Source organism: Homo sapiens, chromosome 6, assembly GCF_000001405.40.
Source record: "Homo sapiens chromosome 6, GRCh38.p14 Primary Assembly".
Lineage (NCBI taxonomy): Eukaryota > Metazoa > Chordata > Mammalia > Primates > Hominidae > Homo > Homo sapiens.
The window spans coordinates 41,173,718-41,297,003 of NC_000006.12; the positions used below are offsets into that span (position 1 = coordinate 41,173,718).

Sequence of the window (123,286 nt, forward strand, 5' to 3'; positions counted from 1 at the left end):
GTTCGATTCCCACTAATGGAACAGCACTGGTGGACCCCATAGATGGTGGGGCACTGTTTCCCTGGAATGTCCTCATCTAAGCTAGGTCACAAGTTCTTCCCTTTACACCCACAGCACACTGGGCAGCTCGGGATCAAACAAGAAAATACATCCTGAAACCAAAGTGCATCCTAATATTATTTAACCATGAAACTCTTTTAAAACTGTTCTAAATTTCACAACATCAACAGGAGCTCTGGAGTTATAACCTATGCCTGGATTAGAGTAGAAAGCAAAAATAGTCCTTAAGACAAATCAGTTACTACAAAATTTGATTCTCCAATACTTTTAAGCAGAATTTTTAAAATGTCAGCTTAGAAATATTAACTAATTTTAAAAGACCTATGTGTTAAAATTATGACTCAAGGCATAATAGCACTTACTAAGGAGAAGACATACATCAATGATATCAATAGTTACTTGGTAAGTACTTCCATTTTTTTTTTTTTTTTTTTGAGATGGAGTCTCGCCCTGTCACCCAGGTCTCGCCCTGTTGCCCAGACTGGAGTGCAATGGCACGATCTCAGCATCCTCCGCATCCCAGGTTCAAACAATTCTCCTGCCTCAGCCTCCCAAGCAGCTGGGATTACAGGTGCCCACCACCATGCCCAACTAATTTTTGTATTTTTAGTAGAGATTGGGTTTCACCATGTTGGCCAGGCTGGTCTCGAACTCCTGACCTCGTGATCCACCCATCTCAGCCTCCCAAAGTGCTGGGAGGTAAGTACTTCTTATGCAGTCAAAACAACGTACCTTCTAGTAACGGGCAATTTCTCCCAGGGTTACCTGCCATACTTAGGAGGGACACAGCTTCAAAGGGGATTATATCTATTGTTAAAAGAAAAACCTTAGACAAATTAAATTTAACAGAGTTTTATTGAGCAAAAAAATGACTCACAAATCAGGTATCCCCCAAAATCAGAATAGGTCAGAGAGGCTCCAATCCTATCACATGGCTGAAGAAGATTTATGGGTAGAAAAATGAAAATGACATACGGAAAACAGAAGTGAAATACAGAAGCAGCTGGGTTTCTTACAGCTTGGCATTTGCTTTATTTGAACATAATTGGCCACCTTTGTTTGAAGGAAACTTGGTGATTGGCACAAGAGCAGGTTACAGCCTCTTTACACATCCAGTTACGTTACAATCCACTATGTACTGAAACTTTTAGGCCAGACTTAAAATATGCAAGGAGGCAACTTTAGGCTAAACTTAATTTAACACTATTAACTATATAAAATATGTTAAGCATTTTCAAAATCTTTTAAAAACCATATTTAATGACTTTTTCTGTGAAAAATACATAAAAATTCACTCTGAAAAGGTAAAAGTTGTCCATAACTTCCCCACTGAAAACACTAACATTTATTGAGTGCTTACCATGTGATAGGCATTGTTCTAAACATTTTACATAAAGTATTTACAGCATCATTATAAATCAATGTATTATATTGATGTTAATATATCAATATAGTATGTTAATCAATATTGTAATGCATATTGTATTAACACATTAATGAGTAATGTATTACATCATTACCTATGAGGCAGGTAATATTATTTTTCCAGATAACTGAGACTCAGGGATGTTAAATAACTTGTCCAGGATCACCCAACTAGTAAAAGGTGGAACTTAGGTTTAAACCTAGGTAGTCCGACTCCAGAGCCAGACTTGTTAACAATTTTATTAAGAGTGGAATTTTCTTCCACTCTTATAATCCCATTCCCCAGAGGGAATCACTACTACTAATATTTTGGTGCTTAGTCATCTAGACTTTTTTCTGTGTTTGTACATACATGTGCGTGCACACATACTCACACACACACACACAAGCTTATTTTAGGGCTGTCATTTTTCCCATTTAATATATCGGGGACATCTTTCCATATCAACAAATACAGGCTTACTTCATTCTTTATAATGTCTACGTGGGATTCCCTGGTGTGGATATAGCAATTTATTTAATTATCCTGTTATTAGTAGATATTAAAAGAGTTTCTAAAAGTTGGTTCTTGCAAATTGTAATAAACATGGCTTATTTTTCCTTACATTAAAAATATTTGGAGAAAATATATTAGTAGCATGGTCCTAGTAAGTTCACATAACACTTATTAATATCTCTTGGAAAATCAATGTTTTGTGAAACACTGAGAAGCGAGTCTCAATCCTTTAACAGATACAGTGAGCTTACTCGCCTTCGCTCTTGATTCACTGCTTTTGTGTTACAAGGCTACTGTTGTGTAACAAACCCATCTTTAGTCAATCTCATGCCTTGGATCTCCAAACCATCACCACAGCCTCAAATATCACAACTCCTAAAACACAAGACCTAGAATATCAGGGATCAAAGAGACATGGAGAATCCACTCTTTCACCTGACTCAGCCCCAACTTATCGAATTCTGGTTCTGGCTGAGGAAACATGTCTTCTCAGTGGAGACACTAATGACCTATCAGTAGGCGGGCAAAGGATTAAAGAGCCAGGAAAAACTGGCTCGAGGAGAGATTTGGTTGGGAGATGTGAGTGAGAAGGTAGCTGCCAGGTATTGACAGCAAGATAAATATGGGCTTTGAGAATATAAACTCGTGTTTCCTTGGAGGACAGAATAAAGTTGTAGATTACTCTGATGATGCGCGCGCGCGCGCGCGCGTGTGTGTGTGTGTGTGTACTGAGTTTCCTAGAATGAAACTCCATGAAAGACAAGACCACTGCAAAGTCCAGCTTGTAAATAAGTTGTACATATGATAGTTGCAAGAGGAGAGGAACAGGGCTTATTTTGAGAAATCCAGCAAGGATTCTCAGAGGAAAGAAGCTCAGGCAGGAGAAGTAGCCGTTAGGAAAGAGAAGACAGGTCAAATTTCTGTAGCGTAGGGAAGCTTCCCATAGGATTTAGAACTTTCATTTCTCAACATTTTGACTATTGGAAGAGACCAAGTAGTTGTTCACCCAACTATTTCCTCCTGAGAACACAGCTAGACTGTCTTCCAACCTCTCTTGCAGTTAGAGGTGGCCACATGATGGGGTTCTGAAAGAAATGAAATTTCAAGTTTGCTACTTCCAGGGCTGTCCCATAAAGCCTCCTGTGCAATCTTGAATGTTCTCTCTCTCTTCTCTCATTTGCTGCCCAGATATAGAGGATGCAGTGGAGGGCTCTGAGATTCCAAAGGACAAGAAAGCCACTAGCTGGAAGAAACTTGGGTTCCTGAGTGATGCGTGGAGCAGAGCAGAGCTTCCTCACCAACCTCCATGTGATGGGAGTGAGAAATAAACTTGTTAACATTTTTTATTACAGCAGCTAGCTAACCCTGACTAGTACATTGTAGAATACTCGTATGTCCTTTGCCTCTCTGGTAGCTTCTCTGACTCCTTCCTGGAATCCTCTTCTTTCTCTCATCACCTGAACAAAACTATCCCCCTAAAAATCAGAGCCCTTCTGACCACTTTCCTCTGGGTCAGCAAGTGACCTAGTCCTGATCTCTCTTTTGAGCTCCAGATGCTCATCAGCAGCTTCTTAAGGTTAACTGTCTTGCAGTTGCATGAAGATGCAAACCTAAGTTCATTTTCTTCCTCCCCAAACTGATTCTCCTAACTTATCTTTCACTGTCACTCACTCGTCACCAGGCTTCTCCTAGTCAAACTGGCAGTACATCCCTGTGTGTTTTCAATTCTTCCCTCTTTCTCACCAGCTACACCAGACAGAAGACCATCACTCCTCTTTCCCCCACATCCATCCCCACGCTTCTGCTATCCTCATGGCCGTCTCTCTTCTCAAGCCAGGTGGTGGCACCTTAAGTCCTCTCTTCAATGCCACTCTCTCTTCCTCAAGTTACAGCACCCTGGGCTATGGCTCTTGTGTAGACTTCTGCAATAGCTTTTTTTTTTCTAATTAAGAAATATTTTAAGCACATGGGGAAGTGTAGAGACTAATATAACTAACACTTGTACCTATCACTCAGTTTTGTCAATCCTTAATATTTTGCTGTATTTGAAAATGAAGGGAAAAAAACAAAATTGCTTCAAATCTAGGAGATGAAAAGCTTATGTTATCTCTTTCATTGTATTAGGTGGAATTTTATAGTAAACTTACATAACACTAAAATTTGTATATAGTGCCATGTTTAAATTTTTCCCCGTTCCCATGCGTTATTGCCTCCATGTTGCATCAACCACTGATGTAATAGAAACCTGATATCAATCAACACATACCCCAAGTGATTTTATATGCATTTTACAGAACAAATGCCATTGGGCTACCTAAATGCCTCCATGGAACTATATATGTTTTTTCTATGATTATTATAATAGACTCCTTAGAATTAGAAAATGTGAGGTCATTTCTCTCTCTGACTATATGTGTGTGTGTGTGTGTGTGTGTGTAAATATATGTTATAATATATATTAAATAAATAATTACAGGCATATTTGAAGCCCCCTACCAATCCGTATATAATTGCATCTAGCTGAGATTTGAATTCTTCTGATTTCTAGTGAAGTTAAACATTATCTATGTGCCTTTGGTTTTTAAATTTTCTGTGTTTTGTTTCTCCCTATAGGTCAATTGAAAGTGGTTTGTCCTTTTTATGATTTGAATGAGTTCTTCATAAATTTTGGCCACTAATCTTTAATCAGTTCTATGCATTGCAAATGCCTCTCCCTGTCGGTGGCCCATCCTTTCACTTTGTTTCTCGTATCTTCTTTGGACCAAAGTTTTCAATTTTAATATAGCCAAATATGTCATATTATTTTACCCTTTATGGTTTGTGCTTTTTCACCCAGGCTGGAGCGCAGTGGCGTGATCTTGGCTCATTGCAACCTCCGCCTCCCAGGTTCAAGTGATTCTCATTCTTCAGCCTCACAAGTAGCTGGAATTACAGGCACACACCACCACGCCCAGCTAATTTTTGTATTTTTAGTAGAGATGAGGTTTTGCCACATTGTCTAGGCTGGTCTCAAACTCCTGGGCTAAAGTGATCCACCGGCTTCAGCTTCCCAAAGTGTTGGGATTACAGGTGTGCGCCATCACTCCTGATCTTGCTTAAGAAATCATTCTGGCCCCTGAAGTCATAAACAACTCATATTTTTGTCTAAACATTTTATTGTTGGGCTACTCACATTTCGGTTGATAACCCACCTGGAATTTATTTTTGTATAAGACATAAGGTAGGAATCTAATTTTATGTTTTTCCCCACATGGCTAGATTGTTGTATCAGCAGCATTAAATATTCTCTTCTTTCCACCTGATTCATAATGCCTGCTCTGTCAAATATCAAGTTGCCATATATACATGGATCTGTTCCTTGCTTCTTGATTCTGTTGCCTTTGCCAGTTTTCCACTCCAGGATTGCATGATAATTACTATGACTTCGTAGTAAGTCTTGGTTTCTGATAGGGTAAGGCCATCTCCTTTCCCCATAGCCTTGTTCTTCACGTTTGTCTTGGCTATTTGTTTTGATTGTTTGTTGCTGGATAATGAGTTATCTCAAAATAGTAGTTTGAAACAACCACCCAAAGATCAAATATGCAGGTTGATGAATAAAATTTTTGCATACTGTGTCATATGCATCAAGAGCATAGGGAGATGAAGTGAAGGGAGGGCCCACTGTGTGGCCTGAAGAACGACCCGCAGGGAGAAGGCTGCTTACACACTCAGACATGCACAGTGGGCCTGAAGCCTCCTGGGACTCCAGAGATCAAGGGCCAGCTCTCCCTCTCCAATCTGTCCTGGTCCTCCTCACATACCCCTCCTGTGGGGCCTGAGGTTGCCATGGATGCCCCGGTACTGAGATAAGGAAAAGGTGTACATTCCCGAGGTCATAGCTTTGGAAAGGTGCCTTCAGGCCTTTGGTGGTAGCAGGGGTAGCCCTTTCCCTGGGGCAGGGTGGGGAGGAGGAACCCACATCCTCCTGTCTGGGGCCGCTGGTTAATTAGGAATCTTGCCCCTTGAACTCCCCAGCTGAGTCAGCTGCACCCCTGCTCTCCCCTCTTGCCTCCTGGAGGCTTGTGTCAGGAAAGGTCATGCTTCCCCCATCCTCTCCATCCTCCTCTGGCACCTTCAGCATTCCTCTAGCTGTAGCCGTGACTGCTTTATATCGTCATTGTTTTTCCATGCATCTCCCCAAACACAAACACACACACACACACACACACACACACACACACACACACACACACACACAATCTTTAAGGGAACAGGGACCCAGAAGCATAGTGGTTAAAACTTCGGAGTCTAGAATTCATCATTTACTAGCTGTGTGAATTCAGGAAATTACTTAACCTCTCTATGCCACAATATCTAAATATGTAAAATACCTTACAGGGATGTTCGAGCCATTAATCCATGAAAAGGAATCTGGCACATAATAAGCACTCCATAAATGTCGGCTTGCTAGAATTAATCTCTGTATCCTCAACCCTGAGCACAGTACCTGACAGTCAGTAGCCACCCCTAAATGCTTGTGTAATTTATACAGATCAGTCAAAACTGTTAGAGTTGGCCGGGGTGGTGGCTCACCCCTGTAATCCCAGCACTTTGAGAGGCTGAGGCGGGAGGATCACATGAAGCCAGGAGTTCGAGACCAGCCTGGCCAAAATGGTGAAACCCCATCTCTACTAAAAATACAAAAATTAGCCAGGATTGGCACGCACTTGTAGTACCAGCTACTCAGGAGGCTGAGGCAGGAGAATGGCTTGAACCTGGGAGGCGGAGGTTACAGGGAGCCAAGATCATGCCACTGCACTCCAGCCTGGGTGACAGAATGACTCTGTTTCAAAAAATAAGAAGTAACGTTGGAGCTCTAGGTCTAGGTAAATCCCCCGGGTTTTGACAGTTCATGAGGGTGGCTCCTGGTGCTGCAGCCAGACCAATGCAAACAGGAAATCCAAGTCAGGGATCATTTGTTGGAGATGGGCTCTCCCAGTGGTATGTAGTCTAAAATATACAACAAACACGGAGGCACTGTCAAGAGCCTATAACTGTGAAGGACCAGAGGTCAAATGAGGCCACAGTTCAACACCAGTGACCTTCTCAAAACAGGGCTAGCTCAGGTGGAAAAGCATGGTGCAGCAATTGCCTAGCCTTCAGCAGTCAGATCCAGCTTGCAGGAGGAGACTAAGCCAGGCAGGGCAGGATTAGAAACTCAGGAGCCAGGGTGACACCCAGAACACCCCATTCCCTCCTTGTTCCCCATCTCCCTTAGCCTGAGTGTCTGGCCCTACAGGTTTGTGTCCCCATGGAGCCAAAGGCTGAGGACAGAACCACATCCTTGACACTGGGACCCTAGAAGGTGGATGATGGCAGCACAGATGTCACAGTCATAAGTAATAGGAGCTTACCTACCTTTCTCCCAGAGGAAGACCTCATCCTCACAACCTGGCCCTCCAGGCCTCAAACCTCCCACCCTTCTTCTCTCCATCCTCCTCTCTTTCTGGCCATGATGTAGCCTGACTTCAGTCTCGTCCTGTGGACAAGGCTGATGTCTCACTCTGACTGAGGACAAGCCAAGTCCTATTTAACAAAAGCTTTCACAAGCCAGCTGCCTAAGGAGGAGTTGGTGAGCTTCCTGCCCTTTGACAGATGGAGGCAGAGACTTCATGACTCCTTACTGAAGTTTGTAGAGAGGGTTTTGGCGTCCCACTGGAAGCTAGAATCAGGGACCTTTAAGGTCACCATTGGGAATCTGCAACTCCAAGCAATCTTCCCCATGATGTAGCAGGATACCACTTCTGGTCACTTGGCCTGAAGTTCCCAGAGTTCAAAGTCACTTCTTGGGGACACACAATAAAAGAGGGACCCCTGTCTCCAGAAGGGCCCTTTGGAAAATATGTGGGCCAAGCAGGAGGCAGCCCCCAGCCCACTCTGTTTGACTGAGATGCAGCTAGCAGACTGGATAATGATTCTGTGCAAGGCAGAGGTGCCCAAATCAGTTCTGATGGAGCTGTGTGGATGGCCATAGGGAAGGAAGGTCCTCACCACACCCTGCCTGGCAAAGACAGGGCGAGAGCTAGGGCCAGGGAGACTCCTGAGCAGTAGGCACTACCCACATCCTGGCATTCCTTCTGGCAGGGTCATAAGAATCTCATGAGTGGGAGGGGATTTTCAATCAGGAGGACAGGGAAGAGAAGAGGGATCTGGCTTGGGGGTTAGGGGGAGGGCAGAACTCCTCAGCCTGGCTTAGAGGCCCTGAGAGGACAGTTAAGGGAGGGGTCTCTCAAGGACATAGGCACCAATAAAATGCATGCACAATCTGTCAGGATTTCATAGCCCTTTGTCAGAAAGGAAGTGATGGCCACAGAGGGAGGCGAGAATTGGGTTACTCAAAGGCACTGGGTCCCCAGACCCTATCTACCTGGACTCTGTCCTAGCAGATCCTGGGGAACAGGGGTGCAAGTGTCCAGAAATCTCCTCCATGATCTTATCACAGCCCTCAGACTCAAACCTTCTGCCCTCTAGTTGATAAGTACTTGACTTTTCTTTGCTCCTCCTTCCTCATATCCCTTTAAGGAGGAGGTGACCCCTGCTGGTTGGTAGCTGTCTTTGCCACATGGAGGGCATTCATCACTGGTAAAGCAGCTCTATATCAATGTGAGTACTTGATAAGTGCTCACTGTCCAGTAAATTCTGCCTTCAGTTCCCAGGCCAGTAGCACCAGATCACCTCAGAGCTTGTTAAAAATGCATCATCAGGCTCCATGCCAGATGTGTTAAGGCAAAGTGTCTTAGGTGAGGCCCAGGAAACTGTTTTAACAAGCTCTTCAAGTGGTTTTATGCACACTCAAGTTTGAGTAGCACCGAGCTAAAAGAGCACTTGGTAGGGATGTTATTTGTAGAGTTGATTCCAATGTTACACAGAGGGTTGATCAAGATGACTTTAGATCATTTGAATTCTGCAGTTCTGTGATTCCAAGAGTCTCAGATCTTTAGACAAGACAGACTTACCCAAGGGAAACTGCCTAGTCTCTCGCACCTGCTAGGAGAGCATCCTAGGGGAGCCATGTTGTCTGCCATGTGACACCCTTCCCCACAGCTGACTGGACAAATGGTAGCCAATCCACAAGCTGGTTCATGACCTATGAGACATGAAAAGCTGCCTTCCACAGGGGTGAAGGGCAAAGCTGGGTTAGCCAACTTCTCTTTTTCTCTAGGAGATTTGAATTGGGAAACAGAGAGAAAGGAAACACGTAGCTAAGCCATGCATGAGGCAGCAGGGGAATGAGTAGTCACCAGTGCGAGGCAAGATTTAGAGTAAATAGGAACTAAGAGTAAGTATAAACCAGGAAATTAAAAAAGACAAGAATAAAGTTGCACAGGAAAGCTGTGGTACTGCTGTCCTAGGGAAGGGTCATTCTTACTCACAGTGGTCTTCTCCTTTTGGACGTCATCATAAACATGGTAAGATTCACCCTCACCTGCAAAGAAGACAGTCAAGGTTAAGCAAGGAATCTCTCCCAACCCAACTCCCATGGAAACATGAGGGAGATATTGGGGTCCTGGCTGGGCAGAAGGGACACTGATGGGAAAGAGGCCAGGGCTGGATCAGTGGCCACATTCTGCCTGGGGAGGTCCCCAGTGCCCAGCAAGAGTGGTGTCCAGGTATACGAAGGAGCAAAACAAACTGGCTGTCTATGATTAATGTGCATAAAATCCGTAAAGTTAATTATCAATTCCAGGTTGCTGAAAATTCCAAATTTAAAATTAGACCTAAGTATAATCTATTTGCTGATGAATTTATATGTAGTACTGTCTTTCCAATTTTTTGAACCAGGAGCTCCAGTGTGATTCACAATTTATCTACCACTTACACAAACACACTCATACACTCTCACACCCAGACACATATTCACACACACTCCTAAAATAAAAGTTTAACAAAAAAAGGGTAAAGCATTATGACATTATGCTCTTCTATTATGTTTTTATAAAAATCCTGTTGTGACCTATTAAATTGATTTTACACTGATTAAAAATAGGTATATAAAATTTTACAACCCACTGCTTTCTTTGGATTTTCATAGCTTGAATAATTAAAACCAATGAAGTCCAATATACCTCTGGCCCACTCCCACGTTTCAGTCTTTTTGTCAACAGAAACATCTTCAGTATAGGGCTATTGAGCACACAGTACCTATGTGTCAAACCAACCAACCAACATAAAACAGCAAGAAAGGAGGTAACATTCATTAAAGGGGACTAATCTGATAAATCTTAGACAAGATGCTACAGATTTCATATGTGATTAATGCTAAAAACTTAAAACTTTGAAGATTAAAAAGTCCTGGAAGTGCTTTTAGGAAGACGACATTTTTAAATGATAAAAACAATTAAAAAACAATACCATGAACCAGGAACATCTTTACATAGATTTGTTTTAAAAGTCTTAACCTAAAAGTTGGCAAAAAATACATGATCCAAAATGGATACTAGCACACCTAGTTGTAGACAAATTGGCACTGAGTTGAATTGGCTTTGGGTGAGCTGACCTGGAGCCTTAGAAGATGATGAGTCCACCGCCCTCAGGGCTGCCCAGGCTGTTGCTCTGGCAGAAGGAAGGGAAGCCATTTGGGGCTCCCAGGGGATCTTGGCCACTTTACTTCTCAGGCCTCAGTTTCCTAGTTGGTAAAATGAGCATAAGAATCCTTGTCCTCGATGAGTTCATGTCCTTGTAGGGACATGGATGAAGCTGGAAACCATCATTCTGAGCAAACTATCACAAGGACAGAAAACCAAATACCGCATGTTCTCACTTATAGGTGGGAATTGAACAATGAGAACACTTGGACACAGGGTGGGGAACATCACACACGGGGGCCTGCCGTGGGGTAGGGAGAAGGGGGAGGGATAGCATTAGGACATATACCTAATGTAAATGACGAGTTAATGGGTGCAGCACAGCAACATGGCACATGTATACATATGTAACAAACCTGCACGTTGTGCACATGTGTCCTAGAACTTAAAGTACAATAATAAAAAATAAAAAAAATAAAAAAACAATCCTTGTCCTCACGGCTCTCAGGCTGCCCTAGAAATCGCTAAGCACTTGGCTGTCTGCTCAGAGCCAGTGACCAGGACTCACTTTCCTAGCTCTTCCTCGGGCTTTCTGGAGGTACCGGTTGATGAGGAGGGCAAGCAGCAGCAGCAGCAGCACAACGGTCACTGCCACACCCAGGATGATGGACTTGACTGGGGGGCTTTGGAATAAGGACCCGCCTGATGAGGAAAGTCAGAGCCCAGACCAACCTCCTGCCCTGAAATTCATCCCTCCTGCCATGCCTGTTGTCACCACAGGCCCTCCCCAGCTTCTAGCCTGTCCTCTGAGGTCTCCTTCGGCTCAGCTGACCAGTAGGCAGCCATGTGATCAGGGGCTCTTCCCCACAAACCATGTTGTCTAGGGTAAGCCATTCCACCTCAGGGTCGGTTTCTTTCTGTGCAAAACTGCTATCTCAAGTCCTTGCTCTTTCCCTTTTGCAATTGTTATCCCTTGGCTTTCTATCTGGGCCCCTATTGCAGGGTCTCCACCCAGCTCTCCTGGCACCCTTTGCTTCACATTTCTGTCTCAGGTCCTTAAGCTCAACCCTTCTCTAGGAAATGCAGTGAGCTCTCAGAGTATACTGATGTCATTGACAAATAGCTCTCCCAGATAAAAAATACATTTTAATAGGTCCCATTTTAAGTCAAAGGAAGAACACAGAGGTAGACTGTTTTATACCATAGCAGGCTTTTAGGGAAGGTGTCTGGGTTGTCAGATGTCAAAGGGGGAGGACAAGCAGTTCAGGAACATCTCTCAGCTCAGGTGATCAGCACCCCTTGGTTTCTGGTTTAATCTCTTGATGCAAGAAAGTATGGTTTGCAAGAGCCCAGCATTCATCATCTGGAGTGATGGTGGATGGAGAGAAGGGAGGGGAGGACAGAGGCAGGAAGACACTGTCAGTGCCCGTGGCTGGGGCCTGGAAACCATCAGGCAGAGGTAGAAAACAAAGCAGGCCACAGGTTGTGGTAACTACACAGTGTGCCCTTTCCCTAGACCCACAGTACTCTGGAATAGCTCTCCTGCTCACGGACAAGGGCTGGAAGGAGGACAGAGGTGAAAGAAACAGCCCTGGTCATGTGCTATGAATTGAACTGGGCCCTTCAAGTCCGTATTTTCCTTGAATCTTCACAACAACCCTGTAAGAAAAAGGTTCCTGTCCCCCTCCCTTGGCCCTGCTCCCCTTCCCCTCACCTGAGGCCAGGAGCACCAGCAGAACTCTCAACAGCAGGTGTGTGGCCTCCAAGGTCATGGGTCCTCTTCTTGAGCCGGGATGGTGGGAGGAAAGTGAGGCAGCGGGGAAACCCTGGGGAGCGGGAACCAGCGCTGGCAGGATCCGGCCCTGGGGATGAATTGCTGAGGAAGTCAAAGTCTCCCTTGAGGAAGCAGGAGGCCTGGAAGGAAGGGGGACGCCTTGGCCTACACGAGCCCCTCCAGCTGCAGGCTCTACATCCGGGCCTGGAAAGGCCTCAGCCTATACTCTGTAGCTCCTGCTGGTTTCCTCTGGCCCCAGCCTCTTCCCACTTGTCAGGCCACCTCCCTCCCACTGGCGCTGGGGTGGGAAAAGCTGAGAAAGTCCAGGAGGAAACTATGGCGAAATAAAAACCTCTTTCTCCTCTCTCCCCTCTATTCTACCACTTCCTCCCCAGCCTGAAGTTTCTCTTCCTCACCCAGCTAACACACAGGCTGAAGGTGAGTGACAGTGTTAGGGAGCCTTTTGGAGGTCTGACTAGAACCTGAAGACCCATTGGCTCCCAGGGGTCAGAGACTTCATGACCAGGCCTGCCTGGAACCGGGGAGTTCCATGTCAACAGGAGGGGAAGAGGAGAAAAGAGATGGAGATTCACTTCCAGGAATGGAGGTGCAGGGGGTGTCTATGGCAAAGGTGGGAGAGAGTAAAGCCTGGGGAGGGGAAGATGGGGAAGGGAGGAGGAGGGGAAAGGGTATCTCAGTCCCCAGATCATCTCCTTCCCCAGCTCTGAGCTGCCATAATCACTCCAGAGCCTTTGATGAAAGATGACACTAATCAAACACATTTAAAAATAATTGTCCTTAGATGAACTATAGAAAATCAATTGTCACAGGCGATTGACAGTTAATAAACAACAAAGAAAAGAAAAACTATAAACCGTGGTGCTGCAGGTTGGGTTCCTGGGCACAGAGTCAGCTGCAGATTAGCACTGGAGGTTTAAAGCGCTCTGGGACCAACATCTGGGGAAGAGAAGAGCAGGAAGCAGGATGGGGCATGTGAATCCAAAATATCAGAGAGAGGCCTCAATCAATTCAGAAAGTCTACTTTGCCAAGGTTAAGGACATGCCTATAATAGTCTCAGGAGCCCTGAAGACATGTGCCCAAGGTGGTTGGGGCACAGCTTGTTTTTATACATGTTAGGGAGACGTGAGGCATCAATAATTATATGTAAGATGTATATCGACTCGGTCTGGACCAATGTGCATTTGGTCCAGGGTTTGTGTGGACGGGGCAGTGGGAAAGGCGGCTTCCAAGTCGTAGATAGATAAGAGACAAAAGGTTGCATTCTTTTAAGTCCTCTATCAGTCTTTCACTGAACACACAATTTAGTCTGGCTCAGTGAATCTGCATTTTTACATAAACAATAGGGCAGAGAAGCAATCAGATACGCATTTGTCCTAGGCAAGCAGAGGGATAACTTTCTTTCCTGCACCTGTGAAGACCAGCTAGCAGTTTACATTGCCAGGGTGAAAATCAACAGAACTGTTTTAGGGTAAAGATCTCAAGGCCCACAAAGAATTGTCTTGTGGGCAAATTGTGAGGGAGGTACATAGTTTTTTAATCTTTGTAGCTATCTTATTTAGGAATAAAATGCGAGGCCAGTTTGCCTGCTGTAGTTCCCAGCTTGATTTTTCCCCTGGCTTAGTGATTTTGGGGTTCTGAGATTTATTTTCCTTTCACAGGCAGAAGGAGAAGTCAGGCTGCAATAGAGGCCATAAGGAGACTCAGGCTATCCTGGGAGGAGTTCCTAAGACAGGATGGCCCTTCAGGACTTGTCAGTCAGGGGAGGTGGGGTGTCCTGGGAGGGGAGTCTGGCCTTGGCAAGGTGGCTTTCTGCAGCTGAGGAAGACCCCAGAGAAGCTGGCAGAGGAGACCTGCCCTCACCACTCCTAATGTCCATCAGTCCCACATGAGGAGCTGGCAGCACGGCATCCACTCTCTCAATTTGATCCAGAGTGAAAGCATGTTGCAGCCATTGAAGAGAACTGTAAACCTAATGCCTGCTTGCTGGGCTCCATGCAGGTGTGTGTATATCCAGGAGGTACTGGATTTACTTTATTTGTTCTTCCATTGGCCATGATGGCCAGCCCTTCCCAGGTGTGTGTTCTATGTCCACAGCCTGTTGCTCAGGAAGCTTTATTGTCTCACCTGCTAAAGTGAGCAGCCTGTCCGATGCCCCACCTGCCCTGCACCTTCCTGCCGTGGATCTGCTGTGGATCTGGGTCCCTGGAGCTTCGAGAAGAAGGTTGAGAGAGGAGGGAGGAAGTGAAAGGCTGGTGTGTTTAGGAAAGTGTCCAGTTGGGGCTGGGGATATGGGGCTTGGTCTATAGCTCCTCAGCCCCCGTGTCCTTACCATGGGAGTTCATATGGGAGCAGGCTCCTAGGGTGAGCAAATTGTGCTGGTTCACTTGGTTCCAGGAACCCCTCAGGGGCATACAGGGACAGTTGGTCACCCTCACAGCTACCGTGCTCTACTTCAGGACACAGCTAAAGGCCTCTGCTTGGGTTCAGCAACCAGCTGGTGAGTGGCCATGTCCCCTTCCACCCTCCACAGCCCTTCTCGTCAAGCCTCCCCATGGCTCCCAGCTGCCATGGCCTGTGCAGTCTCTGCACCTAGATCTCACCTCCTGACTCCACCCTGTGGTTTGCGCCTCAGATAGAGCCCCACCTCCTCCCTGAAGCCTGCCTGGCTAGCCAGAGCCTGCAGGATTCCCAGTTCCCCATCTTGGAAGGACTTGAGAACCTCCTATCTCTTGCACTGTGGTGTCTTACCCTGTGCTAAGGTCTGGGGTGTACCCAGCAGTGCCATGTCTCCCTTCCCTCAGAGGCTGTGAGCAGATTGAGGCCAGGGCTGGTTCTTGTTCTTTTCCGGTGTGCCCCACCTCATTAATGCTGAGCTGTGTCCATGCAACTGTTCTGCACATGTTACTGGAAAGGGATCCCGATCCAGACCCCAAGAGAGGGTTCTTGGATCTCATGCAAGAAAGAATTCAGGGTAAATGCATATGGTAAAATGAAAGCAAGTTTATTTAAAAAGTAAAGGAATAAAGAATGGCTACTCTATAGGCAGAGCAGCAACATGGGCTGCTTAGCTGCTTATATTTATTGTTACTTCTTGATTATATGCTAAACAAGGGGTGGATTATTCATGAGTTTTCCAGGAAAGGGGTGGGCAATTCCTGGAGCTGAGGGTTCCTCCTCTTTTCAGACCATATAAGGTAACTTCCTGATGTTGCCATGGCATTTGTAAGCTGACATGGTGCTGGTGGGAGTGTCTCTTATCATGCTAATGCATTATAATTTGCATATAATGTGCAGTGAGGACAGCCAGAGGTCACTCTCATTGCCATCTTGGTTTTGGTGGGTTTTAGCTGATTTCTTTACTGCAAACCTGTTTTATCAGCAAGGTCTTTATGACCTGTATCTTGTGTCAACCTATCTCACCCTGTGACTTAGAATGCCTAACATCTGGGAAGGCAACCCGGTAGGTCTCAGCCTTATTTTACTCAGCCTCTATACAAGATGGAGTCCATCTGGTTTAAACACCTCTGACACACATACCCAAGGAAGTCAGAAGAGGCTTCAGAGCTCCTCTCCACCCTCCTGTTACAGTCTCACCAGTGCACCACAATGTAGCAGTCTCTCATTGTTTGAGGTATCACTGGAGTTCTTTGTCTCACAACAATGAAAATTAAGGAGCGTGGACACCAAGGATGAGGTTGGAGTGAAAGTTTAATGAGTGAGAGAAGAAAGCTCTCTGCTGTGGAGAGGAGGCCTGAAAGAGGGTTGCCATTTTTACAGTTGAATGTAAAGGCTTTTATAAGAAACCGATGAGGACTGGGCAGCTCATCTGCATAAGGCATGAATTTCTGGTAGCTCCCTGCTGTCCTTCTAATGTACATGTGGGCCCTTGGCTTGAGTTACTTACTCCATATTGCTTTGTTCCCCTTACTGCACATGTCAGGGGATGAAATTTTCCATTGCAGGCATGTTTGGGCAAGTCACCTGTGTAGTCTGTCTTATCTATGAGGCTGTGGGCATGTCTTAGGCAAGCCCCCCTGTGCAAGTTCCCATATCTGTGCCTGCAGCTTGATTTTTCAGGCTGTTCTTTTGTTTAAAAGAATTCTACCGAGAACCCACCCTAACTGCCTGCCTGACTGGTTTCTTCCTTTCTCCTCTCTCACTCCTTCTCCAGATGAGGAAACAAGATCAGAGAGGGACAGTGACTTGCCAAGTTCACACTGAGATGAGTCCACCCTGTACCCTCCCCTCCTCAAAAGAGGACCTTACCAAAGGGACTGTCATCGGGGGCCCTCAACATCCATATAGTGATGACACTTGGGAAGAGATATGACAAAAGCAAGAAACAGAATCCTAAGGTCTTAAATGTAATGTTGGAAACAACATTAGAGCTGGAAAACAACTTAAGGAATAATGGTAATGAGGCATTTGCATCATTGTACAATGCTAATGTTATTTTATCTTGAAAACAATCTTGAGAAGTAGGAATTATTGTCCTCTTTCACAAGACAGGAAAAATGAGGCCAAGGGTTAGTGACTTGCTGAGGGTCACACAGTGACAGAGTGGTATCCTGGTCCCTGTCCCTGACTTCTTCCCTAGGGCTCCTCCTCCTGGGCATCTCACTCAGAGGAAGCAGGGCCATCAGTGGTACTGGTGCCAGCTCTTGGGGAGCTATTTTCCCCCAGGTGGGTTAAGTTCTCTCCTAGTATACAACAGGATGGTGGCTACACCGTCATGATAGGGAGAACAGCTATCTTAGGAGGCTGCTTGCTAGACAGAGATGGGTGTGTGTGCGTGTCTGTCTGTCTGTCTGTCTGTCTGTCTGTCTGTCTGTCCTGGGTCCAGAGCCGTCAATTCTTCAGCCTCAGTCTTCCCTCTATTGCCCTCTCCTGGACATAGGGAAGAAGTGCCTCCTCCCTGCTGTCCCCCAGGATTACTCCCTGCCTCTTCCACTCTCCCCACATCCATCCTGAAGTGGCCCCTCTGGCTGTCCACCAGGGTCCTGGCTGTGTCACTCTCTTGGCCATTGGAACGTCCCTGACCCAGGGTTCAATGCACAGTTGTCACATTTATCCCCAGGTGCTATTCCAGTCACTCCAGGTCAGTAGACACCTGTGTGTGTGTGTGTGTGTGTGTGTGTGTGTGTGTGTGTGTGTGTGTGTGTGTAGGGGAATCCAGGCTGCATTCTCCAGCCTTCATTGCTGGACGCCAAGCCAGTGCTCTGGACAATAGAGGCTGAGTCTGAGCCCTGAGTCAGTGGGTGGGAGGCAGATTCCTCGGGACATTGGGTCCCTGGCCAGAGGCTACTTGGGCTCCATTTTCCCTGTCCCCCTGCCTGGGCCAGTCCTCCAGGCCGTGGTCAGTTCCAAGTTACTGTCTTCACTGTGTCCCAAGTGTGTCTTCTCTCTCTATCCTGAGGGGTAGGAGGAGGGTTGCTCCACCCTTCCTCTGAGCCATGGTCTCCCCACCAGTGTCTGTGGGGTGAGCAGCCTCCATACAGAGCCAAGGTCTCAGCCACCCCAGGGTATGGACTTCCTGGAGGCTGCTGGGTCCCCTGTGGGAACTCAGACTTGGAGCCCAGGTGTAGAAGCTGGGGGAGAGAGCCCCAAGTCCAGCCTCTGCACTTCAGTCTTGGGAGAGGCTGACCCTGCAGCCCAGAGGCTCTTAGCTGCCTGGTCACAGCTTTCTAAGGAGGCAGCGGCCAGCAGGAGGCAGCAGTGAGAGCGTGGGCTCTGCGCGGTCCCAGGACAGGAGGGAGGAGCAGCCCCAGTCAGGGCAGGGCCATCCAGAGGCCCAGCAAAGGACACCTGTCCCGACAAGAGAAGCTGCCAACCCCTCTGTGGGTCCCCAGCTTTTAGTCACTGTTTCCTCTCCTCCAGGATGGGACATCACTGCCTCTGGCATTCGTGAGCCCGATTCTTTCTTCCCTAACCTTAGGGGAAGCTGAAGCAGAACGGAGGGAAGCAGAGGACACAGTGGCCCTGGTGGGGAGGGCAGCTCAGCCCAATAGGGTTTCTGAGGCAGACGGGAGCTGAGGTTCTCTGTAAACAGCACTCTCAGGGTTCCCCTGCCTCCACCAAGAGCCCTGGGGTCTGCAGCTCCGAGCAGAAACCACTGGTCACATTTCCTCGGGACTTTCTCCCTGATGCCCTTTGCTCTGGGCCCCTCCCCAGGTTCCTGCCCCCAAGGAGAACACTGGGCTGTGGGGCTGCTTAGGATGGCAGCCTCTGGGTTTGGGAAGTCCTGGGTGAGTCCAGCACTGCACAAGTCCTCCAGCTTCATAAGATCGATACTGGCCCCAATCTTCACCCCTCCTCTAACCCCCTGGGGCCACTCTGGGAGAAGCTCCCCACCCCATGCTTAAGTGGCCTCAGATCAAGTAGACTTCCACATAGGGCTCTGGTCTTCCAGGTGGGTCACGTGTAGAAGGATCGCTGCACATGCTGTAGCCTGCAAGAAACAGGGAGAGCTGAGGAAGTGTCCTGCCCTGCCCACGGTGCCCCGATGCTCCTCCACCAGCCCCAGCCCCTTTCTGGCTCTGCCTCTGGTTCCTTCCAGGTCATCCCCTTAGGGTTGTGCTGGGTGGTCTCCGCCTGGCCGCCCTCCTCCCCAGGTGGAAGCGTCATAGTCCTTTTGACTGGACACAGGCCAAGGGCCATACCACGTGGGGACTCGAGGTCATAACCCTTAGTGCAGTTACCCAGAGCTCTGCCCTCAGGAGGCTGGGAGGTGGGCTCTACTCACTTGCCATGTGTCTCTTCTTCCAAAACCCATAGACCATGATCAGCATCAGCACCAGGAGGGTCAGCACCACCCCAAGCACAGTGGAGTAAACATCCTGGTGCCTGAGAAGAAGGGACAGGGTGGAAGCGGGTGAGCACCAAGGTCCCCCATCCTAACCCACGTTGGGATCGGACCAGCAGCAGAAACCCTGAGAGCGTGCCCTTCCCGGGGTAGACGGCCACCCTCTTCCTTACAGACCCGGCCACAGAAGCAAGTGTGACATCCGGAGTTAAGAGGAGGACGTCCCCAGGTAGAGGGGAACATCTCTCTACTTTGGTACCTCTCCTCCATTATGCCCCCAAATCTGTTCATCAGTGAGGATGAGGATTCTAGGAGACTCCCATTTGTGGCTAAAGAGATCAAGATGCTTGCTCTCCTCAAGGGGTCTGAGGATGCCTGTTCCCCCACTCTATCCTCTGTAGCAGATGCTGTCGGGCCCCTGCCTGTGTCCTCTTGCCTGTGTCATTTCCACCTGCACACATCATCAGCACCTCCTTTTCTGTGGGTGGGAGGCTGAGGCCTTTCTCTTGTCACTAGAGCCCTCTATGCCACACACAGCAGGCAGCCCTCTACTGATAACCAATTGGAGTTGGTGTGTAACTATGCGGGCTCCTTTGCCCTTCAGATGTGTGTTTTATGCTAGATCTGACTCTCCCCGTTGGGATTAGGCTCTTGTTGTGCACAGCAGCTGCTTGGTTAAGTACTCTTTATTAGAGGCCTTCCCTGCCCTGTCCCACTCCCCCACCTTTTTTCCAGTGTTCATATAAGACGCAAATCCCTGACTCAGAGTCAGTTTCTCTAGAGGAATCCAAATTAAAGCATCCCCCATTTTCCACTTCCTACTCCATGAGGCGCATCCTTGCCCTATCCTCACCCTCTCCTCTCCATCCACAGACACTTCAGGACACCCATCCCCTGACATGCTCATCTCTGACTCTCATCCCCCCTGGCCCTAATTCTACCAACTCTCATTGCCCCCTACCCTCATCTCTGCAGCCCCCCTCTCCCCTGATACTCCTCCCACTGACCTTCTTCTCTGACTCTCCTCCCCCACAACCTTCATTTACCCCCATCCTCATCCCCCTGACCCTAATGCCCCCGACTCTCATAGTCCCCTGCCCTCATCCCTGCAACCCTCATCTCCCCCTACCTTTATCCCGACCCTCCTCTCTGCTGACACTTCCCCCACCTTCCTCCCACCAACTCCGCTCCCCACTGACCCTCATCCTTCCTGATCCTCCTTTCACCTGACCTTCCTCCTCCCTGATCCTCCTCCCCCGACCCTCCTTTCCCCTGTCCCTCCTGTCCCCACCCTTCTTTCCCCTGCCCCTCCTCCCCACTGACCCTCCTTTCCCCTGCCCCTCCTCCCCACCCCCGACCCTCCTTTCCCCTGCCCCTCCTCTCTCCTGCCCCTCCTCTCCATTGCCATCCTTTATGTCACTTCCAGTCCCCCACCTCACATTCAGAAGCAGGCCACATTGGGTTCCTGGGGAGCAAAAGGGGAAGGTCAGATATAAGACTTGCACCTCCAGGTCTGTTTGGGCACTAAGTGCTGGTGCCACTCAACCCCAGGCCCCACAGGTACCTGATGGAGGGCATGGAGGGTAGTCTGTTGAGGAGAGATCTGCTGGTGAGGCAGAGCCCTGTGGTGGGCGATCTGGTGCTGAGGTCCCCAGACTTAGTGGAGATGGATTCTGGGCCAGCAGAGGAGTCCCTGGCATTGCTGGGAGACGCGGTCACTGTCTGGGACCCCATGGTCCTCCTGGGTCCCTGGCTGGTGGTGCTGGTAGCAGTGAAGCTGTAGCCTGTCTTGGAGGCAGGTCTGGTGGAGGCTAAGAGCCTAGGCAAGGTGATGAGTCCTGGGGTGAACACCATCACACCAGTGGTAAAAGGGGCATCAGGGCCTGAGGTAGGGGCTTGGCCAGTTGTGACAGTTCCACTCTTGAGGATGTTGTCCAGATGTGTGAAAGGAATGTTCCTCTCAGTTTGGGGAGCTGAAAGACAGAAAGGGAGGAACGTTAGATTGACTTGGGTGCCTCAGTGCTGGGAGCAGATCCTGGCAACCCACACAGTTGCCTGGAAGCCTGGATGGGGGCCTGTCCTCTTCTCTTCTCCTTGACCTTGGGCCTAGGATTCTGGCTGCTGAGTGATCAGATGTGTATTTGTTCAGAAAGTGATATCAGGAGGAAGGAAGTAGGTGTACTGAAGAAGGGAGAGACTACCACAATTTCTTTTTCCCTCCCGTGTCAGGCCACCTGTTCCCTCTCCATCCCCATCTCTCTCTTTTCACTTTCCAGGCCCTCTTCGTTCCTATGGGCCAAAAAGATTTCCATAAAATAATGTCAAACAAGAACTTTTCCAGCTATTCCATAATTGACAAGTAGGGTCCAGAGATGAGGACAAGGAGGCATCAAGGTCCTCAAATTCCAAAGAAAGCTGCAGTCAGTTGGGGTCAGACACTTTCCTTGGGGGCTCACTAAGAGATATCAAACTGGTCCTGCTACACTCACCCATCAACCCAGCCCTTTTCCATCCCATTTTCTAGAAGAAGCCTGGGTTTTGGACAGTGGATGAGGAGGGAGGTGGAGGAGCTGTGAGGCATCAACCTAGCAGTGAGTGATGGTTTTATCTCAGCATGGAATGTGAAAATTGGAGACAGAGGCTGCTACATCCCACTACTGTGCATGGAAAGGGCAATTTCCTAAGGGCCAAATTGTCATCATGGAAGGTGGCTGAGCTTGAGCCATTTTTCTGGAGAAGGGGACCCAGAACAAGCAGCATTGGTGAGGATGGGAATAGAGGAAGACGCTCACCTGGAGTCAGAGCTCCCACAACATCATACTCAGCAGTGGGGACACCCCCAAAGAACTCTTCAGAGAATTCACACATCAGTGCCTTGGGAGAGTATATGGACACTCAGAGAGGATCTCAAAGGGCTGGCAGACAAGCAATGACATCCAACAGGGAAAGCATTCCTACAACACTCAGTTAAGCCACATAACCATCTCCCCCTCCCTCATTCCTGCATCAACACACTAAGAGGGCCAAGAAGAGGTAACCAAGAGGAACCCCGCCTTCTTCACAGCCCAAGATGCAGGATGGGGAGCTGGGCAGCCAGTAACTTTCCTTCTCCACTTTAGATGCCTTGGACCATAAAACCTGGTCTTCAGGGGGCAGTGGAATATCCTATACTGCTAGATGACCAGAGTTTGTAGTTGGAATAAGGATTTTTTTTATTTCCTAATAACAGAAAAGGTCTGCAAAGTTGAAATCTTCACAAATTGTCCTTAAGAGGTGGAAAGTGAGATGTGACATAACATGATTAGAGGAAATGATGAGAAAAAATAAAAGCATATAATGTTTAATGTTTCTATCCCTAAATATTAAGACTTCAGTGAACCAGTTTCGACTTCCCTGGGTCTCACTCAGAACTGGAGAGGGGAGCAATGAGATTTGGCTCCACATTTTAGCGACAGCATTTTCCCTAGTTCAGACCCTGTGGAAGATGGAGATGCAATTGGGTTAGGTGAACGGGGAAGGATGGATAGTAAATTGCATAATAACTGGCTGCCTTTTCCGGGGTCTTTAGCTGAGTCCTTTCCCTTTTCTATCTAATAAATGTGGAAGGACCCCACGGCTTGGTGCTCCACTCTTTTTTGCCTACACTCAAGGGAGAGCTTTTAGATCTTGATATTTTTAAGAACTTTATTGAGATATAACTCACATCCCATTTATAGTATAAAGCTCAGTGGTTCTTTATTATGCTTACAAAGTTATGCAACCATCATCACAGTGAGTTTCAGAACACCTTCATCATCTCCAAAAGAAACCCCTTACTGTTTATCTATGATTCTGTATCCCCTTTTCCTTCCCCCAGCCCTAAGCAACCACTAATCTACTTTCTGTGTCTGTAGATTTCTCTAATTCCCTGGACTTTAAACACTATCTTTATAGAGATACTTTCAAATACATACCCCAGCTCTGACCTCTCACCCTAGCTCCAGGCAGGTATATCACTGCTGGCTGCATTTCCCCACTTGGGGTTCTAGGAGGTATCTTAAACTTAACATGACAAAAGAGAGCTCTTGATTTTTCTCCTCCAAATTAGCTCCTCTTTCAGATTTACCCTACGCTATCAATGGTACCATCATCCACCTGCTGATCAAATAGAAAACCTTGGATCATCCATGATTCCTCCTTTTGGCTCACCCCTCAACTGAGCAAATCCTGTCCTACCTTCAAAACATATGAGCTGAACAGAAAGTCTGAAAAACATAGATTTGAGCCCATTCACATCTCTCTGCCACTAGTGCCTACATTGTACTCCAGGCCACTGTTGTTTCCAGCCAGATGCCCACAATGGCCTCTCTACCCGTGTTCATACCATTCACAATCCATCCTCAACAAGTGGCCACTACATTCTTAAAAACAAGTCATGACAGCTCTCTGAGCTCTCTAGTAGCTTCCTCTTATACCTAAATTCCAACTTATGGTCTTCAGGGCTGCTTGACTCTCCAACCTCCTCATTCATTGCCTCACACTCCATATAGAGTGACTAAATAAGCCTTATACAAGCCAAGCTCCTTCTGACCTCAGGACCTTTGCATATTCAGCTCTTGCGACAAAGTGCTCTTCAAAGCACCCAGATTTCAACAGGGCTGGAAAATGCTCACCATTCAGGGCTCTGCTTGGTGTTGTCTGCTAAGGGAGGTGTTCTCTGACCCCCAGTACTTCAGTAGCTCCCCCACCACCGAGTCGCTTACTAGTTCATGAACACCTCTAGTTATTTGCAATTATTTGAAACAGTTCCTAGTTTCTTATGAACACCTCTTGTTTTCTGCAATTATTTGTCTGGATAATAAGTGTGCCTGTCATCTCCCATAGTGCAGGATTGTGAGTGTTTTTGCTCACTGTCTCCTTAGAGCCTAGAATAGTGCCTGCCCCATAATAGGGGCTCAATGAATTATGTTGAAGCAATGAGTGAATAAAACACAGCACAGACAGTGCCAAGTTTGAACCTTATCTCAGCCACCTGCTAGCTCTGGGACCCCGGACAAGCTCAGAGTCACACTGGGTTTTCAGGTCTCATTATCTTCATCTGTAAAATGGTGACAATAGTGCCACGAATAGTGCCATAAAGGCACTCTGAAAACACTACAGTGCAACATGACCACTGATGGATTATTATCCTTATTATCTCTGATGTTAGTGGAGTGTGGGGCAGGAGGGACTCCCTCCACCCGTCCCAGAGCCACTGCAGCCTGCTCACCTGGAGACACATCCAGCTGGAAGCCCATCAAGGGGTACAGGATCCCAGAGGTGTTGCGCATGCACCAGTATCGGCCTGAGTCCTGGAGCTTGAGGGCCACCATGGTGATGTTGACCACCTTGGCCTGGGCATCGTCCTGCAGCAAGTAGCGGGGCCCTTTCACCCAGACTCGGGCAAAGCCAGGCTCACACTTCTTCTTCCTGATTTTGCACCAAACCTTGCCCTCCACGCGGTTTTTGTAGCCCTTATAGGAGCACTGCACAGACAGAGTCTCCCCTTCAAGGAGCCTCACTTTTGTGTATACACTGTCAGCAGAGGGGCCTGTGGAGACAATACTTATTGAATAAGGTCTGGCAAGAGGAGAGGAAGAAGACATCATGAAAGTTGAAGATCATGGTGAAGGGTAGAGTGGATATTGTCCTGCTGTCACAGAACCCACAGATTGAGGGGGAAATACAGCCCCGCCTTCAGGGAGCTTGCCCCAATCTGAAGGGAGGTGAATGGGCCCTGAAAACAGCTAGCTTCCAGTATTACAGTGGAGACACAACCCCCGCTCTCAGGGAGCTTTCAGTCTGATGGAGGAGGCAGGTATATCCCTCAGTGAGTCCCCAGTCTAATGGAGGAAACGCAGCATTTACACTCGGAGCTCCATCAGACACAGCCCCTTTCCTCATGGTATTTTCTAGTCTGATGGGAAAGTGACAAGCTCTGTCTTCAGGGATTCCCAGGGAATTCATTTTTGTTTTGTTTTGTTTTGTTTTGTTTTGTTTTTGAGACGGAGTCTCGCTCTGTTGCCCAGGCTGGAGTGCAGTGGCACGATCTCAGCTCACTGTAACCTCCGCCTCCTGGGTTCAAACTATTCTCCTGCCTCAGCCTCCTGAGTAGCTGGGACTACAGGTGCCTGCCACCACGTCCGGCTAATTTTTTGTATTTTTAGTAGAGACGGGATTTCACCATGTTAGCCAGGATGGTCTCAATCTCTTGACTTCGTGATCCACCTGCCTCGGCCTCCCAAAGTGCTGGGATTGCAGGCGTGAGCCACTGTGCCCGGCATCCCAGGGAATTCTTGTGGGAAAAACCCAGGTCATGCCCTCAGTGAGACAGATGCAGAGACACAAACACAGGTCATTAAGTTGTGAAATTTCAGTGCCCAACTAACTAGGTAGATAAGAAAATCTAGTATTTGAAAATATGATTAACAGTTATTTATTTCACAAATAGGTTCACTTAGTCCTCTTTAAATAATAACTCTCCTTAGTTCATTCCATCTGGTGTTTAGTTTTAAAATATTCTAGTTACATAAAACCCATAGATCAAGCCTGTCTAAATATACATGTAAACAAACTCCCAATGGAGTGTGAACCACAGGATTCTACAATTATTCACTTTCCACCTGCAATATCTTTCTCTCTATGCTGAGGAGTAAGATGTGGTCCAAGCCTTCATAATCCACAGTCTGGTAGAGACAGAGCAGAACTGGGGTGTGCAGGGTGACTCAGGGGACAGAGAGAGGGAGAAAGCTGCCTTGGGCTCCCTCCACCCCTCTGCCTGCCTTAAGCTCAGCTGACTCTTCTGATAATTTCACCCCAGAGTCTTCCAAAAAAACCACATATAAAAAGACTCTCCCCCATAGTAGAGAACAGAGAGCACACATTTTGGAGTCAAAATAAACAAGGGTTGAAACCCTGTTTCTACCACTTAGTGGTGTGATTAGGTCACCTGTTTGATACAGAAATATCAAAACAGACACTTGACTGATACAGAAATATCTCTGTTTCTTTATCAGTCAAGTGAGAATAGCACCACACCCCTCACAGGTTGCTGTGAGAATTCTGCCCCAGGTCAGTGCTTTGCACACAGTGCATGCTCAACTCATGCTTCCTTTTCCCACATGCTGGGGCCTCCCAGTTCCCCCAATGGAACCCAGAGCTGTGACAGTCAAGGGCCCAGAATCCAGGACATCTGTCCCACCAGAATCCAGGATATCCGTCCCAAGTCCCAGCCAGCAGCCACTAGAGCTGAGGCTCTGTGTGAAGCAGCACCCTCTCTAAGCATCCCTCTGTCCCTTGCAAACTAAACAGAATGATCCAACTTCATTATTTGGTGGATGAGCCCAGGATTTCTTAGCACAAGAGAGACCCCTTTCTGCCCTGGCAGTGGGAAGCTGTTTCTCTACCCTCTGGGAGGTGCAGAGTTGGGTGACCTTGGGATGGGTCTCCAGGGCAATGTCTTCATGTGTGCCTACACCTCCCACCCCTCTCACAGGCAGTGGTGAGTTTTGCCAACCCCCACCATGCCCAGAACTGAACAGGAAGTGGTAACTTGGTTGCCATGGCAGCGAGAGGGGCAGGAATGGGTGAGGTTCCTCAAGGAGCATTGGTATCTGTGAGGTGGGAAAGGCATTCACACACTGGTCCCTTCAGGACAGAGGCAGGGACAGGATGTGGCATCAGCATTTCAAGAAAAATGTTCAAATTCAGTTCAAAACACACATGATGCAATGATTGCTGTCATAACTAAGCAGGGCTTCCTGACAGAGGCCAAGCAGAGAAAGCTATTTGTGTGAGGAAATTGAGGGCTCTGCTTTAAAGCCTGAGGAAGCCTAGCAGATAAAGGAGCCAATGCAGAGAGGGTCCAGAGCTTTATCTTGGCTTGGGAGGCCTGGGTTAGCTTCGCCTGGGGCCTGATATTAGGGTAAAGAGCTAAGTCAGCCCTAATCTCCTCCTTCCCCAACCCACAAAACACTAAACAAGAAAACTGCTGGTAAGGAGGGTAAGAAAAAGGCCCTGAGCTCCTGCCTCTGTACCCACTCCCTCCTCCACAAGTCAGCCCCTTCTCCCCTCACCTGAGACGCAACCCTGTGGCCACAGCAGCAGCAGCAGCAGGAAGGCTGGGGCCATGGTTCCATCCAGCTGGGCAGTGTCAGGCCTGGAGATCCAAGGTGAGGGCCCACCCGACACAGGATGTGCCACCTGGGCCTGCCAGGGAAGGACCCGGGGTTCTAAAAGTGAAGCTGCCCATTTAGGGAAGTGAGGCAGTGTGGGACCCACTGCCCCCAGCCAACCGCAGGGATTCATTGAGCCTATTATGAGGGCGGTGCTGGCAGCTGTTTCCGCCCTTTTCCTCGGAACTTCAGGCAGGTGTGGCTGCTCCACCCAGTCTGGGGCCCCAAGCCGGGAGGACTCACAGTCAGAGGGCTCCCCGCCCTCCCCAACCTCCCCCAGAAACTGGTCCCTAGGATCCAGCAAGGGGGCTGGGGTGAGGCTTCTGGAACGTCAGGTATAGACCTTCCTGGAATCTTCTGGGCTCAGAGACCCAGGGGTGCGGGCTCTTAGGCTGAGATGGAGCATCTCAGACCCTAGTTTCTTACATATATACATTCACAGGGAAGTTCTTATAAACTCTCATTCATTCATTCATTGCAGATTCTTTCTGTTCCTTCCTCTCTCTCTCTCCCAGGCTCCTGGCTGCTCAGAACAGTCACTTGTGTTCACTGTTGCAAATAACCTCTTACAGGCTCACTTGAAATCTTACTTTTGTCAAGCGGGAAAAATGCAAATTGTTAAGACTCAGGGCATAAATTTTGGGTTGAGGGAGGGGTTCCTGTACTCTCACACACAGGTGTGCATGCACATGCACTCACACTCACAGTCTCACTTTGTCTTTTATTCACTTTCACACACACACACACACGCCCATGCACACAGTCTCACACACACCCCAGCAGCCTCTCCTTTTCCCTATCCATACGTCTCCTCTCTCTGTCCCTCTCCCTGCCTCTCCTCCTGTCGACTCTACTCACCATCAGCTCCCTCTAGACTCCTAGTCCCTCGTGCAGGCTTCCTACAGCCTCCGCAGTACTTCCCCTCACCCACCTCATCTCAAGACCCCCTTCCTCCCCTGCCTCCAGCCTACGTCAGCACGCAGGCAAGTGCCCTCCACTTCCTCCTGCTCAATGCTATCTCGCCTGTACAGCCACCAGCTCCAGTGGAAATGACCCAGCACTAGGCCCAAGACCACACCCTTCACTTACCCCAAGGCCTAGAATCAGAAGCATCAATTTTTGATGTCCGGTACCTGTGTCATCTGCTCCTTCAGTGTGTGGGGACCCAGCTGGACTCCCGTGATTATGTATGCTCCCCCTACTCACTAGTGCCATGTTTCTACTCCTTAGATGGGACTGTCAAAAGGTAAACTGAGGCACAATAAAATTTTAAACAGATTATTTCAGCAAACAACAATTCATGAATCAGGCAGCTCCAAACAGAAGAGGTTGAGGAGCTCCACTGGGGGAATGCAAGGGGAAGACTCCTACAGGACAAGTAAACTGAAGAAAATATTTAATTAGTTATAGTTATATAGTTCCCTTATTTGGCCTATCCTGTTGGAAAGACCCTAGTTAATTATATAAGTTTCTTTTGATTGGTTGAGCTTAAGTTCTATTTTTCCTTAATATACACATTTACAAGAAATAGCTCGTGTTAAGTTTCACTGATATTTGCAAATCAAGCAAAGTTGAGGTCACTTATGAGGCCTAACTGTTTTTTTAATTTTTGCTCAGGGACTCTTCAGGCCTGGTCTCCATTTTCATTAATTTTAACAGGACTCAGAGCAAAAAGTCCTCAAGCTTGCATGGCCACAATCTTAAATTGACCTTGAAGCCCCAAGCTCCAAGCAAAGAAGTCTATCTCGGCTGACCCTAAGCTTTTGTAGTCTCTCAACTCATTCACTCACTCATTAATTCATTCATTCATTTGTTCATTCCCACAACCTCATTGCTATGCATGGGGCTAGGTAGGCACTGGGGGCGTAGGAATGAGACACGATTGTCACTTGAGACCTCTCAGCTCACAGACGTGTTTTGTTTTCCTTATTCACCCTTCCTTTTTCAATGTTTCTCACCCAGTCCTCAGAACTTCCTGAGCTCCCTGAGTTCAGGGGCCATCTCCCCTCCCCAGCACACACAGTAAGTTCCTCCATCCCTTCCCCCATCAGAACAGTAAGTTGCTTCAGGAGTGGGGGATTTATCTCTTGTGGGGACTTTATGCGCTTGGAATCCATGATTCTATGAAACTGATACAGTGCGCCCAGCACTGAGCCAATCATCGTCTAAAGTGTGACCCTTGGGATCACTGTGCTGATGAGGGTAGAAAGAATCAAACATTCATTCGCTGATCGAGGAAGTATGCACTGGATTCAATCTTTCTTAAGAGAAATTTGGAAGCATTGGTCAAAATCATTAAAAATACGTATACATTAGACTTTTACATCTATCATTTGATTTAATACAGCAGTGTATTTTGTCTTTATATTTATTTTTCCCATTTAAAAATTAAGGCCTAATTTACATACAGTACTATTCACCCTTTTCAGTGACGAGTTCTGGGAGTTCTAGAGACTTGTATCCAATGCCGTAATGGAGACAGAGAAGAGTGCCATCATCCCGAAAAGCTTTCCTCTGCTCCTTGTTAGTCATCCCTTCAGTCCCAGACAAACACTGATCTGGTGGGGTTTTTTCCTGTCATTTCTCTCTTTCCAGAATGGAAAAGTGAAGCACTTTATGTTGATTTATTCTGGTGAAGTCCAATATATAATTTTTATGAATCAATTTTTATGTCATATCTAATAAATCTTTGCTTAACCCAAGGTCACAATGACTTTTTTCAACAATTCTGTGAGCTATAATTCACATAATATAAAACTGACCCATCTAAAGCATACAATTCAGTGGTTTTCAATATATTCACTGAGTTGTACAACTAACACCAATTTTGCAGGATTTCCCCACCCAAAGAAACCCCATGCCCGTTAGCAGGCACTCCCTGGATCCGTTTACTGCAGACTTGGTGGCTTAAAACAGTATTAAGTTATTGTCTCGCCATTCTGAAGGCAGAAGTCTGAAGTCAGTTCACACTGTATTGAGATGAAGATGTCGACAGGGCTGCAGTCTCTCCAGAGACACTAGGGAAAAATTTGTTCCTTGCCTTTCCAGCTTCAGGTAGCTGCCAGCATTCTTTGGTTTGGGGCTGTTTTACTCCAATCTTCAAGGCCAGCATCTTCAGTCTCCCTCTGCTCCATCTTCCCATCACTTTCTCCTCTTTGTGTTCAAATCCCACTCTGACTCTCTTACATAAGGATACATGTGATTGCATTTAGTTCCCATCTACGTAATCCAGGATAATCTCACCATCTCAAGATGTTTAACTCACTCATATCAGCAAAGATCATTTTTTTTTTGTTTTTTGCCATATAAGGGTAACAATCACAGGTTCCAGGGATTAGGACACAGATATCTTTTAAGAGACCATTTATCAGCTTACCACAGTCCCCATTCCTACAGTCCCAGGCAACCACTAATATTTTTGTCTTTCTAGACAAAAATATCTTCAATCAAAAATGCCTTTATCAATTCTGGATATGTCATAAAAACATAATTGAACAATATGTGTTCCTTGTGACTGGATTCTTTCATTTGGCATGTTTTCCAGGTTTGTCCATGTTGTAGCTGTACTTGTGCTATACGTTGTATTAATACATCATTCCTTTTAAAGGCTGAATAATATTCCACTGAATGGATATATATGTTTACCATTTATCAGTTGACAAATATTTTATTTGTTTCCACTGTTCAACTATTATAAGCAGTGTTACTATGACTATTCATGTACAAGTTTTTGTGTGGACATACGTTTTCATTTCTCTTGAGTACATAACCAATAGTAGAACTACTGGGTCATATGGCAACTCTATGTTTAACATTTTCAGGAACTACCAATAGTTTTCCAAAGTGGCTGCAAATTTTACACCCTCTCCAGCAATGTATGAGTTCTCATTTCTCTACAATCTCTCCAATACTTGTATTGGCTTTCTGTTTACAGCCATCCAGTGAATGTACTTAAGTTTTGAATTGTAGTTACCTAATGACTAATGATATTGAGCATCTTCATCTTGAGCATGCACAATTTGCTCATTTGTATACCCTTGGAAAAATATTTATTCAATTGTGTTGTTTGTCTTTTACAGCATTTGAACAATGTTGTGCCACATTTTTCTGGCTTCAATTGTTTCAGATAAGAAATTCACTACAATTAGAATTGGTATTCCTTTATAGATAATTATTTCTCTCTGGCCATTTTTACGATATTTTCTTTGTCTTTACTTCTCAGAAGGCTATCTATGCTGTGTCTTGGTGTGTATTTCTTTGGGCTTATTATATTTGGGATAAAATCAGATTCTTGTATTTGTAACTTTAGGTCTTTGGGCAGATTTGATTACTTTAGACGTTTCTTTGAATACATTTTCAGTCTCACATTTTTTCTCCTTTCCTTCTGGGACTCTGATGATGCAAAGGTTAGCTCTTATGTTAATGTCCCGCAGATAGCTGACGTTCTGGTCATTTATTTTCAGTCTGTTTTCTCTCTGATCAGACTGAGTAAATTTTCTCAGTCTGCCTTCCAGTTAACTAATTACATCCTCTGTCATCTCCACTCTCCTACGGAGTCCACGTAGTCAGCTTTTAATTTTGGTTATTGTCGTTTTTAGTTCCCACATATTCTATTGTCATTCTGTTCCCAGAAGAAGAAAAAAGAGTAAATGGAGCAGAAGAACTATTAATACTTGAAAAAATGGTACCGAGGATTTTTCAGAATTAGACAAATATCTAAGACATCAAATTGAATGTATTCAGAGAGTTCCAAATAGAATGGATACTTAAATAGCCCATATTAAGCATACTATAATAAAAATTCAAAGAGAAAATTATAAAAATGTTCCAGAGATAAAATAGGTCAGTAAAGATGAATAACCATCAGACTGTTATCAGACATTTCCATAGCAACACTGGGAAGGTAAGAAAACAATGAAATATGTTCAAAATTTTGAAGAAGTATATGTCTTTTACATGTTAACTTATGACATAAAATTTGCCACCCACTTGAAAATTGTGGTTAAGGGAATTACGACAATTTTGAGGCCAAGGATGTTAAGATAAAATATTTAAAAGTTATAACTAAATGCTAGCTCTTAGCATCTGATTGAGGAAGACCTATTTTTGTTTAGTCCACTTTTATCCCACTACCCATGTTCTTTAAGTGAAGCTCAGTATTTCCATACTGTAAGTGAACACGTCCCAATCTGCTGCAGTTGCATAAGTTCAGTAAATCGAGAAAAGATTGGGTTCAGCCACATATGACTGAAAACCAAACAGCAGTGGCTTCGACACACAACTGTTTATTTTTAGGTATCATTTTAATTATGAAAATTCCCAAGCATGCACAAAAGTATCTCACAAAAAAGAGATAATCGGCTGGGCACGGTGGCTCATGCCTGTAATCCCTGCACTTTGGGAGGCTGAGGCAGGTGGATCACCTGAGGTCAGGAGTTTGAGACCAGCCTGACCAACATGATGAAACCCCATCTCTACTAAAAATACAAAAGGTTAGCTGGGCGTGGTCGTGGGTGCCTGTAATCCCAGGTACTCCAGAGGCTGAAGCAGGAGAATCACTTGAACCTGGGAGGCGGAGGTTGCAATGAGCCACGATCGCACCACTGCTCTCCAGCCTGGGTAACAAGAGCAAAACTCAGACTCGAAAAAAATTTTTTTAAAAAGATAATCATACTTCTAGCCCCCATGTAGCATCACTCAGCTACATTTACTCTTGCCTTCCATTTTTTTTTATTGGCAATACTATTCCATAGGTTGTGCTGTGTACTTCACATAGACTCACAGAAAATAATCTCTAGTGTCTAGATTCGTGTTTCGGGCAACACAAGCTGACAGCATTACTTAGACATCTGAGATCGTAAAACTCAGCTGATGCCACCTGGGTATAAGTCCTAAAGGAAATCTCACCTGATTCTACCAGAGAACATGATGGACAATATTCCTCACAGCATTGTTTGCAATATGAAGAAGTGGAGGCAAAACAGCACATGCACCCTGGGTTCAGAATGATACACTGTGGGATATGTACACAATGGAATAAGCACTGAAAAGAAGTGGGCTCTGTATATGTACCCGGGAAGGAGCAAAACGAATATATGAAAAATGTCTATCACAATTTCTTATATGTAAGTTAAAATACAGTCACAGAAAAAAAAGCTGCAGGCTTTACAAGAATATATTCAAATTTAAGGTTACATATCACATGCATTAGAGTGGTTGCCTTGGAGGGGAAGGCAAGTGGAAATAGGGAATGAGGATTAAAAAAATAAAGAAAGCAAAAGTTGTGCCTCTCACAGATAGGTGATGGTCATGTGGAAGGAGCTGAGATATACATGAAGAGACTTCTGTTCGATGCCTATATTAGTCCCTTTTCATACTGCTATGAAGAAATACCTGATGCTGGGTAATTTATAAAGAAAAAGAGGTTTGATGGACTCACAGTTCCACATAGCTAGGTAGGCCTCACAATCATGGCAGAAGGTGAAGAAGGAGCAAAGGCACATCTTACATGGTGGCAGAGAGCATGTACAGGGGAACTGGCCTTTATAAAACCATCAGATCTTATGAGACTTAATCATTATCAGGAGAAAAGGAAGGGAAAACTTGCCTCCATGATTCAATTACTTCCCACCAGGTCCCTCCCAACACATGGGGATTATGAGAGCTACAATTCAAGATGAGACTTGGGTGGGGACACAACCAAACCATATCAATGCCCCTCCCCAGAAAGAGCAAAAGAAAATGGTACTCTCTCTCTCTCTCTTTTTTTTTTTTTTTTTTTTGGAGACGGAGTTTTGCTCTTTTTGCCCATGCTGGAGTGCAATGGCGTGATCTCAGCTCACCACAACCTCTGCCTCCCAGGTTCAAGCGATTCTCCTGCCTCAGCCTCCCAAGTAGCTGGGATTACAGGCATGTGCCAGCACGCCCAGCTAATTTTGTATTTTTAGTACAGATGGGGTTTCTCCATGTTGGTCTGGCTGGTCTCGAAATCCCGACCTCAGGTGATCCACCCACCGTGGCCTCCCAAAGTGCTGGGATTACAGGCATGAACCACTGCAGCCGGCCAGAAAATGGTACTTTCTTTATGGTGGCCTTTTTCAGGGCTGGCATTCAGCTGCTATGCAGTGGTACCCCAAATTGGTTGTTCATGGTGGACCCCCATTTTGAGTAGTCAATCCCAGTCTCGCTAGATGTTACCTGGTTGGAAAATGACTGTGCCTTTTCTTGCTTCACAGATGTGTGCTCCTCTTCTGTTCCCCAAAACATTTATCTTTCACCCACCATCAAATATTGTTAGTTCAACTTGATTTTCTCTTTTAGGCTATGAATCTCCTCACACGTTAAACAAACAGAATTTTGACCCCTGATGATGAGATTCCATTGAATGTTCTGGGTCCTGTTTTAGGCTGCTGAATCCACTGCTCTTGTCATTTAAGGCATCTGATTTTTTCTTTTACTTCTAGGACTTCCTCAGTTTCCAGTCTGCTGATTACAGCCTTTCTTAGTTTCAATTTTATTATTTATTTTTAAGTCATTTCTTTCTCATTTAGGGTGGGAGGGGAGGAGGGTGAGGGGATACATCTGCTTTCTTGCTTAGTTGCCTCTGACACATTTCAGTTCAGAGGTTGAATTTAATCAAGCACAAGAGGAAATTGATAGGACTCTCGGGTAGACCACTAACAAACAGGGAAAATGTGAGGCATCCTGGAGACCTGCTGAGGTGGGGCTGAGAGAACCACGGAGTGCTGGAGAGGAGCCCGGGCACAGCTGAAGATGCTGAGCTGAGCGTTGACCCGGATGCAGAAACCCCCACCCCAGGTCTTTCCAATGGCGAAAGTCAGGGCAGGGGAAGTAGATCTAAGAGGGGTCAGTGCAGGGGTGAGGGGTCACCACCAGGGAGATCAGGGGCTGAAAGTTCTCTCCAATAGGCTTAGTGCTGGCCTTTCCTCACAGACAAATGGGGGGCAACGCTTAGGGCAGCTCCCAATAGCTGGGCAGGGGAAGAACTGGGATTCATCCTGGATCCATGCTGTGACTCATGCACCCAAGGGTCCTGGGGCAAGGCTGGGCTGATACAATCAGAAACCTCCATCACTGCTGTCCTGAAATGTGGCAAGAGAAGGAACGTCATGAATGGAAGTGATACTTTCCCTGACCCTCTTTTCTGCCTCTTTGTCTCACCCTGTGCCTGTTACCTGTTCCTCCTCTTTCCCTCCCTTCTCCCTGTCACCTGCTTCCTTCCCTGCCCCTTCCTGTCTCCTAAACCTTCTACCCAGGCACTCTCAGCTTTGTCCTCCTGGCCTTGTTCCTCTCAGGACAAAGACAGAGGCAGAGTCCTGGAATGGGACTCCCAGAAAGCCTCTGTCTTTTTCTAAGGTTTGTGTCTGCAGGAAGGCAGAGATTGCAAGGAAACACATGTTTAAATTGGACTCAGCTGTCATTTTTCCTGCCTCTGTGATCTGGCTTCTTTTTCCTAGCCATCTTTCTAGGAACAGAGTCTGGCCCCAGCTCCATTGCCCCCCAGGCCAAACCCAGGCCCCACTCACCTGTGGCACCTGCAGGTCAGGAACACAAACAGGACTCACAGCATCAGGCCCTTGGCCAGGAGGAGTCCACACAACACAGAGACCAGGAGTTTGGGGCCAGCTGAGCCAAGGCAGATGGGGGCACTTGATTTCCTGCAGTGAGGAAGGAGAAAGGAGGATGGACTTGGGCCAGGATGTCACCTGCTGCTGCTGTGTCCCTTAGCCAGGCCCCTTGTGGCTGGAGATGTTTGTATAGAGGCCCGCCCTGAACTGACTATGACACAGGGGTATGGGGCAGGAGCCACAGAGGTCTCTGGGACTGAGAGGAGACCTAGTCAGAAGGAACTTCAAAGTCTTGAATGGAGGAAAAAGCTGGCCAGGGGAAGAACAAGGGATTGGAGTTCAGGGAAGGGGAGGGATAGAGCCGGGGCAGTAGGAACTCTCCCTAACTAGGTCAGGTAGGACAGGACTATCAGGAGCCTCTTAGGAATCAGAGCAAAGGGCATCTTTAAGACCGGCCAAGATATCACACCTGAAGGAATGAGGCCCAGACACTGCACAGGACCTGACTAGACCCTTAGAAGCAGTGACAGAGCACAGACCTAGACCTCCTGTCTGCTGGTGCCAGCGGTCCTCCCAGGTCCCCTCTGTGTGGCGCCTACTCCTGGCCTGCCTATCTCTGATTCTGGGACTACTACCCTTTCCCAGCAAATCTGCTTTTCCCTTGTGGCCTCAGTAGCTTCCTGCTTCAGTATTACTTAATATTTGGTAAAGCCAGTGACTTCTTTTTATTTTCACTTTTTCATGGTTGATTTAGCTAGTCATGCATCATCTTTTTTTCATATAATTTTAGAGTAAACTTTTCAAGTTCTTTACAAAAGTAAACTGAAGTTGTGTTTGGGATTACATTTAAAGACTTTTTAATTTGGGGGAAATTGACATCTTTACAATGTTATTGCCTCTTCCAAAATCATGGATTATTTCTCTTTATTCAGATCACCTGTCATTTTTTAGCATTTTGTAGTTTTCTCCAAATAGGTCTTGCTTAAATTAATTCTTTCTAGAAACTTAATGATTTTGTCACTATAATGAAAACTATCTTATTTTTCTAAATGTTTATTTTTCATAGAGATCTACTTGTGGCGTATGTAGGTTGATTTTGTATCTGGCAGCCTTGCTAAATTCTCTTATGAGATTTAATAGTTTGTTGTTTCTCATTCTTTTTCTGGATAGATGATCCCATCATCTGCAAGTCATGACAGTTTTTTCTCTTCTTGTCTAATCTTCTTTCTTGTAACTTGTTTTCCTTTCCTTCAAGCATTGGTCAGAACCTCTAATATTATAGAAGACATTAATGGTAGCTGCAAAAATCCTGAATTTGAGTTTATGCTTTCTCCACTAAATAATGTTTACTGTAATATTGGTGTACAATCTTTACCAAGTTATCTGTTCTTATTTCCATTTTTAAGAGCTTTTTCATATAATATAAATGTGCTCAAGGTCCCCAAATGCTTTTTGTGCAGCAGTTGACTTTTTTCCCTAGTTTATGAATTCGGTTCACTTATATTAATAGATTTTTTCTGAAGTTGAACAATCCTTTATGTTTTGTGATAAAATTCTACTCAATCATAATACAGTCTTCTTTTTGATGCACTCTTGAATTCAGTTAGCTAATGGTAATTTGGGAATTGACTCCACGGGCATCAGAGAAATAAACCTATAATTTAGTTTTCTTATAACCCCTGTAACTGGTTTTGTGATTTTGATGACACTAGCCCCTTCAAATAACCTGGGCTGTTCTTGCTTCTTTTCTATTGTCTGCAACATCTTGTATGAAATATAAATCAAATGTTTCTTAAAAGATTGAGTTACTGGCAAAACCACGTGAGTCTTGAATTTTCTGTGAGGGTGGGGCTTATCTACCATTTCAGTTTTTCTATTTATTTATCTATTGAAATCTGTTTCTCCTTGTGTTAATCTTCTCAGTTCATATTTTTTTAAGGAATTTGTGCACTTCTAAGGTTTAAAACAACAAGATTTTGTTCAGGATTTATTTTAAAATCTCTATAGAAAGAGTGCATGGTTATTTTCTTCTTTTTCTTCAATTTGTGGTTATCATCTTCTTTTATCTTCATTTGTCTTGACAAGAATATGGCTATCTTTTTAAACTTTCAAAGAATGAATTATGACTTACCTTGATCTTCATTTTCAATCATTCAATTTATTTCAGCGCTTACCATGATTCTTTCCCTCCTTTATGATTCTTTGGGCTTGCCCTGATGCTCACGTTCCATCTTCTTAAGATGCTTCCTTAGCTCATTAATTTGAAAGCTTTCATGTTTTCCAACAAATATATTCAAAGCTACTAATTACTCTCCAATATTAACTATGCCCCATACTTTTTGATATGTAGTGGTCATATTATCAAAATATATTTTATTACATACTTAATGATTCACATATGAATGTATTAATAATTAGTTTGAAAAGTGCTATTTTATCTTTACTTCTCTTATGCATTCTTAATGTCATTGCATTGGGTTTGGAGAATATATTCTGTGTCATACTGATTCTTTGGAATTTCTTCATGCTTCTTATATGTCCTCATACAAGGTGTCCTTTTTTAAATACATTCCTTTTATTTGAAAGAATGTATACTATCTGTTTTTAATTATGTAGAGGGTTATAAACATAGGTAGGTCTACTTATACACGGTTCATATAATACATATTATGAGTACTGTATTTTATAAAACATACATAATACATTTATATAGTTTAGAACAGTTTCAGTCTGAAACTACATATTTATATATTTGAAAATATTAATTTAAAAGTATAATTTATTACATATTCATTCTATATTCTTATACATATCTCATAATATATATAACACATTTATAAATATTATATGATGGCATAGTACCTGGAATTTGTTAGTTATTTGGCTTAGAACTTAGATCCCTTTATTTGGTTTTGGTCTGACTGGTCTTTGTTCCTCTGAGAGGTATGTGAGCCTCCAACTACAATAGCTAATATTTACTTCTCCTTGCATTTCTGATAGTGTTGTTTCATATATTTCATGGCCAAAATTTAGGCAGACATGCTTATGATGGCTCTATTTTCACATTCAAGCTCATCTTTCATCAGTATAGACAATGTATCTTTGTCTATTTTATAGACAAATTTATGGACATGATATTTTACCTTAAATTCTATTTTGTTCAATATTAAGAGTGCCAGAACAGTTCATTTTGTTTCCTAATAGTCAAATATAGTTTTCTAACTTTTTGAACTTTTTAAGATGTTTTTGTAAGTGTATCTATCTCTTATAGGTAATATAACATTGGAATTTTTAAAACTCAGAGTGTGTCTGTCCTTATTTTGTGAATTTAATCCACTTAAATTTATTGGAATTGCATTTATGTTAGGACTTAGCTCTACCATTTTATTTTATTTTTCCATTTACTGTGCTTTATTTTTTTAATTCATATCTAACTTTCCTTTGGCTAGAGTTTCATTTTGCTAGATGAAAGGATATACTTTCTCTTGATGTAACCTGAAGACTCATATCTACATTGATTTAGTACAATTGCTACATTGAGCTTGTCTCATGAAACAAGTACCCAACCATCCTTTCATGAGCCTCTAGTGTCTCCTTTTCACCCCGTGTTGATATAGTCTAGAACAAGGGTCCCCAACCCCTGAGCTACAGACCGTACCAGTTCCTAGCCTGTTAGGAATAGGGCCACACAGCAGGAGCTGAGTGGTGGGCAAGTGAAAGAAACTTCATCTGTATTTACAGCTTCTCCCCATCACTTGCATCACCTCCTCATCTCCACCTTCTGTCAGAGCAGTGGCGACATTAGATTCTCATAGTAACACAAACCCTATTGTGAACTGCGCATACCAGGGATCTAGTTTGCATGCTCCTTATGAAAATCAAACACCTGATGATCTGTCACTGTCTCCCATCACCCCCAGATGGGACTGTCTAGTTGTAGGAAAACAAGCTCAGGTCTCCCACAGATTCTACATTATGATGAGTTGTATAATTACTTTATTATATATTACAATGTAGTAATAATAGAAGTAAAGTGCACAATAACAATAATGCACTTGAATCATCCTGAAATCATCCCCCTGTCTTAGTCACAGATAACTTGATTTCCACAAAACCAGTCCCTGGTGCCATAAAGGTTGGGGATCACTGGTCTAGAATGTTATTTTTCAATGATCATGAAAGTATTTTCTCTTATTCTTCATTTAGCTCCTACCTGCATTTTATATGAATCAAAAAATATAAAAATAAACATTCCCAAGATGCTGGGCACACTTACTCCCTCACCTCTTGCAGCATCCCCAGGGTTTATTTTTCATCCTGGCTTCCTTTCTCTGGGAGTGTTTTCAGTGGGGATGTTTGCATGTGGCAAACCTTCTGAGGCCTTGAGAATCCAGAGGTTTTATGATTTCACATTGGAGTGACAATTTGGCTGAATACAAAACACTATATACAAAGTTTTTCTTTAGTACTTTAGAAATATTACTCAATTGTCTTCTTACCTCTAGTGTTCCTCTTAAGAACTCAGAGGGAATTCTAATCTTGTTGCCTTGTAGGTGATCTGAAAGCCTTCAGACTTTTCCCTCTGTTTTTGATGTGCTTCCCTTTTACTTAATGGGTCTACTGGTGTTTTTTGTGTGTGTGCTGTTTTCCCCTCTTTGGCAATTTATGAATCTTTTCAATGTGAGGTCTTTTCTTCTTCTATAGTTTTGAAAAGTTTCCTTAGATTCTTTCTTCAAATGTTTCTTTCTTTCATCCTTTATCTCCCACAGGGGTTCTTGATACCGATATATTAGTACATCTAGTTTTCTCCTTCATGTCTCCTAACTTGTCTTTGATTTTTAAATCTCCAGTTCTTTCCAGGACCTTCCATGAGAATTCCTCACTCCTCTTCCTGCTCACTGTCCAGCCACAGCCATCCTTCATCACATACATTATGGGTCTATAATATTTTTCACAACTATGATTGCGATTTGGCTCTTTTTTTCGATGGATCTTCCTTATGATCCATGTTAGAAATGCAAAATGCTTGTTCCCCAGTGCTGCAAGAAAAGCTTCGAACATAAATTTAATTTTCTCAGCCAGGCAATTTTTACTTTCTGCAGAAAGGGTGCTTCTCACAGATGAAACAACGGCTGCAGAAAGGGTACTCCTCACAGATGAAACAACAGCGAGAGCACATCTGGACAGGGGAGGGGCAGCAGTTCTTATTCCTGATGGTGGTAGCCCCTACTGCTGTGTCATTCCCCTAGTGGCTAGGGTTGGACCGCACAGCCTAAGCTAATACCGATTGGCTATGGAGAGGGCAGGGGTATGAGCCAGAGTGGTGGGGTGAGTAGTTTAGCAGGAAGGACGGTTAGGAACAGGTAACTAAAGGTGACTTAGGTCAGAGCAGGTGAACAGGATGAGTCAGGATGGAGCAGGTGACCAGAGGTGACTCAAGTCAAAGCAAGTGACCAGGATGAGTCAGGATGGAGCAGGTGACCAGCGGAACAGATGTGAACTATTGATTAGGACTGGCAGGAAAGTTGTTTACTGAAACTAGAAGCAAGGGGCCAAAGAGAACCAGGAAGTTAAACTTTAAAATGGAGAATCAAAGAATAAGAGAGCTGAATATACTGACATACTGATTCCTAGAAGAGAAACTTGGGGTTCACTATATTTAACAATCCACATAGTTCATGTCTCCCCTCAACCCTTTAGCCAGACTGATCACAGGTACTTACAGTTCCTGGGGAATGGGAAGTTCCCATAGTTCTGCTTCACAAGTTTCTATTGTTGGCTGTGTTGTCATTCTTCTAAGGCAGTGCTTCTACCAAGAAGCCTAGGTATTTTGGCTTGTGAATTCAGATTCGCCTAGGCATATTAGATATGAATCTGGTAATGGGGAAGAACAGAGGCTAAATCCTCTGCCTGTTGAGGGTTAAAAGTGGAGGGGAAAAGCCCTAGAGCAGCAGTCCCCAACCTTTTTGGCACCTGGGACCTGTTTTGTGGAAGACAATTTTTCCACTGACCAGAATGTGAGGGGTGGTTTCAGGATGATTGAAGCACATTATATTTGTAGTGCACTTTCTTTCTATTATTATTGCATTGTAATGTATAATGAAATAATTATACAACTCACCATAATGCAGAATCTGTGGAATCCCTGAGCTTGTTTTCCTGCAACTGGATGGCCCCATCTGGGAGTGATGGGAGATAGTGACAGATCATTAGCCATTCAATTTTCATAAGGAGCGTGCAACCTACAACCCTTGCATGCACAGTTCACAACAGGGGTCATGCTACTATGAGAATCTAATGCTGCCACTGATTTGACAGGAGGCGGAGCTCAGGCGGTAAAGCAAGCTATGAAAAGAGGCTGTAATTCAGATGAACTTCACTGGCTCACCACTCACCTCCTGCTCTGCGGCTCAGTCTCTAACAGGCTTGGGGACCACTGCCCTAGAGCACAAGACCCCAGGGACCCCCATTAACTGCGTGCTTGTTCTCTGGTTAGGGTTTTACCTTCAAACTCCCTGAGAGATAGTCTGTTTGTAATCCACCCGCGCTGGAGTTTGCAGGGGGAGAGGGCTACGGAGCAAATGCTCTGGCAGTTAGTTGTCTATTTCCATCAATAGCTCATGGCTTTTGCTGTGCTCCATGGTCCCCCAGGGCACCTGTGACCTAGTCTATTGCAGCCTATTCCTCCAGTTAAGGGGAGGCCGTCATGGCCTCAAAACTCATGACTACAAGGATAGGAGCAGAATTTAAGAGTATTCCTCTCACCTTTCTCTGGCTGACATCTCCAGCCACCATCTGCCCCAGGGTGCAGTCACTCTATTCACACTCACCCTTCAACACACCAACACGGTCTAAGGTTTCCACATTTTCTGGGTTCCATTTTGTTTCATTGCAGAAATCCATGTTGAACTGTCTTTTCCATGGTTCCTCCACAATTAACAACCTGCATCCTCTTCCCCTTTCCTCTCTAACAAACTTTGAGTCATGGCCTGGGGGCTCCACGGCTGTAACCTATGCCCCAACCCACCAGAGAAGGATCCTTGGGTGCCCTGGACCTGATTTCAGGGTTCAGGAGCTAATCAGGCCGTCCCTTCCCAAGACCTCCCTCCCAGTGTTAAAATCCCTGAACTGAGGCCTGAGATCTCCATACCCAGCTAAAGTTAAGTCTGGCACTGTCCTCTCCATGCTGGCGGGAGGCCAGGGACAGGAGGGCTGGGACACACATGTGCAAGGTGTTCCATATGGACTCCCCTCTGGGGACAGCTGCCCATATTCGTGAGAACATGGCAATCTTCTGATCACATCAGATAGTGCATGTTTCTCTCCCTAGGAGACAGCGGACCCTGAAGGTAGCTTCCCACAAGCCCAGGCCCCAAGAGATCAGTCCTCAGAGGCAGGCCTCCCTGGTTTCCCCTTCCCTGAATCTGAGGCTCCCAAGCTGCCTGGTGACTCCTCTAATCTCCCCCCACCGAGGCCTCCAACCTACCTGTGTTTGTTGGGAGCCAGGTGAGGGTCCACGTAGGAGACGTGGTTGGGGCTAAAGGAAAAAGACAGCAAACACTGACTCTCCAGGGGCCCAGAAGTGAGCAGGGTCTACCCTATATATGAGAGGAGGTAGGGGCCCAGAGCCAGACCCTCAGGATGCCTTAAGCCAGGAGTGGCCTGAGCCTAAGATCTGCATGACAGAGTTGTTGGCGTGTGTGTGTTAGTGTGTGTGTGAAAAGAAGAGTTGTGGGTGTGCCTGTGTAAGACAAAGAGAGACGCAGAGTGACAGAGAGACTGTGTCTCTGTCCAGGGACCTCTGGGGGTATCTTCCCAACAGTTGAGGCCAGGATGTGCCGGGTGAAGGAGAGGTGAGAGTCCATGTCTGGGTACAGGATCTTTGCTCCCTTCGGACCAGAGCAGAAGACCTGGCAGGATGGGGGATGATAGAGGCATGGGAGTGGGTAAGTGACTTTCCTTCAGGTCCCTGGGGGGTGGCACAGTGGTATTTCCTCAAGAAAAGAGCTCACCTGCAAACACCACCAGGCTGACATCTCTGAGAACAGTGATGATGTTTTTGGAAGTGTTGTAGATTTCACACCAGTAGGATCCCGAGTCCTCCTTCAGCTGAATCATGGTGATTTTGAAGATGCTAGCATTTGGCTTGTCCCAGATTGTGTAATGAGACTTCTGAACTGCTGTCTGGGGCTTGGAGCTGGTGACAAGTAAGGTACACCGACTTGGCGATGTCTGCTGACACCAGGATTTGGGCTGATAGGACCCTCTCTTGGGTGAGTACTGGCATTGCAGGAAGAGGGTCTGTCCTTAGTGTTTGTGAAGTTCTTCAGGCACAGCGCCCTTTACCCAGGAACCTGCAGAAAGAAACCCAGGTCAGAGCTCTGGAGAGATGCATGACACACAATTTACCTAACTAAAAACCCTGCACATGAACACCTGAAACTAAAAGGTTTTTTTTTAAGGAAACCAAATAATGACAAAAAATAAAATGTAATCCACCAATCTTCATAGTTCAGCTGTGAAAAACACTTGTAAAAACACTAGTAAAAGGGATTGCTGGGTCAAATGGTATTTCTGGTTCTAGATCCTTGAGGAATTGCCACACTGTCTTCCACAATGGTTGGACTCATTTACACTCCCACCAACAGTGTAAAAGTGTTCCTATTTCTCCACATCCTCTCCAGCATCTGTTGTTTCCTGACTTTTTAATGATTGCCATTCTAACCGGCATGAGATGATATCTCATTGTGGTTTTGATTTGCATTTCTCTAATGATCAATGATGATGAGCTTTTTTTCTTATGTTTGTTGGCTGCATAAATGTAGGATTATAAATCATTCTACTATAAAGACACATGCACACGTATGTTTATTGCAGCACTGTTCGCAGTAGCAAAGACTTGGAACCAACCCAAATGTCTATCAATGATAGACTGGATAAAGAAAATGTGGCACATACACACCATGGAATACTATGCACCAAAAAAAGGATGAGTTCATGTTCTTTGCAGGGACTTGGATGAAGCTGGAAGCCATCATTCTCAGCAAACTAACACAGGAACAGAAAACCAAACACCACATGTTCTCATTCATAAGTGGGAGTTGTACAATGAGAACACATGGACACGGGGAGGGGAACATCACACACTGGGGCCTGTCAGGGGTTGCGGGGCTAGGGGAGGGATAGCTTTAGGAGAAATACCTAATGTAGATGACGGGTTGATGAATGCAGCAAACCACCATGGCACGCGTATACCTATGTAACAAATCTACAAGTTCTGCACATGTATCCCAGAACTTAAAGTACAATAATAATAAGAAGAATATTAAGGGATAACCCCCCAAAAATACTAGTAAAAGATTGTGAATGATGCATATGGACTTAACCAAAAGCTATGATATACCTATGTCAGGAGGGTGGAGACTTGGGTAGTTTATGCAGCTAAATCTGCCTTTCAGACAGGACACCAATAATAATAAAAATTGACATTTTGGTATATATATATACATATATATGCGTATATACGAAATGTACATATATATGCGTATATACGAAATGTACATATATATGCGTATATACGAAATGTACATATATATGCGTATATACGAAATGTACATATATGCGTATATACGAAATGTACATATATATGCGTATATATGTGTATATATATATATATGAAATGTCTGTGCAGATCATTTCCACATTTTTAAACTGGATTTTTTGGGGTTTTGCTGTTGAGATTTTTGAGCTCCATGTATATTCTGGATATTATTCCCCTGTCAGATGAGTAGTTTGCAAATATTTTCTTTCATTCTGTAGGTTGTCTTTCCACTTCGTTGCTTGTTTCCTTTGCTGTGCAGAAGTTTTGTATTTTGTTATGATCCCCTTTGTTTATTTTTGCTTTTCATGCTGTGCTTTTGAAGTCTTATCATACAATCTTTTTTTACAAATCATTATCTTGAAGAGTTTCTTCTTTTTTTCTAGCAGTTGTATAGTTTCAGAACTTACACTTTGGTCTTTAATCCATTTGAATTGATTTTTGGATAGGGTGAGAGATGGAAATCTAGATTTATTCTTCTGCATATTAATATCCAGTTTTGCCAGGACTATTAATTGAAGAGATTGCCCTTCTCCTAAAACAAGTTCATGATGCTGTTCTTAAAAATCAGTTGGCTGTATATACATGAATTAATTTATTTGTTCTCTATTCTGTTCCATTAGTCTATATGTCTGTGTTTATGTCAGTGCCATGCTTTTTTGGTCACTATAGTTTTGTAGTATATTTTGAAATCTGAAAATTCAGCTTTGTTGTTTTTGCTCGAAATAGCTTTTGCTAATTTGGGTTCTTTTATGGTTCCACATGAATTTTTAGGTTATTTTTCTATTTCCATGTAGCATGATCATTTTAACAATATTAATTCATCCAGTTCCCAAACATGGGATGTTTTCCATTATTTTGTATCTTTTTCAATTCTTTTCCTCAGTATTTTATAGTTTTCCTTGTAGAGTTTTTTCTCCTACTTGGTTAAATTATTCTTGGTATTTTTTGTCACTATTTTAAATGGTATTGCTTTTTAAATTTTATTTTAGCTACTTTATTGTTCATGTGTAGGAACACTACTGACTTTTGTATGTTGATTTTATATCCCGCAACTTTAGTGAATTTACTTATCAGCTCTAAGAGTTTTTTGGAAGAGTCTTAAGGTTTTTCTGAATATAAAATCATGTCACGTGCAAACAGGGACAATTTGATTTCCTTCTTTCCAATTTGGATGCCCTTGCTTTCTGTTGCCTAATTGCTCTGCCTAAGACTTCTAGTACTAAGTTGAATTAGAATGGTGAGAATGGGCATCCTTGTCTTGTTCCAAATCCTAGAGGAAAGGCTTTTAGCTTTTTCCTGTTCAATATGTTGTTAACTGTAGGTTATCTTATAGGGTCTTATTGTGTTGAGGCACTTTCCTTCTATACCTGATTTATTGAGACTTTTCATTATGATGGCATGTTGTATTAATCAAATGCTTTCCCTGCATCTGTTGAGATGTTCATATGGTTTCTGTCCTTCATTTTGTTGATCTGATGTATCACATTTATTGGTTTGCATATATTGAACCATCCTTGCATCCCTGGAATGAATCCCGCTTGATCATGGTGTATAATCTTTTTGATTTCCTGTTGTATTTGGATTGCTAGTATTTTGCTGAGGATTTTTGCATATGAGCTCATCAGGAATATTGGCCTGTAGTTTTCCTTTATAGGTGTATCCTTACCTGGTTTTGGTATCAGGGTTATGCAGGCCTCATAGAACAAGTTTGGAAGAATTATTTCTCCCTCAATATTTTGAGTTAGTTTGAGGAGAATTGGTATTAGGTTTTCTTTAAACTTCAACAGAATTTAGCAATGGAGTCATCTGGGCTTTCCTTTGTTCAGAGATTTTTTATTACTGATTCAATTTTGTTACTCATTATTTGTCTATTCCTGTTTCCTACTTCTTGGTTCAATTCTGATAGGATGTGTGTGTCCAGAAATTTATGTTTCTTCTGGGTTTTTTAATTTATTAGTGCATAGTTGCCAATAATAGTCTCTAATGAGCCTTTGTCTTTCTGTTATATATGTCACAGAAGAAGAATAGTTGTTCCAGACACCTTGGAGGTCTGTCTCCAGCTCAGATTAAGTCACCAGGTGGAACAGATGGCATGGAAAGCTCAGAGTGTGCTGTCCCATCATTCTCAAGCAATACCTGGGTGTCTAGTAGGGATGGAGGCTTAGGTAAGGCCCTGAAGAGCTTTTATCTATTCCAGAACATGGCACTTTCTGAACAGAGTCAACCCTAAAAGACACTCTGGATTCAACATAACTTGTGTCTGAATGAGGATCACTGCACAGAGGACAGAAGAAAGCAGAGTATTACTTTGGGATTAGCTGAGGCCCTAGGCTCATGCCTCTCTTGTGGATTCCAGAGAACCAGGCTGGACCACATCAGGCACTATCTCCTGCTCCAAAAAGGCCCAGGGGGTCCTGAACCTGAGCAGGTAGAATGACCTTCCCTTCAATTTCTATCCCCGTGCCCTAACACAAGCCTTAGATGTACCCACTTCAAGCCAGCAAAAGTCCCATTCTCAACCCCAGAGAAAAGGAGCTGGGGCTTGGAGCACTATGACTATATAAGCTTCTTATACCCCTTGGACAAGGCATCAACCTAGCAAATGTGGTCTGGTGGTGAATGAAATCTGAGCAATCAGGAGCCTCTTTCTTGCAGTTAAAGAATGGGACCAACAGCTCTAAGAACCTGATGAGCAAAGAGACACTCTGGCTGTCACAGGGTGGGAGCTGGAGGTGGGTGTCAGTGAACACTTGCAGGAGGAGGAGAAACTTTGAAGGTAGCAGAAGATTTATAAAGCATAGAAGGGGTTAGCATTCCATGCTGGGGAGTACTGGGAGCAGGTGGTGGAGACACACGTACAAAGCGTCATCTACAAACGTAGATGGCTTAGCTGAGTGGAGAAAGGAGAAGGATTGGTTAGAGCAGGACAATAAATTTCTTTAGCAGAGAGCCTTGAATGCTGTGCAGCCCTGTCACTGTGCACTGCAGTCAAAGGGAAGTGTTAAGGGCTTCCTGGAGGCCCCTTTGTGGAAGCATGAGGAGCTCAGTGCAGATTCCCCCAGCAGCCACGAGCAGGAGGAATGAGGTGGGTAGATACTAGAAGCAGGAGGGAGACCTGGTGGATTCCTTTGGAGTGAGAAGGGTTTGGGGCTCCCAGGAAAGGTTGAGGCCCATCTTCCACAGGCCCAAGCCCCACTTGTCTGTTCTGCTGGCCAGGAGGAGGGAGCAGGCTGGGCTTCCAAGCACAACCTTCAGCAGACACACACACTTGTGGGTTCAGGAGGGTCAGACCTGGGGAGCCCACACTTACCTTTGACTTGGCAGACCTGGCAGTGCCAGCCACTGTTCTGATGTGCCGATTCATCCTGAACAGAGGCCTGGTGTTCTCGGTCCTGTTTGTCATTCTTTGAAAGTCTGGGCCTTGGGTGAGTGGGGGCTGGGCCAGGCTTGAGGTGGAAGTGAATGAGGCAATGAGACAGCTACTGCAGATGCTGCTGTGGGAGGACTGCCTCCCAGGGGCTCCCCAGGGCTCTTGTCCCCTGACTCCTCCTCACTTCTGTTCTCAGGAGGTCTTTGGACAGGGGCAGCGCCAGGCCCTGGGACAGGGGAAGGATGTGAACCGGCTGGGCTTGGTTCCCAGATGGACGACCAGAGCAGGAGGGCAGGAGAGGCTGTGCTGATTGGACCCCAGGCTTTCCTTCACGGCAGGGAGGGCAGGCTTAGGCCTGGCGGGCTCAGATGGACCCTTTTCAAGCACCGTCCTTTCTCTCACTCCTCAGGTGAGGTGGCCTCCTGAAGAATCTCCACAAGGCCAACCCTGGAGACCAGCAGACTCTCCCTTCCAGGATCCCACAGGTGCACCCTTCCTGCCCAGCAACATCACATTCCCTGGATCTGTTCAGTGGTCAAGAAAGGCCTCCTCGACTACCTCCCTGAGCTCACTGCTTAGTCCCCCAACCCCAAGAGGGAGACATGAGGGTGGTCCTCAGAAATCACAGTGACGGCCATCGGTCTGGGCATTAAATAGAGCAATTGGGACTCACAAGGTGTAACTCGAGAGGGCCTGACATCCATTTCCCACTGCCTTCCTCACTCCCTCTGCTGGGATGTCTCTGGCCCTTGGGCAGACCCCGCACCGAGACACATACCTCTTCTGGGGAGTTTAAGTAATCAACTTGTTTTTAGAGCAGTTTAGGTTCTCAAAACAATGAGAGAAAGTACATAGAGTTCCCGTATACCTCCTGCTCCTCACATGCACAGCCCCCCACTATCCACATCCTGCCCAGGGGTCCGGCTGTTACAGCCGGCTACCCTACATTGAGGCACCCTGTCCTGTCATCAAGCACACAACCGTCCTGAGGGCTCACTTTTGCTGCTGAGCACGCGCTGTCTGTGCTTTGACAGACGTGTGATGACATCAACTCATCATTGTGGGATCACACAGTTGCCCCACTGCCCTCCAAATCCCCTGTGCTCCCTCGTTCATCCCCTCTGTTTATAAATAGGGAAAAGGTTATTCCAAAACTGGCTTCAGTTCAGTGATTAGTGTGGAGGAAAAAGGGCTCCATGTAAAATAAAGCTTCTTCCCCAAAGCCTCGGAATTTTAACCCTCAGAGGGCAGAGGGCCCACGTTGGCTTTCCTTTCTTTACTTGGTCTTCTCTGCCCTCCAGCTGCAGTTTGGGAAGCCTCCAGGCCTGGAGCATGGAGAGGAGAAGAGGAAGGGTCAGGAAAGTCTGGTGATGACCCAAAGAGTTCAAGCTGAGGTTTCTCAGAGGGCACCGTTGTGGGCTCTTCCGATGACACCCTGCCTGTCACCTGCAGCTTCCTCATGTAGCCTTGGATCTCCTTCCTGGTGGGTGCTCCTGACATCTCCTTCAGCCTCCAAGCCTTTCGCAGTCCACTTCCAGCTTCCTGCCATGCGTCCCTCCACCTCCAGCAGGCCTTTTGGGTGGGATCTACAACCACCCATGCTGGGTGCCTCACATCTGTGCAGCCCAACATCTGGCCCACGGAAGCCATCCACTTCCTTCACCCCAACAAAGTCATGGAGCCTGGGGGCCCCCACAAGGTCACCTCTCCTCCATTCCACCATCAGGACAGCTTGCCGCCTGCTGTCTCTACCCAATACAGCTCTCAGACTGAATCCAACTCAGCTGCTACATCTCCCAGACTGCAGGGGCCACAACCATCTTTCCAAGTTGTGACCCTATCTCAAGCCTCTCCCTAGGTTTGAGATAAGATGCAGGAATCTAACCCTCTCCTCCCCCAGGGTCACAGCACAACTACCAGCTGTCTCCAAAAGTCCTCTCCCAATCTTCACACTCCTCACAACTTTCTACCCTTGATGTGTGTGAGGGATTCATTCCTCAAAGAAGGTTTCAATACCTTTTGGCATGTGCTTCACACTGGCCTCCCACCTCACTCTGACAGATAGCATATATTTTCTTGGGACTTGCATTAGTCAAGATTTAGCTGCAAACTACAAAATCCAAGCTACGGATTTTAAGGAGAAAGAGATTTTTAAAATCAAACATTAAATGCTTTACAGAATCAGATCCTATGTAATTTCTGGGCATCACTCTTAAAGCCACAGGATGGGCTACTAAGGGACCACTGCCTTTGCCACAGTCAACACCCTTTCCAAATCAGGCAACTTTCCAAATCTGGAAGCTGCCATCACAGCCCTGGCTAAAGAACCCCTCCATCTCACCCATAGTCTACCGGCACAATGGATGCCTCTCTTCCCATTCTAGCTCACTTCCTCATTTAAGTCTCATACAAATACATTGAATGGGTGGGACCTAAAATATATCTGGAACCCTAGCTGCAAAGGAATCAGAAATGATCTTGTAGACCTTTTACTATAGAAAGACCCATGAAAAAGAGGTGGCAGCCACTCATAGTGGCTCACACCTGTAATTCTAGCACTCTGGGAGGCTAAGCTGGGTGGATCTCTTGAGTCCAGGAGTTCAAGACAAGCCTGGCCAACATGGTGAAACGTTGTCTCTATGAAAAGCAATAATAATAATAATAACAAGGTGCATTGGTGTGTGCCCACACTCCCAGCTACTCAGGAGGCTGAGGTGGGAGGATCACTTGAGCCCTGGGAGGTCAAGGCTGCAATGAGCCATGATCACACCACTGCACTGCAACCTGGGCGAAAGTGTAAAACTCCATCTCAAGAAAAGAAAAAGAGAGACAGAAGAAGAAAAAAGAAAGAAAGAAAGAAAGAAAAGAAAAGAAAAAAGAAGGAAGGAAGGAAGGAGAAAGAAAAAGAGAGAGAAGGAAAGAAGGAAGGAAGGAAGGAAGGAAGGGAAGAAAGAAAGAGGTGGCAATGAATATATAGTGAGTTCACAGTGTCTACCTGAATACTCTCAGCCAAAACTGAGATCACAATAGTTAAAATTTATAAGTTTTGTTGTTTCTTTTGCTGTCAATGAAAGTCAAATATGACTAAGTGAAAAATAAACATATAGTATTTGCTTTGTTATGTCAAATAAACGCTATTTGTAAAAATATAGTATTTGCCTTGTTACACCAAATAAACCCTATTCTGTAGTATAAACGTTATAGTAACAAATTTTCATTTACAGCAATCAGTACATCGGACACTATGTGTGACATATCACACTGAAGGCATCAAATGATACAGATGCAGAGAATAAATTCCTATTTTCCTCTTCCAGAATTTATCATACTTTTCTTAGAAACTTCAGTGTGTTTAAGAAAATGACTCTTATTACCATCAAGTGTTAGTAGGTGCTTTACACCTAGCCGTACTAAGATTTCTTAAAACTTTGCTGTTTGTTATGTACACGCTGTTTGTTATGTATCAAGTGATTATTCATATGCTTTGTGTAAATCGTTTCTATACATATTAAAACTAATCTTTTACACTTAGAATGCTTTCAGATTCACAGAAGAGTTGTGTAGGTATTGCATACTTCCCTGATGTGCTATGTTCAATGTCTTCTATTATTAATATAGTCCAATAGTATGCTACATTTCTCACAATTAATGAGTTGATATTGATACATTACTATAATTTTACAAAATTGATGAGTAGAACTCATATATTTATAATGCGTGGTAGGATAGTTTGATGTGTGTATTAACTGTGAAATTACTAAATCAAGCAATACCACATATACTTACTTGTTTTGTGGTGAGAACATTTAAAATCTATTTTCTGTCATTTTCAATTGTACAATTCATAGTTATGAACTGCACTCACCATACTGTGCAATAGATCTCTTGAACTTATTTTTTCTGTCTAACATATTGTGTTTCTTCAACAATACCTACCCAGTTTGTCCAATTCCCAGCCTCTGGTAATGCCATTCTACTCTGTTTCTGTGGTAGATTTTATTAATTGAAGTCCTTACTTCATTCAGATTACCCTGGCTTTTACCTCATGTACTTTCTGTGCTCCAGGATCCCACCTAGGAAGCCACATTGCTTTTAGTCTTCATGTCTGCTTAGGCTCCTCTTATTCATAGCAGTTTCTGAGAATTATTTCTTAGTTTTGATGGCCTTGACAGTTTTGAGGAACGCTGCTCAGGTATTTTGTAGAATGTCCCTCATGTGGAATTTGTTTGATGTTTTTCTCCTGGGGCCAGCGGCTTTGGGGAAGGAGACTGCACAGCTAATTGCCCTGTCATCACATCAAGTCAATGACACATTCTAACAACCTGAGTTATCCCTGTGGGTCTGCACTTTGGTTGCCTGGCTGCCACAGTAAGTGTCAGGTTTCTCCACTGTACAGTTACTCTTCTCTTCCTTCCCATGCTATCCTCTGGAGGAAAGTCACCTGCACAGCCCATGCTTAAGCCGTGGGAATTTATGCTTCTGCCTTGAGGGCAGAATACCTATAAGAATTGTTTGCAATCTCTCTCAGTCCCTTCAGGCTGCTATGAGAAGATGCCTTAGACTGGAGACTTTCTAAATAATAGAAATCTCTTTCTCAAAGTTCTGGAGTCTGGGAAGTCAAAGATCAAGGTGTCAGTGGATGTGGTATCTGCTGAGGGCTGCTCTCTGCTTCCAAGGTGGTGCTTTCTTGCAGTAACCTCAGTTGACTGAAGGCATGAACACTGTCCTCATATGGCAGACAGCGCAAATCTGCTTCCTGCAATCTCTGGTATAAGGGCATTAATTGCATTCTTGAGGATGACGCCCTCATGACTTAAGATTTTCCCACAAGATCCCACCTCTTAACGCTATCACATGGAAATTAAGTTTGAATATATGAGATGGGGGAACAACATTCTGAACACAGCAGAATCCTTATGCATGGGATATTTGTCTATTCCCCCCCCCAGTTCTTTATTCAGTCATTTACTTACATCAGCATGGACTCCTAGAGATTTAATATATACATTGGGTAGTAATCCAGTACCACTTGGTTTTGTTGCTAGATAGTTCTCACTTCGGCCATTTTCTTTTTCTGTACATTTTACACACGCGTTGTTCTTTCATCCACTGATGTATTCATCCAACAAGCACTGATTGAGATGATCCCAAGCTACCATAACTGATCCACTCCTACCTGCCTTCCCCTCCAACTTTCCCTGACCAGCACTCTCTTTCCTCCCTGCTTTCCTGGCCCCACCATTTCCAGGGAACATCTTGTAATTCCTGGGATTAAAATCTGCCCTCTACAAAATGTCTCAGGGTCAAAACTCATCATCAACCCACCATGGCTAGACCAGAAGGATTCAGGGGTCTGGTCGTGCCTCCAAGGGCCCTGACCACCTATAGGAAGTGCACAGAGAGAAGGAAAGAGGGATGACCCCAGCTTTATTCACCAGCTTTATTCTTGGCCATGCTGAGAGCTGCCCCTAGCAATAGAGGAGCAGTATGACTGGCTGGAAGGCATAAAGCAGCAGACATGGGGAGAAGTTCAGTGAAAGGCGGCAGAGCAACACAGCAGGGCTGAGGTGCCCAGGCCCAGAGACAGACCCTGTAGCTGGTGGCCCCTTTCAAGGCCTGGCTGCCCCTCCTCCCCTGGTCTGCAGAGCCCGCCCTCCCAGGCCGACCATTTCCCCAGCAAGACATTGACTTCCTCAATTTTACCAGCTGAGAGACACTGGGAACCTGGGGCAGAATCAGACCCAGCGTCTGACTCCTCCTGAGAGGGCTCCCTTTTTTCTCCTCTCCTCCGCTGTCAGAAACAGATCTGGGCTGGAATGGCCTGGGGTGGGGTCCACACCTGCTGCTTCCACCTGTGCTGCTGCTGCTCCTGGCCTCAGGTGACATGGAGGGAAAGAGTGCAGGGGGTGTAAGGAGTGGGATGAAGAATGAGTGGGGCAGGGAGCAGCATGGCTGTGTGACCATAGGACAGAATTTAGGGGCCCTCTTCCATGTGTGGGCATCAGAACTAGTTCCCCCTCCCCTTCCCCAGCCTGTGATGGGGGAGGTTGGGTCCCTTCAGAGCTCTGACCTGGGTTTCTTTCTGCCGGTTCCTGGGTAAAGGGTGCTGTGCCTGAAGAACTTCACAAACACCCAGGACAGACCCTCCTCCTGCAATGCCAGTACTCACCCAAGAGAGGGCCCTATCAGCCCAAATCCTGGTGTCAGCAGACATCTCCAAGTCGGTGTACCTTACTTGTCACCAGCTCCAAGCCCTGGACAGCAGTTCAGAAGTCTCATTACACAATCTGGGACAAGCCCAATGCTGGCTTCTTCAACATCACCATGATTCAGCTGACACAGAATGACTCGGGATTCTACTGGTGTGGAATCTACAACGCTTCCGAAAACATCATCACTGTTCTTAGAAATATCAGCCTGGTGGTGTCTCCAGGTGAGCTCTTTTCTTGAGGAAATACCTCTGTGCCACCCCCCAGGGACCTGAAGGAAATGTCATGCACCCCCTCCCATGCCTCTATCATCCCCCATCCTGCCAGGTATTCTGCTGTGGTCCAAGGGGAGCAAAGATCCTGTCCCCAAACATGGACTCTCACCTCTCCTCCACCCGGTACATCCTGGCCTCAATTGTTGGGAAGGTACCCTCAGAGGTCCCTGGACAGAGACACAGTCTGTCTGTCACTCTGCGTCTCTCTTTGTCTTACACAGGCACACCCACAACTCTTCTTTTCACACACACACTAACACACACACACCAACAACTCTGTCATGCAGATCTTAGGCACAGACCACTCCTGGCTTAAGACATCCTGAGGGTCTGGCTCTGGGCCCCTACCTCCTCTTATGTATGGGGTAGACCCTACTCTCTTCTGGGCCCCTGGAGAGTCATTGTCTGCTGTCTTTTCTCTTTAGCCCCAACCACGTCTCCTATGTGGACTCTTCCCTGGCTCCCAACAAGCACAGGTAGGTTGGAGGCCTCGGTGGGGGAAGATTAGAAGGGTCACCAGGCAGCTTGGGAGCCTCAGATTCAGGGAAGGGGAAACCAGGGAGGCCTGCCTCTGAGGACTGATCTCTTGGGGCCTGGGCTTGTGGGAAGCTACCTTCAGGGCCCACTGTCTCTTAGGGAGAGAAACATGCACTATCTGATGTGATCAGAAGATCGCCATGTTCTCACGATGATGGGAGGGTGTCCCCAGAGGGAAGTCCATATGGAACACCTTGCACACGTGTGTCCCAGCCCTCCTGCCCCTGTCCTCCCGCCAGCATGGAGAGGACAGTGCCAGACTTGACTTCAGCTGGTTATGGAGATCTCAGGCCTCAGTTACCCTTAGCCTGAGGGACCCTTAGGGGCTGCCTCTGGCCCCTCTCCCCTTCCTCTCACACTTTTGGGACCCAATCCCATTCTCTATTCTGGTGCCCTGGGCAGCCACTGTCTTCTTTGTGTCCTCTTTAGTTCTGATCACTTCTCCAGAGGGGACCTCTGGCCATCCCTCCATCAATGGCTCTGAGACCAGGTAGGTCAGAGGTTTTAACACTGGGAGGGAGGTCTTGGGAAGGGAGGGCCTGATTAGCTCCTGAACCTTGGAATCAAGTCCAGGGCACCCAGGGATCCTTCTCTGGTGGGTTGGGGCATAGGTTACAGCCGTGGAGCCCCCAGGCCATGACTCAAAATTTGGTAGTGAGGAAAGGGGAAGAGGATGCAGGTTGTTAATTGTGGAGGAACCATGGAAAAGACAGTTCAACATGGATTTCTGCAATAAAACAAAATGGAACCCAGAAAATGTGGAAATTGGAGGCCGTGTTGGTGTGTTGAGGGGTGAGTATGAATAGAGTCACTGCAGCCTGGGGCAGATGGTGGCTGGAGATGTCAGCCAGAGAAAGATGAGAGGCATACTGTTAAATTCTGCTTCTATTCTTGCAGTCATGGGTTTTGAGGCCATGACGGCCTCCCCTTCACTGGAGGAATAGGCTGCAATAGACTAGGTCACAGGTGCTCTAGGGGACCATGGAGCACAGCAAAAGACATGAGCGATTGATGAAAATAGACAACTAACTGCCAGAGCATTTGCTCCGTAGCCCTCTTCTCCTGCAAACTCCAGCACGGGTAGATTACAAACAGACTATCTCTCAGGGAGTTTGAAGGTGAAACCCTAACCAGAGAAAAAGTATGGCAGCTAATGGGGGTCCCTGGGGTCTTGTGCTCTAGGGCAGTGATCCCCAAGCCTGTTAGAAATTGGGCCATAAAGTAGGGAGTGAGTGGTGAGCCACTGAAGTTCATTTGAATTACAGCCTCTTTCCATAGCTTGCATTACTGCCTGAGCTCTGCCTCCTGTCAAATCAGTGGCAGCATTGGATTCTCATAGTAGCATGAGCCCTGTTGTGAACTGTGCATGCGAGGGTTCTAGGTTGCACGCTCCTTATGATAATTGAATGGCTAATGATCTGTCACTGTCTCCCATCACTCCCAGATGGGACCACCCAGTTGTAGGAAATCAAGTTCAGGGCTCCCACAGATTCTACATTATGTTGAGTTGTATAATTATTTCATTATATATTACAACATGATAATAATAGAAATAAAGTGCACAATAAATATAATGTGCTTTAATCATCCTGAAACCATCCCCGACTCTCAGGTCCATGGAAAATTTGTCTTCCACAAAACAGTTCTCAGGCGCCAAAAAGGTTGGGGACTGTTGCTTTAGGGCTTTTTCCTCTCATTTTTAACCCTCAATGGCTAGAGGATTTAGTCTTCGGTTCTTCCCCATTACCAGATCCGTATCTAATATGCCCAGTGGAATCTGAATTCACAAGCCAAAATACCTAGGCTCTTAGTAGAAGCACTACCTTAAAAGAATGGAAACACACCCAACAATAGAAACCTGTGAAGCAGAACTATGGGAACTGCCCATTCCCCAGGAACTCTAGGTACCTATGATCAGTCTGGCTAAAGGGGTGAGGGGAGACGTCAACTATGTGGATCATGAGGACGATCCATTGGAAAAAAGAGCCAAATGCTGATCATAGTTGTGAAAAATATTATAGACCACAATATATGTGATGAAGGATGGCTGTGGCTGGCCAGTGAGCTGTAAGAAGAGTGAGGAATTCTCATGGAAGGTCCTGGAAAGAACTGGAGATTTAAAAATCAAAGAGAAGTTAGGAGACACGAAGGAGAAGAGTAGGTGTACTAATGTATGAGTATCAAGAACTCCTGTGGGAGATAAAGGATGAAAGAAAGAAATATTTGGAGAAAGAATCCAGGAAATTTTTTCAAAATTATAGAAGAAAAGACCTCAAATTGAAAAGATTCATACATTGCCAAATAGGGGAAAACAGCCAACACACACACAAAAATACCTCTAGACCCATTATGTAAAAGGGAAGAACTTAAAAAGCAGAGGGAAATGTCTGCACGCTTTCAGATCACCTACAAAGTGATAAGAATTAGACTTCTTAAGAAGAACACTAGAGAAAAGAAGACAATTCAGTAATATTTCTAAAGTACTAAAGAAAAACTTTGTATCCAGTGTTTTGTATTCAGCCAAATTGTCACTCCAATGTGAAATCATAAAACCTCTGGATTCTCAAGGCCTCAGAAGGTTTGCCACATGCAAACATCCCCACTGAAAACACTCCTGGAGGAAGGACTCAGCTAGGATGAAAAGTAAACCCTGGAGACGCTGCTAGAAGTGAGGGAGTAAGTGTGCCCAGCATCTTGGGAAAGTTTGTTTTTATCTTTTTTGATTTATAGGAATGGCAGCTAAGAGCAAAATGAAGAACAAGAGAAAATACATTCATGGTCATTGAAAAATAACATTCTAGACTAGCAGTCCCCAACCTTTATGGCACCAGAGACTGGCTTCGCAGAAGACAATTTTTCCATGGACTTGGAGGTAGGGGATGGTTTCAGGATGACTCAAGCGCATAACATTTACTGTGCATTTTATTTATTTATTTATATTATTATTACATTTTAATATATAATGAAATAATTATACAACTCACCATAATGTAGAGTCTATGGGAGCTCTGAGCTTGTTTTCCTGCAACTAGACAGTCTTATCTGGGGGTGATGGGAGACAGTGGCAGATGATCAGGCATTTGATTTTCCTAAGGAACGTGCAATCTAGAACCCTCGCATGCCCCATTCATAATAGGGTTCATGCTACTACGAGAATCTAAAGCCACCACTGATCTAACAGGAAGCGAAGCTCAGGCAGTGATGGGTGCGATGGGGAGTGGCTGTAAATACTAAGAAGCCTTACTTGCTCACCAGCCACTCCCCTCCCGCTGTGCAGCCAGATTCCTAACAGGCCAGGAACTGGTACTGGTCTGTGACTCAGGGGTTGGGGACCCCTGTTCTAGACAATAACAACATGGGGTGAGAAGGAGAGACCAGAAGCCCATGAAAGAATGGTTGGGTACTTGTCTCATGAGAGGCAATATGTAGATATTGATAAGCTCAATGTAGCAATTGTACTAAATCAATGTAGATAAGAGTCTTCAGGTTAAGTCAAGAGAATGTATACCCTTTCATCCAGCAAAATAAAACTCTAGCCAAAGGAAAGTCGGAATCGAATTTTTAAAAAATAAAGCACAATAAATGGAAAAAATGAAATAAAAAGGTAGAATCAAGTCCTAAAATAAATGCAATTCCAATAAATTTAAGTGGATTAAACTCACAAAATAAGGACAGGGACACTCTGAGTTTTAAAAAGTGCAATGTTATACTATCTATAAGAGATAAACATACAAAAGATTTTAAAAGGTTAAAAGTTAGAAAAATATATTTGACTATTAGGAAACAAAATAAACTCTTCTGGCACTCTTAATATGGAACAAAATAGAATTTAAGGTAAAATATTATGTCTATAACATTTGTTTATAAAAAAGACAAAGATATGTAATATATACTGATGAAAGATGCACTTGAATATGAAAATAGACCCATCATAAACGTATATGTGCTTAAATTTTGGCCATGAAATATATCAAGCAACACTATCAGAAATGCAAGGAGAAATAAATTATTAGCCATTGTAGTTGGAGGTTCACATACCTCTCAGAGGATCAAAGACCAATGAGACAAAACTAAATAGAGGGGTTTAAGTTTTAAGCCAAATAACTAATAAATTCCAGTATAATACCATCACATATTTATCAATGTTACATATTTTATTAGGTATTTATAATAATATAGGATACATATAAACTATGCTTTTAAATATATAATATTTTCAAATATATAAAATATGTAGTTACAGATTGAAAAATGTTCTAAACTATATAAATATAGTTCTAAACTATATAAATATAAAACATGTATATTATGTATGTTTTATAAAATACAGTATTCATAAATATAAATAGTGTATAAGTACACATATATATGTTTATAACCCTCTACATAATAAAAACAGATAGTATAGATTCTTTCAAATACATGAAATGTATTTACAAAAGGACACCTTGTATAAGGACATATAAGAAGCGTGAAGAAATTCTAAAGAATCAGTACGACACAGAATATATTCTCCAAACCTAACGCAATGACATTAGGAATGCATAAGAGAAATAAAATAGCACTTTTCAAACTATTTACTAATACATTCATATATGAATGTTTAAGTATGCAATAAAATATATTTTGATAATATGACCACTATATATCAAAAAGTATGAGGCATAAAATATTAGGGAGTAATTAGTACCTTTGAATATATTTGTTGGAAAACATGAAAGATTTCAAATTAATGAGCTAAGGAAGCATCTCAAGAAGATGGAACACGAGCATCAGAGCAAACCCAAAGAATCATATAATTGAATGATTGAAAAAGGAGATCAAAGAAATTCATAATTCATTCTTTAAAAGTTTGCTAAGATAGACATGTTCTTGTCAAGACAAAAGAAGATAATAAATAAACAAATCAAAGAAAAAGAAGAAAATAACCACACACTGATTCTACAGAGATTTTAAAATAAATAAATCCTGAATAAAATCTTGTTGTTTTAAATCCTAGAAGCACACAATTTCCTAACAATATGAACTGCTAAGATTAACACAAGAAGAAACAGATTTCAATAGATTAATAAATAGGAAAACTGAAACAGTTGATAAGACCCATCCTCACAGAAAATTCAAGACTCATGTGGTTTTCAGGTAACCCAATTTTTAAAGAAACATTTACATTTCATGATTTATATTTCATACTAGATGTTGCAGAAAATAGAAAAGAAGCAAAAACAGCCCAGGTCATTTGAACAGGTTAGTGTCATCAAAATCTCAGAACTAATTAAAGGAGATACAAAAAAATTAAATTATAGGTTCATTTCTCTGATGCACATGGGGTCCATTCCCTAATTACCATTAGCTAACTGAATTCAAGAGTGCATTGAAAAGAAGACTGATTATAATCGAGGAGAGTCTTATCACAAAACAAAAAGGATTTTTCAACTTTAGAAAATCTATTAATATAAGTAAACCAAATTCATAAACTACAGGAAAAAAGTCAACTGCTGCACAAAAAGCATTTGGGGACCTTGAGCACATTTATGTTATCTGAAAAAGCTCTTAATAAAATGGAAGTAAGAACAGATAACTTGGTAAAGATTGTACACCAATGATTACCATAAAGATTACTTATTGGAGGTATAAACTCAAATTAAGGATTTTCATAGCTACCATAAATGTCTTCTAAAATATTAGAGATTCTGATCAATGCTTGAAGGAAAGGAAAACAGGTTACATGAAAGAAGATTAGACAAGAAGAGGAAAAACTGTCATGACTTGCAATTGATGGGATCATCTACCCAGAAAAAGAATGAGAAACAACAAACTATTAGATCTCACAAGAGAGTTTAGCAAGGCTGCCAGATACAAAATCAACTGACATACATTACAAATAGATTTCTATGAGGAATAATCATTTAGAAAAATAAGATCGTTTTCATTACAGTCACAAAGTCTATAAAGTTTCTAGAAAGAATTAATTTAACCAAGACCTGTTTGGAGAAAAGTATAAAATGCTAAAAAATGACAGGTGATCTGAATAAATAGAAACAATCCATGACTTTGGAAGAGGCAATAACATTGTAAATATGTCAATTTCTCCCAAATTAAAAAGTCTTTAAATGTAATCCCAAACACAACTTCTTTACTTTTGTAAAGAACTTGAAAAATTTACTCTAAAATTATATGAAAAAGGAAGATACATGAGTAGCTAAGTCAACCATGAAAAAGTGAAAATAAAAAGAGCTCACTGACTTTATCATATATTATGTAATACTGAGGCAGAAAGTTACCAAGGCCACAAGAGAAAAGCAGATTTGCTGGGACAGGGTAGTCCTAGATCAGAGCTAGGCAGGCCAGGAGTGGGGGCTACACAGAGGGGATGAGGGAGGACCCCTGGGACCAACAGACAGGAGGTCTAGGTCTGTGCTGTCACCACTCCTAAGGGTCTGGTCAGGTCCTGTGCAGTCTCTAGGCCTCATTTCCTCAGATGTGATATCTTGGCTGGTCTTGAAGATGCACTGGGCTCTGATTCCTAAGGTCGGATGGTCCCATCCGACCTGACCTGGTTAGGGAGAATTCCTGCTCCCCCAGCTCTATCCCTCCCCTTCCCTGAACTCCAATCCCTTGTTCTTCCCCTGGCCAGCTTTTTCCTCCGTTCAAGACTTTGAGGTTCCTTCTGACTAGGTCCCCTCTCAGTCCCAGAGACCTCTGTGGCTCCTGCCCCACACCCCTCTGTCATCGTTCAGGGTGGGCCCTTACGCAAACAGCTCCAGCTACAAGGGGCCTGCCTGGCTTAGGGACACCGCAGGAGGTGGTGACATCCTGGCCCAAGTCCATCCTCCTTTCTCCTTCTTCCCTGCAGGAAATCAAGAGCCCCTGCCTGCCTTGGCTCAGGTGGCCCCAGATTCCTGGTCTTGGTGCTATGTGGACTCCTCCTGGCCAAGGGCCTGATGTTGTGAGTCCTGTTAGTGCTCCTGATCTGCAGGTGCCACAGGTGAGGGGGCCTGGATTTCACCTGGGGGCAATGGAGCTGGGGCCAGATTCTGTTCCTAGAAAGATGGCTAGGAAGAAGCAGCCAGGTCACAGAGGCAGGAAAAATGACAGCTGGGAACAATTTAAAAGTGTGTTTCCTTGCAATCTCTGCCTTCCTGCAGACACAGACCTTAGAAAGAGACAGAGGCTTTCTGGGAGTCCCATCCCAGGGCTCTGCCTCTGTCTCTGTCCTGAGAGGAAAAAGACCAGGAGGACAAAGCTGAGAGTGCCTGGGTAGAAGGTTTAGGAGACAGGAAGGGGCAGGGAAGGAAGCAGGTGACAGGGAGAAGGCGGGGGAGGGGCGGGAAGAGGAGTAACAGGTAACAGGGACAGGGTGAGACAAAGGATCAGAAAAGCATCACTTCCATTCATGACTTTCCCCCTCTTGCCCCATCTCAGGACAGCAGTGACGAGGTTTCTGATTGTCCCAGCACAGCCTTGTCCCAGGACCCTTGGGTGCATGAGCCACAACATGGATCCTGGATGAATCCCAGTTCTTCCCCTGCCCAGCTATTGGGAGCTGGCCTAAGTATTGCTCCCCACCTCCTTGTGAGGAAAGGCTAGCGCTAAGCCTATTGGAGAGAACTTTCAGCCCCTGAACTCCCCGGTGGTGACCCCTCACCCCTGCACTGAGCCCCCTTAGATCTACTGCCCCTGCCCTGACTTTCGCCATTGGGAAGACCTGGGGTGGGGGTTTCTGCATCCGGGTCAATGCCCAGCTCAGCATCTTCAGCTGTGCCCAGGCTCCTCTCCAGCACTCTGTCGTTCTCTGAGCCCCACCTCAGCAGGTCTCCAGGATCCCTCACATTTCCCCTGTTTGTTGCCTGTGGTCTGCCCTAGAGTCCTATGAATTTCCTCTTGTGCTTAATTAAATTCAACCTCTGAACTGAAATGTGTCAGGGGCAGCTGAGCAAGACAGCAGTTGTATCCCCTCACCTTCCTCCCGTCCCACCCCAGATATCCTAAATGAGAGAGAAATGACTTAAAAATAAATGATAAAATTGAAACTAAGAAAGGCTGTAATCAGCAGACTGGAAGCTGAGGAAGATCTAGAAGTAAAAGAAAAAATTAGATGCGTTAAAATGACATGAGCAGGCGACTCAGTGGCCCAAAACAGGACCCAGAACATTCATCCGTAAATGGAATCTGATAATCTGGGGCCCAAATTCTGTTTACTTAACATGTGAGAAGATTCACAGCCTAAAAGAGAAAATCAAGTTGAACTAACAATAAATGATGGTGGGTGAAAGATAAATGTTTTAGGGAACAGAAGAGGAGCACATATTTATGAAGCAAGAATAGGTACAGTCATTTTCCAACTAACATCTAGTGAGACTGGGATTCACCACTCAGAATGGGGGTCCACCATGAGCAACAGATTTGAGGTACCAGTGCATAGCAGCTGAATGCCAGCCCTGTAAAAGACCACCATAAAGAGAGCTCCATGTTCTTTTGCTCTTTTGGGGATGGGACATCAAACAAAAGTCTCTTCGTGTATATCTCAGCTCCTGCCACATGATCATCACCTATCTGTGAGAGGCATCGCTTTTGCTTTGTTTATTTATTTTTTTAATCCTCATTCCCTATGTCCACTTGCCTTCCTCTCCGAGGCAACTACTCTAATGCATTTGGTATGTAACTTTAAATTTGAATGTATTCTTGTAAAACATCCAGTATTTTTTTTTCTGTGACTATGTTTTCACTTACATAAAAGAAATTGTGATAGACCTTTTTCATATGCTTGTCTTACTCCTTGCTGGGCACATATACACAGCCCACTTCTTTTCAGTGCTTATTCCATTGCGTACATATCCCACAGTGCATCATTCCGAACCCAGGGTGCATGTGCTTTTTTGCCTTCACTTTTCTATATCATAAATGATGCTGTGATGAATACCCTCCTTCACGTTCTCTTGTGGAATCATGTGAGACTTCCTTTAGGACTTATACACAGGTGGCATCAGCTGGGTTGTGGGATCTCAGACATCTAATTAATACTGCCAGCTTGTGTTGCCTGAACCAAGAATCTAGACACTAGCGATTATGTGTTTTCTCTGAGTCTATGTGAAGTACACAGCACAACCTATGGAATGGTATTGCCAATTAAAAAAAAAATGGAAGGCAAGAATAAACGTAGCTGAGTGATGCTACATGGGGCTAGATATATGATTATCTCTACTTTTGTGTATGCTTGGAAATTTTCATAATTAAAATGGTACCTAAAATTAAACACTTGTGTCTTGAAGCCACTGCTATTTGGTTTTCAGTCGTATGTGGCTGAACCCAGTTCTTTCTTATTGAACTTTTACAACTGCAGTAGGTTGGGAAAAGTTGACTTGTCGTATGGAAATATTGAGCTTCACTTAAAGAACATTGATAGTGGGATAAAAATGGACTAAATAAAAATAAGTCTTCCTTAATCAGATGCTAAGAGCTTAGCATTTAGCTATAACTTTTAAATATTTTATCTTAACATCCTTGGCCTCAAAATTGTCATAATTCCCTTAACCACAATTTTCAAGCAGGTGGTAAATTCTGTGTCATAAGTTAACATCTAAAAAATGTAGCTTTCTTTAAAATTTTGAACATTTCTTATTGTTTTCTTACCTTCATAGTGTTGCTATGGAAATGTCTGATAATAATCTGATAGTTATTCATCTCTACTGACCAATTTTATCTCTGGAACATTTTATAATTTTCTTTTTGAAATTTGTATTATAATGGGTGTAATGTGGGGTAATTATCCATTTTTTCCTTTTTTTTTTTTTTTTTTCTTTTTGGGCGAAAGAGGGGGAAAAGAGTCAGGGGGTGGTTGGGAAGCCCGGCGACAAAAGGGGGAAAGAGGGAGGGAGCAGGAAGCCAAAAGCCTATATCACCCGGTATTCCCAGGCGGAATCCCATCCAAGTACTAACCAGGCCGACCCTGCCTGGGGCGTGCCTCGGGCACTTTCAGGGTGGTATGACCCTAGAGGCCAGCAGTGGCGCCTGGCTGCCCCAACAGCCCGCGGTGCTGCAGCGGCAGACCTCCACGAAGAGGTCCCGGGCTCCCGCGGGGGCGCAGGCGAGCGGAAAAGTGGGAGAAGAGTCAAGAGGTGGTTGGGAAGCCCGGCGGCGACAAAATGAGTAAAGAGGGAGGGAGCAGGAAGCCAAAGCTTGATTATACATTCTATTTGGAACTCTCTGAACACATTCAGTCTGATGTCTTACATATTTGTTTAATTCGGAAAAATCCTTGGTATTATTTTTTCAAGAAGTTCTTCTACTCCATTTACTCCTTTTTCTCCTTTGAGGACTTCTTTGAGGAGATATTGACATTTGTTTCTATCCTCCATACCTCTTAATGTTTCCCTTACACTTTCTATCACTTTATTCCTTCCTAATGCCTTTAGGAAGTGCTCCTTGACTCTTTCCCTTACCTACTCATTCTTCTGCTAGTCATTGCATTCAGAGTTTTCTTTCAGCAATGATCATTTTCTTAATCAATATTTCTAATTTTTTCTTCTTCATTATTGCTTGCTTCTGTTTTATGCTTCTAATATTGTTCCTTATTGCTCTGAGAATATCTGCTATGCTTATTGAAATCATTGTTTTCCCACTGGTTCTGCTTTCTCTGTAATAGATTATTCAATTTATTTCTTTATAAGAAATTTGTTCTATTTGTTATCTTTTTATAGCATTTGGTAATTTTTCTTGTATTCTCATCTTTTATTCCCTTCCCACCCCTTTTTTTTGAGGATCAGTTAATTACTGCAGATTTCACTGCCTAAGGAAGCCCCAGAGGTAAATAGAGTTGATGAGTTTGCCATAAACCATCCAAATATAGAGATACTATATCACAAAGATAGCCATTCACATCAGTGAGTTTATTTAACAATGAAAACAGCATATGTGGCCGGGTGCGGTGGCTCACGCTTGTAATCCCAGCACTTTGGGAGGCTGAGGCAGGCAGATCACAAGGTCAGGAGATCGAGACCATCCTGGCTAACATGGTGAAACCCCGTCTCTACTAAAAATGCAAAAAAAATTAGCCAGGCGTGGTGGTGGGTGCCTCTAGTCCCAGCTACTTGGGAGGCTGAGGCAGGAGAATGGAGTGAACCCGGGAGGTGGAGGTTGCAGTGAGCCAAGATCGCGCCACTGCACTCCAGCCTGGGTGACAGAGCGAGACTCCGTCTCAAAAAAAAAAAAAACAAACAAACAAAAAAAGAAAAAAGCATATGTTTAACTATTTGGAAAAAATTAAATGTTACCCTCTTTTCATACTATAATCTAAAATAAATTTTAAATAGATCAAAGAATTAAGTGTTAAATGAGAAAATTTTAAAGAACTAAAAGAAATAACTCTATAAGGATTCAATTCTAGTAAGGACAGGCATAAGTAACCAATATAAGTGAGACAGAAATCATAGAGGGAAAAGGCTGAGAGATTTTCCAAAATTAAAATTTTAAAACTAATCTGTGTCCAAAGTAAGTCATCAAGAAAACGAACAAGAAAAGAACAAACTCAAAAGAGTTTTTTGGAATTAAACTAGAAATCAGTAGCAGAATAACAAAAGGATATTTGGAAACAAAAAACTACAATAACCAAAATTAAAACCTCACTAGATGGACACCATAGGATAGTAGAAATGAGAGGATATAATTAGTGAACTAGAAGACAGAACAATAAATTTACCCAGACTGAACAGACAGAAAACAGACTGAAAATAAATGAACAAAACCTCAGCTATCTGTGGGACATTACTAGAAGAGCTAACTTTTGCATCACCAGTGTCCCAGAAGCAAAGGAGAAAAAGTGTGGGACTAAAAAATTATTCAAAGAAATGTCTAAGCTCCTCAAATTTGGTCAAAGACATAAAGTTACTGATCCAAGAAAGATTTTGGGGATGATGGCACCCTTCTCTCTTGATTATGGCATTGGATACAAGTCTCCGGAACTCTCAGAACTGTTTATTAAAAAGGGTGAATAGTACTGTATGTAAATTAGACCTTAATTTTCTAATGGGAAAAATAAATGTAAAGACAAAATACACTGCTGTATTAAATCAAATGATGGATGTAAAAGTCTAATGTATACATATTTTTAATGACTTTGACCAATGCTTCCAAATTTCTCTTAAAAAAGTTTGAATCCAGTACATACTTCCTCGATCAGTGAGTGAGTGTTTGATTCCTTCTACCCTCATCAGCACAGTGATCCCAAGGGTCACAGTTTTAATGATCCCTGGCACAGTGCTGGGCACACTGTATCGGTTTCATAGAATCATGGATTGCAAGCACACGAAGCCCCCGAAGCAACTTACTGTTCTAATGGGGGAAGGGATGAACGAACATACTGTGTGTGCTGGGGAGGGGAGATGGCCCCTGAACTCAGGGAGCTCAGGAAGTTCTAAGGACTGGGTGGGAAACATTGAAAAAGGAAGGGTGAATAAGGAAAACAAAACACATCTGTGAGCTGAGAGGTCTCAAGTGACAATCGTGTCTCATTCCTATGCCCCCAGTGCCTACCTAGCCCCATGCATAGCAATGAGGTTGTGGGAATGAACAAATGAATGAATGAATGAGTGAGTGAATGAGTTGAGAGACTATAAAAGCTTAGGGTCAGCCGAGATAGACTTCTTTGCTTGGAGCTTGGGGGTTCAAGGTCAGTTTAAGATTCTGGCCATGCAAGCCTGAGGACTTTTTGCTCTGAGACCTGTTAAAATTAATGAAAATGGAGACCAGGCCTGAAGAGTCCCTGAGCAGACAAAACCAGTTAGGCCTCATAAGTAACCTCAACTTTGCTTGATTTGCAAACATCAGTGAAACTTCACTTGAGCTATTTCTTGTAAATGTGTGTATTAAGGAAGAACAGAACTTAAGCTCAACCAATCAGAAGCCAACAAACTTATGTAGGTAACTAGGGTCTTTCCAACAGGATAGGCCAAATAAGGGAACTTTATAACTGTAACTAATTAAATATTTTCTTCAGTTTACTTGTCCTGTAGGAGTCTTCCCCTTGCATTCCCCCAGTGGAGCTCCTCAACCTCTTCTGTTTGGAGCTGCCTGATTCATGAATTGTTGTTTGCTCAAATAATCTGTTTAAAATTTTATTGTACCTCAGTTTACTTTTTGACAGTCCCATCTAAGGAGTAGAAACATGGCACTGGTGAGTAGGGGGAGCATACATAACCACGGGCGTCCAGCTGGGTCCCCACACACTGAAGGAGGAGATGACACAGATACTGGACATCAGAAATCAATGCTTCTGATTCTAGGCCTTGGGGTAAGTGAAGGATGTGGTCTTGGGCCAAGTGCTGGGTCATTTCCACTGGAGATGGAAGCAGCACAGGCGAGACAGGGTTGAGCAGGGGGAAGTTGAAGGGGCTTGCCTGAATGCTGACGGAGGCTGGAGGCAGGGGAGGAAGGGGCTCTTGAGATGAGGTGGGTGAGGGAAAGCACTGTGGTGGCTTTAGGAAGCCTGCACGAGGAGCTAGGAGTCTAGAGGGAGCTGGTGATGAGTAGAGACAACAGGAGGAGAGGCAGGGAGAGGGACAGAGGAGACACATGGATAGGGAAAAGGAGAGGCGGCTGGAGGGTGTGTGAGACTGTGTGCATGGGCGTGTGTGTGTGTGTGTGTGTGTGTGTGTGTATGAGAGAGAAAGCAAGACTATGTGTGTGAGTGTGAGTGTATGTGCACTCACACCCATGTGTGAGAGTACAGGAACCCCTCCCACAACCCAAACTTTATGGGAAACCAAACAGATTTCAAGTAAGCCTGTAAGAGGTTATTTACAAGAGGGAACACAAGTGACTGTTCTGAGCAGATAGAAGCCTGGGAGAGAAAGAGAGGCAGGAACAGAAAGAATCCATCTGCAATAAATGAATGAATTAGAGTTTATAAGAATTTCTTTGTGAATGTGTGTATGTAAGAAACTAGAGTTCAACTCCACCCCAAATCAACAGAATATACATTCTTCTCAGCACCACATTGCACTTATTCCAAAATTGACCACATAGTTGGAAGTAAAGCACTCCTCAGCAAATGTAAAAGAACAGAAATTATAACAAACTGTCTCTCAGACCACAGTGCAATCAAACTAGAACTCAGGATTAAGAAACTCACTCAAAACTGCTCAATTACATGGAAACTGAACAACCTGCTCCTGAATGACTACTGGGTACATAATGAAATGAAGGCAGAAATAAAGATGTTCTTTGAAACCAATGAGAACAAAGACACAACATACCAGAATCTCTGGGACACATTCAAAGCAGTGTGTAGAGGGAAATTTATAGCACTAAATGCCCACAAGAGAAAGCAGGAAAGATCTAAAATTGACACCCTAACATAACAATTAAAAGAATTAGAGAAGCAAAAGCAAACACCTTCAAAAGCCAGCAGAAGTCAAGAAATAACTAAGATCAGGGCAGAACTGAAGGAGATAGAGACACAAAAAACCCTTCAAAAAATCAGTGAATCCAGGAGCTGGTTTTTTGAAAAGATCAACAAAATTGATAGACTGCTAGCAAGACTAATAAACAAGGAAAGAGAGAAGAATCAAATAGACACAATAAAAAATGATAAAAGGGATATCACCACCGATCCCACAGAAATACAAACTACCATCAGAGAATACTATAAACACCTCTACGCAAATAAACTAGAAAATCTAGAAGAAATGGATAAATTCCTGGACACATACACCGCCCCAAGACTAAACCAGGAAGAAGTTGAATCTCTGAATAGACCAATAATAGATTCTGAAATTGAGGCAATAATTAATAGCCTATCAACCAAAAGCAGTCCAGGACCAGACGGATTCACAGCCGAATTCTACCAGAGGTACAAAGAGGAGCTGGTACCATTCCTTCTGAAACTATTCCAATCAATGGAAAAAGAGGGAATCCTCCCTAATTCATTTTATGAGGCCAACATCATCCTGATACCAAAGCCTGGCAGAGACACAACGAAAAAAGAAAATTTAAGACCAATATCCCTGATGAACATCAATGCAAAAATCCTCAATAAAATACTGGCAAACCAAATCCAGCAGCACATCAAAAAGCTTATCCACCACGATCAAGTTGGCTTCATCCCTGGGATGCCAGGCTTGTTCAATATACACAAATCAATAAACATAATCCATCATATAAACAGAACCAACGACAAAAACCACATGATTATCTCAATAGATGCAGAAAAGGCCTTCGACAAAATTCAACAGCCGTTCATGCTAAAAACTCTCAATAAACTAGGTATTGATGGGACGCATCTCAAAATAATAAGAGCTATTTATGACAAACCCACAGCCAATATCATACTGAATGGGCAAAAACTGGAAGCATTCCCTTTGAAAACTGGCACAAGACAGGGATGCCCTCTCTCACCACTCCTTTTCAACATAGTGTTGGAAGTTCTGGCCAGGGCAATCAGGCAGGAGAAGGAAATAAAGGGTATTCAGTTAGGAAAAGAGGAAGTCAAATTGTCTCTGTTTGCAGATGACATGAGCGTATATTTAGAAAACCCCATCATCTCAGCCCAAAATCTCCTTAAGCTGATAAGCAACTTCAGCAAAGTCTCAGGATACAAAATCAATCTGCAAAAATCACAAGCAATCTTATACACCAATAACAGACAAACAGAGAGCCAAATCATGAGTAAACTCCCATTCACAATTGCTTCAAAGAGAATAAAATACCTAGGAATCCAACTTACAAGGGACGTGAAGGACCTCTTCAAGGAGAACTACAAACCACTGCTCAACGAAATAAAAGAGGACACAAACAAATGGAAGAACATTCCATGCTCATGGACAGGAAGGGTCAATATTGTGAAAATGGTCATACTGCCCAAGGTAATTTATAAATTCAATACCATCCCCATCAAGCTACCAATGACTTTCTTCACAGAATTGGAAAAAACTACTTTAAAGTTCATATGGGACCAAAAAAGAGCCCGCATTGCCAAGACAATCCTAAGCCAAAAGAACAAAGTTGGAGGCATCACGCTACCTAACTTCAAACTATACCACAAGGCTATGGTAACCAAAACAGCATGGTACTGGTACCAAAACAGAGATACAGATCAATGGAAGAGAATAGAGCCCTCGGAAATAATACCACACATCTACAACCATCTGATCCTTGACAAACCTGACAAAAACAAGAAATGGGGAAAGGATTCCCTATTTAATAAATGGTGCTGGGAAAACTGGCTAGCCATATCTAGAAAGCTGAAACTGGATCCCTTTCTTACACCTTATACAAAAATTAATTCAAGATGGATTAAAGACTTACATGTTAGACCTAAAACCATAAAAACCCTGGAAGAAAACCTAGGCAATACCATTTAGGACATAGGCATGGGCAAGGACTTCATGACTAAAACACCAAAAGCAATGGCAACAAAAGCCAGAACTGACAAATGGGATCTACTTAAACTAAAGAGCTTCTGCACAGTAAAAGAAACTACCATCAGAGTGAACAGGCAACCTACAGAATGTGAGAAAATTTTTGCAATCTCTCCATCTGACAAAGGGCTAATATACAGAATCTACAAGAACTTAAACAAATTTACAAGAAAAAATCAAACAACTCCATAAAAAGTGGGCAAAGGATATGAACAGATATTTCTCAAAAGAAGACATTTATGCAGCCAACAGACACGAAAAAATGCTTATCACCACTGGCCATCAGAGAAATGCAAATCAAAACCACAATGAGATACCATCTCACACCTGTTACAATGGCGATCATTAAAAAGTCAGGAAACAGTAGGTGCTGGAGAGGATGTGGAGAAATAGGAATGCTTTTACACTGTTGGTGGGACTATAAACTAGTTCAACCATTGTGGAAGACAGTGTGGCGATTCCTCAAGGATCTAGAACTAGAAATACCATTTGACCCAGCCATCCCATTACTGGGCATATACCCAAAGGACTATAAATCATGCTGCTATGAAGACACATGCACACGTATGTTTATTGCGGCACTATTCACAATAGCAAAGACTTTGAACCAACCCAAATGTCCATCAATGATAGACTGGATTAAGAAAATGTGGCACATATACACCATGGAATACTATGCAGCCATTAAAAAGGATGAGTTCATGTCCTCTGTAGGGACATGGATGAAGCTGGAAACCATCATTCTCAGCAAACTATCGCAAGGACAGAAAACCAAACACCGCATGTTCTCACTCACAGGTGGGAATTGAACAATGAGAACACTTGGACACAGGGTGAGGAACATCATACACTGGGGCCTGCTGTGGGGTGAGGGGGAGTGGGGAGGGATGGCATTAGGAGATATACCTAATGTAAATGATGAGTTAGCGGGTGCAGCACACCAACATGGCGCATGTATACATATATAACAAACCTGCAGGTTGTGCACATGTACCCTAGAACTTAAAGTACAATAATAAAAAGAAAGAAAGAAAGAAACTGGAGTTCAAGATTCCCACCGATTCCCACCTCATTCTGAGAGCCCGCACCCCTGGGACTCTGAGCCCAGAAGATTCCAGGAAAGTCTATACCTGACGTTCCAGAAGCCTCACCTTCCTGGATCCTAGGGATCAGTTTCTGGGGCGGGTTGGGGATGACGGGAAGCCCTCTGACTGTGAGCCCTCCCTGGGCTGGGGGTCCAGACTGGGTAGAGCAGCCACACCTGCCTGAATTTCCGAGGAAAGGGGCAGAAACAGCTGCCAGTGCTGCTCTCGCGATAGGCTTGATGAACCCCTGCAGTCGGTTGGGGATGGTGGGTCCCATACTGCCTAACTTCCCTAATTGGGTAGCTTCACTTTTAGAACCCCAGGTCCTTCCCTGGCAGGCCCAGGTGGCACGTCCTGTGTGGGGTGGGCCCTCACCCTGGATCCCCCGGGTGCCCTGGCCCCTTGCTGGGCCTGTGACTGCCCAGCTGGATGGAGCCATGGCTGCTGCGTTCCTGCTGCTGTTGCTGCTGTGGCCACAGGGCCGCATCTCAGGGAGGGGAGAAGGGGCTGCCTTGTGGAGGAGGGAGTGGGTACATAAGCAGGAGCTCTAGATCTTTATCAAAAACCACCCTTCTTGCTTTTCTGGCCCAATTGTCTTGTTTAGTTTTTTGTGGGTTCAGTGAGGAAGAGGTTGGGGCTGACTTCGTAGCTCTTTACCAGAGACCACTGGGCATGGTGGGGGTTGGCAAAACTCACTCCCTACTGCCTGTGAAAGGGGTGGGAGGTGTAGGCACACATGAACACAGTGCCCTGGAGACCCATCCCAAAGTCACCCAACTCTGCACCTCCCAGGGTCAGAGAGGTTCCTCCCTCTGCCACAGCAAAAAAGGGTCTCTCCTGTGCTAAGAAATTCTGGGCTCATCCACCATGCAATGGAGTTGGATCATTCTGCTTAGTTTACAAAGAACAGAGTGATGCTCAGAGAGGGTGCTGCCTCACGCAGAGCCTCAGCTCTAGTGGCTGCTGGCAACTGGACAGATGTCCTGGGTTCTGGGCCCTTGACTATCACAGCTCTGGGTTCCACTGGAGGATCTGGGAGCCCCCAGCGTGTGGGAAAATACAGCATGCATTGAGCACGCACTGTGTGAAAAGCACTGACCTGGGGCAGAATTCTCACAGCAACCTGTGAGGGATGTGGTGCTATTCTCACTTGACTGATGCAAAGACAGAGATTTTAGGTGCCCCGATCACACCGTTAAGTGGTAGAAACAAGGTTTTGACCCGTGTTTATTTTGATCCAAAATGTGTGCTCTCTATTCTGTACTATGGGGGAGAGTCTTTTTATGTGTGGTTTTGTGGGAGACTCTGGGGTGAAATTATCAGAAGAGTCAGCTGAGCTTAGGGCAGGCAGAGGGGTGGAGGGAGCCCACGGCAGCTTTCTCCCTCTCTCTGTCCCCTGAGTCACCTTGCACACCCCAGTTCTGCTCTCTCTCTACCAGACTGTGGATTATGAAGGCTTGGACCACATCTTACTCCTCAGCATAGAGAGAAAGATATTGCAGGTGGAAAGTGAATAATTGTAGAATCCTGTGGTTCATACTCCATTGGGAGTTTGTTTACATGTACATTTGGACAGGCTTGATCTATGGGTTTTATGTAACTAGAATACTTTAAAACTAAACACCAGCTAGAATGAACTAAGGTAGGTTATTATTTAAAGAGGACTACAGTGAACCTATTTGTGAAATAAATAACTATTAATCATTTTTTCAAACACTGGATTTTCTTATCTACCTAATTAGTTGGGCACTGAAATTTCAGAACTTAATGACCTGTGTTTGTGTCTCTGCATCTTTCTCACTGGGTTTTTCCCACAAGAATGTCACTCTCCCATCAGACTAGAAAATACCATGAGGAAAGGGGCTGTGTCTGATGGAGCTCCAAGTGTAAGTGCTGCATTTCCTCCATTAGACTGGGGGCTCACTGTGGGATATACCTGCCTCCTCCATCAGACTGAAAGCTCCCTGAGAGGGGGACCTCTGTCTGCCCCCTAATACTGGGAGCTAGCTGTTTTCAGGGCCCATTTACCTCCCTTCAGACTGGGGCAAGCTCCCTGAGGGTGGGGCTGTATTTCCCCCTCAATCTGTGGGTTCCATGACAGCAGGACAATATCCACCCCGCCCTTCACCATGATCTTCAACTTTCATGATGTCTTCTTCCTCTCCTCTTGCCAGACCTTATTCAACAAGTCTTGTCTCCACAGGCCCCTCTGCTGGGAGCGCATACACAAAAGTGAGGCTCCTTGAAAGGGGGACTCTGTCTGTGCAGTGCTTCTGTAAGGGCTACAAAAACCGCATGGAGGGCAAGGTTTGGTGCAAAATCAGGAAGAAGTGTGAGCCTGGTTTCACCCAAGTCTGGGTGAAAGGGCCCCGCTACTTGCTGCAGGACGACGCCCAGGCCAAGGTGGTCAACATCACCATGGTGGCCCTCAAGCTCCAGGACTCAGGCCGATACTGGTGCATGCGCAACACCTCTGGGATCCTGTACCCCTTGATGGGCTTCCAGCTGGATGTGTCTCCAGGTGAGCGGGCTGCAGGGGCACTGGGACGGGTGGAGGGAGTCCTCCCTGCCCCACACTCCACTAACATCAGAGATAATAAGGATAATAATCCATCAATGGTCATGTTGCACTGTAGTGTTTTCAAAGTGCCTTTATGGCACTATTCGTGGCACTATTGTCACCATTTTACAGATGAAGATAATGAGACCTGAAAACCCAGTGTGACTCTGAGCTTGTCCGGGGTCCCAGAGCTAGCAGGTGGCTGAGATAAAGTTCAAACTTGGCACTGTCTGTGCTGTGTTTTATTCACTCATTGCTTCAACATAATTCACTGAGCCCGTATTATGTGGCAGGCACTATTCTAGGCTCTAAGGAGACAGTAGTGAGCAAAAACAGACACAATCTTGCTCTATAATAATTGCAAATAACAAATTTTTGTAAGAAAAAACAACACTTGTAAACAGGAAAGTTAACTCAGTAATGCGGGAGCTGTGGAAATACTGAGGATCAGAAAACACCTCCCTGAGCAGATGACACCAAGCAGACCCCTGAATGGTGAGCATTCTCCAGCTCTGTTGAAATCTGGGTGCTTTGAAGGGCACTTTGTGGCAAGGGCTGCATGTGCAAAGGTCCTGAGGTCAGAAGGTGCTTGGCTTGTACAAGAAAGACTTATTTGGCTAGGTGCAATGGCTCACGCCTGTAATCCCAGCATTTTGGGAGGCTGAGGCAGGTGGATCACCTGAGGTCCGAAGTTTGAGACCAGCCTGGCCAACATGGTTGAAACCCTGTCTCTACTAAAAATACAAAAATTAGCTGAGTGTGGTGGCATGTACTTGTAATCCCAGATACTTGGGAGGCTGATGCAGGAGAATTGCTTGAACCTGGGAGGCAGAGGTTGCAGTGAGCCAAGATTGCACCATTGCACTCCAACCTGGGCAGCAGAGTGAGACCCTGTCTCAAAAAAAAATAAAAAGCAAAGAAAAAAATGCTTATTTAGTAACTCCATATTGAGTGCAGGACAGTGATTGATGAGGCTGGGAGTCAAGCAGCCCTGAAGCCTATGAGATGAAGTTTGGGTGATTCTAAGTACAAGAGGAAGCTACTGGAGAGCTAAGAGAGGTGTGTCACAGCTTATTTTTAAGTATGTAGTGGCCACTTGTCGAGGATGGTCTAGGGAGGGTATGAGCATGGGCATGGAGGCCATTGTGAGCACAGTGGACAGAGTTGCTTCCCAGCCTGGAGGGCGAGGCAACCTCTGTAAAACACCAGTACTAGCCCTCCCAACATTTACAGGTGGAAAGCTGGTGCGGGAAAATATCAGCCAATACATGTGCCATAGTAGGGGACAGTCCCAGGACAGCGGCCTGGGACCCTCGATACTTCATCCAAGATGATCGCTTCTATGGCGTCTTCACCGTCACCATGACTGAGCTCAGAGTAGAGGCCTTGGGATTCCATGGGTGTGGAATCTCTAAATCCCCTGAGATCTCTATTGTCAGAATCATCTGCCTGGTGGTATCTCAAGGTGAGTTCTGTCCCTTCGTATTTGTGGGTCTCAGACTTCCTGAATCACAAGGTGTTAGAGCTGGAGAGGATCCTAGAAATCTTCTCCTTCCACCTTCTCATCACTGAAAACTGGGGACATGGAGAAGAAAAGCCCCTGGCCTAAGGTCACCTGCTGCTGAAGGGCAGAGCCAGCCCCAGAATGCAGGCCTGCTGGCTTTTGGTTCTTCCTTCCACATCGTACGTATCGCCCTTAACATTTTTGCTGCTACTAACAGGACTCCTCCATTTATTTGGAATGAGTTTAAAGTTTCCCCATGCTTGAGCACAAAGGGCTTAATGGTCCATTCCAGACATCCCTACCCTTGACTCTAACTGCCAGCATCTTCTCAAAGGGCTGTAGTCAAGAAAGATCACTGAGTAATGGGGTGGGGGGATAAATGTGACATAGGAGATAGCCAAACAATGAGGCTGACATGAGACTTAGGGGGTGAGGCTGGGAGGTGTAGTAGCCAGGGGCTCAGGGGACCTGGATCCTCTCCCTGGACCTGCCCTTATCAGTTGAGAGTCATTAAGCTTCAAAATGAGAAGCTAGGGGTCACCACTAATCCTAAGGCCCCTGGGCATTCCCCCTGAAATTAGAGTTGCCAAGCTCTCCTGCCTTTTTCTGTGATGGTTAGAAACAGTGGTGCTTTTTCCCTGCTGCTGAGTGTGCCCAGCCACTTGGTCAAATGGGCATCTGGAGGACCCCAATAAGCTTCTCTTTCTTCACTGCCCAAGCTTTGGCTCACTGCCCATTCCCTGGAGGGCACAGGGCTAAGCTAGGCCCTGGATGGGGACTCAAAAGCCTTGAGATCCCATCCGGAGCTGGAGGAGCCCACAGTTGGGCCAGAGAAACAGCATGTGATGAAGGGTTATGACGTAAGGTGGTAGGTGGCATTAGAGAAATATGGTGGACGGAAGAATAATGAAAGACAGAAAGGAGGGAGAAGGTTTAAATTCCTAGCACCAGGGGAATTCTAAGCTTGAGGAAAACAAGGTGCATATGGAATACATTAATAAAAGATAACTTATAAGGCAATATGCCACAGGCATAGGTGAATGCAAGGTAGAATGAATGATATAAAGTAAAATAATCAAGGATTTATTCTTGAAGTTGGGGACATATGGATTGGTGAAGAATAGCAGGCAAGTGCAGTTCCAATAAAGTGAATAGCCTGAATATTTCTTTTTTCTTCCTTCTTTCTGCCTTTCCTCCCTCCCTCCTTTCCTCCTTTCCTTCTTCCTGACTCTAACCTAGGCTGATCACACAGTATTCTTAGGTTATAGCAAAAGAAAACCCTGCTTCTTGGCCATGTCCATTTCCTTCCTTAGCTCCATTTACCCTAACACCTACCCATTCACCCACTCATCCATCTTTTCATCTACTTATTCTTCCTACATCCTGTCCATTCCTCCACTCATCCATCTATTTATCCACCTACCCATCCACTCACTTCCAAATAGTTTATCCGTTAAATCACCCACTTATCCATCCATCCATTCATCCAATGTTCTTTTCACAGGTCTCTTAGGTACCCCTGCCTCCAATGTTAATCCTACCCAGAACATGCCTCAGATTCCCACAGTTCTTCCTACCACCACTAAGGCCCTGAGCCCACTGTATGCCAGCCCAAGAACCATGACCCAGCCTTCACCCAAGTCAACTGCTGATGTCTCCACTCCTGGCCCACAGTCAACAATAAAAATGTGACAAATGTCATCAACTATGATTTCCCAGCCTCTGAGCCCCGGGTTTGGACATCAAGCTCTTTGTTCCCCAGTTCGTGTGCTGAGAGGATGTGGGAGTGAGGGAAAGGGGAAGGTGGGGCAGGAGCAGACTTGAGTCACATTAGTCTGGGTAGAAATGTCCAGGGGAAGAAGGAGGTGGTGATGGAGAATAGGGGAGGCTCTCAGCCAGGCTGTCATTCTCCCTAGTTCACCTTCCTTGTTTTCTTGCAACCTGAGTATTAAGGAGAGGGAAATGGCATCCTCCCCAAATTCCAATGGAGCTCATCCAACCCCAGGGGCCTGATGAGTAGTGGGAACGCACTCTGAATGAGGGACCCTGGATCTAGTATCTACCTGACTAACTGACTGTGACTTTGGGTGAGTCAGGAACCCTCTCTGGCTTTAGCTTCCTTGTCAATTCAGTAGGCATGCTAGAAACCCAGAGCTGGAAGACATTGTTCACCCAACAGCTCTCAGCAGGAGCCACATGTTAGGGCTAAATGCAATATTGGTTTTTGCCTTGTTTGGTTAGTTTTAAAAAAAAAATACTGATGTGTGTGTTCTCATACACAGACCAATAGAATCAGAATTTCTGGAAATGAAGCCCATCTCAGTATTTTTTTATAAATACTTCAGAAAGAAACTCAGAGAGGAAAGGACAAACAGGCTGAGGAATGAGAAAGAATAAAACTCTTTCTTTTGAAATAAAAAAAAAATTTATGCGATTTTTTTCCCTTTAAGAGGAAAATCTGCTTTAATTAAATGGAAACAATGATCCAAGCTACTTAAGTATAAAAGCACATTGTACTATAAAATGTTTAATCTGTATTAATAAGAAGCTAAATTTATAACAAGGAGCTGAATGCTTTTTAGTTGACTATGTTGAGGCAAAAGTCTATAAAACAGCATTTCCTACAATGGTGGAATGTTCTCTCTCCCTGTCCAACATGGGTAGCCACTAGCCATGCGTGGTAATTGAGCATCTGACCTGAGACAAATGAGAGTGAAGGACTGAATTTCTATTTATCATTTAATTTTTGTTAATTTAAATGTAAATAGCCACCTTGACAAAATTTTGGGAGTGTTTTAAGGCAAGATTAGGACTTATTGAGAAGTTTGATTTAAGGTAGGTCTTTCAAAGCAGGGGCTGGGCTATGATTAAGTAAGGATCACGATCAAACAGTCCTGGATTGGTAGAAACAATAGGATGAGGATTTTGAAGTGGGGGATTCAAAGAATCTTATGTTGCCAACTACCTCTTAGGGCTTTCCATGAAAGAGTTGATGAATCTTTCAGGAATTTCCTATAATGAACAAGCAAACCATTTTCCCAGACAAGAAAACTCCTGGTAAAGTAGTATTCACAAAGACAGAGGAATAGCAAAGTCATGTTAATGTAGACAGCAAGGTGTGATTTCAGTTCTCAGTGTCAAGACTGAATGTGGGTATGGATGGTTTCTATTCCCAATAAAAAAATTATTTTTCTAACAAAATATACTGTGGACAAAAGCAACATAGGGGAACAGCTCCATGATATTGTCTTGACAACCTTGCATATGCCACATAGGTCACACTGGCAGACACATGAACTACAGCTAATTTGAAGCATGGCAGAATGCCTGCAACCCTCCTAGAACATAAAAGGATGGAGGCTTGTGAGAACCATGGCCCAGTAACTTCTCTGTCTCCCCTGAAAGACAGTTCCTCATGCCCTCCTGAGTTCTGATGAGGCCAGAGGCTCTGTCCCAGACCTCAGAATAGGGCTGCAGGTTATGAAACCACTTATCTGCCTCTAGAGTAGATTCCTCAGCAGTGGAATGTCCCACAACTCATATTGCAGTTGTCTGGCCCCTTTTGTTTTGGGGTGTGGGACAAGAGCCATGAGGAGCTGGCACCTTTGCCTAATCTTTCCCTTGTTGTCTGTGTAAATAATAAATTGACTGAAAGTAAAAGTGGCTCATTGCTGACATTGTGCCACTGCACTCCAGCCTGGCCACAGAGCAAGACTCCTTGAAAAAAAAAAAAAGCGGCTAATTGCATTATTAGCAGTCAAATCAGTCAGGACTTGGCTTTGGCGCAGCCTTGTCTCACATGAGCTTAACAAGTGACAAATGACAGACTGAGACAAGATATTTGCAATTTCTAACATAGAATAATATCTAGTTTTTTTTCCAAGATGGCTGCCTGGAAGCATTTTAATCACACCTCATCCACTTAGAAGAACCAAATAGTGTGTAGACAATCACACTTTGAATACATTATCCAAGAGGGAACTTGAGAGTTCAACAGAAAAGCAAAAGAAAAGTCCAAAATCAAGGAAATAGAAAGAAAACAGGAAGCTTGTGTAGTTGGGACCAGCTGGGAACCAGAACAGACCCTCCCAAATGGGAGAGAGTGAGTGAGAGTCTTTCTGTGATCCACTTTCCCACTGGGGAATCATACAATCCAGGACATGGGAGTGCAACTTGACTCTCCAATCCCTGAATCTAACTTACAGAGCAGCTGGGAGACTGTGAGAAGAAACTTCCCCATGGAGGTAGCATGCCCTGGGTTTCACACCCTTCCTGAGACCTAAGAAACTGCCATTCTTGATCCTTGCTCTTAAAAAATTGTGTGTGGTCCTAGGAACCAGTGATGGCAGTCTTAGGCATTAAGGAAACTCAGGCTGCAACTTGCAGAACCAGGGCTTCAGTGAGGAATAGGTTCCCACAACCAGGACTAAGAAGTAAGCATAGTGTGGACTTCAGCTTCAATGCTGGAACAGGGTACACCTCCTCCCCAAAACCTGAGCAGGATGAGATTTGCCTCAGTGACTTGGTTGAGCTGGGCAGGGGTTCCTATAGCCCAGGGCTAAGTTACAGGCCAGGTGCAAACTGCCTGGCCTGACTGAACACTGGGTTTACTATGACAGCCAGGATATGGGAGGGAGCCCCACCACGACGGGGGCATAAGAGGAATGCAAATCCTCAACCAGTTGCCAAATCTGTGGCTACTGGGACCACCCCCACACTCCCTGTAGCAGGACCTCAGTGCAACAATGCTTGCCCCTCACTGAAGCATTTTGCCAGGGGCCTGAGTACTGCTCCATCCCCCTGTAGCAGCTGGTGCATGCACTCGCCATTGGAGGGTCTGAGTATCAGCTTTCCTGGCCAAGTTGTGCCCAGCTTCATCCTACCTCCCACCCCGAGACAGAGTGCAGAATCTAAGCTCCGAGGGGTTTCACAACCCAATCCACCACCTGGGACACCCACACACTTCCCCCTATGCAGGACAGAAGTCAGGCAAAAACACCCTACCACTCCCACCTCAGCTGGCTTCTACCTTCAAGCTCCACCTACTGACCTGAAGGCCGGTCCACACAGCCCATTGCAACCACTGCCAACACAAAAACACAGCACTCAGGACCAAGAAGAAGAACTCGCCACTACTGCTATTGCCATCACCCATGCCACTTTGGCTGTCCAGGAGTTGAGAGCCCACTCACCTGCCAAGTACACCACTACTGCAACTGACCTTAGAAAAAGCCACCCCAGATGCCCAAGAATCAGCCTGCCTAGGCCCATCAATACAAGTGCCAGTGTACGCTGCCCTAGGTCACAAGAATAGACATGCTTAGCCCACCACTGCTACTACTGAAACCTAAAGGCCCATCTGGCATTTCAGTCCCCAGCACAACTTCACCATAGTCTCCACCAATAACTACATCCAAACACACCAAGGAAACCACAGATACTACCAACACTATTTATAGCCAAATAACTCATACAGAGTCTTCACCACTGCACACATCCAGAAGCAAAGCTTAAGGGTACTACCAAAACAAGATTATAGTCACATCTTCAAGAAAAAAGCCTCCCCCTCCCCTCATGAGAGTAAATTCAAACACAGAAGAAATGACTATTACACCAGATGTGCAGAAATTAATGTAAAGAAATGTGGCAGGCCAATTCTCCCTGACAATCACATAGACAGACCTGCATAGCACTCCAGTTACACAGACAGATTTCCACAGCACTGCCTTAACATTGAGCAAATAGTTAAACCTAAGGAAATCAGTGCCCAGACATCAAAGCTAGGAATGAAACATATGGTCAGTAGGACCTTACCTGGGCTTCTCCTTAACCTGGAGCAAGCCAAATAGTAGAGGCAGTCTTACATTCCTAGTGCCAGGGCCCAACTTGGGTTGACAAAATCTGAGATGACCCGAGGTAACAGGGGCAGCTGTTTGAATAGATTCATTGCAGAGTCTAAAGAAAATCTCTGGACCAAACTATAAAGGAGATAAGATAGAAATAATCACTCCGGTACCGCAGTAGACAGGCCTTGAAGGTACTGGGGCTCTCAAAGCTTAATCGGACTTAACAAGCCTTTTTTTTTTTTTTTTTTTTGCCTCCGACCTTCTAGTTGAAACAAAATTAGTTACCAATAGACAGGTGAATGCTATACTGCACATAGGCACATAACCCAACCTACGTAAGCACTAAGAAAATTGTAAAATGTTTAGTTGGTCTGGTGGAATTATCTCTGGCCTTCTCCCTGTATCCAGTTACAGCAATAAATTCCCTTCTTTCCTAGTTTGCCTGCTTCTCATTATTGGGCCTTGAGAAAAAGCAGCTGGACCTGGCCTGGTTCCAGGAACAGAAACAGGAAACATTAAAAAGCAAGGTAATATGACACCCTGAAAGGAACACAATAATTCTTCAGCAATAAATCCTAACCAAAAAGAAATCCTTCAAATCTCAGATAAAGAATTCAAAATATTGATTTTGATTCAGAGACAAGATGAAGGATAGGAGACAGGGCGAATGTGCAGCTCCCACTTGGACAGACAGAACAGTGTGTGGAGACTCACACCATGATCTTTTGCTCCAAGAACCACTGCAGAAACATATCAGGAAAACCAAAAGAATCCACAGATTCTTTGAAAGAAGCAGCATGCCACTGCAAATTCCATGAGACAGGCAAAAAAAACTGTGAGTTCACAAAGTGTGAGGGGGGGAAAACCTGCCTCCAAACACACATTTCACCAGGGAATCTGAAAATCCATATCATGAGAGAAGGATTTAACCTTACCTGGAGCTAAAATGGATTTAGGAAGTTGCATGACACATAAAACTAGAAGAAGCAGTGGGAAGTGCCTTCCCTGCAGACACTCCCAGTCTCCAGCTCAAGCCCAGGGAAGCCACCCCTGACTATATCTCACACAGGCCCTCAGGGAAGGCATCCAGCAGAATTAGGGAGGGGTCACAGGGTGAAAGAAGCTCCCAACTGAAATTAGTAGTAATTTCAACTGGGCACAAATTTTCTTGAGCAGAATCCAGGGGATGAATGGGAACTGCTGCAGATATGAGCACAGGAGCTGCTGCCAACAGTGTGGGCAGATGGGGAGGGTTGAAGCCTGAAAGCCATGCTTGCTTTCTCAGTGGGGAAGCTCATGGCTTGGGGCAAGTTCTGAATGGAGCACTGAGGGGGCAAGACTGGCCTTGCCAACTGCATGAGAGCTGGATGAGGCCTCTCGCTACCAGCTATCCCCCACTTCCCTGATGAACTATAAGACACAGCAGAAGCAGTCAAAATCCCCTCTGGAACATAATACCATTGGCCTGAGAATCACCCCACCATCCTTCACAGTGGCTATGGCAAGCTCTGCCCAAGGAGAGTCTGAACCCAGACCCACTTAACTCTGCCACCCACCTGATGGTATTTCTCTATGTTCTCTGGTAGCTGACTAAAAAGAAACTCTTGGGAGCTTTATGGCCCCACCCAACACCTGAGAAACTAAAATACTTATCTTGTCCAACTCAGGACATACTTGGATCCCCCTACTATTACCACAGATGGTGCTCTCTTGAAAACCCAACCTCTTGTTTGGAGGCCAACCAACACAAGCCATCACAGCAACTCATGACAGAACAATCCTGATCCCAAGAAAGAGAAGACAACAGCAATTCCACTGCTTGCAATATCCTGGCTGGCCAAAGGTCCTGAGTGTGTCCACGTGATATGGTTTTGCTGTGTCCCCACCCAAATCTCATCTTGAATTGTAGCTCTCATAATTCCCATGTCTCATGGGAGGGACTCAGTGGCAGGTAATTGAATTATGGTGGCAGGTCTTTCCCGTGCTGTTCTCATGATAGTGAATAACTCTCATGAGATCTGATGGTTTTATAAGGGGGAGTTTCCCTGCGCAAGTTCTCTCTCTTTGCCTGCCACCACCCATGTAAGACATGACTTGCTCCTCCTTTCCTTCCACCATGATTGTGACCCCTCCTCAGCCACATGGAACTGCGAATCCATTAAACCTCTTTTTCTTCCCAGTCTCAGGTATATCTTTATCAGCAGTATGAAAATGCACTAATACACCACATGATAACTTCACTGCCAGCATAACCAGCATTTGACAAAGCCAGCACACTAAACATATCTACAACCAAAGACTCTCACAGAGTGTACTTCACTCCCCTTTCACCAGAGCAGCTGTTGGGAGACCTGAAGATGGGTCACATCACAGGACTCTTTGCAGACATTCTCCAGCACCAACCCAGAGCCTGGTAGTCCCACTGGATGGCCACAACCAGAAGAGCAATAACAATCACTGCAGTCTGGTTCTAAGGAAGTCTCATCCTTAGGGGAAGGGAGAGAGTGCCACACCAAGGGATCACCCTTTGAAACAAGAGAATCTGAACAGCTGAACAGCAGGCCTTGAGTTCCAGATCTTTCCATTGAAATAGTCTACCCAAATGAGAAGGAACCAGAAAAACAATTCTAGTAATATGATAAAACAGGGTTCTATAACATCCCCAAAAGATCACACCAGCTACCCAGCAATGGATCCAAATCAAGAAGAAATCTCTGAATTGCCAGATAAAGAGTTCAGAAGGTTGATTATTAAGCTCCTAAGGGAGATAACACGGAAAGGTGAAAAACAACTTAAATAATCTTTTTTTAAAATACAGAATATGGATGAAAAATTCTCCAGAGAAATAGTTATCATAAAGTAAAAACAATCACAACTTCTGGAAATGACATACACACTTAGAGAAATACAAAATGCAATGGAAAATTTCAACAATAGACTAGAACAAGTAGAAGAAAGAACTTCAGAGCTTGAAGACAAGGCTTTTGAATTAATGCAGATAAAGACATAGAAAAATGAATTTTTAAAAAAAGAACAAATCCTCCAATAAATTTGGGATTAAGTTAAATAGCCAAACCTAAGAATAATTTCTGTTCCTGAGGAAAAAGAGAAATCTAAAAGTTGGGAAAACTTACTTGAGGCATTAATTGAGGAAAATTTCCCTGGCCTTGCTAGAGATCTAGACATCCAAATACAAGAAGCTCAAAAGACACCTGGGAAATTCATCTCCAAAAGATCATCACCTAGGCACATAGTCATCGGATTATCTAAAGTCAAGATGAAGGAAGAATCTTAAGAGCTGTAAGACAAAAGCATCAGGTAACCTATAAAGGAAAACCCATCAGATTAATAGCAGATTTCTCAGCAGAAACCTTACAAGCCAGAAGAGGTTGGGGTTTGATCTTTAGCATCCTGAAACAAAATAATTATCAGTGAAAAATTTTGTATTCAGCAAAACTAGCTTCATAAATGAAGGAGAGATAAAGCCTTTTTCAGACAAACAAATGCTGAGAGAATTTGCCACTATTAAGCAGCACTACAAGAACTGCCAAAAGGAGTTCTAAGTCTTGAAACAAAACCTCAAAATACACCAATGTTACATACACTGCAGGTTTATAGCAGCACAATTCACAATTGCAAAAATATGGAACCAGCCTAATTGCCCATCAACCAACAAATGGATAAAGAAAATGTGGTATATATACACAATGGAATACTATTCAGCCATAAAAAGGAATGAAATAAGGTCATTTGCAGACTCACCTGGATGAATTCGGAGACCATTATTCTAACTGAAGTAACTCAGGAATGGAAAACCAAATGTTGTATATTCTCACTTATAAGTTGGAGCTAAGCTATGAGGACACAAAGACATAAGGATGATATAATGGACTTTGGGGGCTCAGGGGGAAGGATGAAAGGGTGTGAAGGATAAAAGACTATACATTGGATACAGTATACACTGCTCAGATGACAGGTGCACCAAAATCTCAGAAATTACCACTAAAGAACGTATCCATGTAACCAAAAATCACCTGTTCCCCCAAAACTACTGAAATTTAATTTAAATTTAAAACACGAAACAAAATATTGATTTTAAGGAAACTCAAGATGCAAGAGATGCAAAAGAAATCAAAATAAATGCAAAGCACTCAGAAAATTAATTCAGGATATGAATGAGAAATTTACCAAAGCATAAATATCTACCTTAAAAAAAACCAGAAACTCTAAAACTAAAAAATTCATTGAAAGGAATACAAAATACATTCAAAATCTTCAATAATAGACTATGCCAGGCAGAAGAAAGAATTTCTGAACTTGAAGGCAGGTATTTTGAAATAATCCAGTCAGACACAAATAAAGAAACAAAATGAATAAAGCCTTTGAGACATTTGGGACTACATAAGGTGACAAAACTTACAAATTATCAGTATTCCCAGGGATGAAGAGAGATCCAAAAGCTTAATAAAACTATCTAATGAAATAATAGATGAAAACTTTTCAAGTCTAGCAAAAGATTTAGACATCTATTTAGAGGAGGCTCAACAATCCCCAGGCAAATACAATGTAAAAAGTTTGCCACAGCATATTAAAAGCAAACTGTCTAAAGTCAAAGTGAAAGAAAAAAATCTAAAATCAGTAAGAGAAAAGATGTCTAACCATTTATAGAAGAACCCCCATCAGTCTAACAGTGGACTTCTCAGCAGAAACCTTCCTGGCCAGAAGAAAATGGGATGACATACTCAAAGTGCTGATAGAAATTTTTAAAAAACTGGTAGCCAAGAATTCTACATACAGCTAGATTAAGCTTTGTAAATGAAGGAGAAATAAAGTCTTTCCCATCCAAGCAAATGCTGAGGGACTTCATCACCACCAGAGCAGTCCTACATGAAATACTCAAAGGAGTCCTAAACTTGGAAGTGAAAAGCTGATATTAACCATCATGAAAACACATGAAAGTATAAAACTCACTAGTAAAGCAATTACACAAAGAAGGTAGAGAAAAGAATCAAATGACACTACTGCAAAATTTCACCAAACCACAAAGACAAACAATGAGAGAAAAAGAAAAAAACAAAGACTTGATAGAACAACTAGAAAATAATTAGCAATATGAGAGAAACAAAACCCCACATATCAATATTAACTTTAAATGTAAATGCATTAAATGCTCCACTTAAATGATATAGATTGGCTGAATTAATTTTTTTAAACATGATTCGACTATATGCTGCTTACAAGAAACTCACATTATCTATAAAGACATATACAGACTGAAAGCAAAGTGTGGAAAAAGATATTCCATGCAAATGGAAACCAAAAGTGATCAGGAGTAGCTATACTTATGTAGTATAAAACAGACTTTAAATGAAAAACAACATAAAAAGACAAATAAGGTTATTATATACTGATAAAAGGATTGATTCAGCAAGAGGATAAAACAATTCTGAATATATATGTACCCAACACTGGAGCACCTAGATTCATAAAACAAATAATATTAGACCTAAAGAGATAGACAGCAATACAATAATAATGAAGGCCTTCAACACCCCACTCACGGTATTAAACAGTTTATCTACAAAATGATCTAAAATCAACAAAGAAACATTGGACATAATTGGACGTTAGAACAAATCAACAGACATCTAGAGAACATTCTACCCAACAATTGCAGAATATACATTCTTTCAGCAGCCCTTGGAAACTTCTCCAAGATAGACCATATAGTAGGCTACAAAATAAGTCTCAACAAATTTTTAAAAATAGAAATCATATGAAATATCTTCTATGATCATCAAAATTTATTCCACATCACAGTGGAATAAGTTTTTTAAAATAGAAATTATATAAAGTATCTTCTAGGATTGCAGTGGAATAAAACTAGAAATCAATACCAAGAAGAACTTTGGAAACTATACAAATACATGGAAATTAACACACTCCCAAAAAAAATCACTGGACCAATGAAGAAATTAAGTTAGAAATTTAAAAACTTTTAGAAACAAGTGAAACCTGTTAGGTTTCTACCTAACAGAGATCTTGCCATTGCACTCCAGCCTGGGCAAAAAGAGCGAAACTCCATCTCAGGAAAAAAAAAAAAAAAAAAAAAAAAGAATAAAAGAAAAAATAAGAAAAGCTCAGGACCGGATAGATTCATAGCTGAATTCTACTAATCCTCCTCAAAAAGACATCTTCCAAAAAAATCAATGAGGAGAGAATTCTTCATAACTCATTCTACAAGGCCAATAGATCCCTGATACCAAAACCAGAAAAGGACACAACAAAGAAAAGAAGTCTACATACTAATATTCCTGATAAACATAGACACAAAATTTCTCAACAAAACACTAGCAAACAAAAACCAACAGTACATCAAAAAAAAGTACACGATGATTAAATGTGTTTTATACTAGGAATGCAAGGATGGTTCCACAATGCAAAGCAATAAATGTGATATAGCACATAAACAGAATTAAGGACAAAAAATGTATTATCATCTCAATAGACACAGAAAAAGCATTCAAAAATTCAGCATCCCTTCACAATTAAAAACCCTCAACAAACTAGGCATCAAAGGAACATACCTCAAAATAACAAGAGCCATATATGACAAACTCACAGCCAACAGACTGAATGGGGAAAAGTTGAAAGCATTTCCTCTAAGACCTGGAACAAGACAAGGATGCCTACTTTCACCAGTCCTGTTCAACATAGTACTGGAAGTCCTGACCAGAGCAATTGGGTAAGATAAAGAAATAAAAGACATCCAAATTGGAAAGGAGGGAGTCAAATTACTACTCTTAGCTGATCACATGATCTTATATCTGGAAAAGCCTAAAGACTTCACCACAAAACTCTCAGATTTGATAAATGAGTTTAGTAAAGTTGCAGGATGCAAAATAAATGTACAAAAATCAGTAGTGTTTCTATACACCAATAATGATATAGCTGAGAATAAAATAAAGAAGGCAATCCCATATACAATAGTTTCAAACAAATTTAAATATGTAGGAATAGATTTAACCAAGGAGGTGAAAGATCTACAAAACACTGATGAAAGAAATTATAGATAACAAAAACAAATGGAAAAACATTTCATGCTCATGGATCAAAAAAATTAGTATCATTACAATGACCATACTTCAGTTAATAGGATTACTATTAAAAATAAAAATAAATAGGCTGGGCGTGGTGGCTCATGCCTTTAATCCCGGTACTTTTGGAGACCGAGGTGGGTGGATCACCTGAGGTCATGAATTTGAGACCAGCCTGACCGATATGGTGAAACCCTGTCTCTACTAAAAATACAAAAATTAGCCAGGCATGGTGGCGTGTGCCTGTAATCCCAGCTACTTGGGAGGCTGAGACAGGGGAATTGCTTGAACCTGGGAGGCAGAGGTTGCAGTGAGCTGAGATCACGCCACTGCACTCCAATCTGGGTGACAGAGTGAGACTCCATCTCTAAATAAATAAATAAATAAATATATATATATATATATAAATAAATAAATAAAATGACCATACTGCCCAAAGCAGTCTACAGATTCAATGCAATCCTTATCAAAATATCAATATTATTTTTCACAGAATTAGAAAAACATAATCCTAAAATTCACATGGAAACCAAAAAGAACCCAAATAGCCAAAACAATTCTAAGCAAAAAGAACAAAGCTGGAGGCATGGTGTTACCTGACTTCCAATTATATTACAACACTAATATAACAATAGTAACCAAAACAGTTTGGCACTGGTATAAAAATAGACATGTAGATCAGTGGAACAGAATAGAGAACTTGGAAATAAAGCCACTTATTTGTGGCCAATTCATTTTTGACAAAGTTGACATGAACATACATTGGGGAAAGGACACCCTTCTAAATAAATGGTGCTGGGAAAATTGAATGTCCCTATGCAAAAGAATGAAACTGGTCCCCCATCTTTCACCATATACAAAAATAACTCAAGATGGATTAAAAACTTAAACATAAGACCTAACATTATAAAAATAACAGAAGAAAACCTAGGGAAAACTCTTCTGGACATTAGTTTAGGCAAAGAATTTATGACTAAGACCTCAAAAACAGAGACAACAAAAACAAAAATAGACAAATGAGACTTAAAAGCTTCTGCACAGAAAAAAAAAAGATGAACAACACTTTAGAATGGGAGAAAATATGTGCAAACTGTACCTCCAACAAGGGACTAATATCAAGAATATACAAGGAACTCAAGCAATTCAACAACCAAAAAAACCCATTAAACCCAAATAATCTCATTAAAATGTGGGCAAAGGACATCAACAGACATTTTATACCAATCAGAATGGCCATTGTTAAAAAGTCAGAAAAGAACAGATGTTGGCAAGGATGCAGATAAAATGGAACTCTTATACACCGCAGGTGGGAATGTAAGTTAGAACAGCTACTAACAAAAAATAAATTTCTCAAAGAATTAAAAATAGAACTATCATTTGATCCAGCAATCCCAACTGTATACCTAACAAAAGAAAAATAAATCAATATATCAAAAGGATACCTGCACTTGTGTGTTTATCTGCACTCTTCACAATAGCAAAGATATGGAATCAACCAAAGTGTCCATCAACAGATGGCTGGATAAATAAAGTATGATATATATACACAATGGAATACTATTCAGCCATAAAAATAATGAAATCATGTCTTTTGCAGCAACATGGATGGAACTGGAAGCCATTAGCTTAAGTGGAACAAGTCAGACACAGAAAGACAAATAGTGCATACTTTCACTCATAAGCTGAAGCTAAAATATTTGTACACATGAACATAGAGAGTAGAATAATAGACAATAGAGACTCAGAAGAGTGAGGGGATGGGGGTGGGGTGGATGATGATAAATTGCTTAATGGTATAATGTACATCATTCAGGTGATGGATACCCTAAAAACCCTTACTTGGACACTTTGCAATTCGTGCATGTAATGAAATTGCATTTGTATCCTGTGAATTTATACAAATAATTTCAACATCTAAACTAACCAAGGGCTGATTAAAAATCAACAAGCGGAAGGAAGGAAGCCAAATAGAAAATGGTTAGAAATAGGTTATACATTGCAGTAAAAAACTATATGCCCAAGAAACTCATAAACAGATGTTTGATCGTGTTAGTTAGAGAAATACTAATTTTAAAACATGGAACTGTCACTTTGAACTCATCTGAATGGTGAGCACATGGAAGGTGGATGACACTAGGAGTTGGTGAGAGTGGAGGAAAGGGGGATCCTTGAGCCCTGCTGGGGGGAATGCAACATGACCCAACATTCTGGAGAACAATCTGGAGCCTCTGTGGCATAAATATGTGGCTATCCCATGCTCAATGTTCCATCCCTGACTTATGCTCTGTTATGCATACTATTTTTTACGTCCTGTTTAGAAAATATTTGACTTCTCCAAGGTCATTTTTTCTACATTTTCTTCCAGAAACTATATTGTTTTCACCTTTTATATTTAGGTCTATGATGCATTTTCAATTAATTTCATGTGCAGTGTGAAAGAGTTAAAAACCTATTTTGTTTTCTGGGTGGGTATCCAACTGATCATTACCCTTTGATAGAAACAACATCTTTTCCACACTAAATTGCAGAGGCCCTTTAGTGGCAGTCAAGTGACTGTCTATGTGTGGGTATGTTCCTAAACCCTCTATTTTGTTCCTATTTTCTATTTGGCTTAATGCCAACTTAACATGTAGTTTAAAAAATTCTTATATGGCTCCTTCAAGAGCATGAATGGAAGTGTTTATTTTGAGGTATTTTGTTTGCTTGTTTTTCTGTTTGTATGCTTGTGTTGTTTTGTGGTAGTAAAGAGTTGAAGCAACTTAGGTTCCCATCACTAGGGGGAACAGAAAAATGAAATCCAATACTGCCCCTACATTATATGAAATCCTACCTAGCAGCCAAAAATTGAAGATTTAGATTTACATATAGCAACAACGGATAGTCTCAGAAGCACAATGCTATCTGAAAACATATAACTAGAGTTATAATTTTCAAAAAAAAAGCTTAAACCATGAGACAAAAATAAACACATGCTAAAAATTTTATTTAACTCATAATACATAATTTATTTGAGAAGATGTTATACCAGTTTAAAAATGGAAGTCAAAAGGCACAAATGTATATGAAGTAAAGGAATATTGAAATGAATTGTACGTGGAAGCATATCAGTTTGGGGTTTGCTTTTCCCTCTCAGCAGGGGAAGGAAGACAGGGCAGAGTTTGCTTGTCTATCAATAACCTGCCTTTGTGAAAGTTAGACTTCTCTCACAAAATGATTACCAGATAACATAAAGAAGAGAGTGCAATAGATAATGCAGAAGTTTCAGTTTAATTGCAGATTTTTTTCTACAACAGAGTGAAATGTGTAAAAAACAAAAGCACACAAAATCAATTCTATATATTTTCAAGAATCTACATGCATGCAAATAGACATGGAAAATATGAAATATGATTATTAAGAAGATGCCTATGAGGGAAGGGTAGGCAGTGCAGCTCAGGATGAAGGTAGTAAAGATTAAAAAAAACACACACATTAAGCTAGGAGTGGTAGTTCATGGCTATAATCTTAGCACTTTGGGAGGCCAAGGAGGGAGGATCACTTGAGCCCAGGAGTTCAAGACCAGCCTGGGTAACATAGCAAGACTCCATCTCTATACATAAAAATACACATTAAGAAAACACATGAAACCAAATGAGTGGTAAAGTGTTTCCTTTAAAGTGGGCCATGAAATAAGGAGTCTGTCAACTCAGTTTGGTTACATGAAGATCTTTTGTGAAAAAAATAAGACAAAAGCTAAAGCTAAAACAAAAACACAGCATGTTTGCATTTTTGTTTGCTTACAGTTGACCTTGCCATCTTTCAGGGCGTAGGTTTTCCTTTATAACATGAATGCAAGGATTGAGTTCCAGCCTGGGAGAAGAACTGACTTATCCGAAAGTGCCCAGTGTGCAGTGGTGGGAGAGGATGGGATTCCACATCCAGCCTTCTGATGCCAAATGTCATGCTCTTTTCCCTGCAAATTCAAGCGGGGGAAATGATTGGGTCAGGGAGCCCATACAGGAGATAGGCAAGGACGTTTCACTTGGCATCCTTTATGGTCCCTCTGCAACATCAGAAATTCCCTTAGACAAGAACAATCTGTACGGGATGCTGCTTCTCTGGCTAGATTAGCCTCAAGTTTTCTCCAGTTCCTGGAGAGAAGGAATACGAAGCTGCTATCAAAATGGCACTGCCTGTTATTTATGGTTCAATGAAGATAATTATGTTTAAGCGTATCCTTATTAAACTTGATACAGTTCTCATTTAACAGTATGCGCTCAGTCTTTCTCAACCATTTCTCTTGTCTTTTTTAAGACTTAAATTAAAGAACTGGGCAGAACTCCAATGATGGATTCATACCAGAAGGACCAAGCCATCCACTGGTGCCTGAATTGGGCCAACTTTGCTACATGTGAAATATAGGCCTTTATTTCCCTGAACTCAATAAAGATCAACAAACCCAAAAGGTTGGAGCCACTGAATGTCACAGAGGGGAAGCCCCACTGCCAGGGGTTTACTGAGGCCTAGAAAAGGGTGAGGCACTTCCCCAAGGTCACTAAGTATGATCAAGGCAGAGAGGGACCAAGAATCCACAATCTTCTATTGCCCTGTGATGGCTGCCCTTACCTTTGCAAAGGACTGAAGTTTTAGTATTTATGTAACAAAGAGGCAATAAGACCAAATTAATAAAATGCTCCTGAGTCAGGAGCAGTGGGTGATGGACCTGCTTGACCAATTGCATCATTGATTTGTAATCAGCCTGTCAGTGACCGGGTATCCTTGGATGTTTCTCAAGAACCGGGAAGTTATTTTATTCTATTACATGGGTTCAGTAGATTCCAACCATCCTGCCCATGGCTCTGTCCCTTTGCTTGGTCAACTGTTTATTTGCAGATGCTATGAAGTCTGACTTCAGCCCCAGCCTGTCCTGATATTCACATATTCAGATTAGCATATATTCAAATAGCAGAAGAGCAATGTCCTCTGCTAATTAATGGAGGCCTCTCAAATTCACTAGCTTGAAAAGAGTTTTATAGAAAAACTTGAGGCAAAAGCACTGAGCTCCACCATCCCAGTTCCACCTCCCCATGTAGGCAGGAAGGCTTGCTAACAAAGGAGGAGGGGGAATTGGCAGTGTTTCCACCAATGAGAAGCAACCGAAGGTCACCAAAATGTCCTTCATTTTCCTCCCTAATAACTGTGCCTCATCTACTGCTATTGAAATTCCTGAGAAGAGGAACAGCTTTTCATTGACCAAACGGGGCCCATTTCATTGATTCACCAGGTATGATGAAATCAGATGGGTTCCTGTAAGTCCCAGCTGCACCACTTATCTGCAGAATGACATAGTGAATAACTTAATCTCTTTGAGTCTTCTCTTCTGCAGTGAAGACAGCAGCACTTATTTCAGAGTAAAGAGATTAACAAGGTACATGCTTGGCTCATAGCACATGTTCAATTAACCAGTTTCTCTAGCGGCCCTCTGCCACAGGGTAAGATAATTTTTTATATTACCTAGTCCAACATCCTTGTCTTACAGGTGAGAAAACAGAGGCCCAGAGAGAAGCTATTGACTTTCTCAAAAAAGTCACAAAGCAAGAGAATGGAAGACCCAGGTCCCCTGGTTTCAGGCCTGCAACTTTTCCCATTGCTCTGTGCTGCCCTCCAAACAGCCCCTCATGAATGGGCAGATGGGGTCCAGCTCATTGGCTGTGCCTAAGGAGACCCTTCCATGACCTGAATCCTGCAGCTGCTCACCTTTGCACCAATACCAGCCAAATCCGATGGTGCAGGACAAAGGGGACCTGAGGAGACAGGTGGGTCATGCACTAATACGCCTCAAGTCCTGCCTCCAGAGCCCTATCACCACGACCCTGATTATAGCTTCCGTGGGATAATCCTCCAGCAGGTACCTCCCAGCCCAGGCCCAGTTTAGGTCTTTGTTTCTAGTCTCCATGAGCACCAGAGTCTCTGGGGGACCCTGGCTCCAACCCCACTGCCAGGCCTTCAGGCTGGAGGCATATTTCATGATGTTGTAAGAACAGGCCATGGTCAGATTCTGTCCTTCTAGCAGGCACATTTGCTCCTCCATGTCACCTACAGCTTGGAATCTGGGAATGACAAGTCAAGCACTTCACTGAGCAAACATGATTTCTTCTCTCACCTCTGCATCCCCAACCTCAGACCACAACACAGACACAGCGCCACAGACAAAGAGTATTCCTAGCTCCTCTGTCAAGCATGTAGGAGTGATTAAGTATTTCTGTGATTATTTTTAAATAGTTCTGCAATCATATATGTGTCTGTTTGCACATATATATGATATTATATAATATATATATATATATATATATATATATATATATATCTTAGCAAGATTCCTACCCATATGGAGCAAATAAGGCAAATATCCATCATGGTTGAAGTTTGAATCTACGTGATGAGTTGACTGTGACTACTCTTTCTACATTTCGTAGACTGGAAAATGTTCATCATAAAAAGGTACAAAAGAACTTCACCAGATTTACCACCCATTTTCTATTCCACATATGGTGGCCCAGGCATGGCTTTTGCTTTCTGGTACACAGTTCTTTTGTTTTTGTCTTTGTTTTTTGAGACAGAGTCTTGCTCTGTCACACAGGCTGGAGTGCAGTGGTGCAATCACTGCAGTCTTGACCTTCTGGGTTCAAGTGATCCTCCCATCTCAGCCCCCACCACATAGCTGGGACTACAGGCGTGTGCCACCATGTCCAGCTAACTTTTTGTTCTTTCTAGAAACAGGGATCTCACTATGTTGCCCAGACTGGTCTCGAACTCCTGGGCTCAAGCCATCCTCTCACCTCAGCCTCCCAAAGTGTTGGGATTACAGGTGCGAGCCATAGCACTTGGCCTCACACAGCTCTTTGTATTAGCTCCTGGTGTCCCCAAGACAGATGCTCTTCCCATTCTTCTCTGTTTTCTCCCAAATGGGATGGATATTCCCATTTGGTCCCAGAGGGCAGTCAACCTGAACAGTTGTAGCTGGCACTAGTCTCTACCTCCTCTTCACCCTAAATATCACGGATCACCCTACACCTGGTTCCATCATCATCATCTCCCATCATAACATTTATTAAGCACTTATTAGGCCCTAAATACTGAGCCAAGGGCTTTCCATACATCCACTGTTTAATTCTTAAGACAACCCTCTGATACCTGTGAGTCGGTTCCATTTACAGTGAGGAAACTGAGCCTAATAGAGGTTAGAAACCTTACTCAAGGTCACATACATAGAGTGTGGCTGAGACAGGATTTGCCCCAGCCCTGTCTGATTCCAGAACTCTTGTCTTCTTCTCCACATTCCCTTCTGTGCCCTGCTAGAGTGACTTCCACAGAAGTTTTGTTTTCATGTTACTGCCTGTCTTTTTGCTGTTATTTACCTTTTGCTCTACTAACGCCTCCTCTGCACAGTGAGTGAATGCTTTTTTAAGGGGAGACTCTGTCTCGCTTTTCTTTACATCTCCCAGGATATCAGCACAGTGCTGGGGGATTGCTCTGCTGAATCCACCTAATTCTCTCAACTTCAAGATGCAGTAGAGGGACCTCCAGCTTCTGTTTCATCGCCCAGTCCCTCCTGGGTCAGGCTGGACAAGCACCGTCTGCATGCATTGCCTCCTTTCCCTTTCCCATTTGTACCACATTACCTGATCCCATTCCAGTCCATCCCAAAGATATAAGAGGAAACTCCCATTAGTGGGCACTTCTGCTGGGCTGTCTACATCCCTCTCCCTGGTCCCCTCTTCCCCAGCCTGCTTACCCACTCTCCTTACCTGCAGCAGCAGGAGCAGCAGCAGCAGCAGCCAGGGCCACCCTCAGAGCCCTGCCCCCTCCACTCTATCTGCCACCCAGATGTGCTGTCTGCCGGCTGGCCCAGGGCCTCTTGTAGTTGCTGCAGGATGTTGCCCCACATACGCGGTCACCATCTCCCCACGAGGCTGGGTGGCTACTTTACAATTGACAAACCTTGGGGGAAGTGTGACTCGGGGAACAGCTCAGGAAGATGCAGAAAAAGAGAGGCAGGCTGGCCACCCTTGTGACAGCTTCTTTCCTGCCATCATGATGTCACAGTCCTGATGGGAACACTCAGTTGCTTCCCTTTCTGCACCATGGTGAGTCTAGACCCACCCACCTGATGTCCCCACTGCGTCACTCACCCCTTCAGGCCACCAACCTCCTCATCACTGACCACTGACCCCTACAACCCGCAAGCCTGCACCCCAGTCTCCCTGTGAAATGGTGCTGCGCAAACAAACATTGTTCATCCCCCAAGGCCGGGTTCAAGCCTTTCTGCTACATCCTCCCTCTTTAATATCACCCCGCACCATGGTTCCCAAGGACAGGCACGTGGCTTCACTCAGGAAGTGTGGCAGACATACACACCCAGGCTCCACCACCAGATATTCTGACTTGGCAGATCTGGGAAGGGACCCAGGAATCTGTATTTTAGCAACAGCTTAGGTGGTTCTGAGGCAAGGAGTCCAAGTTGACCATGTCTGCAAGAGCTGCATATAGGTAAGATGGACCCTGCAGCATGTCTCGGTGACTCAGGGGCTTTGCCTGAGTACCAGGTATGGGCTTCCCTGAGCTAACCTGTCCAGGCACAGGCATGGAGACCCCAGTTATAACAGTAATAGCAGTAACCACCATGGATTGAAGTCCTACTGTGTGTCAGGTGCTTTACTCAGGCGTCTCCTTGGATCCTGTCAACATTGGGAGATGGTATAATGGAGGTGTGTCATCTTTTGACTCTCCAGTACCAAACACCTTTTTCTTTTGGGGGCACAGGCCCCAATGTGTGAGTTTCACCAGATGCAGAGTTCTGCTTCCCCTTCTATTGAGGATGGAAGCAGCTATTCCTCCCACCCTTCTCCCGGCAGCTGTGCTGCAGGCACGTGACTTGACCTAAGCCTGGCCACATGCATGATTCTGCCCAGGACCCCAGATCTGCGGATGAGGCTCAAATGCAGGGCCAGTTGCAGATTACTTACTCAGAGGCAATTTAAGGATTCAGAGTCTAGGAATAGCATGGTGGCCTCCAGTATCCAGGGCAGTGGCATTGATGGCAACATGTCCAGACTGTCTCATGTGGCCTCTGCTGTCCATTCTCTCTTGGCTTCTGCCCATTTTCTAAACCCAATCCCCCAGCCTCTCATCAACTCTGAGTTACTGATATCCCCCTAGAATTCCCTTGCTGTTTTAGATAGCCAGAGTTGGATTCTGTTGTTAGCATCCAAAATCATCACTGGCATGGTTAGGCACTATCATGCCCATTAAGGCAAGGAGGAATATTGAAGCCCAGAAGGTTAACTGAGTCACCCAGGATCAGACACCCTGCAAGGATGCAGAGCTAGATTCAAACCCATACATGGTTTTCCTCCAAGACCTGTGTCGTTAGCCACACAACACTATTGTATCAGTCAAGATAACAGCAAGACACCGCTGGCTCATTGAAACTGGGTAATTGAGGAGCATTTAATAAACATGTGCATAGAATTTAGGGAATCCAGTAAGGGGTGCTTCAGTATGCTGAGGCTGGCAATAGTGGTGGGTCATTCCCACTGCTGGGCCTACAGAGGAGAGGATGGAACAGGTGGCTGGACTTGGAGATGGGAGCTGTTTGCTGAGAGGCTTGAAGGAGCCTTCAGAGGGGAATGCAGCCACTCCTGCCACCACCTGCCAGGGAGGGAGCCCTGAGGACAGAAACCCTGATCTGACTGTCTCCCCACCCTCGGCTCTCCTCTCATGCTTCCCATTGGCTCAACCAGCCAGAAGCTGGCAGCCAGGGAGCCTGCTGGTTTAGCCACATTGGTCAGGTTCCCAGGCAGGATGGGGAGGATGGAGCATGGCGTGGCCTGTAAGTGCAAATGGGAGAGTATCCAGCACGGCCATTTGTCTTCCGATTTAGTGCATATAATATTTCAGTCACGTTTAATATGTTGGACTTAAATAACACTTGATCTATAATAAGTTAAGCACACAAGCATGCACTGGACCATGCAGTGGGTTATGTCTGGATGAATCTGTATGAATGTGTCATGGGCTTTGGTAAGGAGTGTAATGACTTTTTGGAAACAAGCTTGAGATCCACTAAGAGGGAGCTGTATACTAGTATACAGTAGGTCTGCAGGGGCCCTGGACTCATAAAGCATTTGCTTTATGCTCCAGGAGAATCTGATGCGGTGGCCTAAAGACCTCTGAAAAACATTGCCCTCATGTGTTCTGCCTCTCCTAGAGTGTATTTAATGATAATACCCCCTTGCCCTGGTCACTTTGTCAACTTCATAAACAGGAACAATGCTGGGATTGCTAAAGTGTGGGGTTCCAGACCAGCAAGCTCAGCATTATTATAAACACTGCATCCTGTACAGTCACTGCCTCTGAGCTGCTTGGTTCTTTTAGGTAGGAAAATAAATGCACCAAGATTAACAGCTTCTGGATCTAGTGCGTCTGCAAAGATTCTCACCAGAGCATCAGGATGAAATAAATGCCCACCACACACCTTCTAATGGGCTCAAAATTGCGGTTCAGAAATCATCTCTCTAGGGTCATTACCATTACCTGGGCAGGTTCTGACAGAGCAGCATTTAGGGGAATGGGGAAGTCCTTATGCGATGGAGCAGTCTGGAAGCTGGACCTCCCCGTGCAGGGAACTTTTTCCACAGAAGTGGTGCTCATTGTAAAAATACATTTACCTAACATGAGACACACGGTATGTGTGGAAAAGTATGATTGCTCTTGGGAACTGAGGATAATATCTGCCCTGGGCATCACTAAATTGGGCTGGAAGGACCCACCATCCTTTCCCCACCCATGAGGCCCATTTCCCTTTAAAGCTCAAAGTAGGAAATAACAAAATCCTGATTGAAATCTGTGGGAGATTGCAAGACAATCTCCCACAGAGATTGTCTCTGTGGTGGCCTGAACACCTACCTGCTTCACCGGGGAGGGCACTGGAGAGAGCATGGAAACTGAGGCAGGTGTTCCAGGAGCAGACTGAGAGAAGAGGAGGAGGGCAGAGTGGGGAACTAGGCAAGCACATGGGGACAGCCTCCAGAAGCCTCCCAGGGGGAGAGCTTTTACTCCACCATCCCTGACCCTTGTGTGATACAGGAAAAGAGGCATTTAGACACAGGCGGAACTCCTGGTTATTCTATTCTATATGGTTTTGGGGTCCTTCAGGTAAGGAGCGCTTCAGTTTTCACTCCTGCCAGTGGGCAGTGGCTTATTCATGTGGCCTCGTTCTAGTCACATACATTTCTGCCTTCACGGGGCTATTTTCAGGATCCAGCGATAAATGCACACAGGATGTCTGACATGGTCTGTTGTTGCTCTCCTATGGATCCCATCTCGGCCTGCCAGTATTTCCCCAGAAGAAGATACTCAGTTTAACTCTTTTCTCTGAGAAGGATGCACTTTCTCACCACGATGTCTTATTTCTCCAGGTTCCACAATCTTCAACACCCTTTTCTGGGAGTGTTGGAAAGAACCACACATAAGCATGAAACCCAAGTGTCTGATGCTAGAAAGAGGAAGTCCCAGCATGGGGCGAGCAGGATGCTTCTGTAGTGGGAGCTCTGTCCAGGTCAGGCCAAAATTGTATGGTCCAGGGCAAAACTGAGCAGGAGAAGTATCAGGTGTGCCTTCTGCATGTCACAGCCCCCACAAGAGAATTACGGTGAAAAGCATTGAGCTGTCTGTATTTCATGCCAACCCCAAGTGGCTGGTGGAATGAAGGACCAAGCATGTTTGGGGCTGTAACTTCTTTTCTGAGGCACAAATGCCCACCCAAGATTATTAGAGGAACGAGGGCAGTGGGCAGGAAGGTGAGACGCTGACTTTAGAAATAGCCGGTGATTACAGATTTAATTCATGTTATTAACTCCCTGCCTTTTACCTCCTCCCTCCTCCCTTGGCACAACTGCCAGATGGATGTGGCTGGAAGTCAGAGGACATTCTCGTGGGTTCGTGGGCCTAGGGTACAAATGACCTCAGCGTGACAGCAAACAGGACAGAGAAGACCAGGCTCTTACTCAGGAATCCACCAGCCAGGAGAATGACAATGTTGAACACCGGAACCCTGCGGGAGACAAGAGGCTGAACGCTACTGCTGGCAAAGTCTCTCCCACACGCACATGTTCCCTCTAGAAAATGCCTTCATGTCCCACTCTCCTCTGCTTAGATCCTTGCTCCACCTTTCCCGCACTGCCTGACCCTGTGCTTTTCAGTCTGTCTCATTGCCAAAAACTACTGATTAGAAACAATTCAGTGGAGAGTATAGGTCCCTGTCCAGGAGAGGCACTGGAGGGAGACAGTCGGGCTGATCAGCCCATCCTCCTCCCTGTGATGTGGTAGGGAGAGAGGACTCTGGCCAGGAAACCCGCTCTCTATTCTCAGTACCGTACCCTGCCTACTGGGATGGTCATCTCACCTCTTTAGCTCGGTTTCCTCACCTATAAACCGAGAAGAATCCACCCGTAGTGAAAATCTCATCATGAATTTTATAGATTTTGGCGAAATGATTCTAAGGTTTCTGGGTAAACATCAATAGGTATCATAATAAAAAGATGCAAAGGAGTGAGGGCACTTGGCCAGTTCCATCAGCAGACATGCAAGCAGATGAGAGCACAAGGATGTGGCATGGTAAGACACAGGGACAGACAGATGGCAATGGAACACAAAGGCCAGATGCAGAGCCAGTGCTATGCAGGAACATAATGTCTAAGGAAATCAGAGGTCCAGTGGATAAGCCGGACGTGGTAGCATGCACCCATGGTCCCAGCTACTTGGAGAGGCAGGAGGATCATTTAGTAAATAGTCTTGCAGTATCTGGACAGCAACATGGTAACGGTGTAGGCTTTTCTACAGTTTATAGCATGTAGCAGAATAAATCTTCCCCCGGACTAAACATTTAAATAAAATAAAAAAAAAACAATCCAAGAAAAGTCACCAGGAAATAGAATCAAACACATTAAGGAATAAAGCAAAGCAATTGATTTAAAATCAACACACCCACCTATACAAAACTTAAAACCACATGCACAAACTAGCAAAGAGGGAAACGGCGTAAAGGAGCTAGAAAGCAGAAAACTGCCTATTTGCCTGAAATCCACCCCCATTCAAGGGCCCTGACTTGTAGCACAGGGGACTACATTCCCAAGCCTGACTGGTCGAGTTCAGCAACTGGTGGGGGACAGGGGGCAGAGACGGGGGCAGGGATGGGGCAGAGAGACAGGCAGCAAGGGGCAGGGAGCCAGCATCTCTCTCACCCCTCACATGGTGGCGCACTCAGCATCCTCAGCATCTGCCCCGATTCCAGTGCTGCAACCTGAATGTCCTGGCTTCCGGGCTCTGCTCACTGCACCTCCTCCCCAAGTCTCTCCTGCCAGTGCTCTGCATTATCCACTCTGAGTGCTTTACCATTTTCCTATGCTGAACTCCTGGGGCATGTCCACTCCCAACAGGCCACCATCTGCATTTTTTTCGAGGCTGCACACAAGCTACCAACCCCCTGAAGGGCCAGGAATTCATGTGCTTGGCCTTGGTTAGAGCTGCCCTTGCTCAGTTACTGCCCCTTATAGGGACAACTCCAAATGTGACCCAGGAGTCCCCAGAGCTCCTTAACAAGACTGAGCCAGAGTTATCCTGTGAGATACCCCTTGGTTATGACACGCTTGCTTGGCTTCCTTCCCTTCCTGGTCCCACTTCCTCAATGGCTTTGCCAGAAATCACTTCCTAAAACATTTTTCTTTTTGTCTTTTTTTTTTTTTTTTTTTTTTAGAGAGAAAGAGAGCAGGATCTTGCTCTGTTGCCCAGGCTGGAGTACAGTGGCTTGATCACAGCTCACTGAAGCCTTGATCTCCCAGGCTCAAGTGATCCTCCTGCCTCAGCCTCCCGAGTAGCTGGGACCATGGGTGCATGCCACCATGCCCTGCTAATTTTTTTATTATTTTTTTGTAAAGACGGAGTCTTGCTATGTTGCCCAAGCTAATCTCAAATTCCTGGGCTCAAGTGATTCTCCCACCTCAGCCTGCCAAAGTGCTGGGATTATATGTGTGAGCCACAACACCTAGTCCTAAAACATTTTAACAAGACTTTACAGCTTGCTTCTGGGGAAACTACCTAGAGATAGGGTGATAGTGGCTACCTCTGCAGTGCCTCTCCATCCCCAGGATAGCGTCTCAGCTCTTCCATCACCTGGGCAAACAATTCCCTGCATTAAATTCCTTCGTTTCATGGCTGGATGTGGTGGCTCACACTTGTAATCCCAGCACTTTGGGAGGCCGAGGTGGGAGGATCACTTGATCCCAAGAATTCGAGATCAGCCTGGGCAACACAGGGAGACCCCCATCTCTACAAAAATAATAAAAAGTATTAGCTGTCCTGGTGGTATGCACCTGTGGTCCCAGCTACTTGGGAGGCAAAGGTGGGAGGAGGTTGAGGCTACAGTGAGCCATGATCGTGCCACTCCACTCCAGCCTGATTGACAGAGTGAGACCGTGTCTCAAAAAAAAAAAGAAAAGAAAAAGAAAAAAAGCTTCTTCTTTTCAAACAGCTAGTGTGGATTCCACTTTCCAGACTGGATTTTGGCTGAAAGGATAGTTCATATTAGATGATAGATAAAGTTAACAGATAAAAGAGAGATGCAGTCTCTAGCAGCAAGGCAGGAGAATAGGGTCTGGAGGCAGGAACGTAAGACCAATTCATGCTGAATCATGGAGCAACACCAAGGTCTAGGGGCAAGAAATCTAGGATGGATTCGTGCTGACTTCCCATAGCTGGATCAAAAGGAAAACTCCTGGGGCTGGGGTCAGGGAACCTAAGGCCAATTAACATAAACTTTCTAAAGCTAAAACAAAAGGAAAAACCCCATCTCCCCATGCCCCAGCAGCAAAGAATCAAAGGCTACTCTCCCTACAGCCCTCCCCCTTCCACCACGTCTCAGCTGGAAAGGGAGAGTGTCTTAGATTGGCCCTGAGCCAAGCAGAGACGACCATCCCTTTACCCACAGAGGGCGCCAATTCACCTTAGCCTTTAGTTAGCCACAAACCAAATGCTTCATCCAGATAAGGGGTAACTGGGAGGAACTTCACGTGGAGTACTTAAAACCCAGAAAACTTTGTAACTTGGCCCTTGAGCCACTTGCGTGGGGCCACTTCTACCCTGGGGAGCGCTTTCTCGCTTAAATAAATTCCTGCTTTCACTGCTTCATTCCTTTGTTACTTTGTGCGTCTTCTCCAATACTTTGATTAAAAGGCCCAGAACCTGGACAGCTTACACTTAAGGCCCTCCTTCCGGTAAAAGTAAGAATATGGGCAAAGATTATGTTCTCTTAACTTATGTATTGCAAAATGAAAGTAGAGGAAAAAAAAAAATTGACTCTTAGTAGATCATTCGTTTGATTTATTCCACAGAAGTTTAATGAGCACTTTGTTCCCCAAACAACATAATGGGGAAAAAGGCACTGCCACTACCCATATGGAGGTGGAGTCTACACTCATAGAGAAATTAGAGCAGGCACCAGTTCACATTTGTTTTAGCAGGAATGTGATTTAACTCACACTATTTAATGATTTAAAAGACTAAATCCGTGTCTGTAAGCCTGCCATGACACTGCTTTATTTATGCTTAATGGATCACACTGCAAATTGTTTCCAATCTTTTGGAAGACCATTGGTAGATGCTATTTGTATACAAAATGATATCAGTGTTTAAATTATCTCATGGAAATTTCGAGTTAATTATTTAAAAGAAGAAAAATATATCTGCAAGAATATGTTTATCTCAGAGTTATCAACACTATATCAATGTCTAAGAACAGGCCAATGGTTATGTAAGTTATGGCTTTCCCAATTGATAGAAAAATATGCACTCATTGAAATTATATTTATGAAATTTAGGTAGCAGCATCAAAGAATAATTTCAGCAAGGAAAAGAATAAAAACATGTATAATTAGACTTACTGCCATATTAAAATATGTATAAACATGAATAAAGACTAGAAGAGAATATGAGAAAAAAGACATGTTAGACTAGTGGTGATGTGGAAAAGTATTTCCATCCTGATAATTCAGTATTTAATGATAAACACATTCTAATATAAATCAACATTTAATAACTGTAAAGAGGTGTGAAATTGCTAAGTTAGTGGTTCTTAAGTTTGCCTACACATTAGAAATCTCCTAAACATCTTATTAAAAATACTGAGAGGGACCTCATCTGCAAAAATTCTGATTCTATTTATCTATAATTGGGCACATGCAACAATGTTATTTAAAAAACAATAAGGCAAAAACCAATACTGCATTTAGCCCCAGCTCCAGCTCCTGCTGAGAGTTATTAGGTGGACAATGTCTTCCAGCTTTGGGTTTCTACCATGCCTACTGAATTGTCAAAGAAGCTAAAGCCAGAGAGGGTTCCTGACTCACCCAAAGTCACATTCAGTTAGTCAGGCCAACACTAGATCCAGGGCCCCTCACTCAGAGTGCTTTCCCACTGCCCATCAGGCCCCTGGGGTTGGATGAGCTCCACTGGAACTTGGGGAAGATGCCATTTCCCTCTCTTTAATACTCAGGTTGCAAGGAAACAAAGAAGGTGAACTGGGGAGAAGGACAGCCTGGCTGAGAGCCTCCCCTATTCTCCATCACCACTTCCTTCTTCCCCTGGACATTTCTACCCAGACTAATGTGACTCAAGTCTTCTCCTGCCCCACCCTCCCCTTTCCCTCACTTTCACATCCTCTCAGCACACAGACTGGGAAACAAAGGGCTCAGTGTCCAAACCAGGGGCCCAGGGACCTGGAAACTATACCTGATGATATCTGTCACATTTGTAAGGTTGATTTCAGAGTCAGGAGTGGAGACATCGGCAGTTGACTTGGGTGGAGCTTGGGTCACAGTTCTGGGGCTGGTATAGAGTGGGCACAAGGCCTTAGTGGTGGTAGGAGGAATCTTATACACATTCTGGGTAGAATTCTCATTGGAGCCAGGGGTCCCTGAAAAACCTGCAAGAAGACACATTGGATGGATGGATGGACAGATGGATGATGAATGGGTGGATGGGTGGGTGAATGGATGTATGGATGTATGGATGAAAATGTGGATGAGTTGATGGACGGGTAGGTGGTACGGTAAATGAAGCTGAGGAGGGAAATGAGCATGGCCCAAATGCAAAGTTTTCCTTTGCTAAAGCCAAAGAAATACTGTGGAGTCAACCTGAGTCAGAAATCGAAAAAAGGAAAGAAGAAAAAAAGGGCAGGAAGTGAGGGAGAGCAGAAAGAGAGAAGAAGAAAGGAATTTTTTGTCATTCGTACTGTTGGAAATGAACTTGCCTTCTGTTCTTCACCAATTCTTGTGCCCCAACCTTCTCCAAGAATAATTCCAGGCTTACTTGATTCACTCTGCCTTTCGTTCACCTGGCTTATGGCATATTGCTTTAAAAGTTATCTTTTATTAATATATTGTGTGTGCACCTTGTCTTCCTCAGGCTTAGAATTCCCCAGGTGCTGGGAACTTGAGCCTGCTTCCCTTTCCTCTGTCTTCCATAATTCATTCCTTAATGCAACATCTCCTGAGGGCCTACTTTGTGTCAGAAACTACATTATTTGCTAGGGGTGCAGAGCCCAGGAAGGCACAGGTGCTTCCCTCAAGCAGTTCTGAAATGAATAGGGTACAGATAAGTAAACCCCCCTCTCCTATCCAGTGAGTAGAGTTGTGTACAAGGGGACACAAAATGAGCTCTGGAGACTTGCTCCCCCAAAATGGGAGCCATGGACCATCAGCATTGGCATCACCTGGGAGATCAATAGAGATGCAGACCCCTGTACCCATTCAGTTGGAGTGTGCATTTGAAATAAGATCCCCAGGTGGTCTGTGCCCACAGAAAGATGTGAGAGGGGCTGCTTCAGAAGCACACAGGCATGCCACCAAACGCATCCTTGGGAGGGGGAGTCAGGACATGACTTCTAAGTGGAGAACAAAGAATGGGACTAAATTATCCCAAATCTACCACTCACCTTAATTGTACCCCAATTCCTACCACAGCACCCAAAATTAGGCTGTGCTATCCAAGGAGAATCTCATGCATGGAAGGTTCTACTTACTACTGGACCTTAGATGAGAGATAAAGAGGTCCTGGGAGGAAGACAGACTGCTGGGAATCCTGAACCCCAGCTCTGCTGATGCTACCACCACTGCCCCTTTCCTCACCTGGCCCTTCTTTCCCCCCAAGTCCCAGGCCACTCACCCTTGGTCACCACCAAGCGGATGCGATCGAACAGCATGTGAGGCTCCTTGGGAGGCTGGTAGATCACACACTGATACAGTCCAGAATCTTCCACTTGAAGGTTGACCATTCGGACGCGCAGTAAACCATGATCATGGTAGTCTTCTAGTATGATCCTCCCCACTTGGACTGGATGGGAATTCTTTGAAGGCCTCTCTGTGCATGCCAGGGTCTTGGGCATCTCTCCGTCCCTTATTATCTGCCAAGCTTTCTGGCTGCTGGCAAACTTCTCTAGCGTGTAGTCACATTTCACATCCAGGGTCTGCCCCTCTTTCAGTTCATACTTTTCCTCAGTTAATTTAGTTGCAGCTCGGAGTTCTATAAGCAGGGAAAGAGAATGGGTTCTGTGAGGAATTATTTTTCTCTCTCTGAGTGGGGAAAAAGGAGAGGAGCCCCCTGTTTTTCTTGTCCAACCACCCATATTTCAGATGAGGTTCTTGAGGCCTCCAGAGAAAATACAACTTGCCCTGCAAGCCAGCACTAGACCTCAGATCTTTCCACTGTGAGTAGGTTTTTTACTATAAGAGACTGCATATGGTGCATGAGGATCAAATTTCATAAATGATCAGAAGAGGAAGACTGACTTTGAGAGGAAGAAACTGCCTGCCTGGAGACAGAACATGGGATATTGTACTAAGACCACGAGTGGCTGCAGCATGGTGGGAGGGATCGATTACAAGGGCGTATGACATAAAAAGTGAACGCAAAGACACGGTGCTAGCAGAGAGTGGCTCCAAGGACACCTTGAGGAACTTCATCTAAGTCAGGGCAAGGAGATCAGCTCAAAAGACCTTTGGACAAACAGTGAGGAAGCCGTCTGGAGGGCATGATGGGCATGGATATCTGACTGCCTGGCACTCCTTTTTCCCTTCCTTGGGTAGCAGAGCACCCCTTTCCAAGGGAACGATCCTGTGTGGCTCTACTGTTGGGGCAGCCCACATTCTCAAGGATGGGCACAGGACACAGGATTTGCCAATCCAAGTACCCCATCTCGGGGCCAGGCACAGTGGCTCACGCATGTAATCCCACACTTTGGGAGGATGAGGAGGTCAGATCACCTGAGGTCGGGAGTTCGAGACCAGCCTGGCCAACATGGTGAAACCTTGCCTCTACTAAAAATACAAAAAAATTAGCCAGGCATGGTGGTGCACACCTGTAGTCCCAGATACATGGGAGGCTGAGGTGGGAGAATCACTTGAACCCGGGAGGTGGAGGTTACAGTGAGCCAAGATCACAACACTGCACTCCAGCCTGGGCCACAGGGCAAGACTCTGTTAAAAAAAAAAACACACACACACACACACACATACACAAAGTACCCCATCTCCCTGCCAGGCTGATTGGTTTAGGAAGGAGCACATGGCTGAGCTGGACCAATCAGAGTCCTCCCTGAGACTGCTGTAGCCATTAATGGAAATGCTTCTTGCTGGGATTCACAGGTCAATGAGATGTGAAACTTTATTATGTGAAACTTTCTACCACGTAGGAATAGGCTGCCCGAGAATGGCTAAACAGGCAGAAAGTGAGTGGGAGGAAGGAAGAGGGGGATAGTGGAGGGGAGAGAAAGAAAGAGAGAAAAAAACCCACGTTATCTGAGTCATGGACTCAGCTGTGCTCCAAAGGAGCACCCCTTGTACTTCCCAGTTACCTGAGCCAAGAAATGCCCCCTCCTATTTTTGATGTCACGGAGTCACAGCAGTGGTTCTCCACTGGGGAGCAATTTTTGCTCCCCGCCACAACTCTCCCTGAAACACTGGACAATATCTAGACATTTTTGGTTGTTATAACCAGGGAGAGGGGTGGATGCTACTAACATCTAATGGATACCAGGCTAAGCAATCTACAGTGCACAGGACAGCCCCCACAACAAAGAATCATCCCACCCCAAATGTCAATAGTGCCATGTTTGAGAACCCCTGGGTTACAGTGACAATAGTTTCCATCACATTCTTGGAGTCCGAACTGGGTTAACCATCTAGAATTGGGGATGCTCATCTGGCCTTGTCCAAGGGAGCCTTGCTGATGGGAGGCCAAGCAGAGCGGAAGTGAGAAGACCAAGGTCCGTGTTTTCAGCTGGACACACAGGGCTCTCTAAGTTTGCTGAGAGACTGTAGCTTACCCACTCAGGCCTGGGGTACCTTCCCCCATGGAGCACCAAATAACAGGCTAGACAGTGCTGCTGGGTCTACTGTGTGGGTCACGGTAACACTAGTACTGCTGTTATTAATACCACACACTTAGGTCCTTGCAGGCCTGGTGAAAAATGACAAGTGCTTACCCTTTCATGGAGCCCCCTGGCATGCCCACCCCAGGATAGGCCAACAGATCTGCCTGACCTTAGGAAGACTCAACTCAGGGACTCACAAGGAGTTTAAAGGTGAAATCAGTCTTGAAAGCCAGTTCTTCTGGGAGCAGACTCCAGTTTCTAGGGAAACCTCGGAAACAGACCTCTTGGGCAACTCCCACACACTCCAGTCAGGAATGTGCCTCCAAGAGACTGTTGACCAGAGGCTGAGTGTTGTCTGAAACCAAGCCTGGTTCCCTCATTTGTTCACTCACTCATCAGACTGGCTGGGAGACTTCTCTATCATAGGCACTGTGCTGGGCTCTTTGGAAGACACACAGACTCCATCCTCAAGTTGCCACCACTGAAGCCCTAACCTCTGAAGTTAATGTTACAGATAAATCTCTTTTATTTGCCAGCTCCCCAGGGAAGGTGGGAGTTACAGGTGACTGAGTTTGCAAACTTGCCTGTCTCTCACAGAAGGAAGGAGACAATAAGAAATGAAGGCTGCTGAGCTGTCTGTGCACAATTGCAAGAAGGGAATTCCTTTGAATATGTTAATTAAAAGGGTAGCAAATACTACCTATTAAGTATTATGTGCTAAGGGTTTTTAAAGACTATCTTATTTAATCTTTATAAAGTAAAAAGTTGACACCATTATTCTCCCCATTTTATAGATAAGGAAACTGAGGCACAGACAGATTAAGTGATTTGCCCAAAGTCTCACCATAGTTAAGTACTAGAGCCAGGATTCAAACCCAAGGACTCTGGTTCCACCTAAAGCACTGAGCTACATGGTCCAACACAGTCTGATAGGGATTAGAGAAGTCCTGGCCCAAGTGTGAATAAGTATCCAGTTGCAAGGAGCATTGAGGTTAACCCCTAACCTATCCCCACAGGGCACAATGAAATATATACCACTGGTTTTCTCTCACACAGGTACATAACCTTCAGCCCTCTGCCATCTCCCAGTTCTCCTTCAGAAAAACATGAATCAAACACAAGGAAATGCACTTGTCCATGAGGAGCTAACTCCCTTCTGCCCATCTAGATTATCACCCCAGCTCCAAGAAGACCCAGAGCAATGTCTGAGCACAGGCTCTTCAAGGCAGTTGTCCATGACTTTGCTCAAAGTAGAGAGCCCAGGAGGATACCTCTCCCTGATTTTTCATGCCTTCCCAAGGCAAGCCTCGCTTTTAACTCATATTGACACTTTCCTCCTGTTATTCATAAGGATTAGGAGGAGGAGTGAATAAAGCCCGCATGCTTCTGGTTTGGGTGCAGATGTGAGCTGTGCGGATCGTAAGAGGAGACACAAGAAAGAGCTGGGGCATGCGCCGGCTCTGCTGAGCCTCAGCAACTGTGCCCTCCAACCCCAGCGTGCCATGGAGAGCTGGGATGATCACCTCCACCAAAATGAGCACCAGCCTCTTCTGGTCACGTCTGTGTCCTCAGCAGTAGTATATTTGCTGTCCCATAGTAGACCCCTGGGAAATATTTGTTAAATCAATTCTGTCTTTTGGGTTTAACAGATTGTCAACATCAAACACATCATGATGGAATATAAGAAAAAAATTTCAACATCAAATAAACTTATTGTAGATCATGCCATGATGAGATCTACTCTATCATTATTCCCATACTAGGCTTTGCATGTCTCTAACAACATCGACATGCACAGACATCTTTTTTCCCTGACTCTCTCCTTCTTTTACTTTTGTGTGCAGACACTGCATGTTCTCCCAATTCTGGGTAGAGCAGCACGGTCTGCCATAACTACTGGTTGGCTCTATCTTGGATGGCCCTGTGCTCTGAAGCTTCAACAGAAAAGGGCTCCCCGAGATCCTGGACCAAACGCCTCCCCTGCTCAGTCCTCTTCCTTGTCTTACCTGAGACAAAGAGCATCCACAGCAGCCCCCAGAGCCTGGTCTTCCTCATCCTTCCTGTGCACCAGCTCCAACTGCTGCTGAGGGCTCCCGGGACAGCTACAAGGCACCACAATGACCTAGAGGCTTCGGAAAGTTGCACAACAGGATATGAGGCCATTCCTGGGAGTCACTGAGTTTGGGTTCTGTTTCATCACCAGTTGCTCTGACTCCTGACATCAACACAATAATACAGAGACCAAGACTCACTTCTCAGTTAAGTTTCTTTGAACTCCAGTTTTCCTTTCTGTGGTAATAATGACAATTACCTTTCAACCTTACAAAATCTAAGGGAGAATGATACTTGAATGTAAATCAAAGTAAGGCATTCATATTAGGAAGGGGAACAGAGGGCCCTTTGCTCTCCAGAGGCCCCCTCTCCATTCACATCCAGTTTAGTGTAGTGAAGAGAGTCAGGCCCACATAGGGAGAGGCTGCGACAATCGTATCTCATCTTCAGGGTTTTTGTGAGAACATGTTGCTTCATCCTGCCCTGCTCAGCCCCGTGGGTTCTCTTGGCTTCTGGTGACCTGGGGTGCACCTCCTCTTCATCACCAGGAGGGCCACACCCTGCATTTGTCCTTCAGCATTGCCACAGACATGGCCTGGGAGCTCACGGGGGTGTAGGGACCCCAGAAACAATTTGAGAGGACACTGCCACCACCCAACAAGAACAGACTTAGATTTAAAAAGGAAACTTGGTTCAAGACGCTGAAGCAAGAAGAAAAAATCCAGCAGGTTTTGTACTAGAAGCAAGAAAAGACAGATTTGACAGTGTGAAAATCAAATCAATAATGGAGAGGATTCACTTCAGAAATATTCCCAAATGTGAAATGAATAAAGACATTTAGAAGAGCTCAGAAATTTAAGGGAGGACAAATCACAGAATTCCAATCTACAAATCAGAGATGTCCTTAAAGCATAAAATGGAATGGTGGATCACAAGCAAGATTAAAAATTTTATCTTAAAAAATATGCTTTCCAGGTCTGAGAAGAAATCTAAAATTGGAGGTTGAGAGTTCAACATGGGCAAGGAAAAAATTCACAAAGTGAGACCTAGAATAGGAAGTTTCCAGGTGAAAATTTTTAAATTTAAATAAAAAGATTCCTACTGCTAAATAAACAAAAAAATAACTTGGTTTCTTCAAAGGAATTGAAATAATCAGGACTCAGATTTCTTCTCTGAGTAACAAATACCATGAGAGAGTGGGATGAGGTATAAAGAACATTATGACCCTAATATTTTACACCCAAATTGATTGCTACTCAAGTATAGGAACAGCTAAAAGGTACTATCATGTCTGTAAATTAAAACAAACAACAACCAAAAAAATTTTCAAGGCTAACTTTAATTTTTTTTATTAAAGCTGTTCAATGCAGCAATTTATAAAATATAGAAAATAATACATAAACTTAAATCATGTTATTACACTTTATAGAGATCATTTGTAGTGGAGATTTTACTATGTTTATTTTTTGTTCTACAAATAATGTCGGAAAACAGGCTTCAAACATGCTTGAACTGAAATCTGCTGGCCCCTCCTTTTGCTGTACTCAAGCAGTCCCTAAAGAGGAAAAATAGACAGAAAGCTCTTGACATTTTCTGACTCAGAGAGGAGCCTACGTGACTTCTGTGGCGATGAGTCAAATTAATAAAGTTTATTTCAGTGAATAAATCCCCTCCTTACAACAAAATTAATATTCCACACTTAAATAATAGCTATTTCACATACTTTCTACATTTTTGTGTCTTCATATACTTTGTGTGGAGGATTAAGCTCCTGGAAGATTAAGAGGGAGCTTTGAACTAAACAGTCCAAGAAGAATTTTTAATTAGACTTGAATATCACTGGAGGCTGATTGCTCCTTCACATTTTCCTAACTACGGACAGCACCTGCATTTAAATTAGAATGAAGTAGAATGAGGTCTTTCTCCACTTGTCTGATCTATTTGTGTACTTGAGGTCAACAGTGCAAATAGTCACGTGTCACTTAATGACAGATACATTCTGAGAAATGTGTTGCTAGGTGATTTTGTGTTGCAGGAACATCATGGAGTGCACTTACACGAACTTAACATGGCACAGCCTACTGTACACCTAGGCTGTATGGTATAGCCTATTAATATTAGGAAGGGGAACAGAGGGCCCTTTGCTCTCCGGAGGCCCCCTCTCCATTCACATCCAGTTTAGACAAATACCTTTCAACCTCACAAAATCTAAGGGAGAATGATACTTGAACATAAATCAAAGTAAAGCATATTCCTAGGCTGCAAGCCTGCACAGTATGTTACAGTCCTCAATACTGTAGGCATTTGTAACACAATAGTAAGTATTTGTGTATCTAAACATAGAAGAGGCATAGTAACAATACGGTATTATGACATTATAATCTTATGGGACCTCCACCATATATGCAGTCTGTCATGGACCAAAACTTCCTTGTGCAGCACATGGCAGCATTCTCTAATCCTTACCACTTTATTTTTCTGAGGAGTTTAATGACCCGATCAGTAACTTCTTCAGGCTGAATAGGCAGGACGATATTCCTGCCTAACTATTAGGGTCTCTTTAAATTCTCAAGCTACTGCTCCCAACAAGATATTATTTCTTAAGGCTTCTCATAGAAGAGCACTGTCATTTGTGACCTATGGTTCCTGTTAATTTTACTAAGGCTGGGTCACATGTCCCATTTCCATGCTTGCTCATAGGGTGGCCTCTAGCACTAGGAAGATTTAGTCTTTGGGTACCATGAACCTTTCCATATTTGCCAAACTTCATCTTCAGAGCTATTATGAAATCAATACAGTTTCAACATTGATACAATTAATGAAATAATACCAATATTATTCTGTTTTGTTTTGTCTTCAATAAGTCACTGCCCCAAGTCAGTAGGTCTCGATCTTCACTATGGGGTAAATTAGCAGTTTCTTCCTTAATAAAGATTGGTTAATCTAACCTAGCTAGAATATATGTGTAACATTTTTTAACAATGAGATTGCATATAAAATATCTTCTTTTCTGGCTCAGAGGAGGGGCCCACATGGAACTGGAACACAGATCTCTGAGGATAGTGTGACCCTGGTGCTGATATCTCTGAGGAGGCCCAATGAGACTACTTCTGAGAGTGGGGAAAACTGCAAACTGGAACCAGTCACTGTTGCCCGTGAAAAGCATCACTGAGGCTACTCACAATGAAAGAGAATGAAATAGGAATCAGTGAGCATGTCCTGTCTTCCTCCTCCAGCCTCCCAATCTCCCTCTAATGCCCCTATCGAGAGTCCAGCAGGGAACCAGCCAGCAAAGACAAAGCGAGTTTCAGAATCTCCACTCAAACCAAGGTAAAGAAGTGTTAATCAGAGAGACGATGACTGAATAACCAGCTCACTCACACAGTCAAACAAGAGCACTCCACGTGTCTGAGGCCTCACCTAGCAGTAAAGCAGACAAGTTGAATAGTTAAGAATCACAGTGGCATTTTATGAAGAACTTTCTTAGCATAGCTAGGGGGCATGGCTAATTTCACATGTCCCCAGGCCTTATCTAGAATCAATGCTCCAAAATAAATTGAACAACTTTTAAAAGTCAAAGAAGCAGTTTATGACCTTAAAGCATTTAGGAAACTTAATATCTGACCTGCATAATTTAGACCAAATATTTACATTTTTGAAAATATTTTTATTTTACCAATAATCTTTAAAACTGTTTTTATTTCCCAAAGATTACTTAAGTCATATGAACCAAAAGACATTACACTTTTTAACTTTTTTGACAAAATATTTGATTTAAGCACTTATTTTTAAACCAATTAATCTAGCTATTTTATATTACACACACATAATTCATATAAATACATAGACAGAAGATAGAGGACTTATACCCAAGCCAGGAATCAAACCCTGAACCCAGCCTGCCATTGTGAAAAGAGAACATGGCCACATGGTTACAAGGTCAAGCTCCCAAGGACATACAAGACAGGAAGGAAATCTCATCCAGTTTTTTCAGGAACCTGCAGCAAAGTTTGTAACTGACTGGTTTACTGGGCTGTCTTGAAAAGCAGGCTTACAGGTAGGTGTCTTAGGCTTGTGTTCTATCCTAAAGTACTCCTCTGCATTATAGAACACAGAAAGACACACAAAACATACCAAATTCACTACAGCTTAAGACTAGCTTCATGAATTAATTCTTCCATTAATCAAAACTTTACAGAGGAGATAAACAGTGATTTTTACCATTCATTCAACCAGTTTGCACAGAGAGAGAGAGGAGAAAGGATTGCCTAAGGCAGGGTGAGGAAGGCACTCAGGGAGGCCAGAGAAAGACACACCCATTGCAGCGACACTGAAAAGTTCGGGCAGCCGCTTGCTGATCATGAAGGAATTTTTTCCAGCAGTGCCATCAGCTCTCAAGTTTCCCCTTTTTAGGAAGGAAAATGCTCCCCATGCCCCCTGATCCTGTACATGCCTAACCCTGTCACCCACAGCCATCAGCAAAGAGTGCAAAGCAGATTATTTCCAAGAGAACAGCAATTAATTCCCATAGTGCTAAATTCGTTCTTAGCCAAAAGGGACTTTACCAAGAGGGACTTTACCGACAGGGGCCTCTAACCCCCTAAATCTTAGAAGGGACTCTAACCCTCATAAGTTGGGCCTCTAACCCAGTTGGTCAGGCGTTCTTGCCTTTTATTAAGAGGGGGCTGTAACCCACTATGTCTTAGGAGAGACTCTAACTCCTTTAAATTGGGCCTCTAACCCAATCCCATTCTTTACCCGGTATATGCACCCCACTTACCCAAAGTCCGCCAGTCAGTGCTGCAGTCTATTTCCTTTGCATTGGAGGGTCTGCTCAGTATCGTCCCTTCCGTGGTTCACAAGAAAGATGTTAAAAAAACATCCTCAGATGTTTTTTAATGATTTTTTCCTAAATGAAGTTCTTTTAATTTTCAGACCAACCAAACATTTTTAATATAAAAACATTTTAATAATATACAAACAGCAATCAAAACGGCATCCACTTGGAAGCGAAAGGACTGGGGCACAGATGGGGGAGTGGACTAAAGAGGGACGGTTTTCAGGGTCCCAGTTGCTTCCCTTGCCTGAAATCACTCTGGTCTTAGCAGAGGGAAGATTAAGGCATCCAGAGGCAGAGGGGCCCTGACCCTGACCCAGAGACAGACTAAGCACAGCAGGCCCCTCTAACATCACCTTCCCACCATGACAGCCTCCAGGGAAAGCCAGATCCAGTTACAAGAGAACAGGAAGGTGGCTGTGATTAACAGGAAAGGCAACCATCGTTCCTCAGCAACCTGTTGATCACACCTCTGGGAATAGAGTTTTCCAGTGACTGCTGGATTGAAGAGGATCTAAGAATCTTCCTGGGAGAAGGATGGAAATGGGATCTGAGTCTACATACTAACCAAGATGCCTTGCCTGTAACACCAGAAAGCTGGAGTGGATCTGCTCAGATGTTTGGGAAGAGAAAAGAATGACAGAGCCTTTGGCCCAGCAAAGCTGGAGTGTTAACAAGCATTGACTGAGAAATCCTCTAGGCAGGCCAGGGAGGTCTGTGGCCCACCACTTACCCAAAGGTAGCCATTGGGTTGGGGGTTTCCACACTATAGTCACTTCCATGATCAGCAGAAAGATGTTACAGGACCCCACCACTTACCCAAAGTTAGCCTTTGAGTCAGGGGTTTCTGTGCTATAGTCCCTTCTGTGGTTGCCAGAAAGATGTTACAGGAAATGGGTCTGGATCCAGACCCCAAGAGAGGGTTCTTGGGTCTTGTGCAAGAAAGAATTCAAGGCAAGTCCATATAGTAAATTGAAAGCAAGTTTATTAAGAAAGTAAAGGAATAAAAGAATGGCTACTCCATAGACAGAGCAGCCCCAAAGGCTGCTGGTTGGCCATTTTTATGGTTATTTCTTGATTATATGTTAAACAAGGAGTGGATTATTCCTGCCTCTCCTTTTTAGACCATATAGGGTAACTTCCTGATGTTGCCATGGCTGTAAACTGTCATGGTGCTGGTGGGAGAGTAGCAGTGAGGACGACCAGAGGTCACTCTCGTCGCCATCTTGGTTTTGGTAGGTTTTAGCGGGCTTCTTTACTGCAACCTGTTTCATCAGCAAGATCTTTATAACCTGTGTCTTGTGCTGATCTCCTATCTCATCCTGTGACTTAGAATGCCTTAACCATCTGAGAATGCAGCCCAGTAGGTCTCAGCCTCATTTTACCCAGCTCCTATTCAAGATGGAGTTGCTCTGGTTCACACGCCTCTGACAACTGCACCAGCCTTTCACCTACTCTGAAGGCATACATAACAATTAAATGTGAACAACATTATTATCCTGATAACAAACCAAAGACATCACAAGAAAAAAACCTACGGACCAAATCCCTTATGAAAATAGACACAAAAATCTTCAGCAAAAACACTAACAAACTGAATACAGCAATATATAAAAAGGATTACACACCATGACCAAGTAGGATTTGTCCTACCTGGCATTCATTCAACATATGAAAATATTTCAGTTTAATACTCCATATTACATTGTAAAGGAGGAAAATGTCACAGTCATATCAACAGATGCAGAAAAAGCATTTGACAAAATTCAACTCTCTTTTATGATAAAATACTCAATAAACTAGGATAAGAAGGGAATTTCCTCTATGCAATAAAGGGCATCTATTAAAAAAGACCCTACAACTAACATATTTAATGACGAGAGACTGCAAGCTTTCTCTCTAAGATCAGGAATAAGACAAGAATGTCTTCTCAGCCAACTCTGTTCAACATTGTACTGGAGGTTCTAGCCAGGGCAATTAGGCAAGAAAATAAAAGGCATCCAGGTTAGAAACAAAGAAGTTAAATTTGTACGTAGGAAATTCTATGGAATTTTTAAGAAAACTATTAGAGCTAATTAACAAGTTCAGCAAAGTTACAGGATATAAGATCAATATATAAAAATCAGTTGTATTTCTACTTACTAGCAATAAACAATCTGAAAATGAAATGAAATTAAGAAAGCAATTTCCTTTATAATGGCATCCAAAGCAATGAATATTTAAGAACAAATTGAACAAAAGAATGCAAGATTTGCACACTAAAAACTACAAAACATTGTTATCTGGCAGAGTCTTTGCCTTTTTGTACCCACTCACCCAGCTTGGGTCCTATCTCCACTACTTTATGTTTTCTGCTCCAGGAGGCCCTAGGTGACTCTGCTGCAGCCTCTATCATCCTGTGACCTGCAGGATCTCAGTAAGACGGCTAACTAGATGCAGCCAGGAGGAACATCTGCCACCTAAGGATGGTGACATAGAGAAGACTGGTGCACTGAGGGAAGGCACTGAGAGTGGATGGAGGGAGGACACAGATGCTGGGCTGAAGGGGAGAGAAAGCTGGGAATCTTGCACGGGCCATCATACCTTGGGACTCATTCCTGGCCCCCAACAACTCTGGGGAACAGGTGAGTTGAGCAGGCAAGGCGTGACCCACTTTTGCCACAGACCTCTAGAATCCTGGCAGCAGGAGACCCCACAACCCCAAAGACACTTGAGCTGGCAGGGGGAGCTGCTTAGAGAGGTAGTAAGGGCAGGACTCCAGCCTGTGTAGAGCCCAGAGGGTTTAGTGTGGGAATGTCTGTGGTGGAGCACAGCTGGGGATGCCCATACCACAAGGCTCACCATGATCTCCTAGGAGATTTTAGCCTTAGGGGAACTGTCCAATTTCAACAGAGCAGGATGGTCTTGCCAGTGAGACAAGCCAGTCTGATCTGAGTGCCCTCCTGTCTGCTGGCCTCTCCTGGGGCCCCAGCCTGCCCATGCCTGCTTTCAGTGCAGCCTTGGATACCAAACTGGCATGCCTCCTGGGGACCTGCATCATAGTTCCTTCACCAGCAGACTGCACCTGACCATCAGAGCACTCAAGCAGAGTGGCCCCTGCTGATGAATATCAGCCCACCACACCCTCCCTCTGTGGCAGCCTTCCCCATGCCACTTTACCAGCACACATTTGCTCACAGCCAACCCCCCACCGCTTTCCCAGCACATGTGTGTGTGGGCGGATCTCACCTCCCCTCCCCCGCTGCTGCATGTGTGCATGTGAACCTCACTGTGCTACTACTGCAGGCATGAGCCTACCCCTGCCCCAGCCATGCTGCCATTGCCAGTGTGAACACAGGCACACAGGCCCCACCTCCCACCCCACACTGCCACCACCACTAGCACAAACACACACACGTAGTGGCCCTCAGCCTCACAGCCACCAGGACCCTACCCCAGCCAACAAGCGTGCACCCTGCTATGCTGCTGCTGCTGCTGCTGCTGCTGCTGCTGACACACACAAACACACATGGATCCTGCTGCCATCACCCTGACAAAGTGCTTTGGCTGGTACCACCCATCAGAGTGTCATGACCAGAGGCCCCAGAATACCTCTGTCCCTCTAGCATGGCTGGTTCCTAACCTCAAGGGGCCAGAGAACAAAGCTGGGGGCCTCATTCCAGCGCCCCCAGAGTTAGAGCCTGCAGCTTAGGAGTGCTGAGTTGAGCCTTGGCCCCCTAACATCTTCCAGAAACAAAGCCAGTCAACAGGACCCATCTTATACCACAATCAAACCCCCAAGGCCATCAATGAAGATAAAAGCAAATAAACCCGTCCAAAGGACAGCAGCTTCAAAGATTGAAGAAACATCAGCCCACACATATGAGAAGGAATCAGCACAAGAACTCTGGCCACTCAAAAAGTCAGAGGTCTTTTTACCTCCAAATGACAACACTAGTTACCCAGCAATGGTTCTTAACCAAGTGAAATGGTTGAATGACAAAAACAGAATTTAGAATGTGTATAGGAACAAAGATCATTGAGATTCAGGAGAAAGCCAAAACCCAATCCAAGGATTCTAGGGAATACAATAAAACAATATAGGAGCTGAAAGACAAAATGGCCGTTTTCAGAAAGAACCATACTGATTTGATAGAGCCAAAAAACTCACTTCAAGAATTTTATAATACAATCAGAAGTATTAACAGCAGAATTGATGAAGCTGAAGAAAGAATCTCAGAGCTCAAAGACTGGTTATCCAAAATAACTCAGACAAAAATAAAGAAAAAAACTAAAGAAGAATGAACAAAACCCCTAAGAAATATGAGATTATGTAAAGAGACAAAATCTATGACTCACTAGAATCCCTGAAAGAGAAGGAGAGAAAGCAAGCAACTTGGAAACATATTTCAAGCTATCATCCATGAAAATTTCCCCAACCTCACTAGAGAGGACCACATTCAGGAAATTCAGAGACCCCTGCAAGATACTAGATAAGATGGCCATCACCAAGAAACATAGTCATCAGATTCTCTAAGGTTGAAATGAAAGAAAAAAGTATTAAAGGCAGCTAGAGAGAAGGGGCAGGTCACCTACAAAGAGAACCAGCTAGCAGCAGACTTTCAGCAGAAATCCTACAAGCCAGAAGAGACTGGGGGCCTATATTTAGCTTTCTTTTTTGTTTTGTTTTGTTTTGTTTGTTTTTAATCTCAATAGCTTAGGGGTACAAGTGGTTTTTGGCTACATGATGAATGAATGAATTGTACAGTGGATGAATTGTATAGCGGTGAAGCCTGGGCTTTTAGTGTATTCATCACCTAAATAGTGTGTATTGTACCAGTAGGTAATTGTTCATCCTGAACCCCTTTTCCACTCTTTTCCATTCTGAGTCCACAACGTTCATTATACCATTCTGTATGCCTTTGTGTACCCATAGCTTAGCTCCCACTTACAAATGAGAACATTCTGTATTTGGTTTTCTGTTCAAGTTTTTACTTCACTTAGGATAATAGACTCTAGTTCCTTCAAAGTTACTGCAAAAGACAGTATTTCATTCTTTTTCATGAATGCATAGTATTCTGTGGTGTGTGGATGGATAGATAGATAGATAGATAGATAGATAGATAGATAGATACCATATATTTGTATCCACTTATCAGTTAGTTGGCAGTTAGGATGATTCCATATAATTGCAATTGTGAATTATGCTGCATACATTTAGCATTCTTAAAGAAAAGAGATGCCAACCAAGAGTTTCATATCCAGCCGAACTAAGCTTCATAAGTGAAGGAGAAATAAGATCCATGTCAGACAAACAATTGCTAAGGCAATTCATTACTACTAGACTTGTCTTACAAGAGGTCCTGAAGGAAGTATTAAATTTGTTAAAGAAAGACCATTACCAGCTGATATAATCTGGATATTTGTCCCCACCCAAATGTCATGTTGAAATGTAATCTCCAATCTTGGTGGTAGGGCCTGGAGGGAGGTGTTTGGATCAAGTGGGTGGATCCCAAATGAATGGCTTGGGCCATG

General features: G+C 44.1%; 3 protein-coding genes, 2 long non-coding RNA genes and 3 pseudogenes across 13 annotated transcripts, besides 10 other annotated features; 3 read left to right on the plus strand and 5 right to left on the minus strand.

The window, feature by feature from the left end:
• Positions 1,051-1,170: a silencer, noted in NCBI's record as "silent region_17174". NCBI's record gives its function as "represses an Ori minimal core promoter by ATAC-STARR-seq in GM12878 lymphoblastoid cells {active_cell/tissue: GM12878}" and the evidence as "EXISTENCE:reporter gene assay evidence [ECO:0000049][PMID:35858748]".
• Positions 6,767-12,672, minus strand: LOC107986595 (uncharacterized). The gene is made up of 3 exons (XR_001744118.2): positions 12,260-12,672; positions 9,394-9,446; positions 6,767-6,970 (listed from the first exon to the last, which is right to left on the minus strand). It is a non-coding gene; the product is annotated as an uncharacterized LOC107986595 (long non-coding RNA).
• A 3,359-nt stretch (positions 12,673-16,031) lies between these two features.
• Positions 16,032-27,432, minus strand: TREML2 (triggering receptor expressed on myeloid cells like 2). 2 transcript variants are annotated; one of them, NM_024807.4, is made up of 5 exons: positions 27,237-27,432; positions 24,392-24,712; positions 20,708-21,116; positions 19,084-19,184; positions 16,032-18,789 (listed from the first exon to the last, which is right to left on the minus strand). In NM_024807.4, exons 1-5 carry the CDS (start codon positions 27,289-27,291, stop codon positions 18,710-18,712), a joined length of 966 nt encoding a protein of 321 aa, NP_079083.2. In that variant the 5' UTR covers positions 27,292-27,432; the 3' UTR covers positions 16,032-18,709. The 2 variants fall into 2 exon arrangements, with proteins under 2 accessions (NP_079083.2, XP_011513219.2); XM_011514917.3 differs by lacking the exon at positions 24,392-24,712.
• Positions 17,626-18,133: an enhancer, noted in NCBI's record as "H3K4me1 hESC enhancer chr6:41159081-41159588 (GRCh37/hg19 assembly coordinates)". NCBI's record gives its function as "activates a minimal SCP1, AML or CMV promoter by ChIP-STARR-seq in primed H9 embryonic stem cells {active_cell/tissue: H9 hESC(primed)}" and the evidence as "EXISTENCE:reporter gene assay evidence [ECO:0000049][PMID:30033119]".
• Positions 17,752-17,821: an enhancer, noted in NCBI's record as "active region_24502". NCBI's record gives its function as "activates an Ori minimal core promoter by ATAC-STARR-seq in GM12878 lymphoblastoid cells {active_cell/tissue: GM12878}" and the evidence as "EXISTENCE:reporter gene assay evidence [ECO:0000049][PMID:35858748]".
• Positions 27,651-27,720: an enhancer, noted in NCBI's record as "active region_24503". NCBI's record gives its function as "activates an Ori minimal core promoter by ATAC-STARR-seq in GM12878 lymphoblastoid cells {active_cell/tissue: GM12878}" and the evidence as "EXISTENCE:reporter gene assay evidence [ECO:0000049][PMID:35858748]".
• Positions 34,776-34,885: an enhancer, noted in NCBI's record as "active region_24504". NCBI's record gives its function as "activates an Ori minimal core promoter by ATAC-STARR-seq in GM12878 lymphoblastoid cells {active_cell/tissue: GM12878}" and the evidence as "EXISTENCE:reporter gene assay evidence [ECO:0000049][PMID:35858748]".
• TREML3P (triggering receptor expressed on myeloid cells like 3, pseudogene) lies at positions 34,837-44,230 on the minus strand (annotated as a pseudogene). Its single transcript, NR_027256.1, has 5 exons — positions 43,936-44,230; positions 43,410-43,460; positions 42,045-42,102; positions 35,882-36,013; positions 34,837-35,437 (listed from the first exon to the last, which is right to left on the minus strand). The product of NR_027256.1 is annotated as a triggering receptor expressed on myeloid cells like 3, pseudogene (transcript).
• Positions 40,847-42,046: an enhancer, noted in NCBI's record as "BRD4-independent group 4 enhancer chr6:41182302-41183501 (GRCh37/hg19 assembly coordinates)". NCBI's record gives its function as "activates an origin of replication core promoter dependent on BRD2, P300/CBP, MED14 and CDK7 cofactors, and independent of BRD4, by STARR-seq in HCT116 cells {active_cell/tissue: HCT116}" and the evidence as "EXISTENCE:reporter gene assay evidence [ECO:0000049][PMID:35650434]".
• A 3,317-nt stretch (positions 44,231-47,547) lies between the features above and the next one.
• On the plus strand, positions 47,548-52,111 carry LOC105375055 (uncharacterized). The gene is made up of 3 exons (XR_926794.3): positions 47,548-47,689; positions 49,304-49,379; positions 50,196-52,111. It is a non-coding gene; the product is annotated as an uncharacterized LOC105375055 (long non-coding RNA).
• Positions 49,106-49,605: an enhancer, noted in NCBI's record as "H3K4me1 hESC enhancer chr6:41190561-41191060 (GRCh37/hg19 assembly coordinates)". NCBI's record gives its function as "activates a minimal SCP1, AML or CMV promoter by ChIP-STARR-seq in primed H9 embryonic stem cells {active_cell/tissue: H9 hESC(primed)}" and the evidence as "EXISTENCE:reporter gene assay evidence [ECO:0000049][PMID:30033119]".
• A 2,520-nt stretch (positions 52,112-54,631) lies between the features above and the next one.
• Positions 54,632-65,165, plus strand: TREML4 (triggering receptor expressed on myeloid cells like 4). Its single transcript, NM_198153.3, has 6 exons — positions 54,632-54,773; positions 54,997-55,327; positions 55,804-55,854; positions 56,345-56,405; positions 62,769-62,900; positions 63,338-65,165. Exons 1-5 carry the CDS (start codon positions 54,711-54,713, stop codon positions 62,863-62,865), a joined length of 603 nt encoding a protein of 200 aa, NP_937796.1. The 5' UTR covers positions 54,632-54,710; the 3' UTR covers positions 62,866-62,900; positions 63,338-65,165.
• Positions 65,409-65,945: an enhancer, noted in NCBI's record as "H3K4me1 hESC enhancer chr6:41206864-41207400 (GRCh37/hg19 assembly coordinates)". NCBI's record gives its function as "activates a minimal SCP1, AML or CMV promoter by ChIP-STARR-seq in primed H9 embryonic stem cells {active_cell/tissue: H9 hESC(primed)}" and the evidence as "EXISTENCE:reporter gene assay evidence [ECO:0000049][PMID:30033119]".
• Positions 65,803-65,909, minus strand: RNA5SP207 (RNA, 5S ribosomal pseudogene 207; annotated as a pseudogene).
• Positions 65,946-66,480: an enhancer, noted in NCBI's record as "H3K4me1 hESC enhancer chr6:41207401-41207935 (GRCh37/hg19 assembly coordinates)". NCBI's record gives its function as "activates a minimal SCP1, AML or CMV promoter by ChIP-STARR-seq in primed H9 embryonic stem cells {active_cell/tissue: H9 hESC(primed)}" and the evidence as "EXISTENCE:reporter gene assay evidence [ECO:0000049][PMID:30033119]".
• On the plus strand, positions 75,660-75,872 carry TREML5P (triggering receptor expressed on myeloid cells like 5, pseudogene; annotated as a pseudogene). The gene has a single exon (NR_002794.1). The product of NR_002794.1 is annotated as a triggering receptor expressed on myeloid cells like 5, pseudogene (transcript).
• Positions 93,668-112,965, minus strand: TREM1 (triggering receptor expressed on myeloid cells 1). Of its 6 annotated transcripts, NR_136332.2 has the most exons (5): positions 112,890-112,965; positions 108,678-109,034; positions 107,244-107,436; positions 101,367-102,513; positions 93,668-94,371 (listed from the first exon to the last, which is right to left on the minus strand). NR_136332.2 is itself a non-coding variant. In XM_011514696.3 (4 exons), the coding sequence occupies exons 1-4, from the start codon at positions 112,936-112,938 to the stop codon at positions 94,218-94,220; spliced, it is 753 nt and encodes a 250-aa protein (XP_011512998.1). In that variant the 5' UTR covers positions 112,939-112,965; the 3' UTR covers positions 93,668-94,217. The 6 variants fall into 6 exon arrangements, 5 of the variants coding, with proteins under 5 accessions (XP_011512998.1, NP_061113.1, NP_001229519.1 ...); XM_011514696.3 differs by lacking the exon at positions 101,367-102,513; NM_018643.5 differs by lacking the exon at positions 93,668-94,371 and having other exon boundaries at positions 99,888-102,513.
• Positions 114,950-115,039: a silencer, noted in NCBI's record as "silent region_17175". NCBI's record gives its function as "represses an Ori minimal core promoter by ATAC-STARR-seq in GM12878 lymphoblastoid cells {active_cell/tissue: GM12878}" and the evidence as "EXISTENCE:reporter gene assay evidence [ECO:0000049][PMID:35858748]".

Bases quoted from the DNA above. Each gene is read 5' to 3' on its own strand.
- TREM1 (XM_011514696.3), bottom strand. From the start codon at position 112,938: ATGAGGAAGACCAGGCTCTGGGGGCTGCTGTGGATGCTCTTTGTCTCA. The intron at 109,035-112,889 runs GTAAGACAAGGA...CCCTGCTTATAG, and splicing joins GTGGATGCTCTTTGTCTCAG to AACTCCGAGCTGCAACTAAA. The intron at 107,437-108,677 runs GTGAGTGGCCTG...GTCTTCTTGCAG, and splicing joins CCGCTTGGTGGTGACCAAGG to GTTTTTCAGGGACCCCTGGC.
- TREML2 (NM_024807.4), bottom strand. From the start codon at position 27,291: ATGGCCCCAGCCTTCCTGCTGCTGCTGCTGCTGTGGCCACAGGGTTGC. The intron at 21,117-24,391 runs GTGAGCAGGCTG...TCTGTCTTTCAG, and splicing joins CCAGCTGGATGTGTCTCCAG to CTCCCCAAACTGAGAGGAAC. The intron at 18,790-19,083 runs GTGAGTAGAGCC...TGTTTCTTGCAG, and splicing joins GAAGAAGAGACACATGGCAA to GCTACAGCATGTGCAGCGAT.
- TREML4 (NM_198153.3), top strand. From the start codon at position 54,711: ATGGCCTGGGGTGGGGTCCACACCTGCTGCTTCCACCTGTGCTGCTGC. The intron at 54,774-54,996 runs GTGACATGGAGG...TCCTGGGTAAAG, and splicing joins GCTGCTGCTCCTGGCCTCAG to GGTGCTGTGCCTGAAGAACT. The intron at 55,328-55,803 runs GTGAGCTCTTTT...TTTTCTCTTTAG, and splicing joins CAGCCTGGTGGTGTCTCCAG to CCCCAACCACGTCTCCTATG.